The sequence below is a fragment of the Coregonus lavaretus genome, assembly GCF_964263955.1.
Source record: "Coregonus lavaretus genome assembly, chromosome: 8".
NCBI lineage: Eukaryota > Metazoa > Chordata > Actinopteri > Salmoniformes > Salmonidae > Coregonus > Coregonus lavaretus.
Window position 1 is genome coordinate 19,853,024 of NC_139995.1, and position 144,179 is coordinate 19,997,202.

General features: G+C 44.7%; 1 protein-coding gene and 2 pseudogenes across 3 annotated transcripts in view; all 3 read left to right on the forward strand.

The window, feature by feature from the left end:
* The window catches only part of LOC311133391 (TATA element modulatory factor-like), a 14,513-nt pseudogene extending 6,036 nt beyond the window's left edge, over window positions 1-8,477 (forward strand). The window contains exons 4-14 of the transcript XR_014615375.1: window positions 929-1,052; window positions 1,214-1,456; window positions 1,586-1,752; window positions 3,476-3,725; window positions 3,852-4,008; window positions 4,110-4,299; window positions 6,057-6,126; window positions 6,376-6,699; window positions 6,917-7,073; window positions 7,289-7,414; window positions 7,667-8,477. The product of XR_014615375.1 is annotated as a TATA element modulatory factor-like (transcript). The remainder of the gene's footprint in view (window positions 1-928; window positions 1,053-1,213; window positions 1,457-1,585; window positions 1,753-3,475; window positions 3,726-3,851; window positions 4,009-4,109; window positions 4,300-6,056; window positions 6,127-6,375; window positions 6,700-6,916; window positions 7,074-7,288; window positions 7,415-7,666) is intronic.
* Window positions 8,478-12,925: 4,448 nt separating this feature from the next.
* LOC311133111 (EGF domain-specific O-linked N-acetylglucosamine transferase-like) lies at window positions 12,926-24,205 on the forward strand (annotated as a pseudogene). Its single transcript has 15 exons — window positions 12,926-13,119; window positions 13,890-13,990; window positions 14,150-14,252; window positions 14,349-14,443; window positions 14,695-14,799; window positions 14,992-15,092; window positions 16,760-16,867; window positions 19,356-19,459; window positions 19,518-19,589; window positions 20,283-20,369; window positions 22,555-22,623; window positions 22,830-22,891; window positions 23,213-23,332; window positions 23,709-23,811; window positions 24,077-24,205. The product of its transcript is annotated as an EGF domain-specific O-linked N-acetylglucosamine transferase-like (transcript).
* Window positions 24,206-49,440: 25,235 nt separating this feature from the next.
* LOC311133963 (chemokine-like protein TAFA-4) lies at window positions 49,441-96,482 on the forward strand (the record flags this gene model as incomplete). Its single annotated transcript, XM_084167592.1, has 4 exons — window positions 49,441-49,555; window positions 70,886-71,041; window positions 94,101-94,225; window positions 96,471-96,482. The coding sequence occupies 4 exons, from the start codon at window positions 49,441-49,443 to the stop codon at window positions 96,480-96,482; spliced, it is 408 nt and encodes a 135-aa protein (XP_084023718.1).
* Between the last annotated feature and the right edge of the window lie 47,697 nt (window positions 96,483-144,179).

Genomic DNA, 144,179 nt, shown 5'->3' on the forward strand with positions numbered 1-144,179 from the left:
GGGAAGCTCATCTGCGTGCTTGTCGTCTTGACCTGACTGCAGTTCGGCGTCGTAACCGACTTCAGTGGGAAAACGCTCACCTTCGATGGCCACTGACATGTTGGAGAAGTATGCTCTTCACGGATGATTTCCGGTTTCAACTGTACAGGACAGATTGCGTGTATGGGGTCATGTGGGTGAGCGGTTTGCTGATGTCAACGTTGTGCCCCATGGTGACGGACAACGAACACAATTGCATTTTATCAATGGCAATTTGAATACACAGAGATACGGTGATGAGATCCTGAGGCCCATTGTCGTGCCATTCATCCGCCGCCATCACCTCATGTTTCAGCATAGCATGACAATGCATGGCCCCATGTCGCAAGGATCTGTACACAATTCTTGGAAGCTGAAAAGGTCCCAGTTCTTCCATGGCCTGCATACTCACCAGACATGTCACCCGTTGAGCATGTTTGGGATGCTCTGGATCAGCGTGTACGACAGCGCGTTCCAGATTCCGCCAATATCCAACAACTTTGCACAGCCAAGGAGTGGGACAACGGCAACCGTCTGAGTAACTCTATGCGAAGGAGATGTGTTGCGCTGCATGAGGCAAGTGGTTGTCACACCAGATATGAAATGGTTTTCTGATCCACGCCCCTACCTTTTTTTAAAGGTGTCTGTGAACAACAGATGCGTATCTGTATTCCCAGTCATGTGAAACCCATAGATTAGGGCCTAGTTAATATGTTTCCATTGACTGATTTCCTTATATTAACTGTAACTGTAAATTGTTGCATGTTGTGTTTTATATTTTTGTTCAGTGTGTATTGCATGGTCTATATTAGAATAGCCTAAATAAATAAATTGCCAATTTTTTCCTTTTGGTTGAGTCTATGGAAAGGTATGGTGTATGGATAAGGATGGTCCTTTGTGTGTGTCACAGTGAGGTGATTGGTCTTAAAGAGGAGAGTTCCAGTGTTCAGTCTCTGAAGGGGTTCACCCAGCGCATCGCAGACACAGAGAGGAAAGCCCAGCTAGCATGCAAGGAGAGAGACATTGCCAAGAAGGTAAAACACAAGCTAAGAACTAACACATTCCCTAAGAACTAATTTAAGATAATTGATTTATATAACTGAACATTATTGACAATGATAGTCACATAAAGAAAAAAAAAACCTTCTTCAAGCATACTCTCTCAAGTCTTTGTACTGTTATGTTTCCTCCATAGGAGTTTAAGGGGATGAGGGAAGAGCTGTCCACCAGACTGAACTCCAACGAGACTATGGAGATCATCAGAGAGAAGGAGGTGCAGATCCTTGGACTGCTTGAGGAGGGTGAGAAGCTGTCCAAGTAGCAGCTGCAGCACTCCAACATCATCAAGAAGCTGCATGTGAAGGAGAAGGAGAGTGAGACCAAAATCACCAAACAGAACAAGATGCTGAAAGAGCAAGAGCTCAAACACCTACAGCAGGTCAGTGGAAATATCTTAAATTTTAGAATTTTCTAGAAAAATCGCATTACTTCGCAGGCATCATAAGTGTGTCCTGATCCTGAAAGCCCATTAGTATCGAACCATGCCTGGCTGTGTGTGTGTCTGTAGCTTCTTGATGGGAAGGAGGAGGTGGAGAAGCAGCACAGGGACAACATTAACAAGCTGAACATAGTGGTAGAGCACCAGGAGAAGGACATGACCAAACTCCAGAGTGACTCAGAGGAGCTCCAGGAAAACAAAAAGAGCCTGCAGGCTGCCCTCGACAACTCCTACAAGTAAGAATACAGTACCAGTCAAAAGTTTGGACACACCTACTCATTCAAGGGTTTTTCTTAATTTTGTACTATTTTTTACATTGTAGATGAATAGTGAATACATAAAAACTATGAAATAACACATGGAATCATTTAGTAACCAAAAAAGTGTTTAAGAAATCTTTTTTTTAAAAGATTCTCTCAACCAGCTTCACCTGGAATGCTTTTCCAACAGTCTTGAAGGAGTTCCCACATATGCTGAGCACTTGTTGGCTGCTTTTCCTTCACTCTGCCGTCCGACTCATCCCAAACCATCTCAATTGGGTTGAGGTCGGGGGATTGTGGAGGCCAGGTCATCTGATGCAGCACTCCATCACTCTTCTTCTTGGTAAAATAGCCATTACACAGCCTGGAGGTGTGTTGGGTCATTGTCCTGTTGGAAAACAAATGATAGTCCCACTAAGCCCAAACCAGATGGGATGGCGTATCACTGCAGAATGCTGTGGTAGCCATGCTGGTTAAGTGTGCCTTGAATTCTAAATAAATCACAGACAGTGTCATCAGCAAAGCACCCCCACACCATAACACCACCTCCTCCATGCTTTATGGTGGGAACTACACATGCGGAGATCATCCGTTCACCCACACCGCGTCTCACAAAGACACGGCGGTTTGAACCCAAAATCTCCAATTTGGACTCCAGACCAAAGGACACATTTCCAATGGTCTAATATCCATTGCTCGTGTTTCTTGGCCCAAGCAAGTCTCTTCTTCTTATTGGTGTCCTTTAGTAGCGGTTTCTTTGCAGAAATTCAACCATGAAGGCCTGATTCACACAGTCTCCTCTGAACAGTTGATGTTGAGATGTGTCTGTTACTTGAACTCTGTGAAGCATTTATTTGGGATGCAATTTCTGAGGCTGGTAACTCTAATGAACTTATCCTCTGCAGCAGAGGTAACTCTGGGTCTTCCATTCCTGTGGCGGTCCTCATGAGAGCCAGTTTCATCATAGCGCTTGATGGTTTTTGCGACTGCACTTGAAGAAACTTTAAAAGTTCTTGAAATGTTCCATATTGACTGACCTTCATGTCTTAAAGTAATGACGGACTGTCGTTTCTCTTTGCTTATTTGAGCTGTTCTTGCCATAATATGAACTTGGTCTTTTACCAAATAGGGCTATCTTCTGTATACCCCACCTACCTTGTCACAACACAATGGATTGGGTCAAATGCATTAAGAAGGAAATAAATTCCACAAATTAACTTTTAAGAAGGCACACCTGTTAATTGAAATGCATTCTACCTCATGGAGCTGGTTGAGAGAATGACAAGAGTGTGCAAAGCTATCATCAAGGCAAAGGGTGGCTATTTGAAGAATCTTAAATATAAAACATATTTTGATTTGTTTAACACTTTTTTTGGTTACTACATGATTCCATATGTGTTATTTCATAGTTTTGATGTCTTCACTATTATTCTACAATGTAAAAAATAGTAAAAATAAAGAAAAACCCTTGAATGAGCAGGTGTTGCCAAACTCTTGACTGGTAGTGTACATACTTCACTCTAACTTGTAAAATAATAAAAACTCTACTTTTCCAACTTTTTTCCTGCTTCAGACGTGCTTGTCATTTAGAAATCCCACAAAGACACACCATTCTGACGGGTAAAGACGGTCACAGAAGCACCAACTCATATTTCCAAGCCATGCAGTGACATGGTGGGGTGTATGTGTGTGATCTCAGGGAACTGGCGGGGCTGCACAAAGCCAAGGCCAGCCATGCCAGCGAGGCCCAGGAGGATGCTTTGAGCAGGGAGACCCAGGCCAAGGAGGAGCTGGCTCTGACCCTTGTGAAGTCCCAGGAGGAGGCCCGCATACAGCAGGATGCTCTGGTCAATCAGGTGGCTGATCTACGGCTGGCTCTGCAGAGGGCTGAACAGCAGCAGGCCAGGAAAGAAGACTACCTGAGGGAGGAGATCAGTGACCACCCGCAGGTAGGAGACACTCACACATGCCTGTTCTCTTCATTACTTCTTTGGAGTTGACTGTAAGGCGCAGCCATGCTTGTGTGATAGGGGTCAAAGGTTACACACTGATGTGTTTACCGGTTGTGTCTATAGAGACTGCAGGGGGCGGAGACCAGGAACCAGGAGCTGAGTCAGATTGTTACCTCGGCAACACGGCCCCTGCTCAGACAGATCGAGAACCTGCAGGCTTCGCTGGGGAGCCAGACGGCGTCATGGGAGGAGCTAGAGAAGAGCATTTCAGATCGACTAGGTGAGAACAGATGTCTCTGATGTCAAAAGTTACTTTAGTTTGTAACAACAGCTTTCTAAGTCTTGTCAGGACCAGATTGCTCCCACCCTTTAACTCAACAGTGGAGGCACAGGCCCAGCTGGCCATTGCCTTGGAAAAGGAGCGAACAGCAACTGAGGAGCTTCTGGCCATTAAGGCCCAGCTGGTCTCACTGGAGTCCCAGAATTCCCTGCTTCGCCAGGAGAAAGGGCGTCTCCACGGTCAGCTGGACGCAGAGAAGATCAGGCGGGAGAAACTGGATGACAGAAGCAGGTAGTGGAGGGCTTCCTGAATACAAAGTGATATGTTTGGAGCAAATCCTATACAACCCATTACTGAGTACCACTCTCCATATTTTCAAGCATACAATGCCTTGCAAAAGTATTATCCCCTTTGTAGTTTTTTATTTTGTTGCATTACAACCTGTAATTTAAATGGATTTTTATTTGGATTTCATGTAATGGACATACACAAAATAGTCCAAATTGGCGAAGTGAAATTAAAAAAATAACTTGTTTCAAAAAATTCTAAAACATCAATAATGGAAAAGTGGTGTGTGCATATGTATTCACCCCCTTTGCTATGAAGCCCCTAAATAAGATCTGGTGCAACCAGTTACCTTCAGAAGTCACATAGTTAGTTAAATAAAGTCCACCTGTGTGCAATCTAAGTGTCACATGATCTGTCACATGATCTCAGTGTATATATACACCTGTTCTGAAAGGCCCCAGAGTCTGCAACACCACTAAGCAAGGGGCACCACCAAGCAAGCGGCACCATGAAGACCAAGGAGCTCTCCAAACAGGTCAGGGACAAAGTTGTGGAGAAGTACAGATCAGAGTTGGGTTATACAACAATATCCAAAACTTTGAACATCCCACGGAGCACCATTAAATCATTATAAAAAAATGGAAAGAATATGGCACCACAACAAACCTTCCAAGAGAGGGCCGCCCACCAAAACTCACGGACCAGGCAAGGAGGGCATTCATCAGAGGCAACAAAGAGACCAAAGATAACCCTGAAGGAGCTGCAAAGCTTCACAGCGGAGATTGGAGTATCTGTCCATAGGACCACTTTAAGCCGTACACTCCACAGAGCTGGGCTTTACGGAAGAGTGGGCAGAAAAAAGCCATTGCTTAAAGAAATAAATATGCAAACGTTTGGTGTTCGCCAAAAGCCATGTGGGAGACTCCCCAAACATATGGAAGAAGGTACTCTGGTCAGATGAGACTAAAACTGAGCTTTTTGGCCATCAAGGAAAATGCTATGTCTGGCGCAAACCCAACACCTCTCATCACCCCGAGAACAACATCCCCATAGTGAAGCATGTCACTGGTGGCTGCATCATGTTATGGGTATGTTTGTAATCATTAAGGACTGGAGTTTTTCAGGATGAAAAAGAAACGGAATGGAGCTAAACACAGGCAAAATCCTGAAATAAAACCTTTTTCAGTCTGCTTTCCACCAGACACTGGGAGACGAATTCACCTTTGAGCTGGACAATAACCTAAAACCCAAATCCAAATCTACACTGGATTTGCTAACAAAGAAGACGGTGAACGCTCCGGAGTGGCCGAATTGCTTGAAAATCTATGACAAGACTTGAAAATGGTTGTCTAGCAATGATCAACAACCAATTTGACAGAGCTTGAAGAATTTTGAAAAGAATAATGGGCAAATATTGTACAATCCAGGTGTGCAAAGCTCTTAGACACTTACCCAGAAAGACACAGCTGTAATCGCTGCCAATGGAGATTCTAACATGTATTGACTCAGGGATGTGAATACTTTTGTATATGAGATATTTCTGTATTTCATTTTCAATAAATTTGCTAAAATTTCTAAAAACATGTTTTCACTTTGTCATTATGGGGAATTGTGTGTAGATGGGTGAGATGTTGTATTTATTTAATCAATTTTGAATTCACGCTGTAACACAACAAAATGTGGAATAAGTCAAGGGGTATGAATACAAAGCTTTGAAGCCTTTCCATTAATGGCCATTTTTTGTAATCCTGATGGTGTAGGGAGCATGTGGAGCTGGAGAATCTGAGGGGAGAGCACATTCGAACACAGGAGGAGGCCAAGAAGGAGAAGGTATGTTCCTTCCCCTGCCCTACTCACCCTGCAGTAACGTAACAACACTCCTCACACATCCTCAGAGCCTGGTTTCTTCCTAGTTTCCTGCCTTTATAGGGAGTTTTTCCTAGCCACTGTGCTTCTATATCTGCATTGTTTGGGGTTTTAGGTTGGGTTTCTGTATAGCACTTTGTGACATCTGCTGATGTAAAAAGGGCTTTATAAATACATTTGATTTGATTTAACCTCCTCTGTTCCTCCCACCAGCTACTCCTGACCAATCAGCTGGAGATGGAAAAAATGAAGGTGGAGCAAAAGAAGAAATGCTATCTAGCACAAGAGGCCCTCAAGGAAAAGATAGATCTATTTATTGATTTATGTTCTATATCAATGACCAGCCTTGTATGTCTGTTCTTAAATCAGTCTGTGTTGAAAGAAAATGACATGATGTGTATGTTTCTCTGTCATAAGGAGCGGAAGTCATTAGTTCAGTCTGTGGGTGAGCCCCCAGCCTTATCTACCCCCTCCCTGTCCCATTCCAGCTCCATCAGTGGGGTAGACCACACCTGCCTGCACTCCTCCTTCCCTCAGGTACTCGCCACAGGCACACTGTTTACCCTTTCGCACCCAGCCAACCTCCCATTTTTTGCCCAGAATTAGGGCTGGTGACCTCAGTAAAATGAATAGGGAACTTATGGCAAAGGGCCTAATCAGAGCTAGTTTGCATATTTGTCTCTCTTGAGGTTGGATGGTTAACAAGATAGACCTGTTTTGTATTTATAATAATAAATATATTGTATTTCATCAGCAGGACTCTCTGGATCAGTCATTGGGGACGATGACCATGTCCATGTCTTTGAGTGGGACCAACCTGTATGAGACGGCTCGGCTCAGTGGAGGCTCCAACATCATCGAGAACCTGCAGTCCCAGCTTAAACTCAGAGAGGGAGAGAGCGCAGCTACAGGTACCAGCTGCCTGCCTGACACTTCTTTGACATTGCTTTGAGGACTACCATTGGAAGAGTGTCCTACGTGCATTTCTTCAAATGCCTTCTAGTTTTCGATTAAGTGTCTGATTTACAAATATACTTTCTGATGGTTGTTGAAAAACTATGCTTGCCAGGATCTTACCTCTTTCTTTCCCTCGCTCTCTTTCTTTCTCTCTCGTCACCCCCCTCAGCTGGAGATCTCTAGTCTGGAGAGGACTCGCTCTTCCATGGCTGAGGAGATGGTCAGATTGACCAATCAGATTGAGGAGATGGAGGTCAGTGCGAAGGAGAACCCCAAACTGAAAGTGCAACTTCAGGTGAGGAGAGGATAAATTCATACAAGTACCACTAAGCCAGTTGAATCGTATTAGGGTAAATCCCTGTTGTGATTATTTAGCTTAAAACCAAGATGTTATGTGAGAACTAACATCTCACAAGATAAATTGCTGGCCAGAGATTTATAACCATCTAGTCACAGATGAAGGAAAGTCCACTAGAGTAAACCTTCTTGAGACTAGAGATCTAGTGTTGACCTCTGAGCCTGTGTTGTGTGACTGACTGTGTTTTAGGAGCTGGAGCAGAGACACAACACCATCCTCCAGATGTATGGAGAGAAGGCTGAGGAGGCAGAGGAGCTGAGTCTTGACCTGGAGGACGTCAAGAACATGTACAAAACCCAGATTGACAAACTGCTCAAAAAACAGAAATAGACTGATCTATCTATTTAGCGTCCATACACTAGAGACAGATACAATAAACTGATTTTTGTAGAAGTGCATTCACTGTAAAGGATGGGAAAATAGGAGTTCATGCCCCTTTTAGTTTTGATTAAAGAATAGTATTTTTTTTATTACATTCCATCGCTGTTTTTAAATGAAATGGGATTTGAGAATCTGTGATTTATTGTATTATTTTAATGATCCAAATCTAAGTATTTAAGAAGGAAATTATGAGAACATGTGTAACAAATCAATATCTTAACATTTATTTCTCCTTAACTCCAGCATCCTAATTGGCATCAGTATGTATTTTTCTGAATACTGTACATCTTACATCAGGATGAAGGAACAGAAATGGTAGTAAAGATAGTATTTATTGCTTGCTTGCGTTTTTCTTCAGAGGTATTACATGTTGACAACCAAACCCTGCCCTTGGTGTTACTGTGTATGACTGGACTAGGAAATCTGTTGAATTGAAAGTTGTGTTGAGAGGCATTGCAAAGGTCACATGCAGATATCTCAGATGAGGCATTTTCCTTGGAATTAAAAAAGAAAGCTATGATTTCATCTCATGTAAACATGAATAATTTACAAGATGCTTCAATACCTATTTGGGGTTTAACATTTCTAACGAAATAAAATGTATTGGGATAGGTGGTGATTTATTGTTATTTTTTCAGAATTGAATGCAAAACCAACTGCAGATACTGCACTTCTCCAAGTCGGAACTACATCCTACAACTCCACCTTGTGACTAATAATATACTGCATGCCGGTGTTACCGGTGTTTCCGATGTTATGGCGACCTGGAGCGTCTATATTTTAGTTTGCAGAAGGTAAGCGCCAGGTTTAATAAATGTGCAGGTTATTCTTCCGATCGACCACAAACTTTTTATTATTCCCGATAAGTTTATTTTCGAAGTTAGAACCTTCAAACACTCACTTTTCTCGGAATGCATTTTACTGTATACCAGCCAAAGCAGTGCCACCAAAAAGTTACAACTGATATCTGGGAAGCCGGGCCGGGATGATTTGTCGACAAATGCGAAGCTACTAATCCAGAAATTGTATTAGGGGCGATTTGTAATGGTCGTGTAATAACATTGGTGCAACTTCGTAAGGAGCTCTAGAGCAGTGATAGTCGTACCCCGTAAGCTACAGATAATTATATATTGGTGAACTAGTGAAAATCGGACAATGTGTCAGTCACTGCGCGTATGGGCCATAGCGTGGGTTACATTGTAGCAATCAATAGAACTATTGTGTTGTGGAAGCAGCAATTTATTTATTTGATACAGTAGCCGGCCTGGTACCGGAACACCCTGAGAAAAAAGGTGTCAAACGCAAAGTAGCAGCCAAGTAGCCTACTATCTATGGTGGTGAAACGGACAGCACTCTCAAGGTGCTAATTAGGGGTTTACACAAGTGCGAATTTCTTATAGCCTAATTTTCTAGACATCAATGTACAGCAACATTTTTAGACGACACTGCAGAACACCCACCATATGCACACATACTCAGCTGTGGGGTTTACAAGACCCGAATTTCATATAATTTTCAAGACATCAATGTAGCAGTAGAACAAATATCACCATATCGGAATATAACGTCAAATAAAATAAGTCAATGTAGACTACAGCAGAACACGTATGAGAATATACACTGCTCAAAAAAATAAAGGGAACACTTAAAAAACACATCCTAGATCTGAATGAATGAAATAATCTTATGAAATAGTTTTTTCTTTACATAGTTGAATGTGCTGACAACAAAATCACACAAAAATTATCAATGGAAATCAAATTTATCAACCCATGGAGGTCTGGATTTGGAGTCACCCTCAAAATTAAAGTGGAAAACCACACTACAGGCTGATCCAACTTTGATGTAATGTCCTTAAAACAAGTCAAAATTAGGCTCAGTAGTGTGTGTGGCCTCCACGTGCCTGTATGACCTCCCTACAACGCCTGGGCATGCTCCTGATGAGGTGGTGGATGGTCTCCTGAGGGATCTCCTCCCAGACCTGGACTAAAGCATCCGCCAACTCCTGGACAGTCTGTGGTGCAACGTGGCGTTGGTGGATGGAGCGTGACATGATGTCCCAGATGTGCTCAATTGGATTCAGGTCTGGGGAACGGGCGGGCCAGTCCATAGCATCAATGCCTTCCTCTTGCAGGAACTGCTGACACACTCCAGCCACATGAGGTCTAGCATTGTCTTGCATTAGGAGGAACCCAGGGCCAACCGCACCAGCATATGGTCTTACAAGGGGTCTGAGGATCTCATCTCGGTACCTAATGGCAGTCAGGCTACCTCTGGCGAGCACATGGAGGGCTGTGCGGCCCCCCAAAGAAATGCCACCCCACACCATGACTGACCCACTGCCAAAACGGTCATGCTGGAGGATGTTGCAGGCAGCAGAACGTTCTCCACGGCGTCTCCAGACTCTATCACGTCTGTCACGTGCTCAGTGTGAACCTGCTTTCATCTGTGAAGAGCACAGGGTGCCAGTGGCGAATTTGCCAATCTTGGTGTTCTCTGGCAAATGCCAAACGTCCTGCACGGTGTTGGGCTGTAAGCACAACCCCCACCTGTGGACGTCGGGCCCTCATACCACCCTCATGGAGTCTGTTTCTGACCGTTTGAGCAGACACATTCACATTTGTGGGCTGCTGGAGGTCATTTTGCAGGGCTCTGGCAGTGCTCCTCCTGCTCCTCCTTGCACAAAGGCGGAGGTAGCAGTCCTGCTGCTGGGTTGTTGCCCTCCTACAGCCTCCACGTCTCCTGATGTACTGGTCTGTCTCCTGGTAGCGCCTCCATGCTCTGGACACTACGCTGACAGACACAGCAAACCTTCTTGCCACAGCTCGCATTGATGTGCCATCCTGAATGAGCTGCACTACCTGAGCCACTTGTGTGGGTTGTAGACTCCGTCTCATGCTACCACTAGAGTGAAAGCACCGCCAGCATTCAAAAGTGACCAAAACATCAGCCAGGAAGCATAGGAACTGAGAAGTGGTCTGTGGTCACCACCTGCAGAACCACTTCTTTATTGGGGGTGTCTTGCTAATTGCCTATAATTTCCACCTGTTGTCTATTCCATTTGCACAACAGCATGTGACATTTATTGTCAATCAGTGTTGCTTCCTAAGTGGACAGTTTGATTTCACAAAAGTGTGATTGACTTGGAGTTACATTGTGTTGTTTAAGTGTTCCCTTTATTTTTTTGAGCAGTGTACATTATAAGCCTCCTGCCTATGTGATAGTATGAAGCACATATTCAGATTACCAGAAAAAAAATCCTACCTTGGTTTTCAAAACATCCCACAATGACTCTCCCCATGTCAAGTCCATTTAACTCCTGAGAGTCAACTTTTTGCTCAAAGCCAGGAGCGGGACTGTGGCTGTGATGTTTAGCCTCCTTCTAAGGCTGTTCTGAAGACTGGCTGTAGTGTCTGTTATTATAATTTTCTTGAGTGTTAACCTGGGTGTCCTCTTTAGCCTTGTCTACGAGGCTTGCTGCCACCAAATACGCCTTTTTTTTTTTAGGGCTCGTTGTTGTTGTTTTTTGCGTCTGATGCATAGGATGTTAATTTACTGTACATTCCACCCACTCTTTTGCTAGTTTAATCCCTCCAGTCCTTTCTAGACCCAAGCTCCCTACCTTTTTGCATGTTGTATAGCCCAATTTTGAATTCAGCATGACAAACTAGGGTTATACGTTTGCTTGTTCTTGAACTGCAAGTTGCACCTGCTCCAATCACTTCGTAGGTGGATGCACTGTCCCCCTCCCCCCAGCTCCCCATCTCCCTCTCCCGCTGAGTCTGAGTCGCTAGAAGGCCTACTAGCTAGTGGAGGTGCCGGTGGTGATGTTGAACTGGCGGGATTAGCATCGCCATCAGGAACAGTTTGCCCCTCACTCCTCTCCTCCATCACTGACAGTTCTCTGGCTCGTTCTGGGTTCGATTCACCATCTTTCTCTGGATTTTTGGACTTTAAATGAAAAAGGTCACTAATATTTCCTGCAACAGGACTACTACTATATGGAGTTCAGATCTGCCTCAAGGCAGGTTCCCACACTACAGTGGGGAAAAAAAAGTATTTAGTCAGCCACCAATTGTGCAAGTTCTCCCACTTAAAAAGATGAGAGACCTGTAATTTTCATCATAGGTACATGTCAACTATTTTGTTTCTGGTGTCCTTTGACAGCTCTTTGGTCTTGGCCATAGTGGAGTTTGGAGTGTGACTGTTTGAGGTTGTGGACAGGTGTCTTTTATACTGATAACAAGTTCAAACAGGTGCCATTAATACAGGTAACGAGTGGAGGACAGAGGAAATCTTGCTTGTTTGTAGGTGACCAAATACTTATTTTCCACCATAATTTGCAAATAAATTCATAAAAAAATCCTACAATGTGATTTTCTGGATTTTTTTTTCTCAATTTGTCTGTCATAGTTGACGTGTACCTATGATGAAAATTACAGGCCTCTCATCTTTTTAAGTGGGAGAACTTGCACAATTGGTGGCTGACTAAATACTTTTTTCCCCCACTGTATAGTCTATACCCACACACTTGTAAACTGCGGTATCCATCTCTTACCCTAGATTACAGGACTACTACTATATGGAGTTCAGATCTGCCTCAAGGCAGGTTCCCACACTATAGTCTATACCGACACACTTGTAAACTGTGCTATCCATCTCTTACCCTAGATTACAGTGTGTAGTAGTCCTGTAATCTAGGGTAAGAGATGGATACCGCAGTTTACAAGTGTGTGGGTATAGACTATAGTGTGGGAACCTGCCTTGAGGCAGATCTGAACTCCATAAAGTAGTAGTCCTCTTGCAGGAAATATTAGTGACCTTTTTCCTACCATTGTTAGAGCAATCATGGCTGGTATAGGGGAAATTGACATAAAAAAACAAGTGCAGGACCAGTATGACCAGTGCTTAATTTGAGCCGGATCCTGCCGGAACTGGATTCGGCACCTCTCAGATTTGACTTTGTTTGTTCCGGCACCTACAGTTGAAGTCCCTCCCTCCCTCCCTCCCTCCCTCCACAGAGTTTGCGCTGTGCTGTGAGGTAAGCCAAGGCTGGTAGAACTGACTATGCTGCGGCTAGTAGCACTGGTCATGGTCTGTACTTACACTGTGGTAGCTGCTGAGGAAGCTGAGAACACCAGCCACAGACCACCACTCCACTACAGCAGCCTCATGCTGCCACAGCACCATATCTCCTACTTCCTCCACAATAACAAGAGAGTGGCCAGGCTCTGTCGAGAGGATCCGCGCTGCCCTTTAAAGTAAGAACTGTACTTTCATTGGTTTTTAATAATACACGGTGAGTGTTATTATTAATTGTACCCGCCTACCTGTCAGACCTACTCTACCCCTATGAACCTCCACGCACCCCACGTTCAAGCCACGCAAAACTCATCCATGGGGGACTGTGCCTTTTCCTCCAATGCACCACACCTATGGAACTCCCATCCTTATAATCTCAGCGCTGTTCAGACTATTGTTTTTTTAAAAGCAGGCCTTAAAACTAATCTCTATTGGCTGGCCTACCATTATGTCCTTCCTCCTAGACTTTGAATGTTGCTTTCATGATATGGTTAGATATACTGTATTTATTTTGTTTTTTAAACTGTTTTTATGTTTCTATTTTATTTTATGCACTTTGGGATTATTCTTGTATAATGAAAGTGATTTGCAAATGTAATATATTATTATTATTAATGTCAGTAATAGGGCCCTTAGACTACCATGTTGGTTATCGTCATACACAGTGTGGAGGGGGATTAGCTCATTTTAACACTTGAATTTTCGTCAAGGTAAATGTCTTGGCTAAGCAGCCATAGTCTTGTGGACAGAAAGTAACACTTAATTTTAGAGCTTAAGTCTAAAACAATTGAAGCTTCCTGTGTTGGACAGTGACCACGTAATTATGTTTTGTGTGTCACGGTGGTACAAGAAGGCTGTTTTTAGTGGGGTCTTTTAAGTTCCATCCAAGTGTTTAGCACATCTTTAGTTTTTGCCTCCCCCTTCCCCACCCTTTAATGTTTTACAACAGGATGCTCTGCTGGATGTGTCGGCCTGCTGGGGGTATGAGAAGAACTGTGCCCCAGAGAACTGCTTTGGCTATCCTCTCTGCACACGGGTTGACTCCGGATGGTACAATACAATCCCCCTCTCTGCATTCACTAACAAGAATATTGTTTCCTTTTATTCATTAGCATAATGTGTCAAGCTCTTGTCATACATGTGGATGTGCATAATTTATTTCTGCCACTGGTTTGGCCTAACAGAGCTCTTCGTCCTCCCTATGGCCAGCTCATTGGAGGTAGCCCAGGAGCTGTTCTGGAAACAGGCAGACTTTGGTTACGTCAGGGAGCGCCTCAGTGAGATGAAGACTCTCTGCAAGGTCACCAATTCTGTAAGCCCTTCCTCTAGTGCAGCTGCACACAGGACTCATGAATCCACACAGATAAACAGAAAAGGCATTTGCTAAACGCTCACATTTTATTTCTAGGGAGACTCGTCTCTGAAATGCACCAGCCACACTCGCTTCTGCAGGGCAACCAATCTGTACTTGGACCTGCGGAACCCTCGCAGGGGTCATGTGAGGTCAGTGCACCCTGGGGGACACGTCTTGTCTAGAGCCCCATCTGGGTTCCTTGTTTTCCTGTGTGGGAAGAATCCTAGTAGTTTAGTTTTTATTGGGTCTTTCTTTAGTGTTTCTTACATTTGCTTGTCTCTTCATCGTCATTGACCTGAAAGGCGGGATAGGTGAAAGCAGTATGACAGACCCTCTTGGCCTAATGAAATAAATTATGATAAAATGAGAACTGTGGGACTCACCTGTGTTTTCTCTGCAGGTATAAGGAGGACTTTCTCCAGGAGGGGGAGATTGGGGGGCGTTGCAGTCTGAACAGCCGAGCGCTGGCTGCAGAAGGAGAGCACAAGAGCCCTCTGCAGTCCTGGTGAGACAAAACATAGACTCCTTATGACCCTCCCTGAACTGTCTGATTCATATCAAGGTTTCTTCTTACTAAGGACATTTCTCTCTGTAACAAAAGTAAAAAGGTTCAATTTGATTGATTGATGGTCACGTCTGTGAATATGAATAACACAGGCATGATATACAATGAAACACACTTGTTTTCCCTCCCAAGGTATGCTGAACTACAGACATAGCTGAACTTCAACCCCACAGGTGAAGAGCACTGTGACATCATCTTTGAGAAACCTACTGTATTCATGAAGCTTGATGCAGGTGGGCACGGTCTTCATGCCTTTTTAGTACAATGTCAAATAACACATTTTGTTTGTGTACAGTGTAGTGACAATATAGATAAAATAAATAGAACATGCTTGGAACCCTGGCAATTTGACTGGAAACTCATGGGTACACTCGCAATGGCTGCCTGGTATTGTGATGCAATAATTTCCATGATATTTTGGAATGTTCTATCAACTGATGCTGGATTGCCAAGGTAATGTAGAATGTTCATTCAAATGATGCTAACTGTTGTGGCTTATGCAATGGAATGTATTTTTTGCCATGTCAGTTGAGTTGTCTCAACAAATCACAGCACAGATTGAAGGGTAAACTTCCAGCTTTTACTTTCTGGCATGGGTCTAGGTTGAAGATTGAGAAGGTTAAGACAATGTAATATTTCCATGCAGAAGCGTTCTGAAATAAACAAATTCATTGGACCAGCACCGGAGCGAAAATAACTGGAAGTGAATGTTAGCAGTACAGAAAGTTTGCCATGAAAGTGGAAAATACACACAATCGTAGTGAATTTCAGCCAACTAGTCAGCAAACACATCGCCTAACTGTTTTAATGTCGTTCTATTTAAATGTCTTTCAAATGATCTACAGCCACTTTATTAATTGATTTCCCGACCGCATGTAATGTTTTCAATGCTAATCCTGTAGTATTAGCAATGGCACTGGTTCAATTAATGTGTTTATTTTCTAACGCTGATGAATTAAATTATAACGTTGTCTTAACCTGTATTGTTTCGACCTAGGAATGGGTACACTCAAAATGGCTGCCAGTCCACCCATTATGCCATCATTGACTTGAATGGAGATGGCCTATCTATTCATTCTATTGCTATTGTAGTGACACAGGAAAGCCGAGGTCACACGAAGCAATCTGGACACAGTTGATGTTGTTGCATCTGGGTTGCTCCGTGTGTCACCCCCCAAACAATAGCCTGCAACTTAGTTGCATTGCATCGCAAGAGATGGAATCAATCCTATTTCACGCAACTGACTTTATACAATGTCCAATCAGTGAGCAGAAAAAAGTTGACATGACTTGTCATATTGTTCCGTTCAGAACTTCGACCCAGTTGTCATGTCAACACAGCTGTCAGTGCTGCTGCAAACTGCGACAAAAGAGACATGCCAAATGGGAAATGCATAAAAAATTATAGATATCATGACTAGTCATGTATATGGTCTGCCAGTCAATAAACATTTAAAAAAGTGAACCCAGACCTTTCTCTGTCTAGTTTCAACTGAAATTGTCCAACATGAACTGCATTATCTAGCTAGCTTATTAGCTTGTCGCTAGCTTGGTTAGCTATCTAGCTAGCTTGGTAAAACTTGGTTGGAAAATAGGCAACCTTTTGCTAGCTAGGTAAATTGTACAGCCAGCATTTTGTCTATGTCGATGCTGTTACAATTAACAAACGTTTGGATAAACAAATCATTTATGAAACCGTGATGTATGACAGGATTGGATGTTGCATGCAATTTCAATTACGTTTGAATTGCTTTGTGTATCTGCAAACCTGCCTGAGATGATGTCACTTGCAACTTGCATCTGCAACAGAAATTGCATCCAAATTGCTTCGGGTGACACAGCCTTAATAGAGGTACTGACTGAGATGTGATGAGGCAACCTGAATGTGTCTTTTTGGCAGGAGTTAACATGTACCATCATTTCTGTGACTTTGTCAACCTGTACATCTCCCAGCACATCAACAACTCCTTCAGCAGAGACATCAACATCCTCATGTGGGACACGGTAAGTACAATATTCTGCAGCCCATCTCCATTTCACTGATCTGAGACGACTGAATAAGTGCAAGACATATGGTGATGGCTTAGCTGGGCCCTCCAATAGGCTACTTAAAGATTCCACCATGTTGCTGTCACCTCGCAAGCTGAATGTTTTGTCCAAAGCTGTTTGTACAAAAAGAAGCAAGAGTATGGTTGTTTACCAGTGTTGTGTATCGATGTGTTGTGTTTCACATTTGACCACTTGCTTGCGGAGGGGATTAAGGTGAAGCAGTAGGTGTAAAACAGAATGATTTATGGGAAACCTTATCCTGTCCAGTGTTCCCACCTCTGTCTGTGGAGGTGAAGGATAAGGGTAAAGAAAAAGGGGGAGAGAGAGAAAATGACAGCGAGAAGGAAAGGAATGGCCTTTCATCTGACAATAGTGTTGAGCGAGGTCTGTTCGGTTTCGGTTCGCACATTTTTGTTTTATCATGGTTTTCGATTTCGGTTTAGATTATTTTTTTAAACATTAAATGCACTGTGCATTATGTGGGTTGAATGCTGTAACAACACAGAATAAAACAATAATATTAAGTCCCGTGATGATAAGTGGTGGTAGTGATTGCCCATTACTGCTTATCAATTATTAACCATAAATTATTCACATTACTTTACTTTAATAAAATATTTCAGTTGTTGTGTATATTACATTTGTTTTCTTTGATGACCTTATTATTTCATTCCAAGTTATCATCTAGTCTAGAGAACTGCTGCCTATGCTGTCTGACAAAATAACTATTTTAGTAGTTCTTCAAAGTAAATAAGGCATACTTTTATGACTGCTGAATACCAAATATCAATCACTTAGATCATGTCTTTTCAGGTAGAGATACTTTTGTAAATATATAGTGTATGTGGACACCCCTTCAAATGAGTGGATTCAGCTATTTCATCCACACCCGTTGCTGACCGGTGTATAAAATCGAGCACACAGCCATGCAATCTCAATAGACAAACATTGGTGGTAGAATGGCCTTACTGAAGAGCTCAGTGACTTTCAATGTGGCACCGTCATACGATGCCACCTTTCCAACAAGTCAGTTTGTCAAATTTCTGCCCTGCTAGAGCTGCCCCGGTCAACTGTAAGTGCTGTTATTGTGAAGTGGAAACCTTTAGGAGCAACAACGGCTCAGCCGCGAAGTGGTAGGCCACACAAGCTCACAGAACGGGACCACAGAGTGCTGAAGCGCGTACCGTGTAAAAATTGTCTGTCCTCGGTTGCAACACTCACTACCGAGTTCCAAACTGCCTCTGGAAGAAACGTCAGCACAAGAACTGTTCGTCGGGAGCTTCATGAAATGGGTTTCCATGGCCGAGCAGTCTAAGATCACCATGCGCAATGCCAAGCGTCGGCTGGAGTGGTGTAAAGCTCGCCGCCATTGGACTCTGGAGCAGTGGAAACGAGTTCTCTGGAGTGATAAATCACGCTTCACCATCTGGCAGTCCGAATGACGAATCTGGGATTGGCAGATTCCAGGAGAACGCTACCTGCCGAATGCATAGTGCCAACTGGAATGTTTGGTGGAGGAGGAATAATGGTCTGGGGCTGTTTTTCATGGTTTGGGCTAGACCCCTTAGTTCCAGTGAAGGGAAATCTTCACGCTACAGCATACATTGACATTCTAGACGATTCTGTGCTTCCAACTTTGTGACAACAGTTTGGGGAAGGCCCTTTCCTGTTTCTGCATGACAATGCCCCCGTGCACAAAGCCAGGTCCATACAGAAATGATTTGTTGAGATCATTGTGGAAGAACTTGACTGGCCTGCACAGAGCCCTGGCCTCAACCCCTTCTAACAACTTTGTGATGAATTGGAATGCTGACTGCGAACCAGGCCTAATTGCCCAACATCAGTACCCGACCTAATTAATGCTATTTTAGCAAGTCCCACAGCAATGTTCCAACATCTAGTGGAAAGCCTTCCCAGAAGTGTGGAGGCTGTTATAGCAGCAAAGGGGGGACCAACTCCATATTAATGCCCATGATTTTGGAATGAGATGTTCGATGAACAGGTGTCCGTGTACTTTTGGTCATGTAGTGTACCTTGTGAAGCAACTGCTCTCAATTCCTCTCAATCTCACATTCCACTAGAAGAGAGTTCTAAACCTCTCTGCCAATAACAGCTAGTTTTCAGTTTTCCCCTCCCCACTCAGACCACTCACAGAAAGTCTTAGCAAAATTCTTGCTTGATAATTTGCTCTTTGCTAAGAAGCTATTTTTGTTTATTTTTGACAATTTTAATTTAAAACAACCACAGTAAGGTACTTAATAGTTACCCAGAAATTATTTGATATTCAGATAAAATCGGGTGCATTAGACCTTTAAACAAGTGGCTGACTGTTGGTCAAGTACAGTTCTAATGAAACATATACCATAATACAAACAGTGTTTCGTAATACTCTCCATGAAATCTGAAATTAAGTTTAGCCAGTTCGATGAAACAACTGAATTTCAAAGTAATCTTTCTGATGTATTTTTCTTGGATGGATCTGTTCAGTGAGACCTGGAAGGCTTGCTCTGACTATGACATCATCCATCTGAAAACTTTTGACACTAAAAGGGTAAGAGTGTGTGTGTGGCCGTACATGGTTGTATAACGTATCCATTACCTTGAAACAGGTGTGCTTCAAAGATGTCGTGTTCTCCCTGCTCCCCAGGATGAGATATGGGTTGTTCTATAACACACCTTTGGTTCGTATTCTGTCTATCTCTTTATGTGTAATGGAAATATAGAGATAGGATTGCGCCGCCTATGAGGAAATCTGAATCCATTTGAACTGCTTGGGATGTCCCTGCCTTTCTGACTCCATGCCTTTTCTAATTTTGATCACACAGGCTTTATGTCCGTGTTTTCTTTTCATGCTTCTCGCCTCATCATGCCGTTTTCCTTTATCATCTGATATCCAGCTTGGTCATGACTCAAAACATGCCATTTGGGTCAAATATTTATGCTATGTACTCATCATGTCCAGCTCTTAAGTTATTTAAATGATCATTTCAATGAGATTTATGTAAAGATGGTATCATTTAAATACGTAGGTCTAGGGGGTCAGCCTTGAGGTGTGAAATATTGATAGGTTAGCCTCATATCTGATGCCTTGGATTGCTCCTGCTGCTTATATCATGTTTATATTCATGTGCTTATATTTATGACTGCTGTGCTCTGGCCTGTAGGAGTGAATCGTAGACTTGTGCTAGGCATGGATTTAAATTATGTGTCTTTCCATGTGGGTATGGAATGTGTTTGGATTTGGCAGAGTTATATCAAATTACGATTTTCACTGTGTGTGTGTACGTGCGTGTGTGTGAGGAACATTGAGTGTGTGTGCGTGCGTGGGTCAGACAGATAGAACTGATGGATTTTTCTTGGTGTGTTAATGGCAGATATCTGACTGCCACAGTGAAGGGTTGTTCAGGGCCTTCTCCCAGCATGTTCTATATCGACTCAGCATTCCACAGGATGGACCCAAGGTAAGGAATACTTACCACACACATGCACACACACCTTTCCTCATTGGTCTGTAACTCACCGATACAGGCTTTACTGGTCTTTACGACCCCAGACTAAGTACATTTGGCTATATCTTTACGACCACTGAAGGCGGTTGCGAGGATGCAGCTCATTGTGTATTCACGGCTGATGCTAAGAATATGCTAACAGCCTTCCTGTGAGATGGCAGTGCTTGCGATACCGTCTCCCAGCTGAATAAGAGGTGTGCCCGGCCCTGACCGCCTCTCAGCTCCTCTCCTCCTTTCATCCCTCTGATTAATGGTTCAGGGAGACACCAGTCTGCTCCTCTCTGCCATTGTGTTCTACTCATCAGAATATCAGCTCTCCTTATGTACACACTGCTGTTTCATGTCATCCATCTAATATGCTTTTATAGTTGGGTAAATGCATTTATTTGGCATTATGTGGTGGAGTGTTCCCTCTGGGTTTCTCCTGACAGTCTGTGTGGCTTGTGATTGACCACTTCCACAGTTTCTCTGTTTTTAGCATTAGGAGTTGTCTTCCTCAGGCTATTTTCAACTCAGATGGTACAATGCCAGTGAGACTGAAAGGGAGTTTTGTAGGACTTTTAGCCACTAGATGGTGATGCTGTATAGTATATTTGCTCTCTCACTTGTTATATCAACCCTCTGTGCTGTAGCTCTATCATCAAACAATATTTGTAAAAAATGTAGGGAGCCTGCCCCTTATTGGTCGTGGTCGTTTTCTACAAGTACATAACGTTGAGATTAAGGTCCTTGAAAAGCTATGGATGGGTTTACAGTTTTTCTCAATCATGTAAAAGCATCTTTGGGATCTGTGTTGAAATGTGTCTATAGCAGCAATGATCAAATGCTCAAATACTTTTACAGATCATTTTCTTGCCTTTGTACCTGAGTTGCATATCTTAGACCCACTTTTGCTCAACTTTAAATACAAATGTCATCATTGAATACAACATTGTTTTAATTGGAAGAGAAATGTGTGCAATTGTGTTCACTGTTTCCAGCAATCAGTGTCATACCATGTACTAGGGAAAGATCTAGGCAATGGGGACTAAGTTATATGATTTTTTACAATATTGTGGACATGCAAATATTCCCAATGGTGGAACAAGCTCCCCCACGATGCCAGGACAGCGGAGTCACTGACCAACTTCCAGAGACACTTGAAACCCTACCTCTTTAAGGAATACCTGGAATAGTATAACAGTAATCCTTCTACCCCCCTCCCCCACCCCCCATAAATATTATTTTTTTAAAGGTGGTTGTCCCGCTGGCTGTCCTAAGTTCAATGCACCAATTTGTAAGTCGCTCTGGATAAGAGCGTCTGCTAAATGACTTAAAAATGCAAAGATGGGACCTTCCATTATAGAGCTTTGATGTGGATTGAGGCCTATACATTCATATCAGCTGTGTTCTTCTGTTGTATTCACCTTTTCTTATTTCTATTGTGGATTGTGTTTCTGTGCGCCAATGAAAAGTCTACAAAACAATGAGCAAACCAACCTTTTGTATTGAATACATGGAATTGGATTGTGATGATACCGATGGATGAATCCTGCACACAATGTGCTTATTCTTTTCCACTTTTTATCAGGAATAATATTTGATTTGATTTATATGAAATTGTTTAGTCAAATATGCATAAAAGGAGAGTAATTGCCCATAATTCTACACCTTTGGATAGTTGTATTTCCAATGTTGATCATCATGATTAAGTGACTGCAAATAAAATGTATTGATCTATTGGGATTCTAAAAAGACAGACTAACTTTCTGTTTTGTGTGCTTGGACTCAAGAGATCTTTTTTCAGGCAGTCGTGTTCTTTTTATTAATGTATTTGCAGTTTTGATGGTGGGATATAATTTTTATGAATGTACTGTATTCATGTTTTGAGAAGGCAACTACATTTTGAAAGTGCATTTACTGTTTTGCAAAAGGACACAGAGTTCTGTGTCTTGTCGACTCTGTTTTGAAAATCAACAAAATTGTTCCAAGAAATGCTTGTACGCGATTGAGAAAAACGGTATTATGTGAAATGCTGGAGTTCATCTTCTGCAATTCCTGTTAATGGACCATATTCAATATACATGTCATATTTATATAATGTCAAGTATCGTAAGTATCATCTCACTACACCTGATCCTTATGCTCCTGGTTTCAGGAGGGGAGGATTCGTGTCACATTGTTGGCACGCAGCACAGACTACCGTAAGATATTAAACCAGGAGGAGGTGAGTCCAGTCTGAGGCAGCACTGCCCACTCTCTGCTCCTTTCCTTCCTCCCTCCCTCCATTGATTTACTGCCTCCTCCAGCTCTTAACTGGCCGTTTAAAATCTTATTTCAACTGGCGGAGTAAAATACCTGTGATTTATGCGGCCAGTGTCTGTGTTTGTTCCTCTCATTGATCAGAGAATGCATCTCACTGTGTTCATACAGCTCATAAATGCCCTGAAGACCGTGCCTTTACTCGAGGTCAGAGTGGTGGATTACAAATACAAGTGAGTGTGAACAGTTTGTATTCTTTAGACGCATATAAAGGGGAGTATTGGTGGAGGAATCATATGGTACTGCTGGAGGACCTAAGGCTGCAGCACAAAGGGAATTGAGTAACAGGTGTATTTTATTGTCTGACACCTCTATTAGAGTGGGGTAAATATTGAATGTACAGTGAATGGTATAGTATGTTGGAGTGAAGTCAGTAGGGGCATTATGAGTTAAGTAGTAAGTTAAATAATTTAGCATTTGATGTGAGGGCTGCAGGTGCTAGGTGTGTGACATCTATCTATCAGTCTATCTGTCTTTTCTTGTCTTGTCTGTAGGGATGTCCCGTTCCTGGAACAGCTCAGGATTACCCACAACTCTGACATCTTCATCGGGATTCATGGGGCGGGACTTACTCACCTGCTCTTCCTCCCTGATTGGGCCGTCATCTTTGAGCTGTGAGTGACACTGTTCAGTCTGCCTGTGTGTGTCTAAAACAGCTTTATGTCTTTGGGTTTTTCTGTGTCTGTGTATCTGTCTGTTCCACTGGATCCTTGTCTGTCTGTCCCTCCATGCTCTGTGGACGGTGTAGTACGGGCGAACAGGGCAGAGCGCTCCCTGTGCCGTTTGTGCTGGATATAGTGATATCTGTGTGATGGGTCTGGCAGCGTGCTGTGCTCTGTAAGAGCTGTTAGCCCTTAGCCATTAAGTGCAGCAGTGAAATACGGCCTAATTAAACAGGCATTCCTCAGGCAGGGCCAGGCAGGGCTGGGAGGCATACTGAGAGAAGAGAGCAAGAGCAGGAGATAAAGTGTCTGCAGCTGTTCTCCACAGATATAACTGTCAGGATGAGAGCTGCTATCGAGATCTGGCTCGGCTGCGGGGGATCCAATATGCGACTTGGCAAAAAAGGGACAAAGTGCTCCCAGAAGATAAGGTGGGAAACTCTAGTGCCGCTCCTGCCACCTCCACCTAACTCACTGCCCCAGATCCCCAGAGACACCTTACCAATCCTCACCTGTAGCTGCAGCATGTATCACCAGACTCATCTGTCATTTTTATTTTAGTATATACACTCACGTTGCCTCGCACACACACTCACAAATCGCAGACCTGCAGTGCAGTGTTCATAAAGACTGAAAGACTCTTTCTTTCACTCTCCCCCCCCCCCCCCCCCCCCCCCCCACACACCTCACACACAGGGTCACCATCCTAAGTTCACCAACTACTCCTTTGACGTGGAGGACTTCATGCGTCTGGTGCTGGAAGCAGCAGACTACGTCCTGAACCACCCCAAGTGGAAGCCCCAGCCCAGGCGTGATGAACTGTAAGCCCCAGCAGCAGAAGGAACACAGGACAGTCAAACCCCGGACTCAAACACAGCCATCTTAGAAATCTAAAAGTAAATTTGAACACTTAAGATGTTGAATATTGTCAAGGTTAAATGTAAGTTTACAACATCGCTTTTCAGTTATTTATTATCTGCCAACACAGCCCAGGGTACATCTCAATAGCGATAATAAGGACAAATCAAATGGCCTTGGCAAACCTTGTTAGAGAAACGTATGCACTCCTTACAACAATTGCCTATTTGTATTACATGCTGCCACTGGTATGGTTGCCAGAAAGATAATTTGTTTCATTTCTAAACAATGTGCTTTTTTTCTGCATTTTCTGTTCAAAGTTATGTGTTGTAGACAGGCAGGGATGGAACTTTCAGCATGTTGTGTATGTGCCAATTTGATCAACACTTCAGAATCGTCTTTGCAAGTATTTTGTAGACACTGTCGCACATAAACTATCGAATGAATCTAAAGCTTGATGTTTTATTTATGAGAAAGGGAGTCAGACCTTTTGGTCGATGTTTTGCAAAGACTTGTAAGTCATTTTATATTTCAAGGCCATGGAAACATTTTGAATAAATATTTTCAAAAAAGCTGACACATCTCTTTTTTGTGTGCAATTTAACCCTAAAAGTGGCAACATATTTTTAGCTTAAAAGCACCAACTGGGGTCATTTTTGATGACCAAATTGGTAATGATTGCAAAGAAACACTGTCTGTCAAGCTGTAAAAAAATTATAAAAATGTAACCTTTTGTAACACACTTAGATGGTTTTAATTCTGCAAAACAAGCATATATTTGACATTTTTCACACATTTATAGTCAAGTTTTATGTTTAAAAATATGTTTCTGTGTGTTTTCTATGTTTTTAACAGTTATTTTGAGCAACTGAACATGTTTCTGTTATTAATTCAAAGTGTTGTGTTTCTGTGATATTCGATGGCTGAGAAATTGCAGATTGAGCCAATCTGACATACCGGTATGACCTAAAATGGCAGCCGATATGGGCGATATGATCCGATTTTTGGAAAGCTATGGGCTATCAACTCAGTTCCAATTGCATCTGAAAGATGCGACTCTCACCTTGGTATAGAGACATTGACTGGAAGCTAAATATGTATTTAAAAAAGTTAAAGTGACATTTTTGACATGTGTTTTTCTGGATTTTTTTGTTGTTCTGTCTCTCGCTGTTCAGGTGAGCCTACCATTAGAATTGTGGACTGGTCGTTTCTTTGTCGGTGGGCAGGTGTGCAGAATCAGCAGGGGATCAAATGCTTTTTTCCCTCACTGTATTTTTTTCTGTGATATTAATGACTTCTGCTGGAAGGTCAACGTGAAGCTTATGAATGTCTGCTGCTATTCCCATTAACCCTGAGGAGCTAAGGGACAGACACTGTTCATCCAATTTGTATGTCGCTCTGGATAAGAGCGTCTGCTAAATGACTTAAATGTAAATGTCAAATTTTAAATTTTTCTGTTTTAGTGACTGCCACTCCCCCCAGGGGCCAAATCTGGGGTGGCTCCATATCTATATATTTTCAGGGTACATGCATCTACTTCTGTGCTAAATGTGATGCTTTTATGACAAAGTGCGCACTTGAGTCAGATATATTATTTTTATTTCTTCCATATTAACACAGAAATCATAGTAAATTGTGTTTATTTTTGTCGGTAACTAGTTGCTTGACAAAGTCTTACAGTTTCGGAAGGTTTCGAAATTATGATGTTTTTGACACTTGGGGTCAAAATGTACTCGTGGGCGCTATGCAACAGTGATTTTATTAATCATAATTTGAAGAATCTTTGATGGTGACCATGAACAGAAACACTCTTAACTTTTCCAAAATAATTGCTGATCTCAAACAGTTATTTTCTGTGGGTTTCATTGTTTTTGTTAGCTGGGGACTGGGGAGGAATGGCTCCCCACAAAGGGGCACTGGTTCAGATCTTTCTGTAATAATCATACATCTGGCTGACCTCAAAACCACCACGGCTGTGCTGTCGGTGACACCTGTTCACCGCTAGATGGCAGTAGAACACCACACATCTTTATATAGTCTGTTAAAATCCTGTGTAATCTGGGTCAGGTTTTATTCAGTTGATGCATCATATGAGAATGATAGATATGCTAGCTCTTAAATATGAAGCAGGCTACATAGCTCATGTTCTAAAGAGTTGTCAGCAGTTGTACCCCATTCAAAACACTACCACAGCAAATATCATGTAGGCAGGCCTATCTGAGCTGCTCTTGGCAGATGTTGTGGCTGAACTTTCCCAATATTGACAGACTGTCTGGGATGGACACTATTTATGGGTCGGCTCAGGTTACAGCCAGTGACCTCAAATAATATAAGAATCTCTATGCAGGGGATCAAAAGTAGCGAAACCAAGATGTCTTCCCTCATTAACCTTCATCGCAGCAGAGAGCAGAGGGGTTTCCTGTGAAGCTAGCTAGATCTACTCAGGGTTTTCTAAAGCTAACCAGCTTCAGTTAGCTTCACACTCAAGCACAGTCTTCATCTGCCTACGATGATGGGGGTATTGCTCCTCCACCTGCCACTAACTCTAGCAGGCTTGGAACTGCATGTACATGTCGCATGGCTAATCGAATGTGAACTCTTCATTGAGGGAATGTTGAAACATCAATCCATGGGCGAGTCAGTGCCACATTTTCATTTGTGCTGAAAAAAAGAAAGTTGTCTTGCAAATTCAACAGGCTATATGATGTGAAATAAGTACCAAGAGCTATTGCAATTGATTGTCAATTAACTCAGAAAGTCAAAAATATCAGTAGTGTGTGTGTGTGTGAGTGAGTGTGTGAGAGAAAGAGAGAGCGAGCTCTGCCCCTTGGAAACCTGCGGTGGTCCATTCAGTGAGTAGTGTGTGTGTGCCCACCTCCTGTGTGTAATTAGGAAGGAAGCATGTGCTGGGTGATTTATGGTCTTACGGTCCAGTTGTGTCCCCAATCGTTATCTATGAGCTTTAACCATTAGCGCTTATGACAGCAACTTCAGGTGTCCCACGTGGTGCTTTCTAAACAGGGCTGCTTGGGTGGCCTTATTTCGTGTTAGAAGTAATGGTGTGTGTCTACCCTGGAGGTGTTGAATTATGGCCTCTTCTGTCGCTCTTAATGTGCGCCATATGGGGGGAGAAATTAGCTTGAAATATGCAAGGAGAGGGAGTGCTCCTTCAAAGAGAGCCTATGGCTTAATCATGGTGAAGTGTGATGGGCGTAAAGTCATTACGGCACATCTCATCCAGTGATTCAGACTAGATTAGGGAGAATTATTACATTGCAGCTTTTGAGGATTGTGGTTTCACTGCCAATGCAAGGGAAATACACTATCTATACAAAAGTATGTGGACTCCCCTTCAAATTAGTGGATTTGGCTATTTCAGCCACACCCGTTGCTGACAGGTGTATAAAATCAAGCACACATCCATGCAATCTCGATAGACAAACATTGGCAGTAGAATGGCCTTACTGAAGAACTCAGTAACTTTCAACGTGGCACCGTCATAGGATGGCACCTTTTCAATAAGTCAGTTCATCAAATATCTGCCCTGCTAGAGCTGCCCCGGTCAACTGTAAGTGCTGTTATTGTGAAGTGGAAACCTCTAGGAGCAACAACGGCTCAGCCGCGAACTGATAGGCCACACAAGCTCACAGAACGGGACCACCTTGTGCTGAACCGCGTAGTGCGTAAAAATTGTCTGTCCTCTGTTGCAACACTCACTACCGATTTCCAAACTGCCTCTGGAAGCAACGTCAGCACAAGAACTGTTCGTCTGGAGCTTCATGAAGTGGGTTTCCATGACTGAGCAGCCACTCACAAGCCTAAGATCACCATGTGCAATGCCAAGCGTCGGCTGGAGTTGTGTAAAGCTCGCCGCTATTGGACTTTGGAGCAGTGGAAACGCTTTCTATGAAGTGATGAATCCAGTGGAGGCTGCTGAGGGGAGAACGGCTCACAATAATGGCTGGAACGGAGCCAATGGAATGGCATCAAACCATGTGTTTGATGTATTTGATGCCATTCTACAGATTCCGCTCCAGCTATTACCACGAGCCCGTCCTCTCCAATTAAGGTGCCACCAACCTCCTGTGAATGAATCACGCTTCACCATCTGTCAGTCCGATGGATGAATCTGGATTTGGCAGATGCCAGGAGAACGCTACCTGCCCCAATTTGCATAGTGCCAAGTGTAAAGTTTGGTGGAGGAGGAATAATGGTGTGTGGCTGTTTTTTATGGTTCAGGCTAGGCCCCTTAGTTCCAGTGAATGGAAATCTTAACGCTACAGCATACAATGACATTCTAGACGATTCTGTGCTTCGAACTTTGTGGCAACAGTTTGGGGAAGGCCCTTTCCTGTTTCTTCATGACAATGCCTCCGTGCACAAAGCGAGGTCCATACAGAAATGGTTTGTCGAGTTCGGTGTGAAAAAACTTGACTTGCCTGCAGAGAGCCCTGACCTCGACCCCATCAAACACATTTGGGATGAATTGGAACACCGACTGCGAGCCAGGCCTAATTGCCCAGCATCAGTGCCTGACCTCACTAATGCTCTTGTGGTTAAATGGAAGCAAGTCCCACAGCAATGTTTCAACATCTGGTGGAAAGCCTTCCCAGAAGAGTGGAGGCTGTTATAGCAGCAAAGGAGGGACCAACTCCATATTAATGCCCATTATTTTGGAATGAGATGTTCGTAGAGCAGGTGTCCACATACTTTTGGTGATGTAGTGTGTATAGGCCTAATGCCACCCTAGTTCTCATTGCAGTTCAAACTTTATGCACAGAGATCATTAAAATAATCTGCATTGCATCCCTTGTTTTGCCAGTTAACTTGTCATATCATCCTCATGTCTTTTCTACCCAGGCCATAGATTTGATTTAGTCTTCATCATCTATCTCCTCTCTCGTCCATTTCCCCTGGTCTTTTTGCACAATATCCATCAAATGTATCTTATAAAAAATATGTCTCACCACTGAATGGAGATAAATCATTTACAGTGTGCTCAACTTACATCACCACTTCTACAGGCGTCCAACAAAGCAGGAAAACCTTCTCTTTCAGGGGATAAATGTGGAAATATTGATTGAGTGGGAAGAAATATTCTTCAAGTTATGACCAGATATTTCCATCATGTTTCTCTCTCCGAGGCAACGATTATGGGGGGAAATAGTCCCAGAAGTGATCCTATTAACCCGAGACGTCTGGCCCTTTACTCCAATCTTACCCATTCAGCATTATTTCCTCCATAAACCCTGGCATGCCAAATGAGATATTTGAAGTTGAAAGATATTATAAATATAAAACATGTGTCTTTATGATAACCTTGGCTTGGTCTCTTTGAAAATCACTGCTCTGGCTGAAAATACCCGTTTGTCTACCGCGCCATGCACCAAGACGACATAGACCTAAATTGAATTTCATATTTAACCTCATACCTTGATGCCCAGCAAAGTTTTTTTTCCTCTCAAATTGGTTTGTTCCGATACAACCTGGCCGTTTGCGGAAGATGAGATAAGTGCTTTTGATGAAATAATATTAACCGAATGGTCAGCAGTTCGAAATGAACCCATTAGCCGTTTTCACACTTGTGCTAAAAGGCCCCACATCCACATCGCTGAACGCTGGGTTCATATTCCTCAAATCACATTACCTCTCCCGTGGAGTTTCACACATTTATGTCAAAATATATTGACATCATCCAGCTGGAGTTCACGTGGTTCTACTCTTACAACCGTTTCAGTTGAATCAAACAACATTCGGCGGCTGATCTGATCTGATCTGATCTGATCTGACAACTGAGCCAACGCAAACAACAGCGGGTTTGGAGTGTTCACGCGGGAGCTGTCCATGGTGCTGAAGTCCTATCGCGCGCCTCTGTCCTTTTCCGCGGTCCTAAATTCGGTTTATTTCTGTAGGCTGCCTCTGTTGGAAGTAGTAGAGCCAGCCCTCTGTTGAGTCAGTGAGGCAAAACTGCAACATTAGCTGACAAATCAACCATTTGAAGCTTGTAGTGTTTGGTGTTTCAGCACTTCCCATGGTTATTTTCAAAGTAGCACATGCTATATCTTAGGCATATCGAAAATTATATTTTATGGAGACAGGTAGATTCATAAATGTAGGCCTAGTTTTAGTCCAGGTTAGCCTATAACCTCATCAGACCGAGATAATAAGTGGCCATGAGACAATTAGTGATCATGAGACTAGGTGATATGTGAAGACAGAGATAGCCTACACGTTGCTTCAACTGCAACCTTACAGCTCACATTCTAGATAAATGTCTGGGCAGGGGATGTGTAGACTACTCGATGATGGAAAGTAATCCCCACGAGAGAGAGATTGTACTGGCTGAATTGCACCGGCCGGGCCTAGCCACGTGTTTATCTGAGCACACTCAAAATATATTTTATTTCATGCTCTCTCCATCAAAGCTTCAGAATTGCAACATACAGTGCCTTGCAAAAGTATTCATCCCCCTTGACGTTTTTTCCTATTTTGTTGCATTACAGCCTGTAATTTAAATTGATTTTTATTTGGATTTCATGTAACGGACATACACAAAATAGTCCAAATTGGTGAAGTGAAATAAAAAAAATAAGAAGACACAGTGAACAGATAGACAAGGCCCTCCATATATGATATGCCCTCGAATCCCTGACATGTGGAAAACATCTGAACACATCAGATCCTGCAGCCGATCCTCCTCACCTTGGGTCGTTTCGGACATCAACCTGTCCAAAGCCTAATGACTATAAATACTGCGCTAAGCAATCAATCGCAAAGCCTTCATAGAATATTCTTTGGGATCAAATAATTGATAAAATATGCCTATATCTTGGAGCATATCTGTGAGACGGAGGTGATTGAGTTTTTTAACATCACCTTGGGGGGTTACATTTACACACCTACGCACTTGGGCACAGAATCAAGTAGGCCTAGGCTGTTGATATTTATGCACCGTTTGTAATATGATGATCGAAGTGTAATCGATTCAATCGGTCAGTTGAGCAGCTGCCAATCTGTCTAAAACGGTTAGAGAGACTTTTGGATCGCATTCATCTTGTCATCGTCTCTTGCCTCTTGGTTTTCTCCTTGGACTTGCCGATGCATTTCAGCACATCCCTCACTTGGCTAATTGTAAACTATGACATCACTGAACGTAGACTTCAGACATGGCAAATGGGGCGGGTGCAGCGCAAGTGTTCAGAATGGGGAAGACTGCCTCACAATTCTCATGTCAAATCGATCCCAGCTCCGGAGGAGCGCGCGGGGGGAGCGCAACTATCATTCTACCATCACCATCACTCTCGCATCTCCAGCCGCTAGCGGACCCGTCTGACGGGCATTGGCGGGTGACCATTACCAATAACACAATTAACTTGTGTGGAACGTTTAGAAAACAAGAGTCTGTGTTAGAGTCTTTGGATTTAATCACTTTTGATGACTTTTTTTTTATGCCATGAATGAGTTACCTTCCCATGTCTATGCCACTGTCCTCTTTTGGTTCTCTCTATTATGGGACTCAGTATGATAACTAGAGGCTGGATCCAGTCGATAACCAAACTCAGACAGCTCACCCAGCACCGGTGCGGTGGCACCCCGGCTTTAACCCACTCCGCTGCCCGAGTGTGGCCGGCTCCGCTAGATGGACAGGGAGCTGGAAGGATTGCCTAGTAGTCGGAAACCGGATTCAGTGGAGGGAAGAAAAAGCAATACACAGCAAGCGTGCTATCCCGGATTCCTAAACAATTTGATTATGCCATCGGTTTTATAGATATAGGTAAGGTGGTATTTTTCATTCTTAATTCCTTGCATTGATTTGAATAGATTACCTGCTTTCCTGTTTGTTCCGTGACTGTTCCATGGACTCGGACGCACACGGTCAATGATACACTAATGAAATAGGACCAGGGTCAGGAGAAGACTTTGCTTTTAGAAGGTGTAGGCACTATGCAGGGTACCATTTTTCATGCAGCACAGAGGAGGGTTGGTGACTGGTAAGGGAAAAATAACTTTGATGTTCTCGGTCTCTACAGTGTGGCCAATTTGTCAAATGACCACTCCGTGAGAGGACGTTTTAAAGAAAAGTACAGGAATTAAACAAATTATCCTCAATCTCTGACCATCAAAGTCACTTTGGATGGCTGTTTTCTTTAGATTGCTTAATCTAAATCGTTGCACTGAATTGCAATAGACTGTCTTAAATTAAAACGAGGGACCTTCAGAAAAATCCAATCCACTGTTCTTTGAATGTGTTCTCATTAAGGGCAGAGGGTGCGAGACGGAGAAGATTGAGGTGAGACTGATGCAGTGTTCACAGCAAGGTTAAATAAGCGATTGGTCGGGTCTTTGTGCTGCTTAGCACCTATTGAGTGGTCCGCGAGGCTGATCCGCTGATCTGGCTCTTTTACACGGGGCTACGAATGGATCCTGATCAGGTGGGAATAAAGAGGGGGCAGAGACCCGAACGGGCAGGGAGAATGCGCTGCTGAGTGCTGTCTACTCACAGCAAGGCTGGATTGAAGTGAGAGATATGTGCAGAAACAGACATCCTGCAACAGAGAAGAAATATTGAAATATTATTCACACACACACACACACACTCTCTCTCTCTCTCTCTCTCTCTCTCTCTCTCTCTCTCTCTCTCTCTCTCTCTCTCTTACACAAACACACACAGACACACACACACACACACACACACTAAGAGGAAAATGACTTGGTGCATGTTAATAGGAGCAGTAATGAGAGCCAACCCCTATTATGTTGTAATTGATAGTCATCCCACCCTCCTCCTCCCCACCACCTCCTCTCCACTCTTCTCTCTCTTCTGCTCTGCAATTTGTACAGTATAGACAGTGTAATTATTTCCCCATTGTTTCTCTGTGCGGTAGTGGCACTCTGCAGAGACCGTGTCATTAGTGCAGAGCAGAGGATGAGATGGAGAGGGCCCCAGAGAGAGGAAAGGTTTGGGGACTTAATTCTCATTGACAGTGGATGGCCTGTCTCCCTGCCTCCCTGCCTGCAGCACACTCTTAATGTGCAGCACTCTCTTAATGTGCAGCACTCTCTTAATGTGCAGCACTTTCTTAATGTGCAGCACTCTCTTAATCTCTTAGTGATCTCAAGGAGATTACTCTAGCAAACCTGGCCTCCTCTTTCACTGAACCGTCATCAACACACCACACACACACACACACAAACGCACGCACGCACGCACACAGACACACACACACACACACACACAAGTTGTATCATTTCCTTGAGGGAAAGCGATACAATGAGGATTCTTACCAGCATATCTCCATGCTCCTTGCAGTGTGTGGCTTCCCCTCTGTCTCTATCAGCCTCTGTGGTCCCATTTCATCTTTTAAACCCCCTCCCCAAACCACCTCCCACATCCAGACTCATCACCGCCCTCTCAGGACCCCCACCAGACAGGGATAAGGCCTACACACACACACCCATCCTTTCCCTGCAGGGGATTTATCTGGCTGAGTGATTGTGAATGAGGAGGAGTGTATTGTGTGCATTTGTGATGAGTACAAGGCTGAGCAGGCAGGGAGGGAGACAGGCCATCCACTCCTGGGTGATCCGCTAGATAAATAACACAGGAATCACGGGTAGCAGTGCGACAAATCTGAGATCAGCTCTACACTGGCATTAGCAGATTCACTGTGAGCCCCTGTGATTGATGCAGTGCAATCCAGAGAGGAGGAGAGGAGGAGAGGAGAGATCATCCCAGCAGGAAGGCAGAAAGAGAGAGTGAGAGCGGGAGGCCTCTCATTTGTAAGTGAGATTGGTCCTGATGGCCATTCATCCTTTCCTCTTCTGCCCGAACTATACCATACTGTACTGGGTAGACTCCAGAGAGAGATCAGAGTCAAGCACAGCCTAATGCAGAACAGGAGCTGCACAAAACCTTCCATTAGAGTTTCCATAGAGGCCAGGCTGAGATGGAGGGTGCAGCCAGAGAGCAGTGTCACCTCTGGAGGAAGGTAGGACAGGGCAGATTAACATTAGAGGAAGTCTTTGTGCCTGTGCCATGAGCAGCAGGAGGCAGAGGAGGACACAATCCCTGTCATGAAGAGGGGCCATGGTAAGGGTAAAGGTCAAAGGGTACAGCAGTCAGAAGAAGCCTTGTTAACTGTGCACCAGGGTGACTGTGTCGTGTCCAGCAGTGTGATGTGTGAGTTAGAGTGAATAGTTAAGGAATCCAGTTGAAGAAAGATTGAATCCCCTGTGTTCTCTCCTCTCTCTCTCTCTCTCTGCTACTATCTCTCCTTATCTTCCCCCTCTCTCTTTCTTTCTGTCTCTCTCTCTCTCTGCTACCATCTCCCCTTATCCTCCCCCTCTCTCTTTCTTTCTGTCTCTCTCTCTCTGCTACTATCTCCCCTTATCTCCCCCCCTCTCTCTCTCCCTCTCTCTCTCTCTCTTTCTCTCTCTCTCTCTCTCTCCCTCTCTCTCTCTCTCTCTCTCTCTCTCTCTCTCTACTACTCTCTCTCCCCTTATATCCCTCCCCCTCTCGCTCTCTGCTATTCTCTGTCTCTGTGCCCCAGGAGGCTGCAGTAATACAGTTAGAGAGATGAAAATGTGTGGTGTGCAACAGCTTAGAAAATAAGTGTGTGAATGAGGAAGGCGAGCCCTGGAGGACAGAGGCAGAACAGAGGGAGGAGAGAGATATTGCACCGTGGTCCATTGAGCTGGTTCTCCTTCGTTTCTCCTGCATGTGTTCCACTGCCTCCCAGGGTTCTGTGTCTGCCCTCACACTACATAATGGAGTCGGAGGTGCTGTTGTCTCAGGCAGGGCTGTTTGGCTCAGGCCAATCTAACAGGGCTGGCCTTGATTTAGAAAAAGAAAGCACGAAGGTAGATTTGTTTGTGCAGGTAATGTATTTTGGTAAGTGTGAGTTTTGAGGTTGAAAGAAAATAACAACTTCCTAAATGTATTCAGTCCAGATCTTGGCTGATCACAGAATCAACCCACTTCCCTCAACATTTTCTCCACAAATCTCACATTGGTACAGACTTTCTTATCAGCAAAGTCTATGAAAGTCTTTCTCTGTAATTTCACATCTCCCTCAGAAAATAGCACAAATTTCATCGTATTATACTTTTTTGGACTCAAAGTAAAACAATTATCCTTGTGCACTGATAACATTCATTGTGATGATGACAGATCCCCTGTAATGATTATAATTGAACAGACACAGCTTCTACCCATGGTGCAGTATATATCACCCAGGATGCAATCTGCCGCTGTGGCAGCTGGCAGATGTGCAGGTACGCGTGAGCGACATTGTGTGTGTGGGTGATTATTAAAGGCTCCCAGTGTAGGCCTACCACGGGGCCACTGTGAAGGGCTGCAGAGCAGACTAACTCCACTGGTAGTCAGCCACAACAGCACCCAGAGTAACACTACATGCTGTTGGGGGATTTAGCTCTGTGGGACTAAAGACTGAAATGGAAAGATGGAGGGTGGTTTATTCTTCCTCTGTTGGTGAGTATGTGTGCGTGTGAGAGAATGTGATGGGTGTTGTCTATTGTGTGTGCATGCATGAAGGAGGTTGGTACTGTATGTGTGTGTGTGTGTGTGTGTGTGTGTGAGAGAGTGAGTGCATGAGAAGGAGATTCGTTTTTGTGTGCGTGTCTCACTCTCTCTCTCTCTCTAGAGATCTCTCTGAGTATTGCGGCAGTATGTTTGAAGTGATGGCTTTGTAATGAGAACTCCAGACTGCCACTGGTCAGGAGACTGTCTCTGAGGAGGACTGATGTCACTCACATGATCAGTGGACAATGCCCTGCTCGGGGGATGTTAGAGGATGAGACGTAATTTAATGTGTTTGTGTTTGTGTGTGTTTTTTTTGTTTCTGTGTGTGTGTGTTTGTGTGTTGTGTTTTTGTCTCTGGATGTGTGTGTGTGTGTGTGTGTGTTAGCATTCACAATGTGTATGTGTATGAGTGTGAGGGTTAGCGGCCTCTTGTCTCGAGGGGAACAGAGCAATATGGTGTCATGCTCTGGAGACCCACAGACAAATTAATTCACTTATTGACACCACTGACATGTCTCAGTGACTTTGTAAAATGAAGATTGATCAGTCTCTCTCTCTTTCTCTCTCCAACCCCCCCTCCCCTCTCTCTCTCTCTCTCTTTTTCTCTTTCTCGCTCTCCCCCCCCCCCTTTCTCTCTATCTCTCTCCTATCTCTTTCTCCCCCCAACTCTCCACGCCTCTCTCCGACCTCTCTCTCTCCCTGGCCCGCCCATTTGCACGCGTGGCACGTTTGGTCATTAATATAATTACGTGCTAGCCGGCACCAGCCTGGTCATTAGCAGCAGAGGGGCCTGAAATAATCCGGATGTTGGCCGTGTGTGTGAGGGCTTAAGGCCGAGGACTCAGCCCCCTCTCCTCTCTCCATGAGACGAGGCCCATTGATTGGTCTGGTCCATAGGCATACAGCACGTAGCCAGCTGGGTGGAGGAGTCAATGAGCCCAGTGCTTTCCTCACCGCTAAAGACCCAGGATTAGCTCAACTTCAGAGGCGCTGTGGTGCCGCGCATAGAAAATCAAACCTAGCTCCACATCAAGGTTGTTTATTTTCCATTAATCATAATTTGGACACAAAGCACAATGAATTGCCGTGGTTCTTGGGCGATTTGCCTGTCAGGGCTTCTTTTGGCTTTGTTTTCTCTGAAGTTGCTCGATGTACTGCGGAAGACTGACTCTCTCTCTCTGTCTTTTTCCCTTTCTTGATCTCTCTCTCTCTCTCTGTCTTTCTCACTCTCTCTCTCCGAGGTGTTGGAACAGCGATCAGTGATTCAATGACTAATTGTTGAACATTCTCTCTGTATCTTTCATCACACCCTCCGTAACTACCGCTGCTCGCTGTATAGTGTAGTTCACTGCCTCTCTCAGAACTTCTAGACCTTTGGATCCTTCACCTCCATGGGGTGAAACCAAATAGAAGAGATGAGACGAGAGATATAGAAAAAGAGAGAGAAAAGAGATAGATAAATATATAGAAAAGGAGAGATAGAGAGGGAAAGTCAAAGACAGAGAGAGGAGAGGGAGAACAAATAGAGAGAGAGATAAAAAGAAGGGAGGAAGGGAGAGAAGGAAGGATGTAAAGATGGAAAGAAGGGCAGGAGGGAGAGAAGGAAGGTGTCTCAGTGAAGACAAACAGAGTAGTCAGAATGAGTCAGAAAGCAGCACTGTGAGGACATAAATACTGTTCTTTCACTACAGTGTTGAATCACTGTGCTTACCAGAAAGTACAATCACTGCCTTTGGCAGGAAAAGAAAGAGTTGCAAATCAAATGTTATTTGTCACATGCTTCATAAACAACAGGCGTTGACTAACAGTGAAATGCTTACTAGCAAAGACAGACAAAGATTTCAGATGTTTATACAGTCTCCCAGCTGTCTACAGTATAGTGGATGCATCTAAAGTAGCAACATAAGGATGGGAGTCTGGTGTTTGGACCCACTGTTTGTCTCCCATCCATATCTGTGTCCTAAGGGACGCTGACTTTTAATGGTCTTTTATTGCTTTATTAGAGAGTGCTGGATTTATGTCGTGGGCCGTAACTCTGTCTGTCGGAGCGCTGTAGGAGCTGCTCTGATCTATGTCAGGCCACACTGGCTGTCTGGGTTTAAAATGACGCCCTCGTAAAGAACACAGCAGTGGAGCTGGGTATGGCTGGGCTGAGCTGGGTACGGCTGGGCTGAGCTGGGTATGGCTGGGCTGAGCTGGGTATGGGGCTGCAGGCATGTTGGCTCCGTAAACTAATGTTTATTAGCCTGTTAGTGTCTGTTGTTCCATAAAGCATGGAGCAGGAGGAATCCAACTCTCCCACTCTCAACTGGAGAAGACTTTCCCTTACTCCCAGCTAGCTGCTTTCTGATGGATGATTGTTGGCCTCTGAAATGGACTGTCATGTCCAACCAGGGAAAGATACATGAAGGATGTTGTACACACACTCTCTCTATGCATGTGTAGTTTGTGTGTGTGTGTTTGTGTGTGTGTGTGTTGGCAGGGTGTCCAGACTCCCTAGAGCTGCCGGTAACCTGAATGGACACATGAAACACACTAAGGGACTCTGGTCACGTCTGCTTTTCATCCTTGGTGCAGAAAAAGGAGGAGGGTGAAAAAAATAGAAAACCATAAGAATAAAAACACAAAGACACACATCTGGTCGAGTCACCGGATCTGGGGGACGGAGTCTCTGGTCTGTGCAACAGGGTCTGGATTGGACTAAAGTGCAGGCCGATCAATTGTGCTGTAATGGTACCTTACCACCACCGCCATCTCTGAGCCCTGCAGTCAATACCTGGAGGGGGGCACTGCAGGTAATGGCTCTGGTAATGGTCATTCTCTCCTTGTTCTGAGACATTTCTTCACAGCCAGAGGGTGATCCTAAATTAATAGCTTGTAAGTGTGAGGGAATGCCTGCCAGCGATGCCCTTTGACCTCTCTGGCAGCCTACACACAGCACAGACCAAGCCATCTGACTGAGGGAAGTTTTATACTCCATTTAAATGAGCAGAGTAGAGGACTCTCTCTCTCTCTCTCTCTCTCTCTCTCTCTCTCTCTCTCTCTCTCTCTCTCTCTCTCTCTCTCTCTCTCTCTCTCTCTCTCTCTCTCTCTCTCACACACACACACACACACACACACACACACACACACACACACACACACACACACACACACACACACACACACACACACACACACACACACACACACACAGGAACCTAGGAAGGAGGCAGAAAAATTGTTCCGCCATGATTAGGAATACCAGTGGAGAGATATTGAGTTTGAAGCAGACGGAAAACAGTGGGAGAGGCAGAAATACTCAGCACACAGATAGAGAGAGAGAAAGGAAGAGAGAGGAATGAGAGAGATAGAGAGACAGAGAAAGGAGGAGGAGAGGAGAGATGGAGAGAGAGATAGAGAGGAGGAGTAGAAAAGTATATAGACAGGGACAGAGAGAGGAGAGGAGAAGAGCAGAGAGAGCGAGAGAGGGAGAGAAAGATAGGAAAAGAAAAGAGCAAGGAAAATGGGACAGAGTGAGGAAAGATTGTGAGCGAAAGAGAGAGAAAGAAAGAAGAAAGGAGAGAGGAGGAGGTCATGGTTCATAAATGCCTGTTGTCCAGAACGGTGACTGTGTTGGGCTCTATGTGCGATCCGGAGGAAATGGAAGAGAACAGCATGTTGTAATGGGCTTGTTTCAGAGGCAGATAAATGCAGATAAAATATTTTTAATATTGTGCACATCTGCACACTTTTAAGAAGCTTGTATCAGGCTCTGTCTCTGTTCAGTTCATTTTCCATGTCTCTATGGCTGTGGGAACACCCAGTTGTCTTTCACAGATAAGGTTTTGTGTGCTCTGTTTGTGTCCAGACTCGTAAAACCAGCACTGATATGTCTCTGGACAATGTAGTCTTAGAGCTGCTGTAGAAGAACATGGAGAATATTTAACTTTATATTATCATGAAAGTTGTTGATTTATATTCTTTTTTACAACAACCATGTATTTCACAATGGATAGTTGACATTTGAAGCTTTATTTGTAGAGAAACAACAACCTTTCAAATTTCCCCAGCTGCTGCTTTACAATCCTGTTCAGAATGAATATGGGAGGAGAGGGATATTGCCCGTGTATAGTGTTTATGTTCAATACACTGACGTATAATACTCTCCTCGCTCCATCCACTGGGAGTACAGGGCTCTGTACCAATGCAAAGCCAAAAGGCCCCAGGATAGGATCTATGTGTCCAATACCTGGAGGGTGTATGTCACCGTTAGTAGGTCGACACACACTCCTCACCACTCACTTCATCCACATTCACACCCACTATCATAACGGGAAGATTGTGGCACACAGATTTCTTCTAGGTGCAATATCTTGTTCTAGGTGCAGTATTTGTTATTCAAATGTGTTGCTTGTGTGTGATGTGTGCTGTTTATGTGTGCAGTGGCGTAGCGCAATTCTACACATTTTTGCCATGAGGCAGAGAGAAATATGCAGTTTTATAGCTAATCTCATGCCTATTTTACCCATTTTGCAATGAGGCTGAAAGAACATTTTGCGGTTTTAAATCATTTTGCCATGGCTTATGGCTTGTTCATATGCTATCTGGGGGGGCCCAAAATCTTTTGGTTGGGGGCACCCTAAAGCTCGGGGGCACCCTGTCTCACGGGGCTGCAGGTGTGCGTCCTACGCCACTGTGTGTGTGTGCCGTGTGTGTGTGTTTTTGTGTTCAGGGAGTGCTGACAGATGATGGCCTTTGGATACAGGGCACACAGATACATTTCTGACAGAGGTGGGATTTGTCTCACTGCATGTCAATGAGGCCCTTGTGTCACTCCTGTGTGATTACAGCATAAGCCAACGCAAATCAACAAAATCTCTTCTTCAGCCCAGAGAGAGACAGAGATGTTTGAGAGAAACAAAGAGAAAGAGAGCGATAAAGAGAGAGAGAGAGAAAGGGCTGATCCCTCTTCAGATAATCCTGAACTCTGCTGTGTGTTTGCGTATGAATGTGTGTGTGTTCCTGAGGGTTCCTGTGTGTCCCTCTGTTGCCTTAAGAGTCTTCACTATGCACTGCCAAACATAACATTCCTCAAAAGCTGATGCATGTAGCTGTGACCTGCTACATCTGCCTCATCTGCCCCAGGACATCTAATGTGTGTGTGTATGTGTGTGTGTGTGTGTGTGTGTGAGTGTTTGTGCTGATGGATCCATCTTAAATGTGTATGCGCACACGTTGTGTTTGTACAGTATAAACTGTGTGTGTCTATGTGTTTGTTGAGAGATTAACTTTGAGTGTTATAAGAGACAGCAGGGGGTTGTCAGTGTGACTGACAGTACTCATTGTCCCTGTAGTCCCGAGGACAATGAGGTACATCTGGAGAAAGGGACAATGCCAAACACACATGCACACACACACACACACACACACACACACGCACACACACAAACACACACACACACGCACAAACACACACACAGCATTGTGCTCTTTTAATGAACGTGTCAGAGAACAAAGCTGATAAAAAATGCACACCATGGACCTGCCAGAAAGTGAATAAGAATAGACCGGAAATGTGCTACTGTGCTGTGGTACAGCATGCATAATCAGCTCTCGCACACTACATATACACTAAGCACACACACACACACTCTCACGCATCTCTCTCACACACATACACATGCTTACACACACACACACTGTCCTGTACATGGAGATACACACATAATGCTCATGCAGCTGTAGCCTCTGTGTACACACATACAAGGACACCCACGTTTCCAAGTGTGTGCAAAAGATATTTGTAGGTATACTTTCCACAACATCTATTCCCTACATATACAGTATATATTCTTGAAATCCTCCTTATTGACTGACCTTCATGTCTTAAAGTAATGATGGACTGTTGTTTCTCTTTGCTTATTTGAGCTGTTCTTGCCATAATATGGACTTTTACCAAATAGGGCTATCTTCTGTATACCCCCCCCCCACACACACACACCTTGTCACAACACAACTGATTGGCTCAAACACATTAAACATTTAAGAAGGCACACCTGTTAATTAAAATGCATTCCAGGTGACTACCTCATGAAGCTGGTTGAGAGAATGCCAAGAGTGTGCAAAGCTGTCATCAAGGCAAAGGGTGGCTATTTGAAGAATCTCAAATATAGAATATATTTTTTGATTTGTTTAACACTTTTTTGGTTACTACATGATTCCAAATGTGTTATTTAATAGTTTTGATGTTTTCACTATTATTCTACAATATTCTACACTTTTGACCGGTACTGTATATACAGATCATGTTTTTTTGTGTGAAATAGTTTGACATATTCACGGATCATGGTTTTATTTGTGAAACATTTGAATGTATTCACAGATCATGTTTTTATTAGTGAAATCTTTTGATATATTCACAGATCACGGTTTTATTTGTGAGTTATGGTAAATGTACACATGGATCGTGGTACATTATACAGAATATTTACTACAAAATATTTAGACTATTCTGGCCCCATACAGTTGGGGCCGAGTCACCGTCTTTGTTCGCTCGCAGTAATGGTCTCTATCCACCAACAACAGTATCTGCTTGTGTGCTACTTTTGACTGGTAGTGTACATATACATAGTCAGAGCTGCAGTTATACAATCCTGTCATTCCTGGGTGACTGATCTCTTCACCACTCATCCCCCCCTCTTTCTTTCTCTCTCTCTCTCTCTCTCTCTCTCTTCCCTCCCTCTTCTCCTCTTTCTCTTCTCTTCCCTTCCCCTGGCTTTCTTTGTACCTCTATTGTTTCTGTATCCTCAACCCCTTATTTTCCCATCCCTGCTTACCTAATTGAAGCATTTTCATTGTTAGTTTACACCTGTTGTTTACGAAGCATGTGACAAATAAAATATGAATTGATTAGAATTTCCATCCTCTCTCTTGTTCTGTCTCTCTCTCTCTCTCTCTCTCTCTCTCTCTCTCTCTCTCTCTCACTCTCTCTCTGTCTCTCTCCCCCTCAACCTAGATCCATATTTTCTCTCCTTATCTCTGTTTTTCTCCCACTTTTCTGTCCTTGCCCCTCTCTCTCACACTCTATCACTTCTTCTCTCTCTTCAGTGACTTGTGTTATCAGTGGTTTTTCTCTGGTCTTATCGCTAATGACTTGCACTAACAGAACAGCGTTTTATTGTCTGGTTTTATTCTACCACAGAGAAGGTCTCAAATAATACCACCAGGGGGCAGAAGCATCACATTCAATAGCTCACAGGAGAGATTATCGTTTCAGGGGGTGAATACTTGTCTACCTAACATAGCGTACACAATATTCCAGAAGTCCTCAAAAGAATAGTAAAACAAGGAAAATTCGGACAAGGAAAAAGGCTATTTTAGGCTTAGGGGTTAGGTTTAGTGTTAGGGTTATAATTAGGTTTAGGGTTAAGAGTTAGGTTTAGGGTTAGGGTTAGGGGTTTGGGGTTAAGGTTAAGGTTAAGTTAAGGGTTATGTTAAGGGTTAGGGTTAGGTATAGGATTAGGGGTTAGGGAAAATAGGATTTTGAATGAGAATGAACTTTGGTTTGGTTTGGTGCCCACAAGGATAGTAAAACTAACATGTTTGTGTGTGTGTGTGTGTGTATGTTTGTGTGTACAGATACAGGCATTTTATAGATTTATTTTTATTTATTTTGATTTCACCTTTATTTAACCAGGTAGGCCAGTTGAGAACAAGTTCTCATTTACATATACAGGCATATAGGAGGCTGTCACTCAGCTGTAATTAGAGGTAGTCTCCTGCTGTCCTCCAGTACCCAACCAACAGTGTGTGTTTTTGTGTGCGTGTGTTTTGGCTTGTTTTATCTGACTGTTAGAATCTGTTCCTGCATCTATTAATGATGATATGTTTTTGGTGTGTAGTGTATATGTAAAGGTGACGTGTATGCGGGAAACGAAGTCAAGCGCAGGACACCGAACTACTGGCAGAACATACTTTACTAAACACAGTAAAGAAAGTACAAAACAAAACTCCAAACAGGGAGGAACAATACATGCATGCAACCAGCACTGCCGACCTGACGGAAAACAATCACACACAATAACCAATGAGAGACAGGGGGTTATAAAGGGAATACAATATAACATAATGGGAAACAGGTGAAAACAATCAGGACAAACTAGACAAACACCGAAACATAGATCGGTGGCAGCTAGTACTCCGGGGACGACGAACGCCGAAGCCTGCCAGAGCAAGGAGGAGGGGCAGCCTCGGCTGATTCCGTGACAGTACCCCCCCTTGACGCGTGGCTCCAGCCGTGCGCCGACCCCGGCCTCGGGGACGGCCAGGAGGACGCGGAGCAGGGCGAGTCGGATGACTCCGGTGGAAGTCCCTCAACATGGAGCGATCTAGGATGTCCCTCCTAGGGACCCAGCACCGTTCCTCCGGACCGTACCCCTCCCACTCCACGAGGTACTGCAGGCCCCCCATCCGATGCCTCGAATCCAAGATGGAACAGACTGAGTACGCCGGAGCCCCCTCGATGTCCAACGGGGGCGGAGGAGCCTCTCGTATCTCACTCTCCTGGAGTGGACCAGCCACCACCGGCCTGAGGAGAGACACATGGAACGAGGGGTTAATGTGGTAATTAATGGGCAGTTGTAACCTATAGCATACCTCGTTCAATCTCCTCAGGACTTTAAATGGCCCCACAAACCGCCGACCCAGCTTCCGGCAGGGCAGGCGAAGGGGCAGGTTTCGGGTCAAGAGCCAGACCCGATCTCCCGGTGCATACACCGGAGCCTCACTGCGGTGGCGATCGGCGCTCGCCTTTTGCCGCCTGATAGCCCGCTGCAGATGGACATGCGCAGCGTTCCAGGTTCCTTCAGAGTGCCGAAACCACTCGTCCACCGCAGGGGCTTCGATCTGGCTCTGATGCCAAGGTGCCAGGACCGGCTGATAACCTAGCACACACTGGGAAGGCGTAAGGTTAGTGGAGGAGTGGCGGAGTGAGTTTTGGGCTATCTCTGCCCAGGGAATATATCCTGACCACTCCTCCTGCCGGTCCTGGAAATAGGACCTCAGAAACCTACCCACATCCTGGTTCACTCTCTCCACCTGCCCGTTACTCTCGGGGTGAAAACCTGAGGTAAGGCTAATCGAGACCCCCAGACATTCCAGAAACGCCCTCCAGACTCTAGAGGTGAACTGGGGACCCCGATCAGACACTATATCCTCAGGCACCCCGTAGCGCCGGAAAACGTGTGTGAACAGGGCGTCAGCAGTTTGTAGGGCAGTAGGGAGACCTGGCATAGGAATGAGACGGCAGGCCTTCGAAAACCGATCCACAACGACCAAGATCGTCGTGTTCCCCTGGGAGGGGGGAAGGTCCGTGATAAAATCCACCGATAGGTGAGACCACGGCCGTTGTGGAACGGGTAGGTTTTGTAACTTTCCTCTGAGCAGGTGTCTAGGCGCCTTACACTGGGCGCACACCGAGCAGGAGGAAACATAAACCCTCACGTCCTTAGCTAAAGTGGGCCACCAGTACTGTCCGACCAATACCAGGATGACCAGAGGAGGGTGACATGTGAGCCCAATATATCAATCGATCGCGAACCTCGAGCGGCACGTACCTCCGACCCTCTGGACACTGTGGGGGAGTAGGATCGGTACGTAACGCCCGCTCGATGTCCGCATCAACCTCCCACACCACTGGTGCCACCAGACAAGACTCCGGGAGTATGGGAGTGGGCTCAATGGACCTCTCCTCTGTGTCATATAGTCGGGACAGGGTGTCTGCCTTAGCGTTCTGTGACCCTGGTCTATAGGTGAGCTTAAATACAAATCAGGAGAGAAACATAGACCACCTTGCCTGGCGAGGGTTCAGCCTCCTCGCTGCCCGGATGTACTCCAGGTTACGATGGTCAGTCAGAATGAGAAAAGGGTGTTTAGCCCCCTCAAGCCAATGCCTCCACACCTTCAGGGCCTGAACCACAGCCAACAGCTCCCTGTCCCCCACGTCATAATTGTGCTCCGCCGGACTGAGCTTTTTTAGAATAGAAAGCACAGGGGCGGAGTTTTGGTGGCGAACCCGAGTCCTGAGACAGCACAGCGCCGATCTCAGCCTCGGACGCATCCACCTCAACTTGGAACGCCAAAGAGGGATCCGGATGTGCCAGCACCGGAGCCGAGGTAAACAGGTCCTTCAGATGTCTAAATGCCCTGTCCGCCTCAGCCGACCACTGCAGACGCACCGGACCCCCCTTTAGCAGGGGAGGTAATGGGAGCTGCTACCAGTCCAAAGCCCCAGATAAACCTCCGGTAGTAATTGGCAAAACCCAAGAACCGCTGCACTTCCTTCACCGTGGTGGGAGTCTGCCAATTACGCACGGCAGAAACGCGGTCAATCTCCATCTCCACCCCCGACGTGGACAACCGATGTCCCAGGAAGGAGATGGACTCCTGGAAGAACAGACATTTCTCCGCCTTCGCATACAGGTCATGCTCTAACAGTCTACCAAGCACTCAACGCACCAGGGACACATGCTCGGCTCGTGTAGCGGAGTATATTAGAATGTCATCAATATACACCACTACACCCTGTCCATGCAAGTCCTGGAAAATCTCGTCCACAAATGATTGGAAGACTGAAGGAGCATTCATTAAACCGTATGGCACGACGAGGTACTCATAGTGACCCGAGGGGGTACTGAATGCTGTCTTCCACTCATCTCCCTCCCTAATGCGCACCAGGTTGTACGCGCTCCTGAGATCCAATTTTGTGAAGAATCGCGCCCCGTGTAATGACTCCGTCATACTAGCAATCAGAGGGAGAGGATAGCTGTATTTGATGGTGATCTGATTGAGACCACGGTAATCAATACACGGGCGTAAACCCCCATCCTTCTTCTTCACAAAAAAGAAACTCGAGGACGCAGGGGAAGTGGACGGCCGTATGTATCCCTGTCTCAGAGATTCGGTGACGTATGTCTCCATAGCCGCCGTCTCCTCCTGAGACAGAGGATACACATGACTACGCTGAAGCGCAGCGCCTACTTGGAGGTCTATCGCACAATCCCCCTGTCAATGAGGTGGTAATTCAGTCGCCTTCTTTTTACAGAAGGTGAGTGCCAAATCGGCATACTCAGGTGGAATGTGCATGGTGGGAACTTGGTTCTGGCTTTCCACCGTTGTTGCCCCTACGGAAACATCTACACACCGCCCGAAACACTGATCAGACCATCCCTTGAGAGCCCTCTGTTGCCATGAAATGTTGGGGTCATGAGATGTTAACCAGGGAAGCCCCAACACCACGGGAAACGCAAGAGAATCAATCAAATACAAACATAGTACCTCCTCATGACCCTCCTGTGTTTTCATCCTGAGCGGCGCTGTGACTTCCCTAATCAATCCTGACCCCAAAGGGCGGCTATCTAGGGCATGGATGGGGAAGGGCACATCAACAGGTACAATAGGAATCCCTAACTTATAGGTGAATTGGCGATCGATAAAATTCCCAGCTGCGCCTGAATCTACTAGCGCCTTATGCTGGGAGTGAGGAGAAACCTCGGGAAACACAACTTTAATACACATATGCGCAACAGAGAGCTCTGGGTGAGTTGGGTGCCTACTCACCTGGAATGACTCATCAGTGCACTGCCTACCGCCTCGATTCCTAGGAGACCCTCCTGGTCTCTCTCCTGGTCTCCCTAGCACCAGCACCCCCGAGCTCCATAGGGGTCGGCTCGGAAGTGCTGGGGGATGGAATGGACGGCCCTGAATCCGGACGTCCGCGGGTAGCCAACAGGGTATCCAGGCGAATGGACATGTCCACCAGTTGGTCGAAGCTGAGGTTGGTGTCCCTGCAGGCCAATTCCAGACGCACGTCCTCCCTCAGGCTGCATCTGTAGTGGTGGATGAGGGCCCTCTCATTCCATCCCGCGTTGGCAGCCAGCGTCCGGAAGTCCAGCGCGAACTCCTGTGTGCTCCTCCTCCCCTGTCTAAGGTGGAATAGACGCTCACCCGCCGCTTTACCCTCTGGTGGATGATCGAATACTGCCCTGAAGCGGCGGGTGAACTCTGCATAGTTGACAGTAGCGGCATCTATTCCCCCCCACTCTGCATTGGCCCACTCCAGTGCCTTGCCGGACAGACAGGAGATGAGGGCGGACACGCTCTCGTATCCCGAGGGCACCGGGTGGATGGTTGCTAGGTAGAGTTCAACCTGGAGCAGGAAACCCTGACACCTGGCCGCTGTGCCATCATAAGCCCTCGGGAGCGAGAGCCGAATCCCACTGGACCCCGGAGGTGAAGCGATGGGCATCGCCGATGGGCATCGCCAATGGTGGTGGTATCGTTGGAGAAGGCGTAGGCAGACCCTCTCTTTCCCATCGCCCAATAGTGCTCACCACCTGTTCCATGGTGGTGCCGAGAGCCTGGATCATGGCCGCTTGGTGTTCGACGCGTTCCTCCATTGATCCAGTTGGCACCACCGCTCCTGCTGACTCCATGAGTGGTGTGTGATTCTGTCAAGGTGACGTGTATGCGGGAAACGAAGTCAAGCGCAGGACACCGAACTACTGGCAGAACGTACTTTACTAAACACAGTAAAGAAAGTACAAAACAAAACTCCAAACAGGGAGGAACAATAAACGCATACAACCAGCACTGCTGACCTGACGGAAAACAATCACACACAATAACCAATGAGAGACAGGGGGTTATAAAGGGAATACAATATAACATAATGGGAAACAGGTGAAAACAATCAGGACAAACTAGACAAACACCGAAACATAGATCGGTGGCAGCTAGTACTCCGGGGACGACGAACGCCGAAGCCTGCCCGAGCAAGGAGAAGGGGCAGCCTCGGCTGATTCCGTGACAGTATAAATGCAAGTGTGCATATTCTTGTTTGGTGTAGGTGTATGGGATTCTCTGTGCTTTTGTGTGTTTCTTATGTGTAATTTAGTTATTGTGTCTGTGATATTCTGAGTTTGTATGTGGCGTGATACTCTCTCTCTCTCTGTGTGTGTGTGTGTGTGGTGTGTTTCTCTCTGTGTGTGAGTGTGTGTGTGTGTTTGTGTGGTGTGTTTGAGCTTGCTGCCTGCCTCTCTGCTGGATTCTTCTCTCTGAAGCTGTGTGTGATGTAGAGGGGATCACGTAGAGCCTGGGGGTAGGTGAGCCCACTGTAAACAATGAATCTGTGACAGAACCCTGTCCCTCACATCTCCTCTCCAGCAGGGTCTGGAGACAGGGCTAGGGGACACACACACACACACAAGGGCCACTAGGAGCCACCTTAGGGACTCTCCCTCTGACCACCCCCTCTGTTTCCCCAGGGGCCGGCGCTGTGTGAGAGGAGGAAGAGGAGGTGCAGGGGGAAGAGGAAGAGAAGGAGGACGTGTGTGCAGTCATGACAGTGACCCTCATCCCATAGAGCATCCTGCTCAGATCAAGACTGACCAGAAAGGAGAAGGACAGACAGGACAGGTAGGTAAGACTGGTTCTATTTCATTGTCTCTTCCTTTTTGAAGACCCCTCTCCTCTCTTACATTTCCAAAAAGAGGAAAAACTATTGTTTTACTTTTTCCCTATCTCTCTCGCTCTCTCTCTCTCTCTCTCTCTCTCTCTCTCTCTCTCTCTCTCTCTCTCTCCCTGTCTCTCTGTCTCTCTTTCTCCCTGTCTATCTCTCAGGATGAAGCTGTGGGGGATGTCAGCTTGGCCGTTGCAGGTGGCCTTCCTTGTCGCCGTGGTGATGTTCTGCAGTCGCCCGGTGTCTTCTGGCACCCGTAACCATCGGGGACAGGCAGGTACAGTAGTCCCTGCTCTCGCCCTAAACAACACATGAGGTTAATTAGGTTTTCACTGACGCCACATGTGTGCTATGTGTCTGTCATTAAGCATGCCTCCTCAGTGACACTTCATTTGTCCCCATGACAGCACACTGGGATCTAGGACCTGTTTTTGAGGCTTGCGTGCAAACATCACTTCATTGGATAACACAGCCCACAGCAAATAATATTTTAACTGTCATCTGCCAACTATCACAAATGAATGAGTTTGTGATCTGAGATCCATTCAGGGTTGATAGACGAGGCTATTCCTACACCATTTCCCTTTGCTTGACTCATAGATTGTTTAGTGCTACTGCAGTACATATAGACTTACAGTATGTAGTGATGCCTGCCTTAGTAGGAGAGTGTGAAAACTGGCCCAGTAATAAGTATATTAATATGCATGACTTAAACTGATATAGTAATACGTTCTCCTCCCAGAACTGACCCCACCCACCTTATTTCCATTATCACTCCCCACAGAGAAAGATCCTGGCCAGGGCTAAAACATGTCCGCCACCCAACACTAATTGACACCCACAAGCTAAGGCGTTGTGATTTGCATAATTCATTACCATGGTTCCCCTTGTGGCCACAAAAGTGACCAACACAACCCCATCAATATTTCAGAATGCCAGGGGGTCGCCATGGGGACAGTAATGCTGAGTCATAGCCTCCCGCGGCATGCCCGGGCCTAGCGCCCTCCTAGCACCCTACACCTCCCCCAGGGTTACTGTTTCTCACTTAATTAGGACTATTTATTTAATTATCCCTTGCCATTTTTTCTCTCTTCCTCAAGTTTTTGCCTGGGATCCAAGGTAACCTTTAGCTGGCACAGAAATGCCACCAGCATCCAGTGGTGGTGACTGATGCAGGCACTGGCGAGGCAGTTTTTTTGGTGGCAGGGCAAGCGCAGCTCTAATTGCAGTCCCAGTCTGTTGTGAAGGTCAGCTGGGGTCTCCTCTCCCCTCTGAATTTGCACGTTGCTTTCATTCCCCAACAACAGCAGCCAGAAGATTCAGTTCCTACACTGCAGCGATTCGTTAGAGCTTTTCTACTAATTGGGAGAAGTTTAGGACTTGTTTGCTGTAATGCTGCATGTTATACAGAAAGGAGTTCTAAGAGAGAAAAATAATTGGTCTGGCCTACAGCAAATAGTATTTTCACTGTCATCTGCCATGCATTTGTTTTCCTCAGTTTTTCACTTAGTTTCACTGTTATGTAGTATTGTAGGCTGTGCCGTCCTGTCCAATCACATGTGGCCACATGGTGGTTCTGGAGGTCAAAAAATACCTCACTGAAGGGCTGCTGTTTTTTCCCTTAGGCTCATTTACTCAATGTCATTCACAGTGGCACTCTGTCATTTTGAAGGTTCTCACCAGGAAACAGTAACACTAATAGGAACGGAGAGACTAAATCTCATCTAACCATGGAGGGCAGCTTTGACTAACAGGAAGAATAGATATGAAACATAACAGCAGCTTTTTTTCTTGCTTCCTGTTAATGTTTGCAGGGCCATGAAAGACAGTTATATGGGGGCAGAATAGTCTCAATATTTTGTCTGTATAATGTCCCAGGATCCGTGTGTTCATTCACCATAACTCACAAATAAAACATGATCTGTGAATATCTAAAAATATTTCCCAAATAAAACCATTACATTTACATTTACGTCATTTAGCAGACGCTCTTATCCAGAGCGACTTACAAATTGGTGCATTCACCCTATAGCCAGTGGGATAACCACTTTACAATAATGTTTTTTTGTTATATTTGTTTGATTTTTTTTTATTATATATTTTTAAAAATTTTAGGGGGGGGGGGGGGGGGGGGGGGTAGAATGATTACTTTATCCTATCCCAGGTATTCCTTAAAGAGGTGGGGTTTCAAATGTCTCCGGAAGGTGGTGAGTGACTCCGCTGTCTTGGCGTCGTGAGGGAGCTTGTTCCACCATTGGGGTGCCAGAGCAGCGAACAGTTTTGACTGGGCTGAGCGGGAACTATGCTTCCGCAGAGGAAGGGGAGCCAGCAGGCCAGAGGTGGATGAACGCAATGCCCTCGTTTGGGTGTAGGGACTGATCAGAGCCTGAAGGTACGGAGGTGCCGTTCCCCTCACAGCTCCATAGGCAAGCACCATGGTCTTGTAACAGATGCGAGCTTCAACTGGAAGCCAGTGGAGTGTGCGGAGGAGCGGGGTGACATGAGAGAACTTGGGAAGTTTGAACACCAGATGGGCTGCGGCATTCTGGATGAGTTGTATGGGTTTAATGGCACAGGCAGGGAGCCCAGCCAACAGCGAGTTGCAGTAATCCAGACGGGAGATGACAAGTGCCTGGATTAGAATCTGTGCCGCTTCCTGTGTAAGGCAGGGTCGTACTCTCCGAATGTTGTAGAGCATGAACCTGCAGGATCGGGTCACCGCCTTGATGTTAGCGGAGAATGACAGGGTGTTGTCCAGGGTCACGCCAAGGCTCTTCGCACTCTGGGAGGAGGACACAACGGAGTTGTCAACCGTGATGGCAAGATCATGGAACGGGCAGTCCTTCCCCGGGAGGAAGAGCAGCTCCGTCTTGCCAAGGTTCAGCTTGAGGTGGTGATCCGTCATCCATACTGATATGTCTGCCAGACATGCAGAGATGCGATTCGCCACCTGGTTATCAGAAGGGGGAAAGGAGAAGATTAGTTGTGTATCGTCAGCGTAGCAATGATAGGAGAGGCCATGTGAGGATATGACAGAGCCAAGTGCCTTGGTGTATAGCGAGAATAGGAGAGGGCCTAGAACTGAGCCCTGGTGGACACCAGTGGTGAGAGCACGTGGTGCGGAGACAGCTTCTCGCCACGCCACTTGGTAGGAGCGACCGGTCAGGTAGGACGCAATCCAAGAGTGAGCCGCGCCGGAGATGCCCAGCTCGGAGAGGGTGGAGAGGAGGATCTGATGGTTCACAGTATCAAAGGCAGCAGACAGGTCTAGAAGGACAAGAGCAGAGGAGAGAGAGTTAGCTTTAGCAGTGTGGAGAGCCTCCGTGACACAGAGAAGAGCAGTCTCAGTTGAATGACCAGTCCTGAAACCTGACTGGTTTGGATCAAGAAGGTCATTCTGAGAGAGATAGCAAGAGAGTTGGCTAAAGACGGCACGCTCAATAGTTTTGGAAAGAAAAGAAAGAAGGGATACTGGTCTGTAGTTGTTGACATCAGAGGGATCGAGTGTTGGTTTTTTGAGAAGGGGTGCAACTCTCGCTCTCTTGAAGACGGAAGGGACATAGCCAGCGGTCAAGGATGAGTTGATCAGCGAGGTGAGGTAGGGGAGAAGGTCACCGGAGATGGTCTGGAGAAGAGAGGAGGGGATGGGGTCAAGCGGGCAGGTTGTTGGGCGGCCTGCAGTCACAAGTCTCAAGATTTTATCTGGAGAGAGAGGGGAGAAAGAAGTCAAAGCATAGGGTAGTGCAGTGTGAGCAGGACCAGCAGTGTCATTAGACTTAACAAACGAGGATCGGATGTCGTCAACCTTCTTTTCAAAGATGGAGGAGGGGGGGGGGGGGAGGATTCAGCAGGGAGGAGAATGTGGCAAAGAGCTTCCTAGGGTTAGAGGCAGATGCTTGGAATTTAGAGTGGTAGAAAGTGGCCTTAGCAGCAGAAACAGATGAAGAAAATGTAGAGAGGAGGGAGTGAAAAGATGCCAGGTCCGCAGGGAGTCTAGTTTTCTTCCATTTCCGCTCAGCTGCCCGGAGCTCTGTTCTGTGAGCTCGCAATGAGTCATCAAGCCACGGAGCTGGAGGGGAGGACCGAGCCAGCCGGGAGGATAGGGGACACAGAGAGTCAAAGGATGCAGAAAGGGAGGAGAGGAGGGTTGAGGAGGCAGAATCAGGAGATTGGAGGGAGAAGGATTGAGCAGAGGGAAGAGATGATAGGATGGAAGAGGAGAGAGTAGTGGGAGAGAGAGAGCGAAGGTTGCGGCGGCGCATTACCATCTGTGTAGGGGCAGAGTGAGTAGTGTTGGAGGAGAGCGAGAGAGAAAAGGATACAAAGTAGTGGTCGGAGACATGGAGGGGAGTTGCAGTGAGATTAGTAGAAGAGCAGCATCTAGTAAAGATGAGGTCAAGCGTATTGCCTGCCTTGTGAGTAGGGGGGGACGGTGAGAGGGTGAGGTCAAAAGAGGAGAGGAGTGGAAAGAAGGAGGCAGAGAGAAATGTGTCAAATGTAGACATAGGGAGGTTGAAATCCCCCAAAACTGTGAGGGGTGAACCATCCTCAGGAAAGGAACTTATCAAGGCGTCAAGCTCATTGATGAACTCTCCAAGGGAACCTGGAGGGCGATAGATGACAAGGATATTAAGCTTAAATGGGCTAGTGACTGTGACAGCATGGAATTCAAATGAGGAGATAGACAGATGGGTTAGGGGAAAAATTGAGAATGTCCACTTGGGAGAGATGAGGATTCTTGTGCCACCACCCCTCTGACCAGATGCTCTCGGGGTATGCGAGAACACATGGTCAGACGAGGAAAGAGCAGTAGGAGTAGCAGTGTTTTCAGTGGTAATCCATGTTTCCGTCAGCGCCAGGAAGTCGAGGGACTGGAGGGTAGCATAGGCTGGGATGAAGTCAGCCTTGTTGGCAGCAGAACGGCAGTTCCAGAGGCTGCCTGAGACCTGGAACGCACCGTGCAGGGACCACCAGGTTAGAGAGGCAGCAGCCACGCGGTGTGAGGCATTTGTGTAGCCTGTGCGGAGAGGACAGAACAGGGATAGGCAGAGGCATAGTTGACAGGCTGTAGCAAATGGCTACAATAATGCAGAGGAGATTGGAATGAAATGAACTAAACATCTGGGAAAGGAGAGAGCGGGGCCTCCCTCACCACAACTCCCAAATATAACTCTCCCAACTTCCACCTCAGAAACTATAATTGTTTCACTGAAACACCCGAATAAAACTCTCCCAACTTCCACTTTAGAAATTAGAATTGTTGTAAACTACAGCGGTTCAATGTTTCAAGGAATAGACTCAACTTACTTTATTCAGCTAGCTAACTATGACGCCATAGCTAACTAGCATGCTAGCATCCAATAACACACGGTTTAGCACCAATATTTGGTTACAACAAACTACCAATAGTGTGTTAACACACTAAACAGATAATTCGTGTCCGTGTCTAGTTCCTTTCATAACGCAGCAATAATTAAACGTTGGCTAGCTAGCACAAAGATATTGTATTGAGCTGCTACAGTACTGTGAATACATTAAAATGTTTCACAAACAAAACCATGATCCATGAATATGTCAAAATATTTCACAAATAAAACCATGATCCATATATTCAGCATAAATCACATACATAATCCATGATCTGTAAATATATTCAACATACAGTAGCTCACAAATAAAACCACAATTTGAACAAATGTAGAATGATTTGTGAGCAAATACCTAACATCTAAAACTGTGGAATGTGCATTTGCGCATCAAAATGTGTGTCTGGATCTCTATTCTTTATTTACAGAATTGTAAGACTCTTTTTCCACTGGAAAAATCTGCAAGATCAACATATGTGTTGCTTCAGATGATAGTCCAGCCAGCCAATTACGTAACATGCAGTGTGATGATGTAATGTATTATTGGATTGAACCAGAGTTGGGTTGAACCAGAGAGGAAGAGGTGAAGAGGAAGTAATTTCTGCAAAGTATTAGGTATTCCTCAGCCTGAAGTAATAGAATAAACTCTACTTGAAGGTAAGCGTTTCGTTTATATGTGTAGGGTCTAATTAGCCCCTCCACCCTCCATAATTTCCACTTCCTCAGCTTTGGGACACTTGTGTGAAGGCGTGTGTGACGGTGTGTGTGACGGTGTGTGTGACGGTGTGTGTGAACGCGCAAACGAGGGCCGAGGGGTGAGGGGATGGGGAGATAATACACCCCATGTATTCACCTAAGATTGTACTTTTCTACGTATCGTATGACTGTGTACAGAATCAAAATGACCTTATATTTGTGCATACAAAGTCTGCCAATGTTAATACTTGATAGAATTGCAACACAGAACTCAAATACACTCTGACTCTACATAGAGAGCTGTATTTGTGTGAATTCTCAGAAAACGAGTTATTCTAGGGCAAATCGAAAAAAGTAGTTACTTGAAACCAGGTTTCTCTGGAAGCATAATATTAAGTTATACGTATCCTCAGAGGGTGAAAGGTGACCTGTATCATTGATTTTGACCAGATAGACAGATAATCTGCAGAGAAGGAGCACCTTATATACTCGCCTATAGTTATAACAGGTTCTAACTAGGTATGACCGTGTACAAAATAAAAATGCCTTCAGAAAGTATTCATACCCCTTGACTTATTCCACATTTTGTTGTGTTTCAGCCTGAATTCAAAATGGATTAAAATGTTTTTTTTTGTCTACAATACCCCATAACAACAAAGTGAAAACATGTTTTTAGAAATGTTTGCAGGTGTATTGAAAATTAAATACAGAAATATCTAATTTACAAAAGTATTCACACCCCTGAGTCAATACATGTTAGAATCACCTTTGGCAGCGATTACAGCTGTAAGTCGTAAGTCTCTAAGAGCTTTGCACACCTGGATTGTACAATATTTGCACATTATTCTTTAAAGAAAATATTCAAGCTCTGTCAAGTTGGTTGTTGATCATTGCTAGACAGCCAAGTCTTGCCATATATTTTCAAGCCAATTTAAGTCAAAACTGTAACTAGGCCACTCAGAAACATTCAATGTCTCTTGGTAAGCAACTCCAGTGTATATTTGGCCTTGTGTTTTAGGTCATTGTCCTGCTGAAACTTGCATTTGTCTTCCAGTGTCTGTTGGAAAGCAGACTGAACCAGGTTTTTCTCTAAGATTTTGCCTGTGCTTTGCTCTGTTCCATTTATTTTTATCCTAAAAAACTCCCTAGTCCTTGCCGATGACAAGCATACCCATAACATGATGCAGCCACTACCATGCTTGAAAATATGAAGAGTGGTACTCAGTGATGTGTTGTGTTGGATTTGCCCCAAACATAACGCTTTCTATTCAGGACATAAAGTTAAATTCTTAGCAAAATTTCTTGCAGTTTTACTTTAGAATATTTTGATTCTGTACAGGGTTCCTTCTTTTTACTCTGTCAATTAGGTTAGAATTGTGGAGTAACTACTGTCACGCCCTGGCTCTGGGGACTCTTATATGTTGAGCCAGGGTGTGGATTTTCTATGTGTGATTTTCTATGTTTTGTTCTAGTTCGTGTTTTCTATGTTGGCCAGGGTGGTTCCCAATCAGAGGCAGCTGATTCTCGTTGTCTCTGATTGGGAACCATACTCCAGGTCGCAGTTGTAAATGAGAACCTGTTCTCAACTGGTTTACCTGGTTAAATAAAGGTGAAATAAAAAAAATAAAAAATAAAAAAAATACTTAGGCAGCCTGTTGGCACTAGTTATTTGTGGGATCTTGTTCCATAAGGTTTGTTTTGGTGTATTAACCTAGGACTTCACGTATCGTTTGGTTTGTTGTTTTGTTCGTGTGTACACTAGAAATAAAAGATGTACACTTACCACGCTGCGCCTTGGTCCGCTGTTTATAACGATCGTGACAGAAGATCCCACCTCGACTGGATCAAGCAGCGTGACGAGGAGAGAGGATGGACCTGGGAGGAGATGAGTGAGAGTCTGGCAAGAGGGATGGAGGCCATGAGCACGGGGGAGAGACAAGCCCCAAAAAAAAATTTGGGGGGGCTCACGCTGTGGACGACGAGGCAGCAGGAGGCCGCGATAGAGCGGTTCAGCCGGTTAGCAGAGGAGGCCGCTAGGTTACGGGGGTCACTGGTCATGAGGGAGAAGGAGAGTGTGGAGGCACGGCGAGAGGAACTGAGTAGGCAGCAGAGGGAGCGGAGGTTTATGAGGAAACCCAGTCCCGCTCCTTGCACCAAGCAAGTGGTGTGTGTCACCAGTCCGGTCCGGCCCGTTCCTGATTCCCGCACAAGGCCAGTGGTGTGTGTTCCCAGTACGGTCAGGCCCGTTCCTGCTCCCCGCACTAAGGCTGGGGTGCGCGTCGCCAGCCCGGTCCGGCCTGTTCCTGCTCCCCGCACCAAGCCAGTGGTGCCCGTCGCCAGCCCGGTCCCGCCTGTTCCAGCTCCCCGCACCAAGCCAGTGGTGCGCGTTGCCAGCCCGGTCCGGCCTGTTCCTGCTCCCCGCACCAAGCCAGTGGTGCGCGTTGCCAGCCCGGTCCGGCCTGTTCCTGCTCCCCGCACCAAGCCAGTGGTGCGCGTCGCCAGCCCGGTCCGGCCTGTTCCTGCTCCCCGCACCAAGCCAGTGGTGCGCGTCGCCAGCCCGGTCCGGCCTGTTCCTGCTCCCCGCACCAAGCCAGTGGTGCGCGTCGCCAGCCCGGTCCGGCCTGTTCCTGCTCCCCGCACCAAGCCAGTGGTGCGCGTCGCCAGCCCGGTCCGGCCTGTTCCTGCTCCCCGCACCAAGCCAGTGGTGCGCGTCGCCAGCCCGGTCCGGCCTGTTCCTGCTCCCCGCACCAAGCCAGTGGTGCGCGTCGCCAGCCCGGTCCGGCCTGTTCCTGCTCCCCGCACCAAGCCAGTGGTGAGCGTCGTCAGCCCGGTCCGGCCTGTTCCTGCTCCCCGCACCAAGCCAGTGGTGCGCGTCGCCAGCCCGGTCCGGCCTTTTCCTGCTCCCCGCACCAAGCCAGTGGTGCGCGTCGTCAGCCCGGTCCGGCCCGTTCCTGCTCCCCGCACCAAGCCAGTGGTGCGCGTCGTCAGCCCGGTCCGGCCCGTTCCTGCTCCCCGCACCAAGCCAGTGGTGCGCGTCGTCAGTCCGGCACGGTCCGTGCCTGTTCTACCGGTGCCTGGTCCAGCACCGGTCAGCTGCTCCACACCGGAGCCAAAGCAATCCGCTCCACCAATGTCCAGTCCAGCTCTGGCCAGCGGGACCAGACCGGGGGCGCTGCGGGAGGGGTAGGGAGAGAGTGGTGGTCACGCCGGATCCGCCTCCGAGGCGGAATGCCCACCCGGCCCCTACCCTATTGTGTTTGGTTGGCGTGGTCGCAGTCCGCGCCTTTGGGGAGGGGGACTGTTACGCCCTGGCTCTGGGGACTCTTATATGTTGAGCCAGGGTGTGGATTTTCTATGTGTGATTTTCTATGTTTTGTTCTAGTTTGTGTTTTCTATGTTGGCCAGGGTGGTTCCCAATCAGAGGCAGCTGATTCTCGTTGTCTCTGATTGGGAACCATACTTAGGCAGCCTGTTGGCACTAGTTATTTGTGGGATCTTGTTCCGTAAGGCTTGTTTTGGTGTATTAACCTAGGACTTCACGTATCGTTTGGTTTGTTGTTTTGTTCGTGTGTACACTATAAATAAAAGATGTACGCTTACCATGCTGCGCCTTGGTCCGCTGTTTATAACGATCGTGACAACTACAATGTTGTTGATTCATTCTCAGTTTTCTCCTATCCATGAGCGGTTTCCATCCTCTCTGGCAACTGAGTTAGGAAGGTAGCCTGTATCTTTGTAGTGACTGGGTGTATTGATACACCATCCAAAGTGTAATTAATAGCTTCACCATGCTCAAAGGGTATATTCAATGTCTGCCTTTTGAATTTTTTACCCATCTACCAATAGGTGCCCTTCTTTGCAAGGCAATGGAAAACCTCCCTGGTCTTTGTGGTTTAATCTGTGTTTGAGATTCACTGCTCGACTGAGGGACCTTCTTTTTTTTGTTGTTGTCATTTAGCAGACGCTCTTATCCAGAGCGACTTACAGTTAGTGAGTGCATTCATATCTTTTTTCATACCTTACAGATAATTGTATGTGTGGGGTACAGAGATGAGGAAGTCATTCAAAAATCAAGTTAAACACTATTATTGCACACAGAGTGAGTCCACGCAAATCATTATGTGACTTGTTAAGCCCATTTTTACTCCTGAAGTTATTTAGGCTTGCCATAAGAAAGGGGTTGAATACTTATTGACTCAAAACATTTAAGCTTTTCATTTTTTATTAATTTGCTAAAATGTCTAAAAACATAATTCCACTTTCACATTATTGGGTATTGTGTGTAGGCCAGTGACACAAAATCTCAATTTAATCAATTTTTAATTCAGAATGTAACACAACAAAATGTGGAAAAAGTCAAGGGGTGTGAATACTTTCTGAAGGCCCTGTACTTAGTGTAGTTGCAGTCAAAACAGCTCATAAAAGTCTATCAGTGGTATGAATACTTGGTAGAACTGTAATGCAGAAACCAGCTACCCTCTAAATGTACACACAGTGATGTATTGGTGTGTATTCTCTGAAAAATAGTTATTCTATCAGAAATTCACATAATATCCACCAATATTATATATGTGCAACTTGTTATGGTATTTGGTTTGCTATAACATTTGATTTAAAGTTACTTTGAGGATTTGGGCATGCTTTTTGAAGAATCCTGCCTTAGGTCCTACCACTCCCATTGTTTCAATAGCAGCGATGCTGGCAGTGGGGTAAGTAAATAAAGAAAACTGAGCCATATTCTTTATTATTTTGTCTCAGGATCAATGGATGAATCCGTTTTTGTCAATAAAATTAAGTATAAAATCTAATCAGGGTAAATCAACTGTTAAGTACTTGTATGGATTGTAATTTGGAAAAAAGCTGCACATTATTTAAGATATTTTATTTTATTTTCATTTGACAGAATATGCAAATTCGCTGTAATTTTGCTAAAATAGCATTCTGTTTTTTGTTTGTTCAGATAACATTATTTACATGTCTAATGATGTTTTGATAAGAATGAAGTTGCTATTTTGCTATGATTGTTGCTTTTTCCAATAGTTTCTTATTGGGGTCAAAATGACCCCAGTTGGTCATCCATATATGTAAAATATGTTGGTAGTATGAGGGTTAAGTTACTATAGTAGTTAGTAAAAATATGAAGACTAACAGTCTATGAAAAAGTTACATTCTTTTGTAACCTAACTATAATTAACATGCGTAGTTTGTACATAGCTTTATTGCATTTGACTTTAAAAATAATAAAGGACTTGGGTTGATGCATCTGAACATTAGGAGCTTACATCCTAAACTGGATTACATCAATATCTGGGCTATGCAGACGAATCCAGACATTCTGGTATTGACTGAAACTTGGATCTCTGGGGACATTCTGGACTCTGATCTTAATATTGAAGGTTATAATTGTGTTCTGAGCTGATAGACAGGGTAGAGGTGGTGAAGTGGCCATTCTTATAAAAAATAATTTATCTGTCTCTTTACTGAAATCAATTTTCCTTGCCAACAAACTTGAGCTATGTATCCTTAGCTGTCGACCGTCCTCCCTCGGCTAACCTTTGTGCACTCAAGGAGTTAACTAGTTTGTTGTCTTCTTTTACTAAATCAGAAGTTATTATCCTGGGTGACCTAAATTATGATTGGGCTTCAGACAATCTAAAATACATGTTTAATGATCTAAACCTAACCCAGCTGGTGACTAAGCCTACATGGCCAACTCTAAAGATCCTTCAAAGTCAACTCTCATGGATCTTATTTTAACGAATACACCAGATAAATATGTTTCTACTGGTGTCTTCACCCAAGATATTAGTGACTATTGCCCAGTTGTTTGTGTTAGAGATGAGGGAATACAAAAATCTAAGCCTCATGTAATCACAAAGAGGAACTTTAAAAACTTCAGTGAACAGACTTTTTTACATGATCTTTATTTTAGTGATCTTAATTGTATTTCAGCTATCCCTGAACCGTTCAGCCTTTTTGCAGATGTCTTCAATACTATTGTTGATAATCATGCTCCCTTAAAAAAATTAAGCATTAAAGGTAGATCAAATTTCTGATACCCTCCAAAATCATTCATAAAAGAGATGATTCTTGGGTCAAGGCCTGGAACACAGGCTTAGGCATGGACTGGCAAGCTTTTAAGCAACTGAGGAATCATTATGTAAGACAAATCAGAAAGGCTAAATCTGATTATCATGTAACCACTCTTTCGGATTGTAATGGGAACCCGGCTAAATTCTAGAAACTGTCAAATCCCTGAAGCGTTCCACTTCCTCCTCTCTGCCACAACAAATTAATTCAGACACGGGCCTCATTACAGATGCATTTAATCATCTCTTTGAAATAACTTCTAAGCCTATTCACAATGATATTGGGCTGGATGCTGATAGGGGAAACTTGCTGAATGATCAGAGAAAGGATAGTCAAAGCATTTCTTTTCAAGGCTTCCTTATCTAGTTAAGATTCTTGAATCCTTGGTATACAGTGCATTCGGAAAGTATTCAGACCCCTTGACTTTTTCCACATTTTGTTACGTTACAGCCTTATTCTAAAATTGATTAAATTGTTTTCTTTCCTCATCAATCTACACACAATACCCCATAATGACAAAGCAAAAACAGGTTTTTAGACATTTTTTGCAAATATATTTAAAACAAAAACTGAAATATCACATTTACATAAGTATTCAGAACCTTTACTCATTACTTTGTTGAAGCACCTTTGGATTAAAGCCTTGAGTCTTCTTGGGTATGACGCTACAAGCTTGGCACACCTGTATTTGGGGATTTTCTCCCATTCTTCTCTGCAGATCCTCTCAGGCGCTGTCAGGTTGGATGGGGAGCGTCGCTGCACAGCTATTTTCAGGTCTCTCCGGAGATCGGGTTTAAGTCTGGGCTATGCCTGGCCACTCAAGGACATTCAGAGACTTGTCCCGAAGCCACTCCTGTGTTGTCTTAGCTGTGTGCTTAGGGTTGTTGTCCTGTTGGAAGGTGAACCGTTGCCCCAGTCTGAGGTCCTGAGCGCTCTGGAGCAGGTTTTCATCAAGGAAATCTCTGTACTCCGCTCCGTTCATCTTTCCCTCAACCTTCAGTGCTGCCACCACCATGCTTCACCGTAGGGATGGTGCCAGATTTCCTCCAGACATGTCTCTTGGCATTCAGGCAAAAGAGTTCAATCTTGGTTTCATCAGACCAGAGAATCTTGTTTCTTATGGTCTGAGAGTCTTTAGGTGCCTTTTGGCACACTCCAAGCGGGCTGTCATGTGTCTTTTACCCTCAGTGGCTTCCGTCTGGCCACTCTACCATAAAGGCCTGATTGGTGGTGCTGCAGAGATGGTTGTCCTTCTGGAAGGTTCTCCCATCTCCACAGAGGAACTCTGGAGCTCTGTCAGAGTGACCATTGGGTTGTTGGTCACCTCACTGACCAAGGCCCTTCTCCCTCGATTGCTCAGTTTGACCGGAAGAGTCTTGGTGGTTCCAAACTTCTTGCATTTAATGATGGAGGCCACTATGGTCTTGGGGACCTTCAATGCTGCAGAAATATTTTGGTACACTTCCCCAGATCTGTGCCTTGACACAATCCTGTCTCGGAGCTCTACGGACAATTCCTTCGACCTCATGACTATGTTTTTGCTATGACATGTAGTGTCAACTGTGGGACCTTATATAGACAGGTGAGTGCCTTTCCAAATCATGCCCAATCAATTGAATTGACCACAGGTGGACTCCAATCAAGAAACATCTCAAGGATGTGGCGCAGTGGTCTAAGGCACTGCATCGCAGTGCTAGCTGTGCCACTAGAGATCCTGGTTCGAATCCAGGCTCTGTCGTAGCCGGCCGCGAGACCCATGGGGTGGCGCACAATTGGCCCAGAGTCGTCCAGTGTAGGGGAGGGAATGGCCGGCAGTGATGTAGCTCAGTTGGTAGAGCATGGCGTTTGCAACACCAGGGTTGTGGGTTCGATTTCCACTGGGGGGGCCAGTATAAAAACAAAAATAAATAAAAACATTAATAATGTATGCACTCACTAACTGTAAGTTGCTCTGGATAAGAGCGTCTGCTAAATGACAAAAAATGTAAAAAATGGAGATGATAAATGGAAACACCTGAGCAGGATGCACCTGAGCTTAATATCGAGTCTCATAGCAAAGGGTCTGAATACTTATGTAAATGTCATATTTCCGTTTTTTATTTGTAATACATTCGCAAAAATTTCTAAAAAACTGTTTTTACTTTGTCATTATGGGGTATTGTGTGTAGATTGATGAGGGGGAAAAACAATTTAATCCATTTTAGAATATGGCTTTAATGTAACAAAATTCAAGAGGTCTGAATACTTTCCGAATGCACTGTATGCACTCACAACTTTGCTCTTTTTTATATGAGAAATGTATATTGAATGTAAACCAATTAGGGTTTAGACCTGGGCATAGCACTGTTACAGCAACCACTTTAGATGTTAATGATCTTGTCAATGCTTTAGGCATTAAAATGAAATGTGCTCCTCGATAGGCCTGAGCTCTGATGCCTGTTCATGGTTTCATGATTATTTTAGTGACAGAACAAAGGCCATCGTGACTGACGGGGTTATGTCCACATTTCTTGAAGTACATAAAGGTGTTCCGCAGGGGTCGATACTAGGACCTGTTCTTTTCACTATTAATATAAATGTTATACATCAATCTGTTAAACATTTTACATTTCATCTGTATGCGGATGATACCATTATGTCTGCAATTGCCCCAACTGCTGACCTGGCTGTGACAAGGCTATAGTCCAATTTTGCGGTTGAGCAGGAAGCCCTTACTGATTTAAAACTCATACTTAATACGGGCAAAACTAAATACATGTTGTTTTCAAGTTCTCTGAAGATTGTCTCAGATGGATTACATCTTTACTGATCAGATGGTTCTATAATTAAACAAGTCCCTGCGTACAAATATCTTGGTATTTGGATCGACAATTATTTACTGTTTAAAAAACATATGACTGAGCTTGTTAAGAAAGTGGGCATTTTTCACAGAAACAGATCTTGTCTCTCTCTAGTCAGCAGGAAGCAGATCATGCAGTCAACCTTTCTACCTGTTCTTGATTATGGTGATACTATTTCTCAAAGTGATTAATAGTAGCTGCCTCTACTCTTAAACACTTGGATGCTGTTTTTCATAGCGCCCTTCGTTTTATCACTGTATTTTTACCAAAAGGTTGGCTGGATCTCTTTGAAGTCACCTAAATCACATCATTAGACATCACTGTTAAGATTTAAAATGACAAGTTATTAAACCCGTTCACAGGGTTGGTTATTCCTGGAGACTCCTTTGGTGTCTAGAGAGTTAGGTAAATCAGCTTTTAATTTCCTTGCACCTTACGTGTGGAATGATTTACAATACACTTGAAAATAGGTGGAATTGGTGCCACTAGGGCATTTCAGACGGTTGTTATGGGACCTTTTTACTGAAGAATGTGTCTGTTTTTTATGATTGTGTTTTGCTTTTTGTGTATTGTTGTGTATAATAATGTCAATTTTTTGTGTATATGAATGTCTAGTTTAATGTGTTTATTGTATTTTGATGTGTGTCGTGATGCTATACAGGGCTCATCTGGAAAAGAGACCTTGGTCTCACCATTGACTCCATGTCAAAGTAAAGGTTAAATAATAAATAAATAAAAATGTGTCATCCCCCAAATATGGCCATTGGAAGCCTTGATAGTTGCATCCCTCCTCAGGGAACGGCCTGCTGACAGCTGACAACAGGGTGGCATTTTTTAAATGTGCTGCTCTAGAGTTCCATGGCCCAGTAGACTCACCTGGGGACAGGGGGAAGTACACGCTAGTTTTTATTAAAGTCTGGGAGACTTTTAGAGGGAGGAGAGAGCATGAGTTTTGAAGTGAGTACAGTCAATCCAATCCAATCAGTGACCCCTGATAATATGCTATATGATAACCACTTTGACCGAGCCAGCAATTCTGCCGGCTTCAGAGCGAAGTGGAATCCCATTAGGCACCGCATTATTTTTGAGTTTGCATTTCACACAAAATAATGGAAAGGAGTGCGTAATTATATGCCACGTGCACTTGTTTATGTCGAATTTTGAGACTTGACACATGTAAAATAAAATGTTTAACTGTTACTGAGGTTTATATCTTGTAAAACGACAGGGGGGATTTGTTAATGGGAATTTCATGCTCATTTTATTGTTTAAAAGTGGAACATGAATTACATCATTCAAGTCACGAGTATGTCCTGAAGTTGATGGGTTTATTGATCCCCTCGCCACTCTCTGAAAGTCAACCTCAGAGTTTCATCAGCAACACGTTACAACGGTGGTTTGGGATAACCCATTGCAGATTTTTCCAGCTGAAAAATAATCTAATATTTCTAAAGACATGCACATTTTGATGCGGACACACATTCCACAGTTGTAGATGTTAGAAATTTCTGAACATTTGCTCACAAATCATTCTATATTTGTTTAAATTGTGGATTTATTTGTGAGCTATGTTGAATATATTTACGGATCATGGATTTATTTGTGACTTATGCTGAATATACAGTACCAGTCAAAAGTTTGGACACACCTACTCATTCAATGGTTTCTCTTTATTTTAATTATTTTCTACATTGTAGAATAGTAGTGAAGACATCAAAACTATGAAATAACACATATGGAATCATGTAGTAACCAAAAAAGTGTTAAACAAATCAAAATATATTTTATATTTGAGATTCTTCAAAGTAGCCTCCCTTTGCCTTGATGACAGCTTTGCACACTCTTGGCATTCTCTCAACCAGCTTCATGAGGTAGTCACCTGGAATGCATTTCAATTAACAGGTGTGCCTTCTTAAAAGTTAATTTGTGGACTTTCTTTCCTTCTTAATGCCTTTGAGCCAATCAGTTGTGTTGTGATAAGGTAGTGGGGTATACAGAAGATCGCCCTATTTGGTAAAAGACCAAGTCCATATTATGGCAAGAACAGCTCAAATAAGCAACTCATCCCAAACCATCTAAATTTGGTTGAGGTCGGGTGATTGTGGAGGCCAGGTCATTTGATGCAGCACTCCATCACTCTCCTTGGTCACATAGCCCTTACGCAGCCTGGATGTGTGCTTTAAGGTCATTGTCCTGTTGAAAAACAAATGATAGTCCCACTAAGCCCAAACCAGATGGGATGGCGTATCACTGCAGAATGCTGTGGTAGCCATGCTGGTTAAGTGTGCCTTGAATTCTAAATAAATCACAGACAGTGTCACCAGCAAAGCACCCCCACACCATAACACCTCCTACTCCATGTTTATGGTGGGAAATACACATGCGGAGATCATCCGTTGACCACACCGCGTCTCACAAAGCCATGGCGGTTGGAACCAAAAATCTCAAATTTGGACTCATCAGGCCAAAGGACAAATTTACACCGGTCTAATGTCCATTGCTCATGTTTCTTAGCCCAAGCAAGTCTCGTCTTCTTATTGGTGTCATTCAGTAGTGGTTTCTTTGTAGCAATTCAACCATGAAGGCCTGATTCACACAGTATCCTCTGAACAGTTGATGTTGAGATGTGTCTATTACTTGAACTCTATGAAGCATTTATTTGCGCTGCAATTTCTGAGGCTGGTAACTCTAATGAACTTATCCTTTGCAGCAGAGGTTACTCTGGGTCTTCCATTCCTGTGGCGGTCCTCATGATAGCCAGTTTCATCATAGCGCTTGAAGGTTTTTGCGACTGCACTTGAAGAAATGTTCCGTATTGATTGACCTTCATGTCTTAAAGTAATGATGGACTGTTGTTTCTCTTTGCTTATTTGAGCTGTTCTTGCCATCATATGAACTTGGTCTTTTACCAAATAGGGCGATCTTCTGTATACCCCCCTACCTTATCACAACACAACTGATTGGCTTCCTCATTAAGCTGGTTGAGAGAATGCCAAGAGTGTGCAAAGCTGTCATCAAGGCAAAGGGTGGCTTTTTTGGTTATTCCATGATTCCATATGTGTTATTTCATAGTTTTTATATCTTCACTATTACTCTACAATGTAAATAATAGTAAAAATAAAGAAAAACCCTGGAATGAGTAGGTGTGTCCAAACTTTTGACTGGTACTGTATATTGGTAATAACAGTGGTCATCTCCCTCTTATAAGCAGGACTCATATTGCATCTCTTATGTAATGACCATAGTAAAAGATAATGTCCGAGCTCAGGGAGCTCACAACTGATACTATATCAAACTCCATGGCTGTTCTTTCAATACTAGTTGTCTGTCACAAGCTGCATAAACATTGTTATTGTATGAATAGCACACGTTGGTCTTTGTTCAAAGTGTCTGTTATTGTAACACATTGAACTGTGCCCAGGTAGCTGCTACAGTTATGATACCAGGGCATTATTCAAGCCACAATTAACAGAAACAGACAAAAAGAGAGGATTTGTGTTAGAATGAGAAGTGTTTCTCTGTGCTTGAGCGTAAGCGTGTGTGTACGTATGTGAGAGAGTGTGTTTTTTCCTCCTTGACAAACACTGATTTGCGGTCACAGTGAGTGGGTTTTATTGGGGATAGATTTGCGTATAAATGAGGTCCCTGCATAGGACCACTCAGCAGTACAAACAACCTGTTAAATTAGAATACATCTGTGGACAGGGCCTGATTTGGGCCTGTTAAACACAGATAATGTCAACCTGATTGATGGGCTGTGCAGGATAGGACCGTTCACAGCCGAGTTGGAGAGAGAATGGAGAGGAAGAGTGGGAGTGCAGGATAAGAAGGTAGGGTGTGATGGGAGTGGGGGAGAGGAAGGTAGGGTGTGATGGGAGTGGGGGAGAGGAAGCGAGAGTAGGGTTGAGGATGGGGATGGGGAGAAGAATAGTGCAGGGATGGGAGGGGACGAATGGGTAGATGGAAAACAAGGGAGATGGTAGAGAGGGGTTAGAGGTGTGGAAGAGGAGGATGTGGATGTGACGGGGGAATGGGGAAGATAATAATATTTACTCAAACAGGGTTAGTTCATATGGAAGACAAGGTAAACATGTGTGAGGCAGTGGAGCCATTTTGTGATGTTCCTCCATTTTACAAGAGCAAATATATCCAGACTTATTATGTTTATTCTTAGTCATTCAGATTTTATGAATTAAAGTCCTTATCGGTTCAATTCTGTAATTGTCTTGGATGGAGCTCATGTTGTTGTTGTGCTGTGGCTGCAGTCTGTGTCTGTCCCCGGCATCGACTGAGCTCCCTCAGACAGAGACAGCAAATGTTTGGCCTTTCGTAGCAGACATGCTAGTCAGTTATTGACAGGGTAAAGACAGACTTTTTTATAAATTGCACATGGTCCGGGCCGCTTCTGTCTGTCAGAATACATCAGTCGGCTGGCTGCTCCATCAGTTCAAGTTAGTGCTGCTTAGTTTGCCGCCCAGCAAACACTTGCTTGGCTGCCACAGGAATAGAATCCCTTAGCCATGCTTGAAATGTATTTTTCTTTCAGCCTGAGCTGAGGTTTATTACGTTAATACTGCCATAACACCACTTTAAGATCCTGAACAAGACGGTTCAAGCAGAGCGCTGGGATATTAGTTCCAATGCTCTCAGATACTGCTGTGACTTCTCTGACTCAAGCCACTGTCCCAGAATCATCCTTACAGATCAGGGACAGTCAAGACAAGAGGTTACTTTATAGTTACAGCAGTAGTTCTTAAAAAGATATGCATACATTATGGAATACTCTACTTTGCCTCTACACCCTGGTAACACTCAGAAGTTCAGGTTTACTTTCCTCTCCTATGGTCGGATTTAGACTCGTGCAGTATAGATTGGTGGATGAGTAAAATACTGTAGAGAGAAAAATGAATGGATAAGAGAGAGAGAGAGAGAGAGAGAGAGAGAGAGAGAGAGAGAGAGAGAGAGAGAGAGAGATGCTGCTCTGACCCTGTGACCTCATTATGCCACCAGGAGGCAGTGTGCTCTTTGTTCTCCTTACTGCCTGTGACAGATCCCCCCACCCCCAGCTCCCTGCATCACACACGCACACACACACATCGTCTCTCTCTCTCTGCTTCACTTTGCTCGTGGTAGCATCACACTAACAAGATGCTTGTTTTTTGGATGGGGGCACTAGCTATCCCTGTCTTTACCCAGGCATTGGTATGCAGACTGTGGTACAGGATGCCACACTAACAAGGGGATGGTTTTTGAAGGAAATTTTGTTTTTGAGATAGATGGAAGAAATTGGATGGTGTGTGTGTGTGACTGCATTATTAAGTAGATAGTGCATACTGACAAAGACGCCCTCACTATTGACTAGATTTCTTTGTCTCAGCAGCATTCCTTATTTCTTCAATTTCTCCATGCTCCAAGTATGGTTTCTTTTTTTTCCCTGCCTGGGATATATATATGTGTGTGTGTGTGTATGTGTGTGCATGTGTAGGGATAATCCACCAGCTCCCTGTGCCACTGCGGAAATGAAAACAGGGGGATGAGGCGGAGAAGTGCCCTGTGAGAGCGAGGGATCATTGAGAGGGCTCTCTGAAGAAGAGAACAAGCAAACTTTAAATCAGGAAGGATGAGAGGGGCCTCGGCCTGCCGAAGCGTGTGTGTGTGTGTGTGTGTGTGTGTGTGTGTGTGTGTGTGTGTGTGTGTGTGTGTGGTTAGCCTACTAATGTCATTCAACTTAGGGTTGAGCATGAAAAGTTTGGAACTTTTAATCAAGTCTGACTTTACAGTAGATGTAACATACTGTAAGTGGGTTTCTTTGGAACATTTACAGAGTTTGCATCCCACAGTCAAACATATGCCTCTTGTGTTGTCCCACAAATGCATGTTTAAACATATTGAGTGCGGACTACTATAAACCCACACAAGACATCTGTGTAGAAATGAAAACTGCTGAAAGTTACATTCATCAATAAGAAATAGCCACCAGGGAATTAAATCCATGGAGTTAAACAGAAGAGTAAAACTGTTGAGCTTCATTATGTGGAGGTTGGTGTATTGTGTTGTTCCAAGATGCTTTGGGTGGAACTCCAGCAGAGAGCAGCACAGAGCTCCAGATGCTTGTTAAATGCTGCCTCATGCAATATGGATGCTGCTTCTCTACTGCTATCAGGTGGTTAATTATGACTAAGAGAATTCCACTGAAAACTAAGCTTTTGTTTGTTTATTTACTTATTTAAATAACGTTAATGGGATTTTCTTTACAAGATAACCCTGCACACAATGAAAAGGCAGGCTTTTAATGTTAATGATGCCATGGAGCTGAGAAAGGATCAAAATGTTGGCATAAATGTATAGTCTTGTATTGAAAGTGAAACTGTCTGCATCTTTAGAATAATTCCTGGTGTTTATACAACTGTAAATAATTCAGCAGTTTTTTTCTATTGTATAAACTCTGAATTCTCAAGTGTGGCTTTTTCCTTTCTTGTATTTTAAGAAGCTGCTGTTTTTAAATGCATATATTGAAATACCACTGTACTACTGCAACCACATTGAATACTACAACCTCTCTCTCTCTCTGTCTCTCTCTCTCTCTCTGTCTCCCTCCCTCTCTCTGTCTCTCAGCCTCCTACCAGGTGAAGCAGGGGACCTGTGAGGTGGTGGCCATCCACCGCTGTTGTAATAAGAACAAGATTGAGGAGCGCTCTCAGACCGTCAAGTGCTCCTGTTTCCCAGGCCAGGTCGCTGGCACAACCAGAGCCAGGCCCTCCTGTGTGGAAGGTAAACTTACATTGTGTGTGATCTGAAGAAGATCCTTGCAGGATCGAAACGTTGTTTGTTTATTAATAAAGGTACGTGGTGGAGCCTATGAGTGTGCGGGCTATATTTCTTTCATACCGGCCCTGCACCCCACTAAAGGCAGCGCACAATTGGCCCAGCGTCGTCCGGGTTTGGCCGTTGTAGGTCGTCATTGTAAATAATAATTTGTTCTTAACTGACTTGCCTAGTTAAATAAAGGTTAAATAAAGAAATAAATAAAAATAAAAAGGATATGCGTGTGATCACGCTTGACTACTGTGTGTGTGTGTGTGTGTGTGTGTGTGTGTGTGTGTGTGCATGTGTGCATGTGTGCATGTGTGCATGTGTGCATCTGGCACAGGAGGTTGGTGGCACCTTAATTGGGGAGGACAGGCTCGTGGTAACGGCTGGAGCGAATACAGTGTAATGGTATCAAATACATCTAACACATGGTTTCCATTTGTTTGATGCCATTCCATTTGCTCCGTTCCAGCCATTATTTTGAGCCGTCCTCCCCTCAGCTGCCTCCGCTTGCATGTGGGTGTCATTTATTTAAATTTTTTTGTACATGGATATATCCAATGTATACCAATGTAGTTTTAGAAGCTGCTCTGACAGCTGTGTTTGAAGGACTTGTTGAAATATTTACCACACAGCCAGACATAGCCACTTCCTGCACGGACAGGAAGCTGGCACAAGCTCTAATAGTCTCACAAAGTGCTTCATGATAAAGTGGGTGTGGATTTCTCTGTGGTGCAGTCTGTCCTGCTTATAGTAGATTGTGTAACATTAAAGGTTAGGGCCACATCAGACTAATGCAGGTAATGGAGGATCACTCTGCAGTGTCACCTTCCTTCTCTTATCCTCTAGAGGAATATGAAAGGAGAGGGAAATATACTACATCTGGCAGCCTCTGAAGGTTTGGCCCAAGGCCTGAAATAGAAAAAACACAATTTAAAAGGGATTATTTCATTTGGGAAAGCATTCCATTTCACATCTATTCAGGCCTTTCGACCATATATCAGATGGTAATAGATATATATATATATATATTTTTTTTTTTGTTCCCTCGCACTTTGTCATATCTCTAGACTCAACATTGTTGAATCAGGTTTCCACAAATAAAACCCTTAGTAAAATAGATTATATTTCATTATAAAAAAGATTGTGGGTGTTTGTGTGTGTGTATGTGAGAGAGACAGAGAGAGAGAGAGAGAAAGAGAGAGAGAAAGATGGAGAAATGGAGCAAGAGAGTGCAAGGCCAGGCGTTATGAAGGGGATGGTGTTGTCTTAGCGACGATAGAGAGAGAAAACCCAGGAGTCATTTTGATCGACTTTACATTGCCTGTCCGCTCAGGATGGAGAGACAGAGCCTCTGAGTGTCAACTGACCCTCATCAGACAGGCCTCCCCTTCTCCCTTCTCCCTATCCTCTGACACACACACACACACACACTCCAGATGAATCAAATAGAACAGAGACAGACCTGCAGGGACTGGTGAAGTAACCTCAGGCTCAAGCTTTAATTTCTCTGTTTAGCTTCTTCCATGTCTCTCTCTCCTGTTCTTTAGTTTCTAAGAAATAGGTTGTTCTGCGCTGGTCAGTGCAGACTGAACTTCAGGTCACAGAGCTGCTTTATGTCTCAGATACAGATGTGGAGACCTTGGATGGCATTGTACTATATAAGAATAACAAAAGTATAGTAATGATGGGAGATTTTTACAGTGAAGCAACTTACAGTAAAGTACAGTTGTTATTTGTAAATTATGTACTTTTTTATGACAAACTACCATAACATTGTCAATGTTCAACATAAACTATTGCATAGGGACCACACTATGTATGTGGTCATATGAATGCATTTTCTCAGAGTGTCTGCTAAATGACTAAAATGTCAATGTATCCATTTTCACTCACCTTAAACCAGTGCTTCTCAATTATTTTCTGTTACGCCCCCCCTAGGAAGAAGTAAACATTTCGCGCCCCCCAACTCTCCGCCGCGACTGTAAATAGTATCATTTGTCTATAAAATTGTTATAAGTACACCTCTGCATAACATTGTATCCTTATTAACATTAAAGAAAACAAAAAAAACAAAAAAGAAAGAAATATAGATCAACTTACAACAAAGTATAACTTTATTAACATTGTTTTTTAGTCTGTAACAGAAAAGACTTAAAGTGCATCAATTTGCCTGAAATTAAAAAAAAATGTAAATCCTTATTTAAACTGTAAACATTATTGGACCACTTGATACTGAAAAATAAAATTCAATATAATCAAGAAATAATAATACATTCAAATTGATCAGCAACATTAACTAAAGAGCACAATATATGAAACACTTTGACCTATAAAACAAAAATGAATAAAGCAATTTGTGCTGATTTTTAAAAAATCAAAATGAGGAAGTCAGGATTAATGGCTACAATGAGCACGTTTTGCAGTGCACAGCTTTTCGAAGCGGGGTTTGAAGCATGATACTGGAACTCTCAGCTCCTGCTAAATGTTTAGCTGGGACCTGTACTTGATCTTCAGTGCAGCAACAGCAGAGAAGCCAGTCTCACAAAGATAAGATGTTGCAAAAGGAAGAAGAATGCCCATGGCCCTCTGCCCTAAGAGTGGATACTGCCTCTCTACACTCAGCCAGAATTCACTCAGTGTCTGTGATGTGAACCTCAGTCTCAACGTGGAGTCAGACGTCATGTCAATGAACTGGCGCATTGAAAAGATCTCTCACCCAGTCATATTGGGAAGTGTTTTCAGGGAAGTACTTTTTAAAGAATCCCATCAGTGATGAAATATGCTCCTTAATTTATGGAATCACTGAGGTGGCATCATAGTCAGTAGTGTCAACAAATTCATGCAGGTTCTCGAATGAATCAGTATTTCCTTCATCAAGTCGCTTGCCCCACATTGCAAGCTTTCGAGTGAAAGAGCTGATCTTGTCTGTGACCTGAGGGAGGTGTTTATCTTCCCTCGAAGCTGTAGATTTAGTTCATTTAGCTTTCCAAATATGTCACTCAGGTAGGCCAGTTTTGTCAGGAAGTTCTCATCACTAAATTTGTCTGCGAGGTCATACTTGTGCTCCTGCTCCAAAAACATTATTATCTGCTCTCTGAGCTCAAAAACTCGGGACAATACTTTTCCTCATGACAGCCACCTCGCTTCACTGTGAAACAGCACAGCTTGATGTTCAGCTCCCATCTCCTCACAGATAGCAGAGAAGACTCTTGTTTTTAGTGGTCTGGTCTTTATAAAATTGACTACACCTACAATGTCTGTCATAACCTCACTTAATTCAGAGGAAAGGTGCCTTGATGCCAGTGCTTCTCTGTGTATAACACAGTGTGTCCACTCAGCATTAGGTGAGGCCTTCTTGATGAGTGCCCAAAGTCCTTTTCTCATCCCTGCCATGGTCTGTGCACCATCACTGCAAACACCAATGCAGTTCTCCCACTTTAGCCCATTCTCAGTCAGGAAGCAGTCCAGCATTTTGAATAGCTCTTCAGCTGTGGCTCTGTCTGTGACATATTTACAAAAAAGTAGATCCTCACACAGGGAGTTTGTCATGTCAAAACGTACATAAGCGATAAACAAACAGTCTTTGTTGCTGTCAGTTGCTTCATCGAACTGTAAGGCAAAACGTTTGTCTTTGAGTTTATCTACCAGTTGTTCTTTAAGATCGTTAGCAATGTCATTTATATTTATCATTGGACAGAGGGATAGTTTTTATTTTTGCAGCACTTGCGTCATCCAGCATGACAGAGACCATGTCTAATGCTGCAGGCAGTATCAGCTCCTCTGCTATGGAGTGGGGCTTTTTGCACTGAGCAATTTGGTACGCCACCTTATATGATGCTAACAGCGCTCGCTGGTTTACTGAAGTAGCATTCACAAAGCGGGACGATTGTTGGCAATATTCGGCACGTTTTCGCTGAAAAAACTCAAGCAGCTTATCAGCGTGATTGGGGTGTAATGTCTTTAAGTGACGCCTTAATTTATTTGGCTTCATGCTGTCCGCTGCCAACATTTTTAGACACAGTAAATACCGGTCTTTCCTCGTCTCCCACCGTAGTCACAGTGAAGCCAAGCGCTACATACGCTTCGTCATATTTCCTCGTCTTAGCTTTCGGGAGACTTACATTTGTCTCATTATCTCCGTCTCTCTCCGCCTTTCTTTTCATCCCTGTTAAATATTTTTCCATGATGTCTCTTAAGGGTGCTGTGTGCTCTTGTTCGGTGCAAAAAAAACCTACTCCCTGCGGCAAAAAAAAGCATGTTCCCCGGGGTCACACGCGCCCCCCCTGGCATCGCTCCGAGCCCCCCCAGGGGGGCGCGCCCCACTATTTGAGAAGGGCTGCCTTAAACACATGAGATACAGTTCCTGTGACTGACCAATAGAGGGCACTGTTCACCAGTCATGTGTCTTATACGAGCCTGCTAGTACCTAAGGCTAGGGAGCAGCCAGAGTTTTCTCATGTATCTTTCGGGGGGGTTTCTGATAGGAAACATAATAAATATAAATAATATAACTATTTTTTTAAAAGTATCTTAGATATTGGTTTAGAACCAAAGCCTACAAAAAGGAGAATTCTGGAGAAAGCTGCAAAGCCCTGAAAAAATACACGTACAGTACATTCAACACACAGAAAAGCCCTTACCCCTCACTACATCCCACGTGTCTAACCCTCCTAACATAAAAAAATGCCCTAGAGAGCTATTCCACTGCAGACATATCTATTAAAACGTCATTAGAGTACTGCGAGGCACTGTGTCCTCTCAGGCAATGGACAGAGAGAGGTTCTTTCCAGTATCCTCCATTTTGTTCTGGTTTAGTCCCTCTGGGGTAGCTCTCTCTATGAGGGAGCTGACTGGACTGAAGAGGAGCCCTGAGGACTCTACTGTGCTGCTGTGTTTAACGCTGACCCTCAGGTGGGGTCAGGGGTCTCAGAGAGAGCCTTCTGGGGGCCATCTGCCCACTGAATAATGCACTGTTGCAACAACAATTTACAAACTGCAAAATAGCCATAGACATGTAACAGTGCAAGTCTTTTTTTAAATCTCTCAATCTCATTCCCTCCCTAAATGTATGTAGGCCTATATGGTTAGATAGATAATGACTGTAAAGGTGAAGAGCAGTAAAAATATGTCTTGTTTACCACATTCACAATGTAGATACTGTCTCCACTGGGTGAGTGGCACATCACTCTCAATCACAGTCCTGGCCTAAAAGCTCAGAGCTATAAAGTATCCAGGCAGAATGATGTCCCTACTGTCACCAGCCAGATGGCCATTCCTCCCCTTTTATTTTAATACCAGTGATGAGTGTGGTAAGGTTTAGATGAGGGACATCTCCATTGACCATAAAATACATCAATTTCCAACAGCAATTCATTGCAAAGACATTCTGAAAAAACATATTATTGAGAGAGGTGTGATGAGTCACAGCACCCAGTAATGGAGCAGACCATTCATCACACCTCTCTCAATAATATGCATTTTGAGAATGTATATTATACAGAGTCCAGTGAATGGAACGGCCTGATTTCAGTCTTAACTCAATTTTGACCAAAAGTGTAGTTACTGCCTTTTGCCTTTGTAGGGCAGAATGTTGTGCTCCATTACTGGGTATTGTGAAGTCATTATCATTATCATAAAGACCAATGGCTGACATTTTCCTGAATTACTGCATCAGCATCTCACTGCTTTTTCCCTCTCCTCTTTTCGTCTCTTTTTCGGTAGAGGTTCATCTTGAAGCACATTCCCTTCAGGCTTTATATGGGAATTACTGGAGATTGTCTTTAGCTGTGTGATGGATAATAAAGGCTGTGTTGGAGTTAGAAGCAGAGAGTGGAACGTCCCCTGATGACTTCCTTCTTGCTGTGCAGCTCTTAGATTCAGTCTGTGGAGTGGAATTCATAATGGCCAATAAGCAGTGGGGATGTCCACGTGGAGAGGTGGGCGCTCGGTGCCTGCACTGGAATATACTACATTATTATACAACATTAACCTGTGTCAATGTCAGCTTTACCAACCTGAGTCAATATGGGTCTAAATCAGGCCATTTCAGGTGGTGCAGGGTGGGATAGGAGAGGCAGGCATAATCTAACAGAACGGCGTAAATGGATTTAAATTGTTATTGCTGAGTTTGGCCTCCGATGGGGGGGAACTCGTCTTAAGGTGCTGTGTTATTGAGCTCTCCACTGGAGTGGGGTTAATTCAACTGGATAGGCTGTGCGACAGAGTTAGAGTTAGAGTGTGTTTGTTTCTGTGTGTGTGTGGTGTTGTGAGTGTAAATCTGAGCAAGCATCTACTTTCTATACCCATGTGAGGTGCTATCTTTTTCTGTGTTGTGTTTGCTGTTTTCTTGCTAATACTGTATGTTAAGTTCATCTTGATATCTGGCAAGTATATTGTTCAGGTGTGTGTGTGTGTCTGTGTGTGTGTGTGTGTGTGTGTCTGTGTGTGTGTGTGTGTGTGTGTGTGTGTGTGTGTGTCTGTGTGTGTGTATGTCTACGTGCTTGCGTGAGTGCTCGGTGCGTGTGTGTGACACTTGAACACAGATAGGTTTTTACTTAATCATTTCTGAAAGAGATGGATGCTCCTTTTCTGCTACGACTATGCAGTGAGTCCAGTGAAAGGAACGACTTGTACGCCAGGGGGGCTTCTGCTGCTGAATCCTATTTTGGAAGTCAGCCAGTTGTCAATTAAATCCATGCCCTCCGTGTGTGTGTGCATGTGTGCGTCCGTGTGTGTTTGAGCATACAGGTACTCCATATTGCCTTTAAATGTTAATGATGTGGAACGACATAGAACCGTTAGTGTAAAGCTTAGACATCCAACATGTATAGTGCCTCCCACATGCATGCACTGCTCACATATAGTACACATGGGGACTGCTCACATACAATACACATGGGGACTGCTCACATACAGTACACATGGGGACTGCTCACATACAATACACATGGGGACTGCTCACATACAATACACATGGGGACTGCTCACATACAATACACATGGGGACTGCTCACATACAGTACAGTGCACATGGGGACTGCTCACATACAGTACAGTGCACATGGGGACTGCTCACATACAGTACAGTACATGGGGACTGCCGATGTTAATTAGCTGTCAGTTAAATCTGGTGTAACACATCACTTCTCAAATTCTGAGATGTATGTTTTGTTGTACATTGTCCCTACCAAACAAACGCAATAGATAAAACATGTGAACCCCTTGTCCACCCACAAACACACACTCACACATGCACAGACGCAAGCGCGCATAAACACACAGTGGAGGCTGGTGGGAGGAGCTATAGGAGGACGGGCTCATTGTAATGGCTTGAATGGAATAATGGAACGGAGTCAAACATGTGGTTACCATATGTTTGATGTGTTTGATATCGTTCCATTTATTCCATTCCAACCATTACAATGAGCCCGTCCTCCTATAGCTCCTCCCACCAGCCTCCACACACACACACACACAAAAACACGCGCACACACACACACACAAACACGCGCACACACACGCTCGCACACACACACATACACACACACACACACACACACACACACACACACACACACACACACACACACACACACACACACACACACACACACACACACACACACACACATACACACAATACATCTACCCCACTGCCACCACATACTCCCTAGGCCTGTGATGACATATAGACATGCATAATATTACATCATTGTACTCACAGTTCTACCACAGCATTTGTTAAGTATTAATTGATGAACACTCTAAAAGCCTCATGCTTGGTTGCATTTTGTATCATGCCTTTGCAGTCCATTGGGATCAAATTTAGTCAATGTAGCCTTCAGGAAAATACCTAGAATAATATGACTTGTCTGCTGTTATGTTTACAAGACATATAGACGAAAGGGGAGAGGTTGAATAACTCTAACTGAAGTTGAATTGTAAATGATCTATTGCTATTTGTATTTTTATTAAATGCATTACATTACTCAGGTCAAGTAGCCTACATTAGATTTGAATGAACAGAAACATCATGTATTATGTCATGCACATTTTGTTTTGTTTGTGGTAAAAACTAATTATCACACATTATAACTGGAACACAGACGGAAACAGGCCCACTAGCAGCAGATGGGCAACTGTTGTTCTTCCATTCTTTCACCAATAAAGGCCTGTTAGCAGCTAGCAGACAGTAATGAGACAGCCTATATGACAGTGTGTGTGTGTGTGTGTGTGTGTGTGTGTGTGTGTGTACCTTCAGAGAACAATGTCTTGTGAGACTCTCATTTTGTGGCTGTTAACATGTTGTTAGCACAGTGTAACACAAAACACATCAGTTAGGATAGTTTAATCTATGTTGCCATGGGTGATGCTTGTTGTATTTAAAAATATATATATTTTGTAAGTTTCTTTGGGGGGTAAATCAGCTTTAAAATTGCAGTTAGATTTTAAAATTGCAGTTAGATCACTTCCAATCCCCCATATGTTTTTTTATCTCGCAAATATTTCCCTTTATTACTTTCCAACCCCACTACCCCTTCCCTAATTGGAGTAAACTAGTGAACAACAACGCTTAGGCCTCTACTTCCAGCTTATACATACTATATACATTTTATGAACACAGTCAATTTTTACAAGCATTATATTTTGTTTGTTTTTACTCCTGAACTTCCTCAACCCTCAACCTCTCTGATCATTGTCATGATGTCCATCCGGTTTGCTTCTATATGCCATATCTCTCCAACTGTGCTCCTTCACAAAAGCTCTCAACCTATAACCTATATACTTATTATGGACACAGCATGCCCTACATTAGTTATCTTACTGTTATTAGTTGTTGTTAGTTGTTATTAGTCCTATCCTTCAACTCCATTCAACACTTCCCATCTATCTCTTAACACCATCCATATTGGATTTCTATTTGCCATATATTTTTCAACTGTACTGTGATGTTTCACAATAGTTCTGAACCCTTCTATTCTCATTGTTTCTACAGATTGTTAATTTAAAAAATTTTTTTTTGCTAAAAGTATTATTATATTATTGATCGATTGACAATGACTTTTCAGATCACCCAGTAGTGTTATCTGCAGGGTTATCTCCAGGTAAATATTCCAATCCTTCAGCCATTCTTGGACCTGTGACCGAAAACAAGCCACAAATGGACAGTACCAAAACAAATTATCAAATGATTTGGTCTCTTCGCAGCAAAATCTGCAGAGCTGGGAAGATTGTATCCCCCATATAACTAACATTCTATTGGTAGCAAGAATTTTGTATAATAATTTAAACAGAAAAATTCAATGTTTTGAATCTGGCGTCGTTTTGCGTATCAGTTCATAAACACTATGCCATGGAATCGGTACGTCAAAAATCTCTTCCCAACTATTTTGCAATCTATATGGGACGGCTGTCAATCCTTTGGTCCTTAAATGAAACTGGTATACTTTTTTATTTATCACAATTTTCTTTAACCAATTATGTTCTTTAATGCAGGGCCGACAGACGAGTTCCTTACTTTTTCCCCCTTCCACTTCCCTCTTCCATTTTTGCGGTAATGCTGCAATTATTTGGTTGTAATTTTGGGTAGAGCAGACATTTCCATATGTTTTTGTTAGCTGCATGTGCGACGTAACTCCACCAGTCCTACCGATGATATCATATACAAGATTATACCTTTTTAAAACATTTTTTATCAATTAGTATATTTGAGTTTAACAACAATATTTGTTGCATTATTTGTTCTGTCATTTCTGGAGGATTCAATTGAAATTGCAACCAACTTTCTATGGCTTGTTTTTTAAATAGTGATATTTGGGAGATTATTTCCTTTTCAAATAACTGGAAGTGAGAGGTTGTAATCTGAATATAGGGGAAAAGGCCATTATTAAACATGGGGTGAGATAATTTTTACATTACATTTACATTTATGTCATTTAGAAGACGCTCTTATCTTACCAATTTGCTAGAGAACCAGTTCGGATTTAAGTATAACTTTTGTATGTCAACAAATAGTCTTGGAAGGATCCTGCTTGATTCTGTAAGTGGAATTGTTTTAACTTGTAAACTGTGTTAGTTCTGTCTGTCTGTCATAGTTAGTAAGCTACCCAGTCTGCTTAAGAAGCGATTGCTACCCATTCACACTGGACGCAGGTCCAGCCACTTCTTTTGTTCTCTGCAGGTTACAACTCAATAGGAGAGGGAGTGGCTACACTTGTGCTAGGCAATTAGCTTAGTGTTATTAGCACAACCTCTTTGTTCAGCGGCAGCTGTCCCCAAAACAAAAACTATCCCTGAAACAAAGACAGTTCTGCCAAGTTGTTCTGCGGGAGTTAGTCGAGGGAGGCCCTGCTCTCTCGCTTCCCCAGATGTTTAGTTAATTTCATTCCGATCTCTTTTGCATTATTGTAGCCTTTTCTGTAGCCTGTCAACTATGTGTCTGTCTATCCCTGTTCTCTCCTCTCTGCACAGGCCATACAAACGCTTCACACCACGTGGCTTCTACCACTCTAATCTGGTGGTCCCTGCGCGCACGACCCACGTGGAATTCCAGGTCTCCGGCAGCCTCTGGAACTGGCGTTCTGCGGCCAACAAGGCAGAGTTCATCTCAGCCTATGCTACCCTCCAGTCTCTCGACTTCTTGGCGCTGACGGAAACATGGATTACCACAGAAAACACTGCTACTCCTACTGCTCTTTCCTCGTCTGATCATGTGTTCTCGCATACCCCGAGAGCATCTGGTCAGCGTGGCGGAATCCTCATCTCTCCCAAGTGGACATTCTCTCTTTTCCCCCTGACCCATCTGTCTATCTCCTCATTTGAATTCCATGCTGTCACAGTCACTAGCCCATTCAAGCTTAACATCCTTGTAATTTATCACCCTCCAGGTTCCCTTGGAGAGTTCATCAATGAGCTTGACGCCTTGATAAGTTCCTTTCCTGAGGATGGCTCACCCCTCACAGTTCTGGGTGACTTTAACCTGCCGACGTCTGCCTTCGACTCATTTCTCTCTGCCTCCTTCTTTCCACTCCTTTCCTCTTTTGACCTCACCCTCTCACCGTCCGCCCCTACTCACAAGGCAGGCAATACGCTTGACCTCATCTTTACTAGATGCTGTACTTCTACTAATCTCACTGCAACTCCCCTCCAAGTCTCCGACCACTACTTTGTATCCTTTTCTCTCTCGCTCTCCTCCAACACTACTCACTCTGCCCCTACTCAGATGGTAATGCGCCGTCGCAACCTTCGCTCTCTCTCTCCCGCTACTCTCTTCTCTTCCATCCTATCATCTCTTCCCTCTGCTAAATCCTTCTCCCTCCGGTCTCCTGATTCTGCCTCCTCAACCCTCCTCTCCTCCCTTTTTGCATCTTTTGACTCTCTATGTCCCCTATCCTCCCGGCCGGCTTGGTCCTCCCCTCCTGCTCCGTGGCTTGACGACTCATTGCGAGCTCACAGAACAGGGCTCCGGGCAGCTGAGCGGAAAATGGAGGAAAACTAGACTCCCTGCGGACCTGTCATCTTTTCACTCCCTCCTCTCTACTTTTTCTTCCTCTGTTTCTGCTGCTAAAGCCACTTTCTACCACTCTAAATTTTAAGCCTCTGCCTCTAACCCTAGGAAGCTCTTTGCCACCTTCTCCTCCCTGCTGAATCCTCCTCCTCCTCCCCCTCCCTCCTCCCACTCTGTGGATGACTTCGTCAACCATTTTGAAAAGAAGGTTGAAGACATATGATCCTCATTCATTAAGTCAAATGACACCGCTGGTCCTGCTCACACTGCCCTACCCTATGCTTTGACTTCTTTCTCCCCTCTCTCTCCAGATGAAATCTTGCGACTTGTGACGGCCGCCGTCTAACAACCTGCCCGCTTGACTGTATCCCCTCCTTTCTTCTCCAGACCATTTCCTTTCTCTCTTACCTCACCTTGCTCATCCTTGACTGCTGGCTATGTCCTTTCCGTCTTCAAGAGGGCGAGAGTTGCACCCCTCCTCAAAAAACCTACACTCGATCCTTCCGATGTCAACAACTACAGACCAGTATCCCTTCTTTCTTTTCTCTCCAAAACTCTTGAGCGTGCCGTCTCTAGCCAACTCTCCTGCTATCTCTCTCAGAATGACCTTCTTGATCCTAACCAGTCAGGTTTCAGGACTGGTCATTCAACTGAGACTGCTCTTCTCTGTGTCGCAGAGGCTCTCCACACTGCCAAAGCTAACTCTCTCTCCTCTGCTCTTATCCTCCTAGACCTATCTGCTGCCTTTGATACTGTGAACCATCAGATCCTCCTCTCCACCCTCTCCGAGTTGGGCATCTCCGGCGCTGCTCACTCTTGGATTGCGTCCTACCTGACAGGTCGCTCCTACCAGGTGGCGTGGCGAGAATCTGTCTCTGCACCACGTGCTCTCACCATTGGTGTCCCCCAGGGCTCAGTTCTAGGCCCTCTCCTATTCTCTCTATACACCAAATCACTTGGCTCTGTCATATCCTCACATGGTCTCTCCTATCATTGCTACGCAGACAACACACAATTAATTTTCTCCTTTCCCCCTTCTGATAACCAGGTGGCGAATAGTATCTCTGCATGTCTGGCAGACATAGAAGTGTGGATGTCGGATCACCACCTCAAGCTGAACCTCGGCAAGACGGAGCTGCTCTTCCTCCCGGGGAAGGACTGCCCGCTCCATGATCTCTCCATCACGGTTGACAACTCCATTGTGTCCTCCTCCCAGAGTGCAAAGAACCTTGGCCCTGGACAACACCCTGTCGTTCTCTGCTAACATCAAAGCGGTGACCCGATCCTGCAGGTTCATGCTCTACAACATTCACAGAGTACGACCCTACCTTACACAGAAAGCGGCACATGTCCTAATCCAGGGACTTGTCATCTCCCGTCTGGATTACTGCAACTCGCTGTTGGCTGGGCTCCCTGCCTGTGCCATTAAACCCCTGCAACTTATCCAGAATGCTGCAGCCCGTCTGGTGTTCAACCTTCCCAAGTTCTCTCACATCACCCCGCTCCTCCGCACACTCCACTGGCTTCCAGTTGAAGCTCGCATCTACTACAAAACCATGGTGCTTGCCTACGGAGCTGTGAGGGGAATGGCACCTCCTTACCTTCAGGCTCTGATCAGTCCCTACACCCAAACGAGGGTACTACGTTCATCCACCTCTGGCCTGCTAGCCCCCCTACCTCTACGGAAGCACAGTTCCCGCTCAGCCCAGTCAAAGCTATTCGCTTCTCTGGCACCCCAATGGTGGAACAAGCTCCCCCACGACACCAGAACTGCGGAGTCACTGACCACCTTCTGGAGACAATTGAAACCCTACCTCTTTAAGGAATACCTGGAATAGTATAATAGTAATCCTTCCACCCCCCATTTACTACCACTGTCTTTTGTCTAAACTAACACCTGACTTATTTCACCTGCTAGCACTGACTTGTTTAAAGAAATGTACTTATTGTGATCGAGATGTAGTTGTCCCTGATTGCACTGACTTTGCTCACAGCTGCTTGTTTGAAGAAGTGTACTTACTGTGATCAAGATGTGGTTGTCCCACTGGCTATCCTAAGTTGAATGCACCAATTTGTAAGTCGCTTTGGATAAGAGCGTCTGCTAAATGACTTAAATGTAAATGTAAATGTATGACTGAAGCCTTTAGTGATAGGTCTAATGCTTTAATATTTAATAATTTATGTCCTCCGAATTCATATTCATTATATAAATAGGCCTGTTTAATTTTGTCTGGCTTGCCCTTCCAAATAAAATTGAATATTTTTTCTCATATAATTTAAAAAACTGTTCGCTAGGCGTAGGCAAGACCATAAGCAAATAGGTAAACTGGGATAATACTAAAGAGTTAATCAGGGTGATTTTTCCACAAATAGACAGGTAGTTACTTTTCCATGGTAGCAAGATCTTATCTATTTTTGCTAACTTTCGATTAAAATGTATTGGAGTGAGATCATTTATTTCATTTGGGATATGTATTCCGAATACATCCACATCACCATCAGACCATTTTATTGGTAAACTACATGGTAATGTAAAAATTATATTTTTTAGTGATCCAATACGTAATATAATACATTTATCATCATTTGGTTATAATCTAGAGAGGTTAGAAAATGTATCTAGATCCTCTATGAGGCTGTGGAGGGATTCACGTTGTGGATTTAAAAGAAAACATGAATCATCAGCGTACAATGACACCTTTGTTTTTAAGCCCTGGAATTCTAATCCATTGATGTTAATGTTGGATCTGATTTTAATAGCTCACATTTCAATGTCCATAATAAATAGATATGCCGATAGTGGACAACCATGGGTGATACTTTGGTAGGAGAACAGAAAAGAGCAGCTGCAGTTTCATCTTTGTCCACATGATGTCAGAAACATTTCAACACCAATGCTGGCTGGAGTCATGGAAACAAACAGGGACAAAGGAAAGTGTGGTACGATCCAGCTCTGGGTGCTGACGCACGCACGCAGGCACACACACCAACACACACACACACACTTAACCTGATGTTTTGACAGGCAGTATATTCACAGACTGATTGAATCTGTTGTGAGCTGTGACGTGTCAGTGCTGCGGTGGATTGGCATCATCTCTGTCTAATCCTCTAGGCAGCCTTTAGGCATGGCTCCCCACATACCTTATTTAGAAACACCCCCTGAGACAAGCAACAAAGCTAGGGATTTGAGAAGACAACACTAACTTGCTCATTGTCATGGCATTCACAGAAGTCTCTATTACAATACAATTTGATTTGACTTAATAACAACTGCTCTCAACAGACATAGTGATATTTCCTGGAGAAGTTTAGACTAATTTCTGAGTGAAGCTTCAGTAGTCAGATGTTTCATGACACGTGGATTATGGCTTCTGGATGGTAGCTAGCTATAGTAGCGACACACTGCTCTCTGTGAAATAATGGTGGTCATTCTGTCGATAGACTATCAGACTCATCACCAACTGCTGATGAAGAGAGATGGATCTCAGTCACACCTGTCTGTCTCTGGGAGAAGAGATTCTGAAAAATGTGGTTCATATTTCCAGACAGACCCCAAATTAAGTTGCTTTATTTGCACACATCACTGACATGATACATGGATGAGTAAGTGCAGTGCACCTTATGTGGTAGCCTATGATGAACAGATAGGCTATTTGACCCTGCTGGTCATCTACGAACATTTGAACATCTTGAAGAACAATCTGGCCTTAATGGCCATGAACTCTTATCATCTCTACCGGGCTCAACCAGAAGAGGACAGGCCACCCCTCAGAGCCTGGTTCCTCTCTAGGTTTTTTCCTAGGTTCCTGCCTTACTAGGGAGTTTTCTTAGCCACTGTGCTTCTACATCTGCATGGCTTGATCTTTGGGGTTTTAGGCTGGGTTTCTGTAAATGCACTTTGTGTGAACTGCTGATGTAAAACAGGCTTTATAAATAAATTGGATTGATTGATTGAATTAATGACTAGTCCATGTCAGCACCTCTCAGGACTTACCTTTATTACCGTAGTTCATCAGCGCTCCTCTAGGTGTTCTGTTGTTGCTATCCATCCAACAGCCACTGACTGTACCATGACATCATAAGGTATTAGCCACTCCTGTCCATTCTGCAGAATGACAGGCAGGTCTGCGATGTCACAGGACGTGAGATGAAGTCTCTGAGAACTCCAACTCTAATGGCTCTTCTTCAGGCCATGCTCATTAGCTCTAAATAACATGGTGGTAGCGTAAAGCACCACGGCAGACACCATAATGGCAACATTAACGACCATTACACAGTCATTGGTTTTTAGAACCCTTTACTGCCACCGAGCTCGTGCGTCATAACAGCATGTTCTCTGGAGTGCCCTGCCAGGCTAAGCGTAATTTATGGAGGGGACTCTTAGTCTTCATGAAAGGTATCGTCCTCTCGCTCCCTCGTTTATGCTCTCTCTGTTTCTCTTTCTTTCTCTCTGCATCTATCTCTTCCGCACTTTCACCCTCAATTCTCTCTCTCTCTCTCTCTCTCTCTCTCTCTCTCTCTCTCTCTCTCTCTCTCTCTCTCTCTCTCACTTACTCACTCTCTCTCTTTTGTTCTCTCTCTTTCTTTCTCGCTTTCTTTCTATGCATTCATTCACTCCCTCACTCATTGGAAAGAAGCAGTCTTGGTGAACTCCTCCAGTCATCTCTATCTCTCTCAGTCGGGGGTTCTTACACGACGCTTGAGAGGATTTGCTCATGACTTTTGCATAATTCCATTTAAAGCCCATTTTGCTGCAGATTTCACCCCCTTCTCTTCCCTTTGTGAGGAACAATGTGCTGTAAAACAGGACCTGATGGGAGACTCCCTCTAAACCACAATAATTTGCCTCTTCTAATTGATTGGCTTATCAAAGTTGGATTCGTACTCGAGAGTACACACCATGACTCCCTCATTCCCCCATCGCAGTAGTGAAGAAGGAAGAATAGCTAGATGGATGGAAACAGATCTTCCTGCCTGGTTTTAGCCGTCTAGACATCTAGATAGGAGGTCAGATGGGATGGATCACTGATTGGCCTGAGAGGGTGGACAGTACAAGGCAGAGCAGTATGAGTAGACAATCAGATTGAGAGGAAAAAGGTCTTTGCATAGAAGTAAAGATCTGTGTCAGTGCCTATTGTGCTGATATTTATAGGTTAACCTCTTAAGGATCGGACCCTTTCTTTCAATTTTAGCCTAAAATGACATACCCAAATCTAACTGCCTGTAGCGCAGGACCTGAAGCAAGGATATGCATATTCGTGATACCATTTGAAAGGAAACGCTTTGAAGTTTGTGGAAATGTGATATTAATGTAGGAGAATATAACACATTAGATCTGGTAAAAGATAATACCATTATTTATTTATTTTTTTCATCTTTGAAATGCAAGAGAAAGGCCACAATATAATATTGCAGTTTTGGCGCAATTTAGATTTTGGCCACTAGATTGCAGCAGTGTGTTTGCAAAGTTTCAGATTGATCCAGTGAAGCATTGCAATACTGGTGTCATGCCCTGGCTCTGGGGACTCTTATATGTTGAGCCAGGATGTTAGTTTCTATGTTTAGTGTTCTATGTTCATGTTCTAGTTCATGTGTTTCTTTGTTGGCCGGGGTGGTTCCCAATCAGAGGCAGCTGTGGCTTGTTGTCTCTGATTGGGAACCATACTTAGGCAGCCTGTTTTGCACTTGTCATTTGTGGGATCTTGTTCCGGAGAGGTTTGTGTTTTGTTAACCTTAGGACTTCACGTATCGTTTTGTTGTTTTGTTGTAGTGTATAAAGTACTCATTAAAAGATGTACGCATATCATGCTGCGCCTTGGTCCGTTGCTTACGACGAGCGTGACAGAAGATCCCACCAATTAAGGACCAAGCAGCGTGTCCAGGAGCAAACGCCGGAGGTAACGCTAGTGGATGTCCTCCTCGGTTGGGGGAAGATCACTGAGGAGGAGGCCGTCCGCTACCGGAGGGCGATGAGGGAGGATGTCCAGGCAGGAGAGGAGAAGCGGCGCCAACCGGGCCGTCGTCGGACAGGCGAGAGGCAACCCCAAGAAAATTATTTGGGGGGGCAAACGGCATGGACGACGGGGCTGCTGGAAGCAGCTACAGGGCGAGTTTGTGGACTAGGAGAGGAGGCCACCAGGTTACGGGGGCCATTGGTCAGGAGGGAGAAGGAGAGTGTGGAGGCGAGAGGAACTGAGTAGGCAGCAGAGGGAGCGGAGGTTTATGAGGAAACCCAGTCCCGCTCCTCGCACCAAGCAAGTGGTGTGTGTCACCAGTCCGGTCCGGCCCGTTCCTGATTCCCGCACAAGGCCAGTGGTGTGTGTTCCCAGTACGGTCAGGCCCGTTCCTGCTCCCCGCACTAAGTTAGTGGTGCGTGTTCCCAGTACGGCCCAACCCGTTCCTGCTCCCCGCACTAAGTTAGTGGTGCGTGTTCCCAGTCCGGCCCGACCCGTTCCCGCTCCCCGCACTAAGTTAGTGGTGCGTGTTCCCAGTCCGGCCCGACCCGTTCCTGCTCCCCGCACTAAGTTAGTGGTGCGTGTTCCCAGTACGGCCCAACCCGGTTCTGCTCCCCGCACTAAGTTAGTGGTGCGTGTTCCCAGTACGGCCCAACCCGTTCCCGCTCCCCGCATTAAGTTAGTGGTGCGTGTTCCCAGTACGGCCCATCCCGTTGCTGCTCCCCACACTAAGTTAGTGGTGCGTGTTCCCAGTACGGCCCAACCCGTTCCTGCTCCCCGCACTAAGTTAGTGGTGCGTGTTCCCAGTACGGCCCAACCCGTTCCTGCTCCCCGCAATAAGTTAGTGGTGCGTGTTCCCAGCCCGGTCCGGCCTGTTCCTGCTCCCCGCACCAAGCCAGTGGTGCGCGTCGTCAGCCCGGTCCGGCCTGTTCCTGCTCCCCGCACCAAGCCAGGGGTGCGCGTCGTCAGCCCGGTCCGGCCCGTTCCTGCTCCCCGCACCAAGCCAGTGGTGCGCGTCGCCAGCCCGGTCCGGCCCGTTTCTGCTCCCCGCACCAAGCCAGTGGTGCGTGTCGCCAGCCCGGTCCGGCCTGTTCCTGCTCCCCGCACCAAGCCAGTGGTGCGCGTCGCCAGCCCGGCCCGGCCTGTTCCTGCCCCTCGCACCAAGCCTGTTGTGCGCGTCGCCAGCCCGGCCCGGCCTGTTCCTGCCCCTCGCACCAAGCCTGTGGGGCGCGTCGCCAGCCCGGCCCGGCCTGTTCCTGCCCCTCGCACCAAGCCTGTGGGGCGCGTCGCCAGCCCGGCCCGGCCTGTTCCTGCCCCTCGCACCAAGCCAGTGGTGCGCGTCGCCAGCCCGGTCCGGCCTATTCCTGCTCCCCGCACCAAGCCAGTGGTGCGCGTCGCCAGCCTGGTCCGGCCTGTTCCTGCTCCCCGCACCAAGCCAGTGGTGCGCGTCGCCAGCCCGGTCCGGCCTGTTCCTGCTCCCCGCACCAAGCCAGTGGTGCGCATCGCCAACCCGGTCCGGCCTGTTCCTGCTCCCCGCACCAAGCCAGTGGTGTGCGTCGCCAGCCTGGTCCGGCCTATTCCTACTCCCTGCACCAAGCCAGTGGTGCGCGTCGCCAGCCTGGTCCGGCCTGTTCCTGCTCCCCGCACCAAGCCAGTGGTGCGCGTCGCCAGCCCGGTCCGGCCTGTTCCTGCTCCCCGCACCAAGCCAGTGGTGCGCATCGCCAACCCGGTCCGGCCTGTTCCTGCTCCCCGCACAAAGACAGTGGTGCGCGTCGTCAGTCCGGCACAGCCCGTGCCTGTTCCACCGGTGCCTGGTCAGGTACCGGTCAGCTGCTCCACACCGGAGCCTAAGCAATCCGCTCCACCGATGTCCAGTCCAGCTCCAGCCAGCGGGACCAGACCAGGGGCGCTATGGGGGGGTAGCTAGAGAGTGGTGGTCACGCCCGGAGCCGGATCCGCCTCCGAGGCGGAATGCCCATGTTGGGTTTAGTTGACGCGGTCGCAGTCCGCGCCTTTGGGGGGGGGGGGGGGGGGGGGGGGTACTGTCACGCCCTGGTTCTGGGGACTCTTATATGTTGAGCCAGGGTGTTAGTTTCTATGTTTAGTGTTCTATGTTCATGTTCTAGTTCATGTGTTTCTATGTTGGCCGGGGTGGTTCCCAATCAGAGGCAGCTGTGGCTTGTTGTCTCTGATTGGGAACAATACTTAGGCAGCCTGTTTTGCTCTTGTCATTTGTGGGATCTTGTTCCGGTGAGGTTTGTGTTTTGTTAACCTTAGGACTTCACGTATCGTTTTGTTGTTTTGTTGTAGTGTATAAAGTACTCATTAAAAGATGTACGCATATCACGCTGCGCCTTGGTCCGTTGCTATTTTGACTATTTTGTATCAAGACTGCCCAAATGTGCCAAATTGGTCAACTGAATGTAAGTACATTATTTACCTTCAGAGGTAAATGTACCAAACCAGTTGCCGTGATACGTTTTATGTTGTTGTGCACTCTCCTCAAACAATAGCATGGTCTTTTTTCACTGTAATAGCTACTGCAAATTGGACAGTGCAGTTAGATTAACAAGAATTTAAGCTTTCTACCCAAATAAGACATGTCTATGTCCTGGAAAGTTTGCTGTTAATGACAACAGTCATGCTAATCACGTTATCGCACGTTAGCTCAACCGTCCCGTAAACGGGACACCGATCCTGTAGAGGTTAAAGGAGAAGTTCATATTTTATATAACCAAATCTCTATTTTGGTTGATTTCACTTGGTTTTGAGAAACCTACCCCAACCAGCAATAAACTTCCTCATGCTCGTTCTGCAGTACCAGGGTGTGGATAAAACATGAACAAAAGCTGCAAAAACACCCAAATATGTCCTTTTAGAAATGGCAACACTCTCAGTATAGGGATGCAGGTCTTTAGATGTTGTACACATGAAATTGTGTCATTCCAAACTTTATCCGCAATGGTATATTCTATTTTGTGCCACTCTAGCAGTTTCCCCTATCAATCTGTGATACTTCTCTGTATAGCACGTGCCTGCGCATACAAAAAAGAATGGCTCGAGTTGCACAAAATGGAATATAACGTTGTGGATAAAGTTCGGAATCACACAATTTAATGTGTACAACATCTAAAGACCTGCATCACTATACTGAGAGCGCAGCCAATTCTAAAAGGACGCATTTGGGTGTTTTTTTAAGCTTTAGCTCATGTTTTATCCATGCCCTGGCACTGCAAAAGGAGCATATGAACTTCTCCTTTAAAATCTAACATGTCATACACATACTGTTTTTTTGGTGTGAAGACAAATCTGTTTGTTTGTCTATGAATGTTGTTGGAACTGTGCGTGTGTGTTTGTGTGTTTGTGTATGTGTGTGTGTTTGCTTCATTGTATTTGAGAAAAGTGATTGAATGTGTTGTGCAGTCATGTTACTTTTGTCTGATCTGACATCATACCAATGAAATGGATCATGTTTAACTATGTCTTGAACAGACACCTTTCATGTTATATTGAAGTATGTCATGGTTGTAATTGGTACACACCAGGTGATACTGATTATGTGACATGCAAAAGCCTTGTAAAATAATACAGTGGGGAAAAAAAGTATTTAGTCAGCCACCAATTGTGCAAGTTCTCCCACTTAAAAAGATGAGAGAGGCCTGTAATTTTCCTCATAGGTAAATGTCAACTATGACAGACAAAATTAGAAAAAGAAATCCAGAAAATCACATTGTAGGATTTTTTATGAATTTATTTGCAAATTATGGTGGAAAATAAGTATTTGGTCACCTACAAACAAGCAAGATTTCTGGCTCTCACAGACCTGTAACTTCTTCTTTAAGAGGCTCCTCTGTCCTCCACTCGTTACCTGTATTAATGGCACCTGTTTGAACTTGTTATCAGTATAAAAGTCACCTGTCCACAACCTCAAACAGTCACACTCCAAACTCCACTATGGCCAAGACCAAAGAGCTGTCAAAGGACACCAGAAACAAAATTGTAGACCTGCACCAGGCTGGGAAGACTGAATCTGCAATAGGTAAGCAGCTTGGTTTGAATAAATCAACTGTGGGAGCAATTATTAGGAAATGAAAGACATACAAGACCACTGATAATCTCCCTCGATCTGGGGCTCCACGCAAGATCTTACCCCGTGGGGTCAAAATGATCACAAGAACGGTGAGCAAAAATCCCAGAACCACACGGGGGGACCTAGTGAATGACCTGCAGAGAGCTGGGACCAAAGTAACAAAGCCTACCATCAGTAACACACTACGCCACCAGGGACTCAAATCCTGCAGTGCCAGACATGTCCCCCTGCTTAAGCCAGTACATGTCCAGGCCCGTCTGAAGTTTGCTAGAGTGCATTTGGATGATCCAGAAGAGGATTGGGAGAATGTCATATGGTCAGATGAAACCAAAATAGAACTTTTTGGTAAAAACTCAACTTGTCGTGTTTGGAGGACAAAGAATGCTGAGTTGCATCCAAAGAACACCATACCTACTGTGAAGCATGGGGGTGGAAACATCATGCTTTGGGGCTGTTTTTCTGCAAAGGGACCAGGACGACTGATCTGTGTAAAGGAAATAATGAATGGGGCCATGTATCGTGAGATTTTGATTGAAAACCTCCTTCCATCAGCAAGGGCATTGAATATGAAACGTGGCTGGGTCTTTCAGCATGACAATGATCCCAAACACACCGCCCGGGCAACAAAGGAGTGGCTTCGTAAGAAGCATTTCAAGGTCCTGGAGTGCCTTAGCCAGTCTCCAGATCTCAACCCCAAAGAAAATCTTTGGAGAGAGTTGAAAGTCTGTGTTGCCCAGCGACAGCCCCAAAACATCACTGCTCTAGAGGAGATCTGCATGGAGGAATGGGCCAAAATACCAGCAACAGTGTGTGAAAACCTTGTGAAGACTTACAGAAAACGTTTGACCTGTGTCATTGCCAACAAAGGGTATATACCAAAGTATTGAGAAACTTTTGTTATTGACCAAATACTTATTTTCCACCATAATTTGCAAATAAATTCATAAAAAATCCTACAATGTGATTTTCTGGAATTTTTTTTCTCAGTTTGTCTGTCATAGTTGACGTGTACCTATGATGAAAATTACAGGCCTCTCTCATCTTTTTAAGTGGGAGAACTTGCACAATTGGTGGCTGACTAAATACTTTTTTCCCCCACTGTATATCTGATTCTTGATCCAAATACCGTCTTTTATGCATAGATTCCTGCCAAACACACTGGGCCCTCCAAGAAATGCAGGCATTGAAATGTTTCCATTTCACAATGTTCACTTAATAAGGTTGTATGATAGAATGCTTTTGTGGTTTTAACAGATGGACGTCTGTTATATGAATGGGTAAATACATACTGATTGTGGCTGAACCAATCTACTCCTACTTCCAGATTTCTCTCCTCTCTATAGAATCTATTCTCTCCATACTAACCATGCCAGTTCACTTCTGCACACTGCTCTGCCCTGAACTGTCCACCCTCTCAGTATCAGGTCTCAGTGCTCTCTCTCTCTCCTGCCCCCTCTTCTCCAGCCTCCATCGTGATTCAGAAGTGGTGGTGTCAGATGAACCCCTGCATGGAGGGAGAGGAATGTAAGGTGCTCCCTGACCTCACCGGCTGGTCCTGCAACACTGGGAACAAAGTCAAAACCACCAAGGTGAGAGGACAGGGTCCTTTTCCACTCTTTCTATCTCTGTGTGTGTGTGTGTGTGTGTTTGTGTTTGTATGTGAATGATTATGGGGGCGAGAGAGAGAGAGTGAGAGAGAGAGAGAGAGAGAGAGAGGTTCCTTGGCTTGTCACTATTTTTTACTTTGGTGATACTGAAGAATACTTGAGCTTCTATGATGATTATTTAGCAATTAATTAATACAGTATTTGATAATGACAAAATAAAAATGATGACAAAATAATATTCCTTCATGAATCAATATCCAATCTGAAAATAGCACCAAAAGAAAAGATCCTATCAGTATTTACAGCAGAACGTGTCCCTTGAGGAACCCATGAAGTCCACACAGTATTTAGGAAAAGCTTGAGGAACCCATGCAGTCCATACAGTAATTAGGAAAAGCCTGCTAGTTCTATCACATTCTCCAGCTTGAGTAATGTTTGATGTCGATTAAATTGACAACCTTTCTCCCATACAGCATCTTTTCTCAATTACCGTCTCGTAAACACGCTTTTAAGATGAGGAAGCTTACACTTGTTTTCATGTTTTAAAAGATAGCAAAAATTGGACAGAAGTGTAGGTACAGTAGTGTATTAGGCTAATCCTCTAAATACAGGATGGTTTTTGGTTCTCCCGAGTGGCGCAGTGGTCTAAGGCACTGCATCGCAGTGCTAGCTGTGCCACTAGAGATCCTGGTTTGAATCCAGGCTCTGTCATAGCCGGCCGTGACCGGGAGACCCATGGGCGGCGCACAATTGGCCCAGCGTCGTCCAGGGTATGGGAGGGAATGGCCGGCAGGGATGTAGCTCGGTTGGTAGAGCATGGCGTTTGCAACGCCAGGGTTGTGGGTTCAATTCCCACGGGGGGCCAGTATGGAACATTTTTATAAAATAATAGTAATAATAATGTATGCACTCACTAACTGTAAGTCGCTCTGGATAAGAGCGTCTGCTAAATGACTAAAAATGTAAAATGTAAAAATGTTTGATCAGAAATAGCCAATAAAGCCCCAATTTATGTGACATAAATGGGAAGACTATGGAAGAAAAGAGCATTGTTTGTAAAGATGTGGAGCCCCAAGTGAGCATTGTTTGTAAAGATCTGGTAAGAGGGATGGAACATGGATGGCACAGACAAGACAAAGCTGCACATACTGTATGTACAGACTGTAACAGTAAACCAGACAAGCAGTATGGTAATCACTGTTGTTTATATGAGATAAATTGATTTTAATGAAGGCCCTTCACAGCCTTTCAACAGTAATAGTTTGATGTGTGAAAGTTAATTTGAAGGGTCTGACTGATGGACGGGGTGTGGGTGTGTGTATTGTGGGATGGAGCAGGTGTGGTTTACTCACAGGTGAAATATAAAAAGAAAAACAGTTGTGGGGAGCATACAGGCACAATAAGAGTAATTGCTCAGAGAGACGGAATAACAGCCGAACATCTGTCGCATTCATTAGAAAGCATTATGGCTAGGGGATCCATGGAGGCTTTCAAATTAAGTCCTAATTATATTGGTGAGGGGGATAGACGGAAGGATGAATTGCCGCTAAGAGACTGCCGTTAGAATTAATAACCCTGGGTCTCTGAACAACTGGAAGACTGAAAGGTGACGTCATCACCATCCTCTATCGGTTTTTCTCTCACTCTTTGACTGTCTAGCCAATCAGCTGTTGAGGGAGGGTAAGGGAGCGAGGGGGAACTGTGCTTCATCAATGGACATTAATTCTGCATTTGCTCAGTGTGGAATAGGAGCACAGCTATTAGGAGACTTGGTGGCAGATGTCACAGGAGATTGCTGCAACGAAACCGACTCCACGGCAACTGTTCCTTCCAGCGACTCGCTACCTCTCTCTCTCCCCCTGTCTATCTGTAACCTTCTTTCTCTCTCTCTCTCTCTATCTATCTCTGCGTTCGATGTGTGTGTGTGACGCTAACTCTCTTTCTTTGTCTCTCTGTCTCTCTCTCACTTCCACGTTGCAGGAGTGTAGATGCCTGAGGGCGTCTAGCTCTGATGGCCCTGTAGAATGAAGGTTATCACTTACACAGTGGAAATACACTGGTTCATAGACGTCAGTTCCAACTACCATCATTGGAGGGGGGCTGTGGGAGGTTTTATATTGTAGCGGTGCCTGCTGTGTCATTTGCTAAGTCACTCAAAGATAATTGTATGTTTCTGTGTCACTGGTTCAACTCTCTTATCTTCTGCTCTTTGCTTTCTCTTTTGTAGGTCACACGATAGCAAGAGAATCACTAAGCAGCGACATCACCAAATCTCTCTACTATTAATTCCATATGTAAAGAAAGGACGGCACTCATATCTGAGACACTTAGACTGTCGACTGACGGAAGACTGTCAGTCATCCCATTATACCAAGGTGTGACAAAAACGGAAGAACAATAAAAAACACTCTCTGATGGACAGAGACACCGAGGTAACGTGTCACACGTACTGCCCAAAACTGCTATGGACTATAGACTTCATAGATACCCAGGGTGTATACTTTATGGTCAATAAAGACTACGTCTGAAGACTTTTGGGAAGCCTGCATCTGAAGACATTCGGCCTGTTAATAGACAAATGGGGAGATCCAAATAGGGGTGGTTTTGACCAGTGTCTGAGGAGTTGTAATCTATGGCTGTTTTGACGAAGCATTTGTGAATGTGTTGGCACCAGAGCCGCAGACAGCGTGTTAGTGTGTGTTTCTTTGGCTGTTGGACTCGATCCTGAACTACTCTGATTATAGAGTGGAGTGTCGCTGCTCTATCAGGATTACTTTCTATTCATGAGCTCGGAGGGGGAAGAGTTCATCACTCGTGAATCGCAAATTATTGTCAAATTACTCTTGTGGGTCAGCTCATTACCATGGAGATGTTTCGAGTCATTTAACAGTTCTAATTAGGGTTGCTAAGAAGGATCATAACAACATATAAAAAATTCATGTAAGATATTTGCACTAGTAGAAGACCGTTTTTGGAATGTTTTTTTTGTTGTTGTTATTTCTAGTCTTTTGCTGGTGATGTCACATTAAATTAAAGAGAGGAAGATATTTTTTAAGAGTTTTGCCTCTGATGTTGTAGAGATGACACCGTCCTTCTCCCTGGTAGAGTTGCAGGTTAATACAAGTTAATCCATGGCTCAGATTAAAGAGATAGTTCACCTTGAACATATTTAACTATATACTTTCATTAATTGATAACAAGCAAGTAATCTGGACATCATTTGGTCACTGACTCTCTAGATCTGAAGGTTACTTTCTAGTTTTCCATAAAATAAGTTAAATATTTGTGGGAACTAAACCTTTAAAGAGCCTTAAATACTGCTTGTCACTAACTGTGGACTGTCCAGAAACATTTGAAAGCTGAGAGTGGATACCTGTGACATCTCTTATGTAAACTGTAAAATAGAGCACCCATAAACCATTAAAACATGGTTCTGCTTGTGTCGTGTTTCAGTTTGACAAGGAAATAACATGTTTTTAATCTCAAACTAATCCTTCTCTCCATCCATTTTTTAAACAATATTTTTGGTAACTCTTTATTTTACAGGCCACTGTTTGCTTGCATTTTCATCCAAAATGTTTTCTCTCTCCATCAATCTTCCCTTATCCCGCCTCTCTTTCTCTCCATCTCTCTCTCTCTTTTTGGTCAGACCCAGGGCCAGACCTGTGATGGCTGCCCTTCTCAGAGTGAGAGGAGAGGCCCTTCAGACTGGCTGCTTTGAGAGCTATGATAAATCTATTTGAGCTGGTACATTTCCAGTGCTGAGCCATGGACCAGAGGGAGCTGGGGACAGCAAGGCTAGTGGCAGCCCCACTCTCTCATTACCCAGGCCTGGATAGCACTAGCCCTCTCCTGGGACCACTGACATGTATTTTTAGGTTCTACTGTATAAGGGGCCTTATTGTCACAATGCCACACTCTTTCCCCCTCTCTCAACTCCTTTGGTCCATTTCAAGTCCACACACGTGCCTGCAGACACACACACAAGTGCACACACACACAAATATTCATACGGAAAAACAGTACTAAACACAATTTGAAGAGACTGCAGATTGTTTGTACGCTTGAGGTCTTGTGTTTGCTCTGCAAAGTTAAGCCAGAGGATGGCTCTCTTTCTCTCCTCCCTCCCCCTCATTCTCGCTCTCTTTCTTTCCTCATCTCCCCTGCTCTCTGGAGGGATGTTTAGTGGGCTGTGGGCTGTAGATGAGCCAGGTGCATGGGTCCGTCCGACACGGCTCTCAGCAGCAAAATCAATATTTGAGGACAATTTGCGCGCCGCTGCCACCAAGTGGCCGGGGCCTGACACTGCAGCTCCAGTCAGGCTTGGAGAGGGAGAGATGAGACCTGCCCGACGACTGTCACAGGCAGCCCATCTCAGGTCACCATTATTTCACTGGGAAACTGCACAGCACACCATGTATACAATTACCACTGCTGTGGAGCAGAGACACCTCTGCAGCAAATAGAGGAACTCTGCCCTGCTTTAGCCAACAGCCATCACATGAACACAACCCTGTGCAGGATGCACTGGCCCCATTCAATAACCTTTACACATCCAGGTGGGTTATTGAGAGTCACCTCTCTTTTATTGAAGGATGTGAATACAGTGGGACTACATGATAAGACATTAAATAGTAGAAAAAAAAGAGTGTCTCTGTGGGCAGGTGTCTGAACTGAATGTCTGATTGCAGGTTAAATGTCCCGTGGCGATTGGTCCCTTTAATCTCTCTGGGTAGCCTATGAGGCAGGTGACCATGAGAACAGGACTCACAGTAGCAAACACACAACATGAAGGAGTTCAACTAACTACAGATCAACATGCTAATGAGAGAAGCAGTGTGAGAGAGAGAGAGACAGATAGGAAAATTAGGATAGAGTGATGGAGGGACAGAGTGGTAGAGAGTGGGGAGATGGGTAAGATGGAGAGATATTGGAGTTAGTGAGAGGGACCAGAGGAGAATTATAAAGTGGGTGAGAAAGAGAGTGCGACTGTGAAGCGTATTTTAAGTATGCTGTTGTTTATGTTCCAAGCTCAGTGGATCCCGAGAGGCCACTTGCATTGGCAAACCGTGCACCTCCGATGGTCCATCATCACTCTCCCCGGGAATTTACACAATCACAACTTGAGGGGGGAAATCAGCCCAGGAAGCACAGCTACTTTGACTTTTCACTAATCTGTTGTCAAGTCCAGTTTGTATTAGCTACCCTCCAGCCAAATTCTGGAAATGCGGGGCGTATTCATTTTCAGTGAGAATGGTAATCTTCTGATGAACAAGTGATTCTATCATAGGCACTGAAATGTATGTGACTATTCAGCTCTGCTCTCTGAAATTGGGTTATCATAGATGGAAACTACAAACCTATCTAGCATGTTAGTTGGTATAATGTGGGACCAGTATCACAAGGGACTTAACTGTGAGCATGATTACATTAATTGTATGGACAAACAGACTTTGTAGAGTGATGTCCATTTTATTTACACCCGCATTCCCAATACATTCTTTATCGAGAATGGTGCATTCATGTCATGTAATTACATTTCCTTGAGGGATATATGACAGTATGACATGATCCTACTGGCTAACCACCCTGTTAGCCTTCAGGTGATGGCATGAACATTAATTACATTAGTCACACTCTCTTAACCACCACAGAATATATAACAAAAGCACAACACAGGATATTTGAATTCAATCAAACGTTGCAAAATGCCAAACAATCAGGAGCTTTTATGATTAATTTGCACGGCGGTGGTGGCCGGCGAGGTGCTGATATTAACGCTGGAGTGACTGAGGATTCATTAAGTACCTCTCCCTTCTCTGTCTGCTCCAAGAGCCTCTCGCTGCTGCATCATCAAACTCTGTTATCTCTCCAAACCAAAGCAATTAGCAACTGGAGGCTCCATTGACCTGGGCCATTGTTGGAGCAGGCTGCTACATTAGCATGGCCAGAGACTGGGAGCCTTGGCGCTGCCAGAGGAGGTGCCAATGTGACCAGCACCGATAAAGCGGAGCCCTGCTGCGGGCGTGTGTGCAGGAGCTACATGAATATTAACTGGGTACTGCCAGCGTGTCCAATAGGATTTAAGCAGTCAGAGAGGCATTTGTTATTACAGTGTTGTTTGTGTGTGCCAGGGAGGGATACAAAGAATACAACTAAGTAGGCAATGTAAGCGATTTGTAATTCAGATGGGGTAATATCAGGATGAGTGAAGTGTGCATGGTGTGTGTGTGTGTGTGTCTGCATATGTGTCTGCCCTACACATCACTGACAAACTGAAATCAAATCAAATCAAATTATATTTGTCACATGCACCGAATACAACAGGGTAGACTTTACAGTGAAATGCTTACATACAAGCCCTTAACCAACAATGCAGTTTTAAGAATGAATACCAAAAAAAATCACACAAGAAAATACAATATAAAATAATAGGAATAATGAAAGAGCAGCAGTAAAAAACAATAGCGAGGCTATATACAGGGGGTACCGGTACCGAGTCAATGTGTTAGTCGATGTAATAACAGTAGGGAGGCTATATACAGGGGGTACCGGTACCGAGTCAATGTGCGGGGGCACCGGTTAGTCCAGGTAATTGAGGTCATATGTATATGTACTGTAGGTAGAGTTATTAAAGTGACTATGTATAGATAATAAACAGAGAGTAGCAGCAGCGTAAAAGGGGAAGGGGGGGAGGGGGGGCAATGCAAATAGTCTGGGTAGCCATTTCATTAGATGTTCAGGAGGCTTATGGCTTGGGGGTAGAACCTGTTTAGAAGCCTCTTGGATCTAGACTTGGCACTCCGGTACCGCTTGCCGTGCGGTAGCAGAGAGAACAGTCTATGCTATGACTAGGGTGGCTGGAGTCTTTGACAATTTTTAGGGCCTTCATCTGACACCGCCTGGTATAGAGGTCCTGGATGGCAGGAAGCTTGGCCCCAGTGATGTACTGGGCCGTACGCACTACCCTCTGTAGTGCCTTGTGGTCAGAGGCCGAGCAGTTGCCATACCAGGCAGTGATGCAACCAGTCAGGATGCTCTTGATGGTGCAGCTGTAGAACTTTTTGAGGATCTGAGGACCCATACCAAATATTTTCAGTCACCTTAGGGGGAATGCGTTTTGTCATGCCCTCTTCACGACTGTCTTGGTGTGCTTGGACCACGTTAGTTTGTTGGTGATGTGGACACCAAGGAACTTGAAGCTCTCAACCTGCTCCACTACAGCCCCGTCGATGAGAATGGGGGTGTGGTCGGTCCTCTTCTTTTTCCTGTAGTCCACAATCATCTCCTTTGTCTTGATCACGTTGAGGGAGAGGTTGTTGTCCTGGCACCACATGGCCAGGTCTCTGACCTCCTCCCTATAGGCTGTCTCGTCGTTGTCAGTGATCAGGCCTAACACTGTTGTGTCATCAGCAAACTTAATGATGGTGTTGGATTCGTGCCAGGCCATGCAGTCATGAGTGAACAGGGAGTACAGGAGCGGATTGAGAACGCACCCTTGAGGGGCCCCTGTGTTGAGGATCAGCGTGGCAGATGTGTTGTTACCTACCCCTTCCACTTGGGGGCGGCCCGTCAGGAAGTCCAGGATCCAGTTGCAGAGGGAGGTGTTTAGTCCCTTAGTTCTTAGCTTAGTGATGAGCTTTGAGGGCACTATGGTGTTGAACACTGAGCTGTGGTCAATGAATAGCATTCTCACATAGGTGTTCCTTTTGTCCAGGTGTGAAAGGGCAGTGTGGAACGCAATAGAGATTGCATCATCTGTGGATCTGTTGGGGCGGTATGCAAATTGGAGTGGGTCTAGGGATTATGGGATAATTGTGTTGATGTGAGCCTTGACCAGCCTTTCAAAGCACTTCATGGCTACAGACGTGTGTGCTACGGGTCAGTAGTCATTTAGACAGGTTACCTTAGTGTTCTTGGGCACAGTGACTATGGTGGTCTGCTTGAAACATGTTGGTATTACAGACTCAGACAGGGAGAGGTTGAAAATGTCAGTGAAGACACTTGCCAATTGGTCGGCGCATGCTCGGAGTACACGTCCTGGTAATTTGTCTGGCACTGCGGCCTTGTGAATGTTGAACTGTTTAAAGGTCTTACTCACATCGGCTACGGAGAGCGTGATCACACAGTCGTCCAGAACCGCTGATGCTCTCATGCATGTTTCAGTGTTACGATCATAGAAGTAATTTAGCTCGTCTGGTAGGCTTGTGTCACTGGGCAGCTCGTGGATGTGCTTCCCTTTGTAGTCTGTAATAGTTTGCAAGCCCTGCCACATCCGACGAGCATCGGAGCCGGTGTAGTACGATTCGATCTTAGTCCTGTATTGACGCTTTGCGTGTTTGATGGTTCGTCGGAGGACATAGCGGGATTTCTTATAAGCTTCCGGGTAAGAGTCCCGCTCCTTGAAAGTGGCAGCTCTACCCTTTAACTCAGTGCGGATGTTGCCTGTAATCCATGGCTTCTGATTGGGGTATGTACAGTTGAAGTCGGAAGTTTACATACACTTAGGTTGGAGTCATGAAACTCGTTTTTCAACCACTCCACAAATTTCTTGTTAACAAACTATAGTTTTGGCAATTGGAGGTGTACCTGTGGATGTACCTTCAAACTCAGTGCCTCTTTGCTTGACATCATTGGAAAATCTAAAGAAATCAGCCATGACCTCAGATTTTTTTTTCAAAACGCCTGAAAGTACCACATTCATCTGTACAAACAATAGTACGCAAGTATAAACACCATGGGTCAACGCAGCCGTCATACCGCTCAGGAAGGAGACGTGTTCTGTCTCCTAGAGAAAAGTGCAAATCAATCCCAGAACAACAGCAAAGGACCTTGTGAAGATGCTGGAGGAAACAGGTACAAAAGTATCTATATCCACAGTAAAACAAGTCCTATATCGACATAACCTGAAAGGCCGCTCAGCAAGGACGAAGCCACTGCTCCAAAACCGCCATAAAACAGCCAGACTACGGTTTGCAACTGCACATGGGGACAAAGATTGTACTTTTTGGAGAAATGTCCTCTGGTGTGATGAAACAAAAATAGAACTGTTTGGCCATAATGACCATCGTTATGTTTGGAGGAAAAAGGGGGTGCTTGCAAGCCGAAGAACACCATCCCTACCGTGAAGCTTGGGGGTGGCAGCATCATGCTGTGGGGGTGCTTTGCTGCAGGAGGGACTGGTGCACTTCACAAAATAGATGGCATCATGAGGAAGGAAAATTATGTGGATATATTGAAGCAACATCTCAAGACATCAGTCAGGAAGTTAAAGCTTGGTCGCAAATGGGTCTTCCAAATGCACAATAACCCTAAGCATACTTCCAAAGTTGTGGCAAAATGGCTTAAGGACAACAAAGTCAAGGTATTGGAGTGGCCATCACAAAGCTCTGACCTCAAGCCTATAGAACATTTGTGGGCAGAACTGAAAAAGCATATGCGAGCAAGGAGGCCTACAAACCTGACTCAGTTACACCAGCTCTGTCAGGAGGAATGGGCCAAAATTCACTCAACTTATTGTGGGAAGCTTGAGGAAGGCTACCCGAAATGTTTGACCCAAGTTAAACAATTTAAAGGCAATGCTACCAAATACTAATTGAGTGTATGTAAACTTCTGACCACTGAGAATGTGATGAAAGAAATAAAAGCTGAAATAAATAATTATCTCTGCTATATTCTGACATTTCACATTCTTAAAGTAAAGTGGTGATCCTAACTGACCTAAGACAGGGAATGTTTACTAGGTGTATGTAAACTTCCGACTTCAACTGTACGTACAGTCACTGTGGGGACGACATCATCGAGGCACTTATTGATGAAGCCAGTGACTGATGTGGTGTACTCCTCAATGCTATCGGAAGAATCCCGGAACATATTCCAGTCTGTGCTAGCAAAACAGTCCTGTAGCTTAGCTTCTGCTTCATCCGACCACTTTTGTATTGACCGAGTCACTGGTGCTTTCTGCTTTAGTTTTTGCTTGTCAACAGGAATCAGGAGGATAGAATGATGGTCAGATTTGCCAAATGGAGGGTGAGGGAGAGCTTTGTACGCGTCTCTGTGTGGACCACCCACACAGACTTTGTGGTGAAGAAGGCGCAACAGAGCCTCTTCAACCTCAGGAGGCTAAAGAAATTTGGCTTGGCATCTAAAACCCTCACAAACTTTTACAGATGCACAATTGAGAGCATCCTGTTGGGCTGTATCACCACCTGGTATGGCAACTGCACCGCCCGCAACCGCAAGGCTCTTGAGAAGGTGGTGCGGTCTGCATAACGCATTACCAGGGGCAAACTACCCGCACTCCAGGACACCCACAGCACCCGATGTCACAGGAATGAGAAAAAGATCATCAAGGACATCAACCACCCGAGCCACTGCCTGTTCACCATGCTATCATCCAGATGGCGAGGTCAGTACAGGTGCATCAAAGCTGGGACCGTTAGACTGAATAACAGCTTCTATCTCAAGGCTATCAGACTGTTAAACAGCCATCACTAGCACATTAGAGGCTGCTGCCTATAGACACAGACAAGAAATCACTGGCCACTTTAAGAAATGGAACACTAGCTACTTTAATAATGTTTACATGTCTTGCATTACTCATCTCTTATGTATATACTGTATTCTATACTATTCTACTGTATCTTAGTCCATGCCGCTCTGACATCGCTCGTCCATATACAGTGGGGGAAAAAAGTATTTAGTCAGAAACCAATTGTGCAAGTTCTCCCACTTAAAAAGATGAGAGAGGCCTGTAATGTTCATCATAGGTACACGTCAACTATGACAGACAAATTGAGGAAAAAAAATCCAGAAAATCACATTGTAGGATTTTTAATGAATTTATTTGCAAATTATGGTGGAAAATAAGTATTTGGTCACCTACAAACAAGCAAGATTTCTGGCTCTCACAGACCTGTAACTTCTTCTTTAAGAGGCTCCTCTGTCCTCCACTCGTTACCTGTATTAATGGCACCTGTTTGAACTTGTTATCAGTATATAAGACACCTGTCCACAACCTCAAACAGTCACACTCCAAACTCCACTATGGCCAAGACCAAAGAGCTGTCAAAGGACACCAGAAACAAAATTGTAGACCTGCACCAGGCTGGGAAGACTGAATCTGCAATAGGTAAGCAGCTTGGTTTGAAGAAATCAACTGTGGGAGCAATTATTAGGAAAGGGAAGACATACAAGACCACTGATAATCTCCCTCGATCTGGGGCTCCACGCAAGATCTCACCCCGTGGGGTCAAATTGATCACAAGAACGGTGAGCAAAAATCCCAGAACCACACAGGGGGACCTAGTGAATGACCTGCAGAGAGCTGGGACCAAAGTAACAAAGCCTACCATCAGTAACACACTACGCCGCCAGGGACTCAAATCCTGCAGTGCAGACGTGTCCCCCTGCTTAAGCCAGTACATGTCCAGGCCCGTCTGAAGTTTGCTAGAGTGCATTTGGATGATCCAGAAGAGGATTGGGAGAATGTCATATGGTCAGATGAATCCAAAATATAACTTTTTGGTAAAAACTCAACTCGTCGTGTTTGGAGGACAAAGAATGCTGAGTTGCATCCAAAGAACACCATACCTACTGTGAAGCATGGGGGTGGAAACATCATGCTTTGGGGCTGTTTTTCTGCAAAGGGACCAGGACGACTGATCCGTGTAAAGGAAAGAATAAATGGGGCCATGTATCGTGAGATTTTGAGTGAAAACCTCCTTCCATCAGCAAGGGCATTGAAGATGAAACGTGGCTGGGTCTTTCAGCATGACAATGATCCCAAACACACCGCCCGGGCAACGAAGGAGTGGCTTAGTAAGAAGCATTTCAAGGTCCTGGAGTGGCCTAGCCAGTCTCCAGATCTCAACCCCATAGAAAATCTTTGGAGGGAGTTGAAAGTCCGTGTTGCCCAGCGACAGCCCCAAAACATCACTGCTCTAGAGGAGATCTGCATGGAGGAATGGGCCAAAATACCAGCAACAGTGTGTGAAAACCTTGTGAAGACTTACAGAAAACGTTTGACCTGTGTCATTGCCAACAAAGGGTATATAACAAAGTATTGACAAAACTTTTGTTATTGACCAAATACTTATTTTCCACCATAATTTGCAAATAAATTCATTAAAAATCCTATAATGTGATTTTCTGGATTTTTTTTTCTCATTTTGTCTTTCATAGTTGATGTGTACCTATGATGAAAATTACAGGCCTCTCTCATCTTTTTAAGTGGGAGAACTTGCACAATTGGTGGCTGACTAAATACTTTTTTGCCCCACTGTATGTACACTACCAGTCAAAAGTTTGGACACACCTACTCATTCAAGGGTTTTTCTTTATTTTTTACAATTTTTTACATTGTAGAATAATAGTGAAGACATCATAACTATGCAATTACACATATGGAATCATGTAGTAACCATGAAAAAGTGTTAAACAACTCAAAATATATTCTATATTTGAGATACTTCCAATAGCCACCTGTTGCCTTGATGACAGCTTTGCACACTCTTGGCATTCTCTCAACCAGCTTCATGAGGTAGTCACTTAGAATGCATTTCAATTAACAGGTATGCCTTCTTCAAAGGGGGGGGGGGGGGGGGGGGGGGGTATACAGAAGATAGCCCTATTTGGTAAAAGACCAAGTCCATATTATGGCAAGAACAGCTCAAATAAGCAAAGAGAAATGACAGTCCATCATTACTTTAAGACATGAAGGTCAGTCAATACGGAAAATGTCAAGAACTTTTAAAGTTTCTTCAAGTGCATTCGCAAAAAACATCAAGCGCTATGATGAATCTGGCTATCATGAGGACCGCCACAGGAATGGAAGACCCAGAGTTACCTCTGCTGCAGAGGATAAGTTCATTAGAGATACCAGCCTCAGAAATTGCAGCCCAAATAAATGCTTCACAGAGTTCAAGTAACAGACGCATATCAACATCAACTGTTCAGAGGAGACTGTGTGAATCAGGCCTTCATGGTTGAATTGCTGCAAAGAAAACACTACTAAAGGACACCAATAAGAAGAAGAGACGTGCTTGGGCCAAGAAACATGAGCAATGGACATTAGACCGTTGGAAATGTGTCCTTTGGTCTGGAGTCCAAATTGGAGATTTTTGGTTCAAACTGCTGTCTTTGTGAGACGCGGTGTGGGTGAACGAATGATCTCCGCATGTGTAGTTCCCACTGTAAACCATGGAGGAGAAGGTGTTATGGTGTGGGGGTGCTTTGCTGGTGACACTGTCTGTGATTTATTTAGAATTCAAGGCACACTTAACCAGTATGGCTACCACATCATTCTGCAGTGATACACCATCCCATCTGGTTTGGGCTTAGTGGAACTATCATTTGTTTTTCAATAGGACAATGACCCAACACACCTTTAGGCTGTGTAATGGCTATTTTACCAAGAAGGAGAGTGATGGAGTGCTGCATCAGATGACCTGGCCTCCACAATCCCCGACGTCAACCCAATTGAGATGGTTTGGGATGAGTCGGACGGCAGAGTGAAGGAAAAGCATCCAACAGGTGCTCAGCATATGTGGCAACTCCTTCAAGACTGTTGGAAAAACATTCCAGGTGAGCTGCTTGAGAGAATTCCAAGAGTGTGCAAAGCTGTCATCAAGGCAAAGGGTGGCTATTTGAAGAATCTCAAATATAAAATATATTTTGATTTGTTTAACACTTTTTGGGTTACTACATGATTCCATATGTGTTATTTCATAGTTTTGATGTCCTCACTATTATTCTACAATGTAAAAAATAGCAAAAATAAAGAAAAACCCTTGAATGAGTAGGTCTGTCCAAACTTTTGACTGGTACTGTATATATTCTTAATTCATTCTTTACTTAGATTTGTGTGTATTGGGTATATGTTGTGACATTTTTTGATATTACTTGTTAGATATTACTGCACTGTCGGAGCTAGAAGCACAAGCATTTCTCTACACCCGCAATAACATCTGCTAAACATGTGTATGTGACCAATAAAATGTGATTTGATTTTATTCAATTTTATTGTGACTGTGTCTGTGAAAGTGGTACGTCTGTAAAATCACATCAATCACAGCACAACAGAGGTCACCACTATTTTCACTCACTATTCTTTCATGTTCATGTTCACTGCAGTCAACATGCTGAGTTTTACCAGAATTACATCTTCAGAACACCATAATGAAAACAGACAATGCCTCGTCAAGCCCTAGCTGTATGGTTTATGACAGATAAGGTGAATTTAGATGAAAAGAGTATGATAAGATTAATCTGCAAAATATACTATGTTAATTTAAATGAGCTGCAAAACACAGATCTACAGTATACAATAATGAGCACAACTTGTGTTTGCGTGCCAGTATGTCTGCGTCACCTGTGAATCTAGCATGCCTCTAATTTGTGGAAATAGGATTTACTGTCGTACTCCATCATAGTCAAACAGAGTGTCACATGACATGAGAAAGCACAAAAACAGCACAACCCAGGGCAAGAATACAGAGAAATAACCCAAAGAAACTGCCAGGAAAATGACTGCAGTTTATGCAAAACAGAGGAATGGTTTGCAAGCAAGTGTTTTAATGTTTTTACCGGTGACAACAACATAGCATGCATTATTCATAATTAATACACAGTATGGCTGATTCCTCTTCCTTATTTACCAAATTAATGGTTTATTTTAATGGCAACATCTCCACTCTATTGCGTGGGGTGGAGAAAAGGCTTGTACATTCAGGCGGTAGGTGAAATAGAGAGAGAGAGAGTGACTAGGCACATTAGGGGAAGTACCAACAAGCAAAAACCATTAGTTGTTATTTCTTGGGAAACTGATGGGAACATTTCTAGTCAGAAAAACTACAGTACAGTATGCATGGCTCATTCTGAGAGCTTATTAGTATTGTAGAATGTACTGAACACACATTATTGGTAACCCCTGTTGTCTTCTAGTCCAATGTTATGTAGTGTGGATTGGTATTCTGGTCTCTCTGTCAGTGTCAGTCACTCAAATAAAATAAAATGTTATTTGTCACGTGCTTCGTAAACAACAGGTGTTAACAGTGAAATGCTTACTTACGGGCCCTTCCCAACAATGCAGAGAGAAAAAATAGATAAATTATAGACAAATTATAACACTAGGAATAAATGCACAATTAGTAACGATAACTTAGCTATATATACAGGGTACCAGTACCCAGTTGATGTGCAGGGATACGAGGTAATTGAGCTAGATATGTACATATTGGTAGGCAAAAAGTGACTAGGCAACAGTATAGATAATAAACAGTAACAGCAACGTATGTGATGAGTCAAAAGAGTTAGTGCAAAAAGGGTCAATGCAGATAGTCCAGGTAGCTATTGGTTAACTATTTAACTAACTATTTACCAGTCTTATGGCTTTGGGGTAGAAGCTTGTTCAGGGTCCTGTTGGTTCCAGACTTGGTGCATCTGTACCGTTTGACATGCGGTAACAGAAAGAACAGTCTATGACTTGGGTGGCTGGAATCTTTGAAAATTTTTAGGGCTTCCTCTGACACAGCCTGGTATAGAGGTCCTGGATGGCAGGGAGCTCAGCCTCAGTGTTGTATTGGGTCGTACACACTACCCTCTATGCTCTCAATGGTGCAGCTGTAGAACTTCTTGAGGATCTGAGGGCACATGCCGAATCTTTTCAGCCTCCTGAGGTGGAAGAGGTGTTGTCGTACCCCTCTTCATGACTGTGCTGGTGTGTGTGGACCATAATATATCGTTAGTGATGTGGACACAGAGGAACTAGAAGCTGCTGACCCGCTCCACTACAGCCCCGTCGATGTGGATGGGGGTGTGCTCAGCCCTCAGTTTCCTGTAATCCACCATCAGCCCCTTTTGTCTTGCTCACGTTGAGGGAGAGGTTGTTGTCCTGGCACCACACTGCCAGGTCTCTGACCTAATCCCTGTAGGATGTCTCATCGGTATCGGTGATCAGGCCAACCACCGTTGTTTCGTCAGCAAACTTAATGATGGTGTTGGAGTCACGCAGTCGTGGGTCAACAAGGAGTACAGGAGGGGACTAAGCACGCACCCTTGAGAGGCCCCCGTGTTGAGGGTCAGCGTGTGTTGTTGCCTAACCTCACCACCTGGGGGACTGTACAGGATCCAGTTGCAGAGGGAGGTGTTCAGTCCCAGAGTCCTGAGCTTAGTGATGAGCACCATGGTGTTGAATGCTGAGCTGTAGTCAATGAACACCATTGTCACAAACACTCTTAGAAAAAAAGGTGCTATCTAGAACCTTAAAGGGTTCTTCAGCTGTCCTCACAGGATAACATTTTGATAACACAGGTAGAACCCTTTTGGTTCCATGTAGAACCCTTTTAGGTTCCATGTAGAACACTTTCTACAGAGGGTTCTTCATGGAACCCGAAAGGGTTCTACCTGGAACCAAAAAGGATTCTACCTGGAACCAAAAAGGGTTCTCCTATGGGGACAGCTGAAGAGAACCCTTTTGGAACCCTTTTTTCTAAGAGTGCAGGTGTTCCTCTTGTCCAAGTGGGAGAGGGCAGTGTGGAGTGCAATAGAGATCTTGTCATCTGTGGATCTGCTGCGGCGGTATGCAAATTGGAGTGGGTCCAGGGTGTTTGGGATGATGGTGTTGAAGTGAGCCATGACCTGCCTTTCAAAGCATTTCATAGCTACAGATGTGAGTGCTACAGGGCTGTAGTCATTTAGACAGGGTGTTGTGGTAGGGCCAGTGGGCATGGCAGGCAGATGCAGCCCCCTTGCCCAGACCCTGACCCCACTGTCTGGCCCTCTCTCTGGCTCTGTGGGCAGTGACTGGCACCCTGAACTTCCACCAACCCGGGCTTGCCCGCCTCACTGCCTGACAGATGCCCTGTCAGGTGGCCAGTCTGAAGAGGTGTATGTAGGGCAAAACAGGGCAGGACAGGACAGGACAAATAACGTGTAATAAACAGGGGCATGGTGGGGAGGGGGATCTGCAAGCAAACAAACATTTAAAAATGGCCATACAGGCCTTGTAAACAGGAGTGGTTTTACAAAAGAGACAGGCTGAATAATTTATGGGATGTAAGAGGATCTGGCTTTTGGGGGATTTTGGAGCATTGATTCTAGCCGGAAGAGGGGGTAGGAGCAAGGCTTTCTCTCTGCTAGTGTTATCAAATCCTTCCCTCCCTTTTTATCTTTCATTTCTGACTTTATGACTCTCTCCAGTCCTACTTTTTGTTTCACTCACTCCATATCTTTGGGTCATGTTCTCTACCTCTCTGTCTTCCACTGCTCTTCCTGGTCTCCTTTTGTCTGCTTTTCTGTCTGAAACTGTGTGGCTGCCACCATGCTCCAACCTGCCAGAATGGTAAATAGCAACATCACACAGGAGATAAAAACAAAGGAACAGATGGTGGTAAAGAGAGAGAGAGAGGAGGAGGGAGGGATGGAGAGAGAGAGAGAGAGAGAGAGAGAGAGAGAGAGAGAGAGAGAGAGAGAGAGAGAGAGAGAGAGAGAGAGAGAGAGAGAGAGAGAGGGAGAGAGAGAGGGAGGGAGGGAGGGAGAGACAGAGAAAGTGATGAGGGAAGGCAGGGGGAGACAGAACAGATACGAAGGGAGAGAGACAGACAGTAAAAGCAAACCCACTGGGCACACCACATCATTTCAACGTGGATAATTGGGTAATATTTGGTAGATATTGTACATTGAGATTCCAACCTATTTTCACCCACTCAAAAAGACAGCCACAAGTTTGTTGAAGTTGATGGAATATTCTGCATGACCGTCTTTCCCCACTGGGCACAAACTGGTTAAATCAACATTGTTTCAACATAATTTGTCAACGTATTGTGACGTGGAATCTATGTGGAAAAAACATTGGATTTGAAAAAAGTTATCAACGTAAGCTGTTGTTTTGAAGGTAAAATTTCAACCATAGAATTATGTCTACGTGGTAACCAATGCTCAACATAGACAAACCTTGAATAAAAGATATACAATTTCTACCTTTGGAACAATGTCAGATCTTCAACGTAATATTCACTATAAGAATACAATAGGCTGGGCAGCACCTCCTACTGGAGAGTTAATCTATCTACAGCTAGCACTTTGGTCTCCCATCAAGGATTTTAACCTGCTTAGCTTTGATATTTGCCACTGACACTACCAATGTGCTATCTTGAGAATGATTGTTTAGAAATCTCCAGTTAATAGATTCACTGTTGCTATCGAAGTCATTCCAAAGTCATTCCAAAGTGTAGGCACAACAGAGCAAATTAAATGTAACCAGACTTTATCAATCATATATCATCAATGATATATAGCATTTGGGAAGTCATCAACAGCTACTGTTTAAATTCAGCTCAGGATTCAACTAAAAATAAACAATCATATAGGCCTACGGTTTCAAGCTTTGGTTGATTTCAAATGGAATCTACAAGTTAATAATACATTTGTTGGATTCACGTCTCCATCTCAACCATAAAGAAAAGTTAAAGAATAAGATCAAATCAAATCAAAACTGTATTTAAAGTGCATTAAAATTTGGATTTGATTTAATTTAGTCCTGACTCTAACATATCAATTATTAATTTGCAGACAAACTGGAATTAAAGCCAGACTCAGTTGATATTTGGTTGCGTTGACAACCAAACACAATTCAATATAACTTTTGCAATACTGTATTAACTTGTTGACAAGTTAACAAATAATACTCTATCTTGGATTCACTTCTCCAACTAAACCAAAAATAAAAGTAAAAAAATAGTATTAAGCCAGTGGCTCATATGGAACTATCCAACCAGTAGATACATCTCCTTTAAATGTTGATATTTGGTTGCATTGTCAACCAGGCAACAATAAAAAAAAGTACTTTTGTAAGACAGTAAATAGCCTAAAGTTAAGGCTTACAAACGAATGTAACAGTATTTATTCAATCTTAAAATTAATAACACATCCATGGCCATATGTTGAGGTTACTGTAACAATAAATGTCTACTTATGTAACCATAGAACACGTGCATGTTCAGGGTCGCAGGTCTGTGGAAATCTTCACAATTGCTATAATAATCTGCATAGAATCTCAAACGACATTGATCACTTGCACCGTTTACTTTAATAATCTCAATTGCAATCCAAGTCATTTGGTTCTGCAATTAGATGGGGCACAGTGATAACACATTAAGTTGTTGTATAAATAAACAAAATATCTGACATTGTATTCCCATTTGATCTTTGGTGTGCTTTTAAATGGTTGAAAGTGCAGTGATAACACATTTAGGTGACAACTAAACCAGAAATGTGACATAGATTTTCCATAGAAATTTGGTTGTGCTTTTAGATGGTTGAAAGCATAGTGATAACACTTTGGGAATTCATCAAACTTTTGGCTGTCTTTTTGAGTGGATAAAAATAGGTTGGAATCTCATTGATCAATGTATCTACCAAATTTTACCCAATTCTCCATGTTGAAATGACGTGGTGTGCCCAGTGGGCTGTGACCAAACTCCTCTACTCAGGAATCGATGCAATCTCTTCTCTCCAGATGTCACAACAAAGCAGCAACCACCTTGAGCATAACTATGGTCCTTTCTATGGACCACCATGTCCCCATTAGCAGTAGGTTTTCTGATTATACAGATACACTTGGCATGATATCCCTGGGAGTCACGTGAACGCTTGCCCCTGTGTACTGATGCCCTATGCCCAAAACCGCATTGATACAAACAGACAGTTACTCTGGGCTGAACTTGGCAAACCCTTTGAACTGTCTGTCTGTCTGCTCTGGTCCATGACTAATCATATGAATTACTCTATTCCAAGAAGTGAACCAATACGGTATAATATTTATTTATGCGTGAGGTTAAACTTTTTAGCCAACAATAACCCATTTTTCGGGATTTAGTTTGAAAATAATCTAATTCAGTTGGATAGACGAGGATTGGCACGGTACTTCAAGAAGGACCACAGTAGTCACAGAGGCGTGTGTGTAGTATGGTTGTATGTGTGTGGGTTACATCATCCAGCTAGCCTCACGGCCATCTCTCCTCTGTGTTGACACAAAAACGATGTGCAAAGACCCTCATCAGAGGAAATGAGCTCAATAACATTGAAATGACTAGCATTTCACTATAGCCACTGGCACAGCTAAATCATTAAATGTTTTCTCTGGGTTGGACCCAATTATTCTCAGCATCCACTTCCAAACCAAATTGCATTATTACAATTATATCCCCTTTGTGACATAGAGGAAAAGGCGTGTGAAAGAGAGAGAGAGGAGAGGGGGAGGAAATTATATAGTGGCAACAAGAGGCAGTACATGTCTTTATGTTGCCTGGGCCAGTCTTTAAAAGGTTTTATTGATTGTGTTTTTATTGTAATGGATGTTTACATTTACCCCATAAATGCCTCACTCTCCTTTTCTCTCACTTTCTCTCATTGATTAAGGAATTCTAAGTCTGTCTTTATTATCCAACATGTCTCTCCAAGGCATGGTCTCTTGCCGTCTCTCTAATGCTGTCCCACCTCATTACATTTTCATCTTCACCTCATCTTCAGCTGACGCAAGATGTCATCACACCATCACTTTGAATGTGACAGGGCTGGTGATGGTGACTAGTGGAGGTCATTGGTCTGGCCTATGGATGTGTGTTCTGCCAAAGAGTCCTACCGTCTAATGGAAATAGAACTAGACATCATCACACAGCATCATGTCAACACCACCAGGGTTCATGACCAACAACACTTGCTACACTTAGATCATAGAACTGTGAGTCACCATGCTGTCACTGTGGTGTCACATAATCACTCTAAGGTTTTGTGGGCCGATGCCTGTTCCACGATAGTATGAGATCAACTGTATGTTTCTGCCCACTCCTACTAAATTGTGCCATTAATACACTCCAATCACAGTTGGTAATTTATGTAAAAAAGGAAGCACAACTAAAAAGTTCCCTCTCTGTGTGAGTTGACTGACGTTGGCTTTAATTAAGGGCCGTGTCTGTGTGTTACCTCGGCTCTCCCCTGTTCCTGGCGTCTGGCAGTGGGGTGTGCAGCGAGACCTTGGACCCAGATGTAATTAGACTTGGTAATGACTATGGCCTGTTTACAGCGTAAGCCTCTGCTAATGATAAATGCAGCTGACTTATGGAGTCCGGACTGCACTTCAAACATGACTTATGGAGTCCGGACTGCACTTCAGTCTGTGTGGCTGAGGTCCATTTCAATTAGCCACCAAACAGTAATATATCATTCACTTACATCCTGGACACCCTGCACACAAACATTTTCACCTAGAGGCGTTTTCATTTTTAGACATATTACTCAGCAATAAGGTTTGGAATCACTGAACTGAAGACCCTGTGGTAAATAGTGTAAATTGAATGCAGCCTCTGTAGAATGGAGCCATTTCCTCAGCCTGGCCTCAAAGACTAGACATAACATAGTAAATGTACATTTGTGACCCTCCAATTAGTATGATATGTTATGTGTGGTATGGTTAAGTAAGACAGAAGGTTACTTAAGCCAAAAGTTAAAGGAGGGAGGTTGGTCGGGGAGGATGGGTGGGCGTATAACGCGAACTTCTGACAACCCAAAGGTTGCGTGTATGAATCTCATCACAAACAAATTAGCAACTGTGCAACTACTTAGCATGTTAACTAACCCTTCCCCTAACCCTAACCCTAACCTTAACCCCCAAACCATAACTCCTAACCCTAACCTTAACCTTAACCCCTAACCCCAGTGCTTTATTTGTAAATCGGGAGGTGCTGGAACCAAAAGTGAGTGCGAGAGCGGGGTGACCTGGGGGGCTCTGGGGGGCTCTGAAGTGCAATTCGTAACATATCATACGAAATGGATGATGGACATCCACAACTTAAAACATACAATACAAAATGTGACATAGCATTATAAATGGAGAGGACAAATTTACATTTACTGTGTTACGTCTACTCCTGAGTCTAGGTTGCTAGACCGTTTCACTTTTTCATTTAATAGACTTAGCTTTAGCAGACCATAAAGTTATATAAACTTTGGTTTAATGTATTTGTCTGAACTGTAGTAAGCACTATATTTTCCTCATGGTTACATTGAAGTGTCCTCGTGACAATGCCCATAAAGAATGTGTATTTCCCTTGGCCCTGTGCCTGGGAAGTGACATTCGTAAAAATAAGGAGAGAAAGAGACAGATGGATAAAAAGTAAGAGGGAAGAGAGCGAGAGGGGAAAGAGAGACAAACAGACATAATGTTTGTGAAAAAGAGAGAGAGAGGAAGAGAGAGAGAGAGAGAGAGAGAGAGAGAGAGAGAGAGAGAGAGAGAGAGAGAGAGAGAGAGAGAGAGAGAGAGAGAGAGAGAGAGAGAGAGAGAGAGAGAGAGAGAGAGAGAGAGAGAGAGAGAGAGAGAGAGAGAGAGAGAGAGAAAAAAAAATGAAGTAAGAGAGGAAGATAGAGAGCGAGAGATGAAGAGAGAGTAAGAGAGAGCGAGGGCATCCTCAGTCTGGCCTCAGTCAGACCCCTGGACACCTGCTCTGCTCTTCAGAATGCCAAGCTGCCTGGAGGGGGCATTCTGGACAGACACACTCATCAGTCAGGAAACCTATACCAACACACTGTATGCTGAGTCGCATGTTTCCCCTCCCTCCTTCCTGTCCTGCACCACACTCCGTCCCCTCATTACCTGCCAGAGTGGACAGAGTGCATGGCGTTAAGGGCAAGCTGCCTGATGATGTGACAGTAGAGGGGCAGCGCTGGGCCTACTGCTTCAGCTCCATCTGCACCACGCCTTCTGTTCCTCTGCTGCATGACCTTTGACTGTCTTTAGGACTTACATGGCAAGGGAATCTGTGCCATGTCACATTACCTGGGGTTACCTTGGCCGTGTGTGAGGAGTGTGTGAGACGTACATGCACGTCCCTGGACAAAAACAAACCTCAGGGCCAAATGTGAACATTTATGTAAATGTTTGAAGAGTGTTAGATATTTTATGATCCACAGAGAATATTATTTTACCCTCTGCTGATGGGCTACACCACGGGTTGGCAACCCTGTTCCTGGTGTGCCGCAGGTACTGCAGGATTTTGTTCCAACTAGGCACCACACCTGACCAACTGTCTGAGCTAATTGATCAGTTCAGTGACTGCCTAAATTCAACACACCCGGGCCCGGTTTCCCCGAAAGCATCTTAAGGCTAAGTTCATTGTTAGTACATTCATAGGAGCATCGTTAAATCTACAAGCTGTTTCCCAAAACCATTGTTGCTAAAGTTGCTCTTAAAAAAAAGATTGTTATTTAATGACTGCCTCAGGCCAATCAGGATATTTATCTGTCTTTCTGTGACTGCAGATAACTTCAGAATGAATGTGACCAGCTACAAATACAAAGTTGCCAATTTCTTTGCAATTGTTACTAAGAAGTAAATGACATAAAGCAGGGATGACTGTATTAAAATAAAAATACAGTATAGGCTAGTCCTTTATATTTCAATGATATTGAAATCAGTTACAGTATTGTGGAATAATTCTAATGTTATCGCTGATCCGCCAGCACTGCCTTTCTTTTGATCCTATCAGTATCTCTTCTCGTGGTGTTTTGGGAAACGTATGTTACATCTTCAGTCGTTGTAGGAATGCTGTATTAAAACTCTCGGAGGCTTAAGTTCCATCGCTATCGGGAAACCGGGCCCAGGTCTTCCAGGTCGATTAAATCAAAATAAAAACATGCCTACCCATGGGCTACACAGTAACACAGTGATCCATTTAAAGAAGATCTCAAATCTGACCCAAACATTCCAGCACAACAGAATGACAGCTCACTAAGCAGACATTTGCCTCCCAGTAGTAATACAACAAAAAGCTATCACTTTATTGCCATGGTTTGGGCACATTAACCCAAAGTCAGGCAATTCACAGAGGAGAGAGAAAGAAAATTAAGCCTCTGTCTCATTTCCAGTGGCGGCTCCTGAAAAAATTCTCAGGGGGGGCAATTTTTCTGATGATTTAGGTGACCTACACACATTTTAAAAAAGATATGTCCAGCAACAACATGAAGACAGGGGCAGCATATAAGTCAATACCAGAAGCATTTATTGACTGATCTCAAAAGTGTTGGCTTACCAGGGTTGGTGGAGCCCTCAGTTTCATCTTTGCCTCGCAAAGCTAACTCAAACACTCCGCAAAACTTCACACACTGGATTAGCCGGCTGAGGATGTGGCGGTTCTTGCTAATGTCGTAGTAAATATATTTGTTATAGTGAATATGGAATATGATATGTTGAGTAAAATGTTGTGCTAAGATCTATTTAGGTCAGGAGCTGGTTATAAGTTCTGTTCCTATCCAATAACAATGGACAAAAGGGTCCTATCTTGTCAGCCTTGTCAGTTTCAGTTCTCCAGTAAACTTGTGATTATCAACACTAACCTCATCGTTGTGGCGGCGGACAGCTAGCCTGTATCCCTCATCCAGTTGAGTGGGAATGTTCACTCTCCCCAAAGCAGACAATCTCAAACAGCTATCCATGTGGGTCTTTGACAGCTCATGTTTCTTAATCTTTCCTGAAAGATGGTGCATGTCCGTTACACACCAGTCGCTGTCCAAGCGGTGCTGTCTGCCGTGCCGCCTTCAGGGTGAAAGAGTAAGCAGGGGGTAGCAGAAGACTGCATTAGCTACATCGCAGCCTGCTAGCCAGGTTTTTCGTTCGTACCAATTTTTGGAAAATCCTCGGGTGTAGGACTTCCCCCCTTTAGTAGAAACCTGTTGAATTATTAAATTTGGTCTGGGAGGTCCTAATTGTTTCGTTGCCAATTTATCTTGATTTGTTCGCCGACAAAAAGTAACTTATTTCAAAGAGACAATCGAGTTGCACTGAACGCTATAGCCATCTTGATAGTAGTACGTGAATTGATTGATGAGGCTACCCGCTCTTTTCTTAGTTACGTTCATGGTTACGTTACGTATGACAAAAGCGCGTAAGTGCAAGCCCTCAGAAACCCATAGAGATTGTATTGAAAGCTCTGATATTTGAAAAAAATAGATTTTACATGGGAGTCTATGACAGACTTCTGGGCGATTTTCAACCTGACTGAAATCGCCCCAAAAGGGGGGGGGGCCATTTGAAGCACGACTTTAGCCTGATTGGACATTTAGTGGCACTGTGGCAGATCAGACGTCTAGATTACAACACTGATAACTACTGTTGCCGTGATATAATTGATTAGAAAAAAAATCCCTTCCTTTTCCCGTTTGGCAGTGCGTCGCCCATATCGCCCTATTGAACACACCGCCCCTGCTCATTTCCCAAACTAGCTTTTTGCCAGACTCATTCAAAACAACTGTGCTACAGCTAATCAGCACGGAGAAACAACCAGTTGTTAAAGGGGCAATCTACAGTAGTTACATACATTTTTGGACTTATAAATCTATCATGTGTACCCATTCATTCTTGAAGAATATAACTTATAAATGCCTCATGAGCTTAGTTGAACTGTCACACCCCATCAGAACGTAAAATATATATGTATATATGTTTTTAAACAATTAAAATATAAACAAACACTGTATAGCCTCAAAACATGGCTAAAACTATCATTTTGATATCATTGATGGTCAGTCCTTGCATTCATAGCTCTGTCTATGAATTTGAGAGTGGTTACATTTCTCCAGCCCCATCCCTCAGCTTTTTAGCGAAACGGTGGCGGGGGACTCATTTGTTACTATTTCAACTGCTGATTACCACTTTAAATGGGTGATACTGTATGAGTAGACTATGACATGGTATTGAGTATGCCAGGCAGGCTTACAACAGTGGCCACGTCCTGTCGGGAGGCTTTTGTAATGGGAGCAGCCTGGCAGGATTTCTAGCTACTGTAGGTCACTATCGGGACTTCCACTGTGACTAACACAATGGCCTGTTTGTGTGTTTGTGTGTTTGTGTGTGTGTGTGTGTGTGTGTGTGTGCGTGTGTGTGTGTGTGTGTGTGTGTGTGTGTGTGTGCGTGTGTGTGTGTGTGTGCCACAGTGGAACTATGACTGGGATGATGGCTAGCCGCTACTGTTTACAGACAGGGGGAGGGACGGAAGGACTGGGGAAACCAAATGCTATAAAAGCTTGCAGATAAAGAGGTTAGAGTGAGTCAGAGGAATCAATTAGCTTTTGGGGAAGGTCTTAAGATTCATTAGTGACAGCTTAATTACAGAGGAACAATGTGCCAATAATTACATTGCCAATAATTAACACACTTAATGTAACAAAGGGAGCGTTGAGAACATAGTCATCGGCTAATAGGTTATTACTGAGTTGATGTAATCAGCAATTTCGTAATGTAGCACAGTCCCAGAAAACTTTGTTCAGCATGAATAACGACGGTATCATTTCCATGGGGTTTTTGAACAGCACATTAAACCAGTTATTTGACAGTTTCATTGGTTTAGGCAATTCATTCCTTAGAGTCTAAGCTGACATATAGAATTGATTAAAGATGGTCATACTATGGATCGTTTAGCTATTTGATTTTGAATTTTAGGACCCCTTTAGGTATAAAAAAATACATATATTTGATAAAATATTGATTTTGGCCTTTACTACTAAAGCCCATAGAAACGCATTGAGTAACACATTCATAAATGGCAAAAAGTACAGTCAAAAAATACATCATAAGAAATAAAGTTTTGAAGTATCTGTCCTAAAACCCAGGATATGTATATATATATATATATATATATTACACCTATTTAACCCCTTTTTTGGGGTAGGCACAAAACTACTTTCATACTTCCATTTGTATTTTTTTATCCGGTACTGTTTACCTTCACACGAGTTCTGTGACAATTGTGGGGGTCGTAGAGCAAAAACCATCATGTTCTCCCCTTTCCATAGAGTGGTCATAATAGTTTGTAGGTCAAACCGTTCGGACGCTACAGACGTTTTCGTGAGAAGACCAATTTTTGGGATGTCTCATGGTCTGACAAACACTGCTCTGCCACCTTTCACCGCAGATGTGGAAGTGCAACACTAGCGGATGCGGTGGATTGATGCAGCCAATGCAAAAAAACAGATACTGTATATTTAACTTAAACTGACTGATTTTTAGTTATGTAATTTAGATTGATGCAAATCGACTTTAAGGGGTTAAACAAGTGTCCTCTATCACTGTTGATTTGATGTATTTCGGGGAGATTAAAAATAGGCTAACTGCTTTCGCCCCCAATTTATGTTATTCTATTTGAAAGGAAGGCCGCTATCAAGGCACTGCAGCTCTCTCTTGAGTGTAATTTATTCCAAATAGGTAACTGTAATTAATGTTGGCTGTGAATGGGAGGAGGGCATTTTTTATTGATTGATGTGTGCTTAGCTGGAACAACATATGAAACACAGAATCATGAACAGGGGACCAATACACAGGCCTACTCATCAGGTGTTCTAAGCAGAATTAGCAGTCCATAGTGTACTGTAGCTGTACAAACCGTACATCATTTTATTCAATTATTCAAGGTGTTAGGGGGGGTAAAATATTTTTTTAGCACTGAACCGACACACACACACACAAACACGCATGCATGCGCACACACGCACGCACACACACACACACACACACACGCACACACACAGTTTACTGGTTGTGTGAAAAGTACAGATGCTCAAAAACAAGAGCAGAAACATTTCCTTCTGAAAACATCACCCTGGAAAGTACAACTCAGAATGTGCATAAATTTTTCCTTGTCTATCACCTAATTCTGGGTGAGAATGCTGTGAGCCATGCAGTTGACTGAGGCCAGGTCTTCCGGGGATATTTACTCACATTCACAGGACATATCTCTGTGTTTGTCCAGGGTAAATGTTAGAGCTATGGCCATGCTTGACTGATGCCGCCAATGTTCCTTCGACTAAAGTAAATATTCCCCTGGCGAGCTTCCCTGAGCTGTCGACAGGACAGTCACAGCTCTATTAGACCAGGAGCCAGCCTGGCCCGGCACAACACAATCCTCGCACAGCGCAACACTTCCTATACACACACTCTTCCAGCCTCGTCGTACAATCATGCATTCTACTGAGCATTAAACAAATGAACAGTGAGATTAAATGGTTATTTTTTACATCTGCGTGTAACTACGGTACAGGCCTAATGTACAGGTATACAATTAAGATGACTTCACTATAACATTAACCTGTCGCTTGATCTTGGTTAAAAAATGTAATCTATGCCTCCCGAGTGGCGCAGAGGTCTAAGACCCAGGTTCGATCCCAGGCTGTGTCGCAGCCAACTGGGAGACCCATGAGGCAGTGCACAATTGGCCCAGTGTCGTCCGGGTTAGGGGAGTGTTTGGCCGGCCGGGATGTCCTTGTCCCATCACGGTCTAGCAACTCCTTGTGGCGGGCCGGGCGCATGCACGCTAACTTCGGTTGCCAGTTGTACAGTGTTTCCTCTGACACATTGGTGTGGCTGGTTTCCAGGTTAAGCGAGCAGTTTGTCAAGAAGCAGTACGGCTTGGCAGGGTCATGTTTCGGAGGACGCATGGCTCTTGACCTTCGCCTCTCCCGAGTCCGTACGGGAGTTGCAGCGATGGGACAAGACTGTAACTACCAATTGGATAGTTTCACACTTACTTATACATTAGGATTGAACATTTTCCCGGTATTTTATAAATAATCCATCCTGAGAATAAAGCACATTTATCCCGGGAAACCCGTTTTTTCCTGCCAAAACCGGAAGTGTCATTCAAAAGCCTTATAAACCATCTAAATATGTCTGGATTTGATTAGAGCTTTGATCAGCATGTAAATTCAAAACTGATGCTACATGAGCCTACTGAGCCATATGTTAAATACATTTTATGAGCCATACATTAACAACATTTAATGAGCCCAAGCCCAAAAAAGCCCAAAGGATTGAGTCGTTATTTACATTTACATTTACATTTTAGTCATTTAGCAGACGCTCTTAACCAGAGCGACTTACAGGAGCAATTAGGGTTAAGTGCCTTGCTCAAGGGCACATTAACGTCATTTAGCAGACGCTCTTAGCCAGAGCGACTCACAAATTGGTGCGTTCACCCTATAGCCAGTGGGATAACCACTTTACAATTTGGGGGGGGGGGGGGGGGGGTTAGAAGGAATACTTTATCCTATCCCAGGTATTCCTTAAAGAGGTGGGGTTTCAAATGTCTCCGGAAGGTGGTGAGTGAGTCCGCTGTCCTGGCGTCGTGAGGGAGCTTGTTCCACCATTGGGGTGCCAGAGCAGCGAACAGTTTTGACTGGGCTGAGCGGGAGCTATGCTTCTGCAGAGGAAGGGGAGCCAGCAGGCCAGAGGTGGATGAACGCAATGTCCTCGTTTGGGTGTAGGGACTGATCAGAGCCTGAAGGTACAGAGGTGCCGTTCCCCTCACTGCTCCATAGGCAAGCACCATGGTCTTGTAGCGGATGCGAGCTTCAACTGGAAGCCAGTGGAGTGTGCGGAGGAGGGGGGTGACGTGAGAGAACTTGGGAAGGTTGAACACCAGACGGGCTGCGGCATTCTGGATGAGTTGTAGGGGTTTAATGGCACAGGCAGGGAGCCCAGCCAACAGCGAGTTGCAGTAGTCCAGACGGGAGATGACAAGTGCCTGGACCAGGACCTGCGCCGCATCCTGTGTAAGGCAGGGTCGCACTCTCCGAATGTTGTAGAGCATGAACCTGCAGGAGCGGGTCACCGCCTTGATGTTGGCGGAGAACGACAGGGTGTTGTCCAGGGTCACGCCTAGGCTCTTCGCACTCTGGGAGGAGGACACAGCGGAGTTGTCAACCGTGATGGCGAGATCATGGAACGGGCAGTCCTTCCCCGGGAGGAAGAGCAGCTCCGTCTTGCCAGGGTTCAGCTTGAGGTGGTGATCCGTCATCCATACTGATATGTCTGCCAGACATGCAGAGATGCGATTCGCCACCTGGTTATCAGAAGGGGGAAAGGAGAAGATTAGTTGTGTATCGTCAGCGTAGCAATGATAGGAAAGGCCATGTGAGGATATGACAGAGCCAAGTGACTTGGTGTATAGGGAGAAAAGGAGAGGGCCCAGAACCGATCCCTGGGGGACACCAGTGGTGAGAGCACGTGGTGCGGAGACAGCTTCCCGCCACGCCACTTGGTAGGAGCGACCGGTCAGGTAGGACGCAATCCAGGAGTGAGCCACGCCGGAGATGCCCATCTCGGAGAGGGTGGAGAGGAGGATCTGATGGTTCACAGTATCAAAGGCAGCAGACAGGTCTAGAAGGACAAGAGCAGAGGAGAGAGAGTTAGCTTTAGCAGTGCGGAGAGTCTCCGTGACACAGAGAAGAGCAGTCTCAGTTGAATGACCAGTCCTGAAACCTGATTGGTTTGGATCAAGAAGGTCATTCTGAGAGAGATAGCAAGAGAGTTGGCTAAAGACGGCACGCTCAATAGTTTTGGAAAGAAAAGAAAGAAGGGATACTGGTCTGTAGTTGTTGACATCAGTGGGGTCGAGTGTTGGTTTTTTGAGAAGGGGAGTAACTCTCGCTCTCTTGAAGACGGAAGGGACATGGCCAGCGGTCAAGGATGAGTTGATCAGCGAGGTGAGGTAGGGGAGAAGGTCACCGGAGATGGTCTGGAGAAGGGAGGAGGGGATGGGTTCAAGCGGGCAGGTTGTTGGGCGGCCTGCAGTCACAAGTTGCAGGATTTTATCTGGAGAGAGAGGGGAGAAAGAAGTCAAAGCATAGGGTAGGGCAGTGTGAGCAGGACCAGCAGTGTCATTAGACTTAACAAACGAGGATCGGATGTCGTCAACCTTCTTTTCAAAGTGGTTGACGAAGTCATCCACAGAGAGAGAGGAGGGGGGGGGGGGGGGGGGGAGGATTCAGGAGGGAGGAAAATGTGGCAAAGAGCTTCCTAGGGTTAGAGGCAGATGCTTGGAATTTAGAGTGGTAGAAGGTGGCCTTAGCAGCAGAAACAGATGAAGAAAATGTAGAGAGGAGGGAGTGAAAAGATGCCAGGTCGGCAGGGAGTTTAGTTTTCTTCCATTTCCACTCCGCTGCCCGGAGCTCTGTTCTGTGAGCTCGCAATGAGTCATCAAGCCACGGAGCTGGAGGGGAGGACCGAGCCGGCCGGGAGGATAGGGGACACAGAGAGTCAAAGGATGCAGAAAGGGAGGAGAGGAGGGTTGAGGAGGCAGAATCAGGAGATTGGAGGGAGAAGGATTGAGCAGAGGGAAGAGATGATAGGATGGAAGAGGAGAGAGTAGTGGGAGAGAGAGAGCGAAGGTTGCGGCGGCGCATTACCATCTGTGTAGGGGCAGAGTGAGTAGTTTGGGAGGAGAGTGAGAGAGAAAAGGAAACAAAGTAGTGGTCGGAGACATGGAGGGGAGTTGCAGTGAGATTAGTAGAGGAGCAGCATCTAGTGAAGACGAGGTCAAGCGTATTGCCTGCCTTGTGAGTAGGGGGGGACGGTGAGAGGGTGAGGTCAAAAGAGGAGAGGAGTGGAAAGAAGGAGGCAGAGAGAAATGAGTCAAATGTGGACATAGGGAGGTTGAAATCCCCCAAAACTGTGAGGGGTGAGCCATCCTCAGGGAAGGAACTTATCAAGGCGTCAAGCTCATTGATGAACTCTCCAAGGGAACCTGGAGGGCGATAGATGACAAGGATATTAAGCTTAAATGGGCCAGTGACTGTGACAGCATGGAATTCAAATGAGGAGATAGACAGATGGGTTAGGGGAAAAATTGAGAATGTCCACTTGGGAGAGATGAGGATTCCTGTACCACCACCCCTCTGACCAGATGCTCTCGGGGTATGCGAGAACACATGGTCAGACGAGGAGAGAGCAGTAGGAGTAGCGGTGTTTTCAGTGGTGATCCATGTTTCCGTCAGCGCCAGGAAGTCGAGGGACTGGAGGTTGGCATAGGCTGGGATGAAGTCAGCTTTGTTGGCAGCAGAACGGCAGTTCCAGAGGCTGCCTGCGACCTGGAACTCCACGTGGGTGGTGCGTGCAGGGACCACCAGGTTGGAGAGGCAGCAGCCACGCGGTGTGGTGCGTTTGTGTAGCCTGTGCAGAGAGGAGAGAACAGGGATAGGCAGAGGCATAGTTGACAGGCTGTAGCAAATGGCTACAAAAATGCAGAGGAGATCGGAATGAAATGGACTAAGCATCTGGGAGCGGAGAGAGCAGGGCCTCCCTCACCAAAAACTTCTACCTCAGAAACTAAAATTGTTTCACTGAACCACCCGAACAAAAAACTCTCCCAACTTCCGCCTTTGGAAATCAGAATTGTTGTGAACCACAGCGGTTCAATGTTTAAAGGAATAGACTCAACCCACTTTGTTCAGCTAGCCAACTATGACACCATAGCCAACTAGCAGACTAGCATCCAATAACAATAACACACCGTTTAGCACCAACACTTGGTCACAACAAACCACCAATAATGTGATAACACACTAAACAGATCATTCGTGTCTGTGTCAAGTTCCTTTCATGTTATCCAATACATATTTGATATAGGCTACTGCACATTACGCATGACAGAAAAAAATAAGAGCCCATAGATGTAGCTAGCTATGTGCTCCCTTGGGCAAATCAATTAAACTAGCTCCAATAGGCTAATCTTTTTGAGTGTGAAATGTATTACTGTACTGTATTGTATTATATTGTATTAGTTGAACTGGAATTACGCACATTGTTCAAACCATGATAAAGCTGAAGAGAACATGCGATTCTTGTGCAGCACATGCAGCCTACAAAGTTACAAGTATAGGCTAGCGAATTTGATTTTAATTTTGAAATATAATAGGGCCTATTTGTACAGTTGAAGTCGGAAGTTTACATACACTTAGGATCGAGTCATTAAAACTTGTTTTTCAACCCCTCCACAAATTACTTTTTAACAAACTATAGTTTTGGCAAGTTGGTTAGGACATCTACTTTTTGCATGACACAAGTCATTCTTCCAACAATTGTTTACAGACAGATTATTTCACTTAATAATTCACTGTGTCACAATTCCAGTGGGTCAGAAGTTTACATACACTAAGTTGACTGTGCCTTTAAACAGCTTGGAAAATTCCAGAAAATGATATCATGGCTTTAGAAGCTTCTCATAGGCTAATTGACATCATTTGAGTCAATTGGAGGTGTACCTGTGGATGTATTTCAAGGCCTACCTTCAAACTCAGTGCCTCTTTGCTTGACATCATGGGAAAATCAAAAGAAATCAGCCAAGACCACAGAAAAATAATTGTAGACCTCCACAAGTCTGGTTCATCCTTGGGAGCAATTTCCAAATGCCTGAAGGTACCATGTTCATCTGTACAAATAATAGTACGCAAGTATAAACACCAGGGGACCACGCAGCCGTCATACCGCTCAGGAAGGAGACGCGTTCTGTCTCCTAGAGATGAACGTACTTTGGTGCGAAAAGTGCAAATCAATCCCAGAACAACAGCAAAGGACCTTGTGAAGATGCTGGAGGAAACCGGTACAAAAGTATCTATATCCACAATAAAATGAGTCCTATATCAACATAACCTGAAAGGCCGCTCAGCAAAGAAGAAGCCACTGCTCCAAAACAACCATAAAAAAGCCAGACTACGGTTTGCAACTGCACATGGGGACAAAGATCGTACTTTTTGGAGAAATGTCCTCTGATGAAACAAAAATAGAACTGTTTGGCCATAAAGATCATTGTTATGTTTGGAGGAAAAAGGGGGGACTTGCAAGCTGAAGAACACCATCCCAACCGTGAAGCACGGGGGTGGCAGCATCATGCTGTGGGGGTGCTTTGCTGCAAGAGGGACTGGTGCACTTCACAAAATAGATGGCATCATGAGGAAGGAAAATTATGTGGATATATTGAAGCAACATCTCAAGACATCAGTCAGGAAGTTAAAGCTTGGTCGCAAATGGGTCTTCCAAATGGACAATGACCCCAAGCAAACTTCCAAAGTTGTGGCAAAATGGCTTAAGGACAACAAAGTCAAGGTATTGAAGCCCTGACCTCAATCCTATAGAAAATGTGTGGGCAGAACTGAAAAAGTGTGTGCGAGCAAGGAGTCCTACAAACCTGACTCAGTTACACCAGCTCTGTCAGGAGGAATGGGCCAAAATTCACCCAACTTATTGTGGGAAGCTTGTGGAAGGCTACCCAAAATTTTTGACCCAAGTTAAAGGATTTAAAGGCAATGCTACCAAATACTAATTTAGTGCATGTAAACTTCTGACCCACTGGGAATGTGATGAAAGATATAAAAGCTGAAATAAATCATTCTCTCTACTATTATTCTGACATTTCACATTCTTAATATAAAGTGGTGATCCTAACTGACCTAACACAGGGATTTTTTACTAGGATTAAATGTCAGGAATTGTGAAAAACTGAGTTTACTTGGCTCATCGCGCTCTAGCGACTCTTTGTGGCGGGCCGGGCACCTGCAGGCTGACTTCGGTTATCAGTTGAACAGTGTTTCCTCAGACACATTGGTGCGGCTGGTTTCCGGGTTAAGCAGATGGGTGTTAAGCACCGCGGTTTGGCGGGTCATGTTTCGGAGGATGCATGACTCGACCTTCGCCTCTCCCGAGCCTGTTGGGGAGTTGCAGCGATTAGACAAGATTGTAATTGGATACGACAAAATTGGGGAGAAAAAGGTTGCAATACTCACTACCGAGATCCAAACTGCCTCTGGAAGCAATGTCAGCGCAATAACTGAGTTTCATTAAATGGATTTCTATGGCCGAGCAGGCCTAAGATCGCCATGCGCAATGCCAAGCGTCAGCTGGAGTGGTGTAAAGCTTGCCGCCATTGGACTCTGGAGCAGTGGAAACGCGTTCTCTGGAGTGACTCACGCTTCACCATCTGGCAGTCCGATGGACAAATCTGGGTTTGGCGGATGCCAGGAGAACGCTACCTGCCCAAATGCATAGTGCCAACTGTAAAGTTTGGTGGAGGAAGAATAATGGTCTGGGACCTTTTCATGGTTCGGGCTTGGAGAAGGCCCTTTCCTATTTCAGCATGACAATGCCAAAGTGCACAAATCGAGGGCCATACAGAAACGGTTTGTTGAGATCGGTGTTGTAGAACTTGACTGGCTTGTACAGAGCCCTGACCTCAACCCCATCGAACACCTTTGGGATGAATTGTAACGCTGACTGCGAGTCAGGCCTAATTGCCCAACGTCAGTGCCCGACCTCACTAATGCTCTTGTGGCTGAATGGAAGCAAGTCCCCGCAGCTATGTTCCAACATCTAGTGGAAAGCCTTCCCAGAAGAGTGGAGGCTGTTATAGCAGCAAAGGGGGGACCAACTGCATGTCAATTCCCATGATTTTGGAATGTGATATTCGACGAGCAGGTGTCCAAATACTTGTGGTCATGTATGAAAAATGTATGCACTCACTAAATGTAAGTCGCTCTGGATAAGAGCGTCTGCTAAATAACTAAAATGTAAAATGTAGTGTATCAATCTAGAACAGGATTATCTATTTTGGATGCAATTTGAATGGAGTTGAAGGAGAGAGAGAGAAAGACTGCGAGAGAGTGCTCGCGTGTGCACTGATTTAAAGCAACGATATTCGAGTGATAGGCTTTTTTAAAACTCTTTAGCTGCAATTAAACAATCTATAATCTTTACAATTAAAAAACAAGGTGACCCCCGAAAGCCAGATGGAGATGGGTAAATTAGACTGTACTACTGTAGCATAGGCTATGCTGCAGCAAATGTAGGCCTGTCACAAAAAAAATTAGTTACCATGATGAGTTGATACATAGGTCACAGGAATTGTGACTGTGCTCCAGACTGAGTGCATACAGTGGGGGGAAAAAGTATTTAGTCAGCCACCAATTGTGCAAGTTCTCCCACTTAAAAAGATGAGAGAGGCCTGTAATTTTCATCATAGGTATACGTCAACTATGACAGACAAATTGAGAAAATAAAACCCCAGAAAATCACATTGTAGGATTTTTAATGAATTTATTTGCAAATTATGGTGGAAAATAAGTATTTGGTCACCTACAAACAAGCAAGATTTCAGGCTCTCACAGACCTGTAACTTCTTCTTTAAGAGGCTCCTCTGTCCTCCACTCGTTACCTGTATTAATGGCACCTGTTTGAACTTGTTATCAGTATAAAAGACACCTGTCCACAACCTCAAACAGTCACACTCCAAACTCCACAATGGCCAAGACCAAAGAGCTGTCAAAGGACACCAGAAACAAAATTGTAGACCTGCACCAGGCTGGGAAGACTGAATATGCAATAGGTAAGCAGCTTGGTTTGAAGAAATCAACTGTGGGAGCAATTATTAGGAAATGGAAGACATACAAGACCACTGATAATCTCCCTCGATCTGGGGCTCCACGCAAGATCTCACCCCGTGGGGTCAAAATGATCACAAGAACGGTGAGCAAAAATCCCAGAACCACACGGGGGGACCTAGTGAATGACCTGCAGAGAGCTGGGACCAAAGTAACAAAGCCTACCATCAGTAACACACCATGCCGCCAGGGACTCAAATCCTGCAGTGACAGACGTGTCCCCCTGCTTAAGCCAGTACATGTCCAGGCCCGTCTGAAGTTTGCTAGAGTGCATTTGGATGATCCAGAAGAGGATTGGGAGAATGTCATATGGTCAGATGAAACCAAAATAGAACTTTTTGGTAAAAACTCAACTCGTCGTGTTTGGAGGACAAATAATGTTGAGCTGCATCCAAAGAACACCATACCTACTGTGAAGCATGGGGGTGGAAACATCATGCTTTGGGGCTGTTTTTCTGCAAAGGGACCAGGACGACTGATCCGTGTAAAGGAAAGAATGAATGGGGCCATGTATCGTGAGATTTTGAGTGAAAACCTCCTTCCATCAGCAAGGGCATTGAATATGAAACGTGGCTGGGTCTTTCAGCATGACAATGATCCCAAACACACCGCCCGGGCAATGAAGGAGTGGATTTCAAGGTCCTGGAGTGGCCTAGCCAGTCTCCAGATCTCAACCCCATAGAAAATCTTTGGAGGGAGTTGAAAGTCCGTGTTGCCCAGCGACAGCCCCAAAACATCACTGCTCTAGAGGAGATCTGCATGGAGGTATGGGCCAAAATACCAGCAACAGTGTGTGAAAACCTTGTGAAGACTTACAGAAAACGTTTGACCTGTGTCATTGCCAACAAAGGGTATATAACAAAGTATTGAGAAACTTTTGTTATTGACCAAATACTTATTTTCCACCATAATTTGCAAATAATAAAAAAAACATTCTCATTTTGTCTGTCATAGTTGACGTGTACCTATGATGAAAATTACAGGCCCCTCTCATCTTTTTAAGTGGGAGAACTTGCACAATTGGTGGCTGACTAAATACTTTTTTTCCCCACTGTATATATACAGTGCATTCGGAAAGTATTCAGACCCCTTTACTTTTTCAAAATGTTGTTACGTTATAGCCTTATTCTAAAATTGATTAAATCGTTTTTTTCCTTCATCAATCTACACACAATACCCCATAATGACAAAGCAAAAACAGGTTTTTATAAATGTTTGCATATGTATATATAAATTAAAAAAAACGAATAAATCACATTTACATAAGGATTCAGACCCTATACTCAGTATTTTGTTGAAGCACCTTTGGCAGCTCAAGGACATTCAGAGAGTTGTCACGAAGCTACTCCTGCTTTGTCTTGGCTGTGTGCTTAGGGTCGTTGTCCTGTTGGAAGGTAAACCTTCACCCCAGTCTGATGTCCTGAGCTCTCTGGAGCAGGTTTTCATCAAGGATCTCTCAGTACTTTGCTCCGTTCATCTTTCCCTCGATCCTGACTAGTCTCCCAGTCCCTGCCGCTGATGCTGCCACCACCATGCTTCACCATAGGGATGGCGCCAAGTTTCCTCCAGATGTGACGCTTGGATTCAGGCCAAAGACTTCAATCTTGGTTTCATCAGACCAGAGAATCTTGTTTCTCATGGTCTGAGAGTCTTTAGGTGTCTTTTGTCAAACTCCAAGCGGGCTGTCATGTGCCTTTTACTGAGGAGTGGCTTCCGTCTGGCCACTCTACCATAAAGGCCTGATTGGTGGAGTGCTGCAGAGATGGTTGTCCTTCTGGAAGATTCTCCCATCTCCACAGAGGAACTCTGGAGCTCTGTCAGAGTGACCATCGGGTTGTTGGTCACCTCCCTGACCAAGGCCCTTCTCCCCCGATTGCTCAGTTTGGCCGGGCAGCCAGGATCTTGGTGGTTCCAAAGTTCTTCCATTTAAGAATGATGGAGGTCACTGTGTTCTTGGGCACCTTCAAAACTGCTGACACTTTTTGGTACCCTTCCCCAAATCTGTGCCTCGACACAATCCTGTCTCGGAGCTCTACGGACAATTCCTTCGACCTCATGGGTTGGTTGTGGGACCTTATATAGGCAGGTGTGAGCCTTTCCAAATCATGTCCAATCAATTGAATTTACCACAGGTGGACTCCAATCAAGTTGTAGAAACATCTCAAGGATGATCAATGGAAACAGGATGCACCTGAGCTCAATTTCGTGTCTCATAGCAAAGGGTCTGAATACTTATGTAATACTTATTTTTAATACATTAGCACACATTTCTAAAAACCTGTTTTCGCTTTGTCATTATGGGTTATTGTGTGTACATTGATCAGTATTTTTTAAAATTTAATCCACTTTAGAATAAGGCTGTAACGTAACAAATTGTGGAAAAAGCCAAGGGGTCTGAATACTTTCCGAATGCACTGTACATCACCTAAAAATACACTAGTTTACATTTCCACAATCACAAACACACTAGCGGTATATACTTCACAGTGTGTATGTGTGAGCTTGAGGGAATATGGTTTGCTGCATAAGTTCAATGGGTATGTTCTCTTAATTAGACAAGGAAATAATGTGAGATATTCAGCGGCAGTAAGTAAATGTCCCTTCCACACCAGATACCAAGACCCATAGAGATCTGGAGCGACTCACAGCAACCTGCCTCTCTACCACCAGCAGACCTCCCTAGCCCTGCCAGGCCCCTTGCTACCTTTCCCCCACTCCCTAAGCACTGGCTGACCCTGTCAACCCCATCCCACCTGGCATATTAGACATAGGTCTGGGCTGGACTTTATGGGTTTTAGGGCTCCTGAGACAATGGGGCATGGGGCATGTGTCTGTGTGTGTGTCTGTGTGTGTGTGTGTCTGTGTGTGTGTGTGTGGTTGTGTGTGTGTGTGTGTGTGTGTGTGCGTGTGTGTGTGAGTGAGTGAGTGAGTGAGTGAGTGAGTGAGTGAGTGAGTGAGTGAGTGAGTGAGTGACTGAGTGACTGAGTGAGTGAATGTGTATGAGTGAGTGTGAGTGTGTGCGTGTGTCTGTGTGTGTGAGTGTGTGTGAGTGTGTGTGCGGTGTCAGACCTGTTTGTATGTGTGCAGTGCAGCAGAGCCCCTCTCTGAGGGCATTGATGGAGTGTGTGTACAGTCTAGCTATGTGTATTTGTGAGAGCCAGCCGATACAGAGAAATCAATTTGAGGTCACCTCGGGAGGGATTTCATACTGTTTGTTAGTAATGCTGAACTCTCAGCTTCCTGTCCTCCACCATGCCTTTGATTTAACACCACCATGGGGAAGAGAGGAAGGACCAGGGGATTCCATTGGACAGGTCCACCAGAGAGATACTGACAGGGTGGGCCTCCCCCCATGCATGGATAAACCTGTTATGCATAAGCTCTGAGCTTATTTCTAGTGTGAGGCCTGAGTTTGATGACCTTTGCAGCTGTGGCTGGTTGTGTGCACCAGAGAGAGGCCTTTCTCCCTGGTCTCTGGGCTGAGTAAGCAATGATTAATGCCCTCCACTGTGACTCAATGCTGCCAGGCCTGTCACACACACTACACTCCTGGACTGCTGGGTTGAACTAACCAAATGCTGAATGCAGAGATTTCTATTCACTTTTTCCTTCAAATCTGTGGAATTTCACTTCTAACAAATTATGTTTGTGGTATTTGTATTGAGAGGGAATTCCGAGTGGGTTGTGTTGTTGCAACCCTTGTTGGGAGCCTGGTGTTGGAATGCAGTGCAGACTAGTAGTAAGAACCTGACTCAGATCACACAGTCGGCTCTCAGGTGGGTCTCAGGTGTTAAATATACTGTCCTATAAAGACTTTACTTTACTTTAGTGACCTTTTGTCCCGGAGGCAATCACACACTTAGTCATTGTCTTACCATCTTATCACCCCCAGACTCAGAGTAGAGGGACTCACCTTTCTCTCTAAATCCTCAGTATTCATGTTTTATTAATGTCATATGCTCTTGAGTCGGTCTTTCTTAACTGACTTAGCAGGTCATCCCGTTCCTTGTTACAAATCAAATTAGCTCAGCCGGCGATTAATCTTGTGCTGGTGCAGCCTCTGCTAGGGAGCTGACACCTTATTCATTTTCTTAATTAGATCTCTTATTAGGTGTCGGAATCGTCACCTCTAATTATGCGTTCTTTGACACTTACACTTTCACCTGGCTACGCAAATTATTTGTGCAAAGTGAAATATTTAAATGGATTTATTTAATATAAGTGAGTGTGATAAATGTATGAAGTGAAAAGGGAGGATTTTTCCTCCCCTACTGCATATAGGCCAAGATGGATCCTTTAGGCCTGCAGTAAGTCTAGAATGGACTTGAAGACAGAGTGATGTTAGCAGATAGTGATTATGGCTGTGTTTTATTTCACAAAGGAGTCCCATCTTTTTGTGTCTCAATACTCATCCAAAAGGCAATAACTGTAAAGATAATCAACACAAATGTTATTTGCCACATGCGCCGAATACAACAGGTGTAGACATTACCGTGAAATGCTTACTTACAGACCTTAACCAACAATGCATTTATTTCTTAATACAAAAGTAAAATAAAACAAGAACAACAAAAAAGTGTTGAGAAAAAAAGAGCAGAAGTAAAATAAAATAACAGTAGGGAGGCTATATACAGGGGGGTACCGGTGCAGAGTCAATGTGCGGGGGCACCGGCTAGTTGAGGTAGTTGAGATAATATGTACATGTGGGTAGAGTTAAAGTGACTATGCATAAATAATTAACAGAGTAGCAGCAGCATAAAAAGATGGGGTGGGGGTGCAAATAGTCCGGGTAGCCATGATTAGCTGTTCAGGAGTCTTATGGCTTGGGGGTAGAAGCTGTTGAGATGCCTTTTGGACCTAGACTTGGCGCTCCGGTACCACTTGCCGTGCGGTAGCAGAGAGAACAGTCTATGACTAGGGTGGCTGGAGTCTTTGACAATTTTGAGGGCCTTCCTCTGACACTGCCTGGTATAGAGGTCCTGGATGGCAGGAAGCTTGGCCCCAGTGATGTACTGGGCCGTACGCACTACCCTCTGTAGTGCCTTGCGGTCGGAGGCCGAGCAGTTGCCATACCAGGTGGTGATGCAACCAGTCAGGATGCTCTCGATGGTGCAGCTGTATAACTTTTTGAGGATCTGAGGACCCATGCCAAATCTTTTCAGTCTCCTGAGGGGGAATAGGCTTTGTCGTGCCCTCTTCACGACTGTCTTGGTGTGTTTGGACCATGATAGTTTAATGGTGATGTGGACACCAAGGAACTTGAAGCTCTCAACCTGTTCCACTACAGCCCCGTCGATTAGAATGGGGGGCGTGCTCAGTCCTCTTTTTTTTCCTGTAGTCCACAATCATCTCCTTTGTCTTGGTCACGTTGAGGGAGAGGTTGTTATCCTGGCACCACAAGGCCAGGTCTCTGACCTCCTCCCTATAGGCTGTCTCATCGTTTTCTGTGATCAGGCCTACCAGTGTTGTGTCGTCGGCAAACTTAATGATGGTGTTGGAGTCGTGCCTGGCCATGCAGTCATGGGTGAACAGGGAGTACAGGAGGGGACTGAGCACGCACCCCTGAGGGCCCCCGTGTTGAGGATCAGCGTGGCAGATGTGTTGTTACCTACCCTTACCACCTGGGAGCGGCCCGTCAGGAAGTCCAGGATCCAGTTGCAGAGGGAGGTGTTTAGTCCCAGGATCCTTAGCTTAGTGATGAGCTTAGAGGGCACGATGGTGTTGAACGCTGAGCTGTAGTCAATGAATAGCATTCTCACGTAGGTGTTCCTCTTGTCCAGGTGGGAAAGGTACCATGGTTTAGGCATTATGTTATTATTCAGTGATACACACTCCAGATTGTCACACCCTGGCTCGGGGACTCTATATGTTGAGCCAGGGTGTGTGCATTCTATGTGTTCGTTTTCTATGTTGGGTATTCTAGTTGTTCTGTTTCTATGTTTGCCTGTATGACTCCCAATCAGAGGCAACGAGTGTCAGCTGTCGGCTGGTTGTCTCTGATTGGGAGCCATATTTAATCTGTATGTTTTCCTTTGGGTGTTGTGGGTTTTTGTTCCTTTACGGTCAGTGTTACTGTGGACTTCACGAGTCGTCTATTGTTTTGGTTTTTGCACTTTAATATAATAAAGTCAATCATGTTCGCTCAACACGCTGCGCATTGGTCTACTCCCTTTCAAGACGATCGTGACAGAAAAACCCACCATAAAAGGACCAAGCAGCGTGTCCAGGAGCAGGCAGACTGGACATGGGAGGAAGCGCCAGGAAAGGAGATAGAGAGGCTGGCGATGGCCCAGGTGGGCAAAGTGTGGTCCTGGGAGGACATGCTCGGGGGCAAGGGACCTTGGGGTAGGATCAAGGCCCTGGCGAGAGAGGAGCAGCGGCGTCAGCAGTGCCATCGTCGGACGGACGAGAGGCACCCCCAAGAATTTTTTAGGGGGGGGCACACGGCATGGGCGACTGGGCAGCAGGAGGCTGCCACAGGGCGTATTGGGCGATTTGGAGAGGAGGCCACCGGGTTTGGGGGGCCAGAAGGCAGGTTCGCGGAGCCTGGATGGAGAGCGGAACCAACTTCCCGTGCTCAGGCATGGCAGCATGGGACGGGGCAGGTTCCGCGGTATGCGGAGCGGCGTACTGTGCCACGAGTGGTCCGGCATAGTCCTGTACGTTCTGTGCGAGCACCCCGCACGTGTCGTGCGAAGGTGGGTATGCAGCCAGGACGGAGTGTGCCGGCTCAACGCTCGTGGTCTCCAATGCCTCTCCGCGGTCCCGGATTTCCTGCTCCAGTGTCACGTGCTGTTATGCCAGTACGGGTACACAGCCCTGTACGTCCTGTGCGGATGCCACACACAGTGCGTGTGAGGGTAGGCATTCAGCCAGGACGGGTGGTGGCCGCTCTTCACTCCAGGTCTCCTATCCGTCTCCACAGCCCAGCCCGGCCTGTCCCTGCTCCACACACCAAACCTACGGTGTGCGTCGCCAGCCCTGCCCGGCCTGTTCCTGCTCCTCGCACAAAGCCTACGGTGTGCGTCGCCAGCCCAGCCCGGCCTGTTCCTGCTCCACGCACCAAGCCTACGGGGTGCGTCGCCAGCCCTGCCCGGCCTGTTCCTGCTCCTCGCACTAAGCCTACGGTGTGCGTCGCCAGCCCAGCCCGGCCTGTTCCTGCTCCACGCACCAAGCCTACGGGGTGCGTCGCCAGCCCAGCCCGGCCTGTTCGTGCTCCACGCACCAAACCTACGGTGTGCGTCGCCAGCCCGGCCCGGTCTGTTCCTGCCACTCGCACCAAGCCAGGGGTGCGAGTCGCCAGCCTGGTCCAGCCTGTTCCTGCCACTCGCACCAAGCCAGGGGTGCGAGTCGTCAGCCTGGTTCAGCCCGTTCCTGCTACTCGCACCAAGCCCGGGGTGCGAGTCGTCAGCCTGGTCCAGCCCGTTCCTGCTACTCGCACCAAGCCAGGGGTGCGAGTCGTCAGCCTGGTTCAGCCCGTTCCTGCTACTCGCACCAAGTCCGGGGTGCGAGTCGTCAGCCTGGTCCAGCCCGTTCCTGCTACTCGCACCAAGCCAGGGGTGCGAGTCGTCAGCCTGGTTCAGCCCGTTCCTGCTACTCGCACCAAGCCCGGGGTGCGAGTCGTCAGCCTGGTAAGACCGGTCAGCTGCTCCACAACGGAGCGTAAGCAATCCGCTCCGTCAATGACCAGTCCAGATCCAGCCAGCGGGGTCAGACCGGACCAGGGGCGCTACGGGGGTATTATGGAGGGGTGGTGGTCAAGGCCGGAGCCGGAGCCGCCTCCGAGGAGGAATGCCCACCCAGCCCTCCCCTGTTTGGGGTGTTTAGACGCGGTCGCAGTCCGCGCCTTTAGGGGGGGTACTGTCACACCCTGGCTCGGGGACTCTATATGTTGAGCCAGGGTCTGTGCATTCTATGTGTTCGTTTTCTATGTTGGGTATTCTAGTTGTTCTGTTTCTATGTTTGCCTGTATGACTCCCAATCAGAGGCAACGAGTGTCAGCTGTCGGCTGGTTGTCTCTGATTGGGAGCCATATTTAATCTGTATGTTTTCCTTTGGGTGTTGTGGGTTTTTGTTCCTTTACGGTCAGTGTTACTGTGGACTTCACGAGTCGTCTATTGTTTTGGTTTTTGCACTTTAATATAATAAAGTCAATCATGTTCGCTCAACACGCTGCGCATTGGTCTATTCCCTTTCAAGACGATCGTGACACAGATAAAGTGTTGGGTAAGACCAGTAGACTATACTGTTGCTGCCATTGTTTGTGTTTGGATGGCAAATGTGAAGGTGGTGAAATGAAAAAGAGATAGTGTATGGCAGAACACTCACACACCACAGACATATGCATTATAGGCTGACGATACTGCTAGGAAATTAATTCATAACTCATTCATAGAGCATTTAAATGTTCATTCTGATCAGTTTGAGATACATGTGATGCCAATGGTAAATGATATGTCTGGTTGTAGAGGGCCCTCACCTTCTATGGATATGTCTGGTCTTCCTCCTATGGACAGGTTTGGTCTTCCTCCTATGGATATGTCGGGTCTTCCTCCAATGGATATGTCTGGTCTTCCTCCTTTGGATAACCTTGGCAAAGAAAGCTCGGTCCAGTTGCTGCATATTAGAGCTAGTAGAACATGAGAAATCCAGTGGATTGTCAACTAGAAGTCAAACTAAAGCCTTGTTTATACCTGGTGTATCCATCTACACTTGTAAGATATCCAGAGACAATGCGTACATTACTAACTCCGGAGGTGGTCATGAAGACCTGATCACAATCAGATCACAATGTGTCTTTTAATCGTCTACACCTGTATTTAAAAGAATGTGGGCACAATCAGAATGTGGACAAGATCAGGCATGCACACTCACCGGACTCTACCCACACACTCACACATACTACACTCCAACACACACATACACACACACACACACCCACACACACTATTCTTGTGGGGACTTCTGGTCCTCACAAGAATAGTTAAACACACACACACACACACACACACACACACACAGACATAGACACACTTTCACACTATTCACATATGCTGCTGCTACTCTATTTATTATCTATCCTGATTGCTTAGTCACTTTTACCGCTCCCTACATGTACAGTGTATTCGGAAAGTATTCAGACCCCTTGACTTTTTCCACATTTTGTTACGTTACAGCCTTATTCTAAAATTGATTAAATTATTTTAAATACATTTGCTAAAATTTCTAGAAACCTGTTTTTGTTTTGTCATTATGGGGTATTGTGTGTAGATTGATGAGGGGGGGAAAACTATTTAATCCATTTTAGAATAAGGCTGTAACGTAACAAAATGTGGAAAAAGTCAAGGGGTCTGGATACTTTTCAAATGCACTGTACATATTACCTCAATTACCTCAACTACCTCGTACCCCTGCACTTTGACTCGGAACTGGTACTCCTTGAATATAGTCTCGTTATTGTTATTTTATTGTGTTAATATTTCCTTTTTTATTTTAACGAATTGTTCTTACTTTTTAACTCTGCATTGTTGGGAAAAGGCTCGTAAGTAAGGATTTCACTGTAAAGTCTACACCTGTTGTATTCGCCGCATGTGACAAATACAAATTGATTTTATTTGATGAGGGTGAGTATTAAAACAGGCCAGCCAAAAGGATCCTCTTTCTGGAGCTGTTGGCAGCGAGCTTGCATGTGAAATATATTACAACTATAAGACTGTTTCTAAACCTAAGGTAACACACAGAGAAACAAGTCAAGCATACAGTATATATCCCCCAGCTGTACTTACCTGCTTGTCAATTGCATTGCGCCTGCAGTGTAACTTTAGATTCGGGACCTTTCCTCAAAATGTCTGATTGGATAATATAGCAGAGAATGTCTTTGTGAATGTAACAAAAATAATCTATATGGGCAAACCACATTGCGCTTCAGTAAGCATAATAAAACCAGTGTTTATACAGCCATCCTGTCTGTTTTATTGTCTGTCAGTACAGAGCAATGTTCCTCGATGTGGCCTGACAAATAGAATCCATTGCTTTGATGGCTCAGGCAACAGCATCTCACATCCAATGTAAATCAATGGCCATCGCCTTGAGACACAGACACCATTCTATTTGGGATGATAGCTTGGGAAAAACAAGGTGAGGAAAGTAATACAAAATATAAATACTCTGCACAGTCATACCTGGGAACTGTCATGGGGATACATCTAAATAGATTTTTGCACTGTACCCATGTTAACATTCCATTGGATCTGTCACAGAGGCTATTTTCTACCTGCTATACAGAGCCTGCTGTTTTGTCGTTTGGTATTCTTACCATTAGGTTAGGGTGATTTGCAAGGCAGGTAGCTGGATTGTATTAGACAGCACATTATGGGGATTCATAGCAAAATGATAAGAACTCCATAGTTCCTTCTACGAAACATGCCTGGATGCATGTAAATTATGAAAAGTGTTAATAGTACTTAGATTTCATCTACTTGATTCTGTCCATGAAAGGGTGCTCCACTCCCACCCTGCCTCAAAACTCTGTCCTTTACCACTCCCAGAATGCCCTTGTGGTGCTCATCTGCACACCACCCAGATACAAACAGCCTATTGGCTGAGGATAGAATTGGAATTGAGCATAATTGTTCCTCAACATTAGCCTCCCTATTACCATTAATCCAAACAAATCACACTGCTGAGCGCTACTCTGACCATTACTGCAACATAGCAATGAGCTATGCTACAAGAACATTTACTGTACTGCAACAACTCTATTATTGACACGCGTCCTCAGAGCATGTGCAGAACAGCTGGCTGGAGTCTTTACGGCCAGCTGTCTGAATGGTTTACGGACATATTCAATCTCTCCCTATCCCAGTCTGTTGTCCCCATTTGCTTTAACTTAACTAAATTACTATCGCCTCGTAGCACTCACTTATGTCATCATGAAGGGCTTTGAGAGGCTAGTTAAGGATCATATCACCTCCACCTTACCCGACACCCTAGACTCATTACAATTTGCATACCACCCCAACAGATCCACGAACGACGCAATCGCCATTGCACTGCACACTGCCCTATCCCACCTGGACAGGAGGAACACCTATGTGAGAATGCTGTTCATCGACTACCGCTCAGCCTTCAACACTATAGTGTCCTCCAAGCTCATCACTAAGCTCAGGGCCCTGGGTCTAAACCCCTCCCTGTGCAACTGGGTCCTAGACTTCCTGACGGGCTGCCCCCAGGTGGTGAAGGTAGGCAACAACACCTCCACAACGCTGATCCTCAACACGGAGGCCCCACAGGGGTGCATGCTCAGCCCCCTCCTGTACTCCCTGTTCACCCATGACTGCGTGGCCACGCATGTCTCCAACTCAATCATCAAGTTTGCTGATGACACAACAGTGGGTGGCAGGTAGCCTAGCTGTTAAAGCGTTGTGCTAGTAACCGAAATGTCGCTAGTTTGAATCCCTGTGCCTACAAATCTAACGATGTGCCCTTGAGCAAGGCACATAACTCTTATTGCTACAGGGTCACTGTTGACCCTGGCCGTAACCCCACTTTCCGAGGGTGTCTCAGGGAGAGTTGGAATATCGACGGGCCGCAGTGGAAAGGGTCAAAAGGAGGCTGAAGAAATTTGTCTTGGCCCCCAAGACCCTCACAAACTTCTACAGTTACACCATCGAGAGCATTCTGTCGGGCTGTATCACCACCTGGTGCAGCAACTGCACTGTTCACAGCCGCAGGGCTCTCCAGAGGGTGGTGCGGTCAGCTAGATATTACTGCATTGTTTAAAATCAACCTCAAACGGAATTGGGAGTCATTTGATCAAAAGTGCTTCCAATAGAAACCTTTGAACCATTCAACAGTGAAATGTACAACACTGGAGAACATTGTAGAACTATTTCTTTTAAAATGGTAAAAAACGTGGAAGATTATGTGATTTTCACATACTAGACGGTTGAACTGTCCATTACATCTAGTGCTTTTCTCTAGGTTTGATTGCACAGTGAGTCAGTCACAAGGTGTGGTACACTGTGATTATTAAGGTATGTAGGCTTATTTCCTATTCAGAAAAGTAAATCGCTACGCAGAACCAGCTGCAGCTGTATGTTAAAATACACTGCGACTTGTGAAAAATGTACACTGTGTACATGTAAGTATCTCAGGGTCAATGCACAGTATTAGTTCTCTCTCTCGCTCTCTCTCTCTCTATCTCTCTCTCTCTCTCTCTCTCTCTCTCTCTCTCTCTCTCTCTCTCTCTCTCTCTCTCTCTCTTTCTCTCTCTCTCTCTCTCTCTCACATTCACTCCCCCCCCCAGTTTGGAACAGAGCTCTGGGTCATTAACTCTCGAGTGGCAAACGATTGAGAGTCACTATGCTGACGTGTGTCTGATTCTGTGGAGACATTGTGATGAAAAATGGTCTCTGTTTAATGGGAAGTGTGAAGTTTGAAATCTCCCAGGAAGCTGGGAGCACTGTTGCCCCAGCACCCCTTGTGGAACAAGCCCTGTCATGTACTGCACATAACCATTCATGAGGAACATGATGGATCTCGTTGTTGGGCCTGTCTCAGGGTAGTGGCTTTTGGGTTGACTTTGCTTTCTGGGGAGAAAAAATGGTGGAGAATTGTCATCGCGGATTATCATTATCATCGCGGCTGACAGTCATAGACTGGCAAGTCATTTGACTGTAAAGTGTGTTGGCGGTTCGTGGTCATTGCGCAGTGTCAAGGGAGGCAGACAGTGATGTATTGGGTGTCTATTAGAGTGTGCATTCATTTGTCACAAGGAATTGTGTTGTAACAGTGCAGCAATCTGTTTCAGATTGTATTGTGTCAAGTTGTGATTTTGCCCAAAACTTTGGAAACTACAATATGGCTGTGTGTGTTACATGTGGAAAATTGAGTTTGGGCAACTAAAAAATGTCACTGCAAAACAATATGTTTATGTTATCTCCTTCATGCACTGTAACATATACACTGAGTATACAAAACATTAGGAACGTCCATGCCATAGACTGACCAGGTGAATCCAGGTGAAAGGTATAATCCCTTATTGATTTTACTTGTTAAATCCATTTCAATCAGTGTAGATGATGGGGAGGAGACAGGTTAAAGAAGGATTTTGAAGCCTCGAGACAATTGAGACATGGATTGTGTGTGTGTGCCATTCAGAGGGTGAATTGGCAAGACAAAATATTTAAGTGCCAGTGAACAGGGTATGGTAGTTGGTGCCAGGTACACCGGTTTGAGTGTGTCAAGAACTGCGAGGCTGCTGGGTTTTTTATGCTCAACAGTTTCTCGTGTATATCAGCAATGGTCCCCCATCCAAAGGACATCCAGCCAATTTGACACAACTGTGGGAAACATTGGAGTCAACATGCGCCAGCATCCCTGTGGAATGCTTTCGACACCTTGTAGTCCATGCCTGACTAATTGAGGCTGTTCTGAGGGAAAAAGGGGGTGCAACTCAATATTAGGAAGGTCTTCCTAATGTTTTGTACACTCAGTATATATTTCACCTATATAAGGGAAAATTATGTTTTACAGCAAAATATCAACACACATACTATCATTCATAAACTATTGTTAGGCCTGCTACGTTTCTATCTTCACAATTATTCAAAAGTCAAGATGACTGCAATTGGCTATTGGAGTGAATAAAGACTTTAGATCTACAGCAGCTTAGTCATGACAGCTG